The 116,114-nt window shown below is 39.4% G+C and overlaps 2 protein-coding genes and 1 long non-coding RNA gene across 9 annotated transcripts in view; 2 read left to right on the forward strand and 1 right to left on the reverse strand.

The window, feature by feature from the left end:
- LOC121890644 overlaps window positions 1-1,137 on the forward strand; it is a 3,434-nt gene extending 2,297 nt beyond the window's left edge. The window contains exon 3 of the long non-coding RNA XR_006093859.1: window positions 518-1,137. This is a non-coding gene — a long non-coding RNA (uncharacterized LOC121890644). The remainder of the gene's footprint in view (window positions 1-517) is intronic.
- Window positions 1,138-35,621: 34,484 nt separating this feature from the next.
- LOC121890642 (transmembrane protein 178B-like) lies at window positions 35,622-101,512 on the reverse strand. Of its 4 annotated transcripts, none has more exons than XM_042403097.1 (3): window positions 101,163-101,512; window positions 100,182-100,881; window positions 35,622-35,829 (listed from the first exon to the last, which is right to left on the reverse strand). In XM_042403097.1, exons 2-3 carry the CDS (start codon window positions 100,561-100,563, stop codon window positions 35,636-35,638), a joined length of 576 nt encoding a protein of 191 aa, XP_042259031.1. In that variant the 5' UTR covers window positions 100,564-100,881; window positions 101,163-101,512; the 3' UTR covers window positions 35,622-35,635. The 4 variants fall into 4 exon arrangements, with proteins under 4 accessions (XP_042259031.1, XP_042259032.1, XP_042259033.1 ...); XM_042403098.1 differs by having other exon boundaries at window positions 100,182-100,885; XM_042403099.1 differs by lacking the exon at window positions 35,622-35,829 and adding an exon at window positions 59,136-59,586.
- A 5,405-nt stretch (window positions 101,513-106,917) lies between these two features.
- mrps33 (mitochondrial ribosomal protein S33) lies at window positions 106,918-114,436 on the forward strand. Of its 4 annotated transcripts, none has more exons than XM_042403408.1 (3): window positions 106,918-107,006; window positions 112,147-112,392; window positions 114,081-114,436. In XM_042403408.1, the coding sequence occupies exons 2-3, from the start codon at window positions 112,178-112,180 to the stop codon at window positions 114,184-114,186; spliced, it is 321 nt and encodes a 106-aa protein (XP_042259342.1). In that variant the 5' UTR covers window positions 106,918-107,006; window positions 112,147-112,177; the 3' UTR covers window positions 114,187-114,436. The 4 variants fall into 4 exon arrangements, with proteins under 4 accessions (XP_042259342.1, XP_042259343.1, XP_042259340.1 ...); XM_042403409.1 differs by having other exon boundaries at window positions 112,150-112,392; XM_042403406.1 differs by lacking the exon at window positions 106,918-107,006 and adding an exon at window positions 107,013-107,285.
- The last annotated feature ends 1,678 nt before the right edge of the window (window positions 114,437-116,114 follow it).

The raw sequence follows: 116,114 nt of genomic DNA on the forward strand, positions 1-116,114 counted from the left end.
ATCATTTTAATTATTTTCTCTTAAAAAATGATTAATCGATTATCAAAATAGTTGGTGATTAATTTAATAGTTGGCAACTAATCAATTTCCAACTAATCACTGCAGCTGTAATTACCATGTTCATAGATCTCAGCAATTAAATTGGTGAGTGCAATGTTACTGATAAAAAATTATGAATAAAAAATAAGAGGAATAAAAGGAATTATTCTTAAAAAAGTGTTCCATGTGTTTTTCATGATGCTTCATATTCCAGATTTCTGTTTTCCCTGCAATACCAACAAGGAGTTAATCCCTCTAGTACTGCTATGTCTACTCAGCAAAATAGTTACTTAAACAGAGTAAATGCATTCTCTCCAGCACATATCATATGATGGAGGGAGAGAGGAGAGCAGCTCTTTAGGTGGCTAACTTTGAGTTAATTACAGTAAACTAGGGGGATAGCAGTGCACTGTGAAATCTTATGTGGCAGTTGGTCAAAGTAAGCTAAGCTTTCTCTCCTTTTTCTTCTTTTTTTCAGTCAGGGTAAATGACTTGAAGATTTCTGAGCTGGTGGATACAGAAGCTCTGTGATGTAACTAACCGGATTAACGGTTAGCTAGGACTTCATGGGAGGAAAATGCAGTGTGGACTCCTCATCCTCTGCTGCAATGGCAACACATACAGCATTAAATGTATAGAAGATACACTTACACACACACACACTGGAATTACATACACACCTTTACTGTCTATGACAAACTAAGGATGAAGAAAGAGTGACCACATGATCAACAAATTATGTTCATGCAACCGTTGTTTGAGGCAAAGAACACCAGAATGACTAAAACCATTAAAAACTAGGTAGCCTCTAGAATAATGTCAAATAGGGTATTGAATTTTCACAAAGGTATCTTTACTTCTGATGAGTCCTACAGTACATTACAATTCCTACAAATTAAACAACAAAATATTCTTATTGTCTTTAAAAACAACCAATATTAACATATTCCTGCCTCATGGACAGGATGACATACTCATCCCTGCCATCCAAACATCTCACCAATCACCATTGATTCATATGACTGTTCCTGATCTGCCACTGATTGTTAAGTTCAGGCAGAAAAAACTACTTAGGGTTGGAGAATGATTGTGGTTTGGTTTTTCTTAAGGTTATGACACTTTTGTATGTTATATGTTTGTGTCCATGTATTGCAACCTCTTCCTCACAAGGTATTGAGGCTCTAGAAAAACATCATGCCATACTCTTGACAGATGGACATGGACACTAGAGATCCTTATCAGAGAAATGTAAACATACATAGAATCCAGGCTTTTGAGGCCCCTGGAGGAAAACCTTGTCTTATAGTGTGTGCTGCCATATTCAGTAGTTTCGCTGAGGTTTTAGTAAAATGGGCATCTTTCAATTGATGCAAATATTTAAGATACAGGATTTGGTTGGACAGGGTTCAAAAGATGTTATATTGAATACCAATCAATAGTTTCTACAGTATTGACAAGGAGACCATTAGAGTTAGCGGTGATATTCAGTAACAACAGCAAGGCAAAAAGAAAAAGCAAGGACATTGTAAGTAAATATTAGCATGTGGTCAAATTCATTCCTTCATTTGAATGGGGGCAGTGTGTTGATGCAGCAGGGGTGCCAGTGCAGTGGGGTCCACAAAACAATAAAGAGTCATCTGGCAAAAAAGTTGAGCCGGGGTCAATTTTTGCTGCAACGCCATCCAGCAAGGTGCTGCATTGGCCAATCACATACATGCTGTTTACATTTGTTGTAACATCCTGTCTGTGAGTATTACAAACCACTGTGCTGTGTTTTTGTGTCTGATAAACCTTTAAATGAATTAATCTGTAGCTCCAACATGACTTCCTGGATGGTTTTTCATTGTTTCATTGGTACCTTAAACAACACGCCCCCACCAACGCAGGGCTGATTTTGGTCTGAATGCAGCCCAAGTCATTTTAAGATCTCTGAACTGAAGGAATTAAAGAATTGTTGTTAAGTTGATTTCTATTATTGATCTCTTATTGAATTTTGCTTCAAGTCCCTGACAATATACATGACTAGTGCTAATGATTACTTGAGGAGGTTTATATGCATTTTTCTTTTACTCGAACAAACCTTGGTGTATTATCTTAAGACGCTGTCTCCGCCAGAGTGTCCTACTTTGGAAAAATCATTAAAACTTACTGAGGCATTTAATGCCAATTTTATGGCTTTTTTGTGAGCTACTGCTTGCAGACTGCAGACTCTTGTCCTATAGACTCTCCAACACACCCACGCAGATACTCCCAGCATAAAAGATAGGACAGATGATGTGAGCGATTGCAATGTTTAGCCTATCACTTGATCATGAATATGCAACTATGTGCAGTATAGTTAGTGGTGGCGGTGGGGGTGGGGGTGGGGGTGGGGAGGGTGTTGTCTGTCCTAGGGAGGAGACAGGGAGGAGGGGTTTCTCTGTGAGGAGATTTGGTGAGGTGTAGCGTGGCACTGCTTTGAAGTCTCTGAATTGCTGTTGCAGACAACCATGAGATGGGACTTTGAGTTTCCAATTACGCATGGCTCTGTGCAAAATATGAGGAAACTAACTTCACTCAGCTGGCAAGATATGTCAGCCCCATGCTGAAGATAAGAAGCTGGCTGCCAAGTTTCTTTGCATGTTATATAACATGTTTTATGTCATATTTTGCATCATGTATCTCCACTTACTATGTCAGCATGCTGTTTCAGTGGCATTTCTACCATGACAAGAATAAAATCCAGAGCTTCCATTATTCAAAGCTAGGCAACTGTCCTGGGCTTCAGCAGCCAGAGGGCTCACTGAAAAGGAATAGAATGTAATAGACACTTTTTGCATTCATTTTTAGACATTTGAGGTTTTTGTTACATGAAAATATCGAATAGAAAGAACTAAAAGGCCCATTTGAACCGCTTCAATTCAGGCTCAAACACCACATATGGTTGTTTTTCAGCTCATGAAGCGATGATGATGAGATGCTTAACTTAAACCTATGAAAATAAATAAACCAGGTACAAATACATAGAACAAACCTGCCTGCATGCTACCGATTTCTGCTGCTGTACACACTGTTCACACAGAGTATCTGTTAGCTTCTGAATCTCTTTGCCAGTTTACATTTGATATTTTGCCAGGCCACTACTGAAGTTAGATTACAGTGTTTACCACACTGAGCTGTACACATGCTGACTTATACAGCCTTTTCATCAATGTGACTCACATGCATCTATATTGCTGAAGGGATTTATCCGTCCTTGTATGATGCATCACAGATAGACTGCCACTGCACTTAAAGCCAAGATTCTCTGTTCTACAAGTGAAAGGAAGGCATAAAGAGATGAGTAATTGTTATACACCATTCAAATTAATTATGCACTGAAAAATACTGTGTATTCTCCAGCCTCTGTTTCTGTAAAAGATAGAGTGAGAGGATCTGTAGCTGGAAACTACAGTGCAGCACAATGAAGCTAAGTTGGCAGGAGCAGAGCTGTTGATATATACTGTGCATCTCCTCATACTGTTTTTAGAGAGAAAGCAACATGAGCCAAGGCTGGCTCTGCTCTAGACCTCCTATACTACTGCTGAAGCTGAAAGACATCTCCACTGTTATACAGTATTTTATATTAACCGTTTATTATCTAGGAAAATTCAATGGGGAGATTTCATGCACATTTCCATGTCCATATTTTTATTTATTATTCTTTACTCAAAATGGCAACTTCTCAAATACATCTAGGGCTGCTCCATTAATCCAATTTGATTGGATTGTATGGATGATATATATATATATATATATATATATATATATATATATATATATATATATATATATATATATATATATATGTATGTGTTGTATGTGTGTGTACATATATATACATAATAATAATAATTATTATTATATGTCTTTTTTTACATTTATTGTTTTATTTGTTTTTCAGTTGAATATATATTTAAAGTTCAAATAAATCCACTGTTAAAGAGACAAGTTTTTTAAAAAACAGTTCAATAAAGGCATGGTGTTTCCGAGGTCAATGAGTTATTGTGTTAAATAATCGTGATCTCAATATTGACTAAAATTGTGATTGTGATTTTTGCCATAATCCAGCAGCCCTAAATACATCCGTACATGTTGGAGCCTGAATCAGATGTGGAACAAGAGAGTGGACAATACAAACAACACATGGAAAAACCTTAGCAACCACCTCAGCAACAAAGATTACAGAACAGATTGTTTATGGACATGTGACAAGCTGACGTCACCCCACCCCGTGTTCAGAGGAGGCTGAAACCTGCGCTTTGTCTTACAGGGAACATTTTTACATAATCTCACCTCAACTTTGACCATGTTTAACATCCAACATAATAACATTATATAAATAACAGAAATTCACAAAAGGCATAATATGTCCACTTTCAGATTGACTGAGGAACACCCTGCTTCACAATCACACAGTGCCAAACATTCACACTCTACTGGTGCAACTCAATCACCACACAGAACGATGATGATGGACAATTCTGCAAAACGCAGTTTATGTTCAGAGCCAACATTTTTAAAATGATTTCTTTGTACAATTTCTGCAAATGGTTAAAGAAATGTGCTTATGCTTAGATGAGAAAACTGATATCACTGTTGGACATGATAATGTTATCAATCTTCTCATCTAACTCTCATGAGAAAGAGAATAAGTGTATTTTCCAAAATGTTAAACTTTTCCTTTCAGGTAGTGACGCTCTGAAATCATCACTGGGCTGCTTCTCTCAGTCTCTTGCTGTATTGAGAATACTTCTAGTACAATCTGTGCTGAACACTTTCTGCTGCTGCTTCATCTTTCCACCACCACACCACTGGAAGGCTTTTATTGTGAAGCAGCTACAGGAAATTTTAACTCTGTCACAAAGGTTAGAAATTGTCTCCTTACTCCTCATTTAAGAGAAACGAGGCTTTTAGGGTTAGGGCTTTCAACACTGTGGACCACAGTATCTTGATTGAGAGACATACAGCCAAAGTCCACTGGATCCGGTTGAGTTGTGTTCAGCTGCCATTCTAGCGTGCATTCATCTTGTTATACTGAAGCTGAATTACCGATAGAGTTGTTCTCATTTTAAATACATGTATATATTTTTTCAAATATGTTTCTGTCTCTGTTGTCAGATAAAGGGAATGAGTAAAAATTTGGTTGCAGTTCATAAATACAATGTTGACCAGCAGTCATTACCAAGCTGCTGATAAAATCATTATTTTATGATCACGACATCGTCAGACAAAATAAACAAAAATACATGTTGATGACAAGCTGTGCTGTGAGATCAACTGTACTGTCATTTAAAATGAGTGATCACAGAGGAAGTGAAAAGTGACAAAACTGTGGACACCTTTAAAAGCAGCTCAAGACCCACCTGTGTAGCCTTTGTTTAGTTTGATACATTTTGTTTGTTATTTTACTGTTAGTGATATGTTTGACTTTTTCATGTCATTTTGTGAAATATGCTCTAGAAAGCTAATTTATAAAGTAAATGTTTTTACTACTTTCTGTGCTTTTTTTCCTCAGTAACAAATTAGGCAGTCCCTTGCACTGTGTGTGCATCACAGATGAAAATTCAACAACACACACATTAAATGTGTAAATCCTAAATTGTGTTCTGATTCAGAGCCCAGTCCATTCTCCAAACACACATCTGCCTCTTAGACCTGCTGTCTGCCTGCCGTGACCCCCAGGACAGCGATAAGGTCCACACTCAACCCTGTGTCCGGCCTAAAAATAACACCAAGCTGCTGACTGCAGCACACGTCATCATGAGTCTGCAAAAAAAAGCTCCTGTAACCCTTCGGCTCAAAGTTAACCAAATTGCTGCCAAAACCTGCAGTCTGTCTAGATCTATTTTATTTTTATTTCAGAATTTAAATAGAGGATAAACCCTTGAGATGCACCATCTCGTTTTCAAGGGTGTCCTCACAGAGAATAAAAAGTCACAATATTTAAAGAAAACAAAATATATTAGATAATAAATAATAAATACTCTGAATAAATAAATAAATAAAATAAATACAATACAATAACAAAAAAACAATCAACATGATAACATCAACATGGACATACACATCATCCCAAACCCCACCTGCTACATCTGTTACATGAGTCATCTGTACAAAGGATGAACAAGAAAGAAATGAATAGATCAAATAACATTATGTCAAAGTATAAAGTCTACTTATGGACAAATATGAAGGTACATACAATCAAAAACAAGAACAAGTAGATTTAAGGTGGATAAGCAACAAAGTCTTGAAGTCATGGAAAGAATAAATTGATCTGAGTGAGTTAGGCAAATTATTCCAATCTGATGGTGCTTTCAACTTAAAAGCACATCTCCCAATTACTTTACAAATTCTAGGCACAGAAAAGGATGTTGAGTGTGTCTAAGTGAATATGATGAACCGAATGGAACCAAAAAATGTTTTAAGTATACAGAATAGTTAGAGTAAATGTACTTGAAAACAAAGAGCAACCAATGAAAATATCTCCTAGAGGGAAGTGGTAGCCAGTTCAGTGTGTTGTACATGAAACAATGATGTGTGCATTAAGGACACCTCAGGACAAATCTACAAATATTATTGTAGACTACATTTAAAGGTTGAAGATGGGATTCTGAGGTGTTCTGGTATATGATATCACCATAATCAATAATGGGAAATAAAAACTGTTGGACAATTAGTTTTCTTACTTGGAGAGTAAGACAATTAATTGACCAATATAGCATTTATTTTATTTCTAATAAAGTCAATATGAGGCCTAAAAGACAATTCAGAATCAATCCAAAGTCACAAGTATTTAAATTTATCAATGTTAATAAGTGAAGTCCCATACGTAACATTAATAGCCAGCTCAGCAGGTGAATGATTAAGATTATAACTAGTCCCAAACAACATGCTGCAAGACTTCTGCTTGATTAATATGAGATTGTTATTTAAAAAAAAAGTTTTTGAACAAAAGAAAATTCTGATTGCAGAGAGCTTTGAATTTTAGTTATATCAGAGTCAGCTGTGTATATAACATCATCATCTGCATATAACTGAACAGAACAATTTGAACAAATTTTAGGATAAAAACAGAGAAAAGTAAAGGATAGGTCCTTGTGGTACATGCCTTTCAACAGTTAAATAATCTGATTGATGATGAAAAGACACAACGATAACGGTTATGGAAGTAAGAATTAAACCAAAATAATGCCTGCCGAGAGACACCAATAGCATAAAGTTTATCAAGAGGAAGATAATGGTCAACTAAATCGAAATCTTTCTGTGTATGTGTGTGTCTGAAGTGAAGACCATTGGTGGTTACGTCTCATTGAATCACTCCCAATACATTCCAAATGACTTCCCTCTCATTTCATCAAGGCCAGTCCAAATAGAAATACTATGCTCTGAAATCAACCTGCTCTGTTCTCTTCATTTGCTAGTCATCACAGTGTGCAGAAATGCTTCTATGTACAGTACATTATGCAATTAAGTCAATGTACATTTGAAAATTATGGACAATGGACAGTTGTTTAATACAATATATTGTACATTGTGTGCATAAATGTCTAAATCCTATATAATACCACAAAGAGCAGAGGGTTTGCTCCCAATTGTCTCCTTGTAATTACGTTCATTACAGCTACTTTGCATTAGCAATTACGAAAGATAATGATGCCCATATTAAAATGTCAGAAGTATGTGAAACGTGAACTATCCACTCCTGAGAACTAAAGTCATACAGAGGAGAACAGACTGGATGTTGGGCATTAGAAAACACAGGACCAGAATCTGGATCATGTCCTGCGTTCACAGTATGTTGTTACAGTAAATGTGGGCTATAGAAATATTTTGGTTAAGGAAAGATGGTGGTTTTGGTTCAATATAGAGACATTAAACTCATCCTGCATCATGTCACCTTTCTCAACATTTATCCAAGACCACTACCTTTCTCTAACCTCAACCTAGTGAACAATAAAACTGTTAACCATGTTTTACATGCCAGCAGAGCAGAATGACCTTTATTTAAAAGAGTTTTTGGTGAAAAGGCGAAATGATCACAGAGTAAGAGTGGCTTTTACAGACGAATCCTCTAAGCCAAAGCTCCGCCAGATTGATCCACGGGCTACTGTGACTCACGCACTTGACTGCATGTGCTGGAGATGTGGCACAATTCTTCCGCCATCCATTTTGAATGGAAGTGGGGAGAAGGGGATGCAAGTGCTATTTTCAGCAGCTGAGGCAAAAGCTCACATGCAAAAAAGGATTATCTACATGGACAAATATAGAGCAGCAAAGAGTGGATTAACACAACCATTATATTCTAAATGCACCACCTAAGATACCACAAGAATTCTATGAAATTACATTTTTTTTTTATTCAAACCCAGCCTTGTTAATCAGCTCAGTTAATATTATCATTTCAGCTGTCCTCATATATCACTCTCGCTCATTACCAAGGATTTTTTCCCTAGTCATTTTGTTTAACTGATCCTGTCCAGTTGAAATGGATATTTAAAAATCATACCTCATGAGTTGTATTTTGCAGTTAGAATATAAAATAATCCAGATTGCCTGTATGTTGGAAGACATGAACAATTACAGAAAGGTCATGTATGTCACAATCTGCTCCTCAGTCCCTCTCCGCAGCCACACGCTCTCATCCCCAGCCCTCTGCATTACTCTCTGTTTCTGTATCCAGTCCCTGCTCACTTCTCCCAGGTCATGTACTTTCTTCCTACTCCCCAGACACATCCTCAAACTGTCCACCAGACGCCCTCGACTTTCCCTCCTTTCCCCATCTACACACCTGTTCCTAATTCTCATCAGTCCTGCAGCTACCTGGCCTATTCCTCACCTGCATTTCATTCCCTCATCAGACACATCACTTACTGGTCCATTTCTTTTGCTCTCTCCCAGTTCGTCATAGTTGTTTCCATGGACTCTCATGTTCTAGCCATCTTGACCTTGACCTTGACCTTGACCCTGTTCCTGTTCCTGTTCCTGTCTGTTCCGTTCCTTTTACTTTTGTTACCTTGTTTTTTTTGTATGCTTGAGATGTTTCTTTAGTTCTCTAGCTCTCATGGTTTCCTGTTTCCCTCACATTAATCCAACAGAGCTGTAAAGCAGACAGCTATTATCCCCCACTGGAGCGCTAAATGAACTTGGAAAGCTAAGACTGCAGAAGAGCAAGTTCCATAATCCACAGCTGTCTTAAAGGATGCGGTTGCTTGTGGCAGCCTACTGTCCTCATCACATCATCAATGTCCAGAGAGGGACAGCTCTCTGCCAGAGGTGGAAGCAGCTGTAGGCTGTTCCATGTGACACACTTGTCAGTATAAGAATCCAACTGCATGCCACTTAAATCCCTCCTCTCCTGCACTGATCACAGCCATGTGTTGGTCTGAGGATAATAATATTTTTTTAAGGCCTAGACTGTCCAAATTTGATTTCGTTCACATTTCCCATGAATATTAATGAGCCACAACTCAGCATCCAGCCTTTCAACTGGGCTTCAATCTCACATTTCCTCCTTCAGTCCTCAGTGACAAAAGCAATACTTTGCACAAAACACATCTACTGGAATGAGTCAGTGTTTTATATCATGCAGTGATATAGTGGTGATGATGATCATCATAAGGAAATTGACCTCCAATACAAATAAAACCAGAAGTTTGATACTACATATATGTGGGCCTGATCCTGTGATCTTGTATTTGTTACTATACATACAAAAAAGTTGGATTGTGTACTGAAAAAATGTCTTTGTCTCTGGAGGAGCTTTGTCAAGTCTGAGAAAATAACCCTGATGATGTCATCATGATGTAAGATGTGGATGGATCCAGTGTTTTTAGTGCTCGATCCATACTGGGGGACTAAAAATTATCTGAGTCTCCACTGCTTCAATTTTGAATCTTCTGCTTTTAAGTCCCTACACTTTATGGAAATGAAAAAAGTTAAAAGTTGAAATAAGAGTGTGGCCGTTGGTCATTGTAGAAAAAACTGTTGTTAGAAGAAGTGATTGTCACTTCTAATAGAAGGATATGAAAATGTGTATTTTGGTAGATTAAGTATAAACCACAAACATAAACCATCACTCATATACAAAATTAAAGGCCCTATTTATTTTATCTAAACAAATAAATAAATGAATAAAAGCAAAAGTGCTTCATCTCTGACTTCTGACTTCAGGAGATCATTTCAGAAAGCTTTTTCACGTCATATAGGATGGATAACTGCATGATATTGTTCTCTAACTGCTTGGATTGTGTAGCTATACTCTGTTTTGGAAGGAGCCTAACACCATTTGTCATACAGGGCATTTCTGACACTCATGGGAATCCATGGGAATATGTTGACGCATGTCTACATTAATGTGTCAATGGCATTAATGCCCATTTTAAAAGGACTCACATTATAAGGGCTCACCAATATGTGTTTAGTCAAATATTCTCCAGCTTTCTTTGTTCAGGAGTGTGTACAGCTGGGAGGTTGTCAGAGTATGTTTTCAGCTATGTGTCCCTGATGCTCATCCTCAACTTCATCTCATCGGTAAACATGAGTGCAGCACAGCTCAGTGAGTCAGGAAGTCAGCACAGACACCTGAGGGGCTGCATGATAGTGACCACAGTGAACTAACCTGGCAGAGTACACACCTCGCTGTGAACTGTGGAGTGTGACTGGGGTCATGCAGCTCTATCCCCTGCTGACAAGTTTATGAAATGAATGTCACTTCTGGAATATTAAACTTTAATAATGCATCTTTAAATTGTAAAGTTAGGCATGTAGTTAACTGAGAATGAATTATTATAATGGCTGTCTGCACGGATCAGTGGAGATACTTGAGAAACAAAAATGTATATTTTGCTTGCTTAATAAGCCTTGTTTATTTTGGACTGGCTCCAAATAGTTCAAACATTAGATACAGAGCAATTTGAGGTTGGTGTTTAGGGGGTTAGCGTTAGGGTTGGTAGAACAGGTTGGTGGTTCAATCTCTAGCTCCTCCATTCCACATGTTGGACTGTCCTTAAACAAAAACTAACCCCCCAAGTATATATGCAAAGTATGCTTTGGACTTACATTGTCTGCCAACTCAATTTAATTTAACATACCAAAATAGAACACACCCCAAAATCAATTGTTGTAGTAGCAGTTTCACTAAAGGGGACGTATTATGCTTTTCCTTATTTTCAGACATATATATAACATCATAATGTTGGATGTTCATGTTAAAAGTGGCCGACGTGTCAAATAACGAGGTAAACGTATGTAGCAGTAATCTCTGTGAGCAAAAAGCAGCACCTTCAGACTGCTCTGAACGCTCGGTTTCCAACAGTTTTTTCTACTTTTGGCCCGAACTGACATCAGTTCATGACGGATTTCTTTATATGGACATCTGCTACGTGCACAGCACCTGAGTCTGCTGCTCCGCTCCCGAGTAGTTACACAAAGCCACGACGCCATTACACAGCATAGCAAAGTAAAATAAGTAATTTACCTGTTGGAGGTGTGCTGGTTGTCTGTAGCTCTTCATAAAACATCTCACTGTGGTTGTTCCTGCTTGTACTCTTCCTCCCTGCATTATTTCTAACTGATCCGCTAAACAAATAGCTCCAAATAGCTCCATATGTTGTTGTTTCGGCCGGTTTGTAGCGCCACTAACGAAGCTCCGCTAATTCAGTGAGGAACACGTTTTTACATCCTGTAAATTCTTCACAATAAAAGGCTCTCATTAGTTAGTCATTGAGAAGCTTTTAATTTGAAGCAGTAAACAGAAAATGTTTGGTTTGCATAGACGATGAAGTTATACAACTCTGATACGTAAAGCTGACCAATCAGAACAGAGTGGGCTCATCGCAAGGGGGGCCTTAAAGAGACAGGAGTTAAAACGGAGTGTAAGAGAAAATGTGTATATTGAGGGGCTGCATAAGGGGCCAGTATGAGATAAAGAAGGAGTTTTTTGAACTGTGAATCATCCCAAGCTACTCTAGTGGAGTCCAAAAATAAAAATTTACAGTTGAAATGAGCATAATAGGTCCTCTGTAAGAAAACAGCTCTGACAGTTGATAACTGTTAGCTTAAGCAAGTCTCCCACAAATTAGGTTTATATACAACTAATCTGCAACAGAAAATAATTTGAAGTAAATGTTATGCCTCCCAGATTATGTTTCCTATTAACATAATGAGGACATCTTGTTAATGAATGTATCTGGAAAGTCACAAAATGTACCTGGAAAGTTGCAAAATGTGATACTGACATGTTCACTGATAATGTATTTAATTCGTTTTTCAATAAAATGTCCAATCTTGCTATAAAATACCCAGTCAACGCATCTACAGCCTTATTAATCTTCCAGTTATGTTAAGGCACTCACAGCTCTTGGTTAAGTTTAGAGAAAGATCATAGTCTCTTACCACAATATTTGACTAACCTTAACCAAAGTACTTTTGTTGCCTAAACCTGGACACACACATGACCCAGGATCATAACCCTCCTGTATTACACCCACTATCCACCCCAACCACCTCCTTGCATAATGGGTGTTGTGAAAAGCTTGGTGACGTAATGACAACTCGCAAGGACATGCTAGCAAATTACTGTAGCTGGCAAGCTAAAGGACATTCATGGAGGCCATTTCGCATGGTCACAAATTTTGGTGTGTGGACCCCTTTGCGAACATCTGTGTGGACATGGGCACATGACAAAATGTATGTCAAGTGAATCAACATGAACCCTCATGGCCATGCGGACCTACACAGAAAAAATGAATTAGCATTAAATGCTAACACAGTAGTCAGCTGGGAACATGCTACTGCTAGTCAGTCACAGTAACTCCCAGCTGGTTTGCTAGATAGCTTGGTTGCTATCCGAACAATACATTTATTCAAGAGATGTACCATTTTCTGCTGTCTCTGAATAGCAGACCATACATCTATTGTGGAACAGTTTATACTCTGGCAAAGCAGGGTTAAAACTGGTGAAACACACATAATAGGCAATGCTACAGGCAGGTGACAAATTAAAGGAAAAACTGGTACAGGTCTGAATGCTTGACCCTTACAGTGAAGGGATCCAGTGGCTCTGTTGTGCTGTGGGGGGCATTTTGCTGTCATGGTTTGGGTCCACTTGTCCCCTTAGAGGGAAGGGTCACTGCTAATCAATACAAAGTTGTTCTGAGTGATCACCTTTATCCTATGATGAAACATTTCTACCCTGATGGGAATGGTCTCTTCCAGGATGACAACGCCCCAATTCACAGGGCATGAGGGGTTACTGATTGGTTTAATGATATGAATCATATGCTATGGCCTTCACCAGATCTCAACACAATTGAACACCTATGGGAGATTTTGGACTGATGTGTTAGATAGTGCTTTCCACCACTATCATCAAAACACCAAATGAGGGAATATCTTTTGGAAGAATGATGTTCATCCAGTTGCAGAGACTTGACTAGAATCAATGCCAAGGCTGAGGAACACCATAGGCCATGGCATGTGATTCACATCATTTTCATAGTCATCAAACTATTCAGTGACCCCTCATGCCCTGTGAATTGGGGCATTGAAGAGACTACTCCCATCAGGATAGAAATGTTACATCATAGGATAAAGATGGTGACTCAGAACAACTTTGTACTGATTTGCAGTGACCCCTCTCTCTAAGGGGATGAGTGGACCCAAACCATACCAGCAAAATGCCCCCCACAACATAACAGAGCCACCAGATCCCCTCACTGTAGGGGTCAAGCATTCAGGCCCATACCAGTTTTTCCTTTAATGTATCACCTATCTGTAGCTTGCCCTGTTTTGAACTCTCTGGCTCTGTTTCTTCATTGGTTAATGGCATGAATTTGCATGTTCACCAAAGTTGAAACTGATTTACCTCCCCACCATGATGCTATCTAACTGGCTGTCAAAGGTGGCATTTGGCAGCACCTGAATCTGAAGTCTCACACAGTTCCACTGTGGTCAACAGCACCATCTAAAGTCTATTTGGATCAAGCAAGGAATGTGAACAATTCCAGAGATATAGAGAACAAGTACAGTCAAGGCCTAATTCTGTACAAAGTACACCAAGTTCATTTGAATTTGGGGCTCCCAATTGTGAGATCAGGAGGACACAGTACACTAAACTTGCAGTTGGGACAAGAGTGTTCTTGCTGACATCACCAGATCAGCCAGGCTGTGGTGATTGCTCATCAGCATAACTCTGTACACTTGTTGTGTGACAAAATAATCTCAACTCAAAGGTTACTGTGTAAATAAGGTTGGGCAATTTAGTCAGTTCACTCCTGAATACCTGCATTGTCAATTATAAATCATGGCTCAGTCTGCGCAAGGAACTATTCATTAAACAGAGTGTGGAGTGAGCAGCTCTGCAGCAGATGACCAGGCTTTGAGGATTAAGGCTGAGCTGTCAGTCAGGACCACAGCAGCCTCTCTGCACAGACTGAAGGAGACAGTGCTGAACAACATGAAGGAAACAGGAGAGGAGGGGACAGGCAGACAAATGTGCAGCAGGGATGTAATTTTGTTCATGCAAATTATACAGAGATCTCAGAGAAAATCAGTGCTTGTTTGTGTAACCCACTGTGACCTTCCAGAGAAAGGTTGTTTGTCTCCTTACTGTACCTGCAAGAAAGAGATTATGGCTTGCATGCACAACACCTGCTGGCACACATACACAAACATGCTTTAGGAAGAGCTTTTGTAGACAAGCTGAGACAGAGAATTTTTTGTATTTGTTTTTTTAATCATCCATTATATTGTAGGCCATTACTTTTCTAAAACAGCAAATATAGTAAAGTAATAAAACAACCATGTTAGAAGCTCTCAAATTTACATTTTCACTTGTCTATATTTACTTTTGTGTCTCCTGTGTTTCTTTTTCCCGCAACAGAGCTCAGCAATACACTGTTCAGCAGCCAACTCTCATATCTTAGATTTCCCAGCCTCTCACCTGCACATGAACACACAATAAGTCAGTACCAATTTCTAGGAAGAAGTACTCAGATCCTTTACTTTAGTATAAGTAGCAGTACCTAATGTAAAAAATACTCTATTGTACATACATAAAAAACACAGAAGTAAAATATCCAAAATGGCATCTTTCTGTTATATAATTGTATTATAATATTATTATTACTGATGAATTAACAAGTAAGAGGCATTTTTTATTTTGTAGTTGTTGGAGGTGGTGCAAATTTATAAGCTGCTTTTATGGTTTATACTGGGTAATTTAATCTACTTTATAACATTGCATTATACTCTATAAACATAAATTTTGTATGTAGAATCTTAATCTGCAATCTAAACTAATGATTGTTGTCACATAAATGTACTTGGGTAAAAAGTACAATATTTCACAGAAATGTAGTGTAGCAGAAGTATAAATTAGCACAAAATGAAAAAATTCAAATGAGCACAGGTATGTCAAAATTGTGCCTAAATACTTTACAGTGCTTGAGTAAATGCACTTTCCACCTCTATCAGCCCACACTTTCTGATAATATTCCGAGCAAACACTTAACATTGTGTGGACGTGTAGATTATATCGATTTCACCTCGATCGGCACACTATTGGACATCATATACTGTCTATGTCCAAATGTAATATCTGGACATGCAGCCAAGACTACTTTTCATCATCTGTTAATGATCTTCAGAGGCTCTAAATTGAAACATCTTTTCACCTCATCTCACTACAACAAGGTGCAGGGGAAGGACAAGAGATTGCTGATCCAGAATGTGGTGCGTGTGTCAATTGAGAAGGGGCGAGCCAACAGGATGGTTGGAATGCAGCAGCATGAGCCTGGACAAGATGGGAGCAAATGGTGCAAGTCTCATGGGCCAAGCTATGGAAAGCTGAGCACTATCAAATAAAATTCTTAATCAAGGCGGTCTGTGATGTTCTACCAAGCCCATCCAACTTTTTTTGTTGGGGGAAGGCCTCTGAAGAGAGAGACCCTAGAGCACATCCACAGCTGCTGTTTGAAAGCCCTGGGTGAGGGGTGTTACCACACCATGACCAAGTCCTGAAGGCCATAGTGGACACAACCTGCAGTGGAATTAGTCACTGCAAGCGCCTCTGCCCTGTGAAGACCATCACTTTCGTCAAGGCTGTGGAGAAGCTAACATCAGCTGCTCAGACCACCTGCTCTGGTCTGCTAGCAACGGCACTTGACTGGGAGCTGAAAGTCAACCTGGGGAAGCAACCAAGTTCCCAGAACTGTTGCCACAACAACACTAAGGCCAGACATGGTGCTGATCACGGAAGCCACTGAGCTAGTGGTAGAATGCCGAAGCAACAGCTGGCGAGCAAGGTGCAAGTCCATTGAGGTAGCTTGCAGAGGGTTCACAGGCCAGTCCCTCTGCAGGGCCCACAACATGCTGGGCATCACAGGGGCCAGTAGGCGAAGGGCCATCAAGATGGCCACCGAGGCAGCAGAAGTTGCATCAAGGTGGCTGTGGATCAGAAGAGAGCCATGGATGGGGTAGTGAGTAGTGGTGAGTGGGGTAACAATTTGAGCCTGTCAGTGGCAAAAACAAGCACTTTTAGTGGATGTACATTGATGGTATGCAATTGCCCCATCGGATTACATTGCAGCCCGTTTCGCACCTGCTGGCTGCAGCGCTCTTGCTCAATACTGGACCAATTTCAAAAAATGTTGTCCTCTTTAATCGCTTAGACACAAAAAGATGGAAAAATAGGGTCCAGGTTGAAAAATACTTAAGTTTCCCCTTAAACATCCGTAGACATTAAGAATTGGGTCAAAATTTAGACATCTTTTCAAGACCACTATTGAACATCAATGTCACGATTACAGTCAATGTCCAGCCAAGACCATTTTTGATCGACTTTGGACAGGGCACAAGTTTAAACATCTTTCCCAGACCTGACAGTGATAGACAGTCATGTAAGACACACTATTAGATGTCCAGCCAAGACAATTTGTTATCAACTCTGAATGTTAAGAACAGGGTCTAAATTTAGACTGGTTTTGAATATCAGAGGACATTTGTGACTATGGCTTACCATAAGACATCCAGCCAAGACCATTCTGGCTATGTTTAGAATGGGGTCAAAATTTAAACATCTTTATAAGACCACTTTTGAGTGTCAGTGAATATTCATGATGGGCTCAGTACTAGACATATTATTAAGAACATTTCTAAATTCTAATAGACGTTTAGAATATATTAAAAAAAATTCAAGACCACTTTTGATCATCAGCGGACATTGTGACTCATAAGATGTTCCAGTGAACACTCAGGGTCAAAATTTTGACGTCTGGTGAAAACCAATTCTAAACTAAAGTGACCCTTCACAACATAATATGTCTCCTTATTACAGTGTTCAGTCTCCATTGTTGAAGAAAAAACACTTGTATGAAGTACATTATTTGTGCTTTGACAAATATCAGACTCAGGAAAATGCCAACTAGCCTGCTTTCTATCTCTGCTCCATGGATTACAGACAGAGGTTGTCCTACTGGACTGAGACTGAGACATCTTTTCCCTCTGGTCATAAGCTTCATATGGATGAGCAGTGATGAATCACTTGGCCTGTGGGTGCTGTGGTCACATGGCTGGACACAACTGATTTCCTCTGATCTGGAGTGCCTGAAACGCATAAGTGTAACGAGGTGCATCCAGGACTGCTAGCTATGTGTTTCTGCAGTAGTTCCTCCCTGTTAATTATGCTTAATCGTACTTCCCATCAATCATTCACAACAAGAGGGACTGAATCCATTGCAATGCCTGCTGCTGCTTCATTCATATACCTCAAGATCCACTTCATGTTTGTGTGTGAGAGATGGTGAGATAGTGTGTGAGACAGTGTTTGTGAGTATTGCTTGTCATGCCTGTTGTTTCTATCATTTGTTTAATTGGGTTCCCTTTATCTAGCTGTAGGACTTTTGTAAATATCTGATCACATTTTAGGTCATATTTATGCAGAAATAGAGAAAATTCAAAAAGGTTTAAAGGGTTCACAAACTTTCAAGCAGCACTGTGGGCAAGAATCTTCCATTCTCTCCCATCAGCGTGATCAGGTGTCCATCCTGAGTGTCTCCATCCAGTTTCAGGGAGCTGTCTTTCCCCAAGTGCTGAAACCTCAAAGTCACCTCTTCTGATTTCAGTTTTCTGATAAGTATGCTTGCACAGTGCAGGGTCTGAACAGTAGCGTGCTTTGTACTAGATGCCAGGATGGATATGTCACACATTATGCTGGGTCCACTCTGCCTTGCCACCAACAATATTTGCCCAATCTTCGATTTTAGCATGTCAGTTTCAATGTCTGTTGGAGGAGCCTTTTGCTGTGTGGCTCTGTTGGGATCCACAGGAATGGGTTGCAGATTCTTTATATACATACTCCGTTGTACCTGTATCTCATCCTCCAAATGGTGAACCTCCATTCCAGTGTAACTGAAGCTGTTGTGTTCTTCACGTTCAACTTGAGAAGCAGCTTTCAAGTGATCCATGACTGTTGTGGAGAACATTTCTGAACCACCCCAGATGAAGTCATCCACATGACAAGCAAGGACTCCTGTCACATTGCAGGAGTCATCCAGCCAATAGAACACTGCTGGATTGACTTTTGACACAGTAACTACCAACTGCTGCATAGTGTCTTTCACTCTGTTGTACCAATACAGAGAAGCATCTGCTAGGCCATAAACACACTTTTTCAGCTTCCATAGAGTTCCTTTGCTCTGAGCCAGATGTAGACATTTCAGGTTTACTTTGTAAAAAGGCTGCTTTAATGTCCATGGAGTTCAGCTGCAATTTCTTTTGACAAATAACAGCCATGATCATTTTTGGATACTCTGAGGCACATGTAGGTGAGTCTTTTGGGAGCTCATGAGTGTTAATTTCTTCAAAGCCACTTGCAATTAATCTAGTTTTAGGTACAACACCATCAGGTGTCTCCTTGAGTGTGCACACCCACTTTGTGGAGGCGCATATCTGGCCTACAGTTTTCTCCTCTTCAAACACATCATTCCTTTTCCAGTTGCTGAGTTCAGTGTGTTTGGCAGGAATGAAAGCATCATCATTCACAATATGAATGTCATTTTCATGGCAGTCTGCCCATAACTCGGCATGCTCAGACAGAACCATATGAAGATCGTCTACTTGTCCTAGGTCAACTGACCCTGTTGTGCCAGTAATTTCCTCAGCCTCAGTGTACTGCACATTGTACCAGTTTTTGTGTACTCCAGTGGCTTTTCCTGCCCGGTGGAGGATTTTTCCAGTGTGTGCTTAGCCACTTCCACTATCTGTGTATGCAACTACTTGTCCAGTTTTCAGCCTAAAGCCTTCACAAGTCATGACTGAGTGTGTCTGTGATGCGTCAGATTGACCATGATTACCCCCTCCAGGCTGTATTGATGTATGAGAGGGCTCACTCTTATCCTCAGCATCATTCTGTAAATGCTCTCCTTGTAGCATGTAATGCTGCGGTGTGCTGGCCTATCCAAGTACTCACACTAGTACCTTCTAGAGCTGGCAACTCATCAGTGAGAACTGAAGGCGGATTTGGGTTCTGGTAGGGACTGTAGCCATGCACATTGTGCATAGAGTTCTTTGCCATCAGGGCCCAGTCTAGTGCAGTCTTCCAGTCACATCCATTGTCTCTCTTCACCTTCATCAGGATATCAGTGGGGGTTTGATTATGCCTTTTGGCATAATTAGGCCATTGATCCATGGGCTAGAAGCTGCAGTTGTCTTCACTTCGATTTTAAAGTTTTTCACCATGTCACTCATTTTTTCGTTGTTGAATTCACCTCCATTGTCACTGAAAAGTCTGCACAGAGGACCATGAGCGCTTATCTAGCAGTGAATAAAGTGCTTCACTCTTTCCTTGGGTTTCTTGGAAGTGACAATGCTCCCTGCACTGAAGCATGTGAAGTGGTCTATGGCATGCATATACCACACTCCTGGCTCTAGCTCATGCAAGTCCAAGGCTACAGTTTCATTGTAGGTTGAAGCCATAGGCAAACCCACCGCTGGCTTTTGCTCTGGTTTGTTGTATCTGATACATGTCTCACCGTTTTTCACAATGTTCTTGAGAATTGTGGTGCATTCATCATTATTACCAGAGCAGGCCAGTAGTTTTTGCAGTCTGTCAACTAAGGCATGTTCAAATTGTGTAGTTTCAATAGAACTTTCTGTTTTTCCTTTGTTGTCATGTTTTCTGTCAGAGTGAGAATGTCATTCTCATTTTGAATCTCGCTCGCTTTCATCAGGATTACTTTAATCTCTAAAATTCACACAATAATGTCCTGAAGATGTCAGTTCAAGTTTCACTGGTTGCTTGATGGGCTAGGCCCACCTGATTTTCTCTGTGCCCACCCACACTGTGATTTCAGCTTACGCTACTGCCTGAACAGCCGTTTGAATTTGCAAACTTGACCTACTTTCTTGCTTGCCAGTATATTGTATATAGTAGGCAGAGTCAGCAGCATTTCCACTCACTTGCAGTTCACCAGGCCCTCCTGTGGTGAATTATCAGCAAAGATTCTCTTGAAGGCTGACTTCATGTTCACAAACGAGAAGCTTGGACAAGCGGTAAGCACCAACTGTTTGTCTGCAACATTAAGTCCCGCAGTATCTAGTAGCTTGAAAGCTAACACAACATCTAGAAGCTCCATTTTGAACTTAAATATTCTGTTGTACTGACATTCAAATTTCACCATCAAAATGTCATTTTCTCTTGTGATCCGGTCAAACTCTGTGTACACCTCATACTGGCGATCCTTTTCCTCTTTCAAAAACACATAGTTTCCCTCATTGTCTTTCAAATTCTCTGCGCCATTTCCCAGTGCAATGTCCCTTGCTCTCCTCATTAGTGATAAGGCAACCACCAAAGCTTGCTTCTTCTTATCCAGGTCAGCAAGCAGTCTCCAAATTTCAACCTCATTTATCCAACTTTAGTAACACTTCTTCTTGCCAAATGCCGGCAGAACTCTGTAATTGCCAGCAGCCATCCTCTAGTACCAGTTTTGGTTCAATAACTACAATGACAACTGCACATATTAAGACTTCTCTTAAACTTCTGCTCGAGAGCAATAACAATGGCAGCATTCATTTCACATGCACAGTGAGTAACATAGCACTTCACAATGTCAATCAGAAGCCCCTTTGCCATGTCTAAATAGGACACAAACCGATTTCTCCACTAATTATTATCACCATAATTGCCTGCTGCTTAGCATAATTCCTTGAATGCAAAATTAGATGGCAGGAGAACATGTAGGAAACTTTCTGAAGCTTTCAGATCCATCCCTGTAAATAATACAAGGTGCTCGGCGATATGAAGTATGATGAAGCTAGAATGACATTGTGGAGATGCTGGCTAGAAAAGACTAACTGTAATGATGTTGAGAACAAGACAGATTGTTTCCCACAGACATGTGATACAGCTCAGTGACTCTGATGCCTCATAAATAATTGCATGTGTTGACCTTTTTCTTGTCACGTCTGAATATACAGTACATTGCTTACACATGCGCAAAAGTATTCTGCATGGAAGGAGGACCTTACACTGTACAATGAGCCCGGCTGATACAGCTACGCTGGTGTCATTGGTTGATTTTAGCTTATTACAGATACAGTTTACATTGGAATAAGCATATTTGTTGAGTGAAAAGTAACAAGACATTACAGTAAATCATAACTGTCAAAGATCCAAGACAGCAGGTTTTATGGCTATGGAAGATATTTGAATGCACAGGGTGACATAACAACATCATTTATACATTTATACATTATATCAACAAAAATTAAGATTTTTCAGTAAAATCTTCTAAAGACCACTCAGATCTAACTTAGTTATCAACCAACTCTTTCACCTTTCCTTTCCTTGCTCTATGCTAGATTATCACATACTGTAAATAATAGTGTTGTATATGTAAAATGAGTGCAGGTCTGGGGCTGTATTTATCAAGCTTCTCAGAGTAGGAAATCACTCCTAACTGTCAAAAAATTCTTCAAAGTGATGCATTTTTGGTCTTACTTTTAGGACCAGGAGTAATCATTACAAAAGGTCAGTGTAGGAGGTGTAGTTAATGGGAATTGGACAGTGGAAGAGAATATGCTACACAAAGGTGACCACAGTGCACTGATAAGTTGGATAAATACAGGCCCTGGATGGAGCCCTTTGGGGACCTTATAGGCAAGATTTTCATTTGTGCAAAAAAAAGAACAAAAACAAAACGTTTCTATTGTGTTTTCAAGTTTGATATATACCGGATCTGCAGCAGTATGTGCTTCCAGGAAATTGCTGCAGCCTCACACTCAGTCTGACACTGACAAAAGCGCTCACCTTTTCCTGCCTAGATTATATTATCAAGCTAATCAAAACTGAGACATTACAACCAGAAACAATATCACAGACTCATTTGTGTGAAACAAAGCTCTCTTAAAGCAGTGTGGGTGGTGATTGACTTGTTCCCCTTGGGGCTTGCCGTAGCTGTACAAGCCCTAATAGTAGATACAGCAGTGTATTAGCAGTAAATATTATCACACAGCATTCCAAATTCATCACACATCATGCATGCATCCCAGGGCAGGTGATGTTGAATTTACACTTCCTGTCAGCACAAAGATATTTTAGAAAACAATTATCACTGTCTGCTGACTTCACATTTAACTGGTTATAAATGACGTCACATTTAGATCACACCAGGAGACAATATCTACATGTCTACAGCAATGGCAACTACTGTAAATACTATAAGGAAAAGTAATTGGCCATTCATATAATTTTTAATTATCCAGAGGAGAATCCTCTGATCCACCATGAACAGAATCTGTGTGGAAGAGTTTAGAAGTGTATAGAAAAGGAAGGTCAATTAATGTTAGATTTAAAGGGGTACTCTAGCAATACTCAGATGGGTATAGGCTTCAAAGATTCATTATAGCTTGGCATCTACAATACTAACAAACTCTGAGTCCTCATTGTTCTGCTGGTGGTTGTAATGTTGAATGAAGACATCACTGATCCCAAATCCATATCGCTCTTTTCCAGTCACTTAATAAACAGCCTGTCATTTTGGGAAATCTCCTTGTTTACAGTTTAATCCAGAGTCAGATGAGAAGATCAATATCAATTTCATCTCTGCTCCAAGTATGGCAGCACTCGAGGTCTGGGAGATGTTTAGCTTAGCTTAGCTCAAAGGTTTAAAGAGGAAGAAAGGAAAATTGCTAGCCTCTGTCAAAAGTGCAACAATATGCCTTCCAACAATTCTAAAGCTGTTTACACTGTACACACACTGATGATCATTCAATCCGCCTCACATCAAAGTGATGCCCTCAAGTAGAGCAGTTGAAGATTTTTTATAGAACTGCAGAAACTAGCCCCCACCCATCATTCCCTACATACACACACACACATGCACGCACACACACACACAGACATTAATAAGTGCATCAAAATGAGGGCTTTGTTAAATATGGAACACATACCATCCAAAAGCGACAACCTCGAGTGAAAAAATACAATGTGAAAAGATGGGGTGCTCCATTTCTCTCTGCTGAACATCCATTTACCCAGAAGATGAAAGACATGGTAGGGTTTGGTTGGGGGAGGTGAATGAGTTTGGGGTCTGTGTTTGATAAAGGAAACTCAAAGGGACTGTAGGAGGATGTCAGAGTCTTTAATTATCACTTTAGTCCTTGCAAAGATTCCGTGAATGTGACATGTAAGGTGTGGTGAATACTGATGAGCTGATCTTCACCCACATACTATCTCTGTGGGGATATTATTGTTAATGCTGAACTGCCTAGCAGTTCAGCATTAACCGTGTCACCAAATGCACTACTGCATTTGCGTAGTAGCAGTTAAAATGTCAGTGCTGGGTGTTTCTGGTCTGCAAGCGACCTCTACCTCTAATGTATGAAACCTGACAACACTAATGCAAATTTGACTGTTGATTGCTTGGGAAAAGCCTGGGCCCCAAAGCTATACTGTGAACTTAACTTGAACTTTTAACAAACTCATTTTGTCTTTGGTATTAGGTTCTTTCAATTTTCCCTTTATTTTTTAAAATGATTTTATGCACAGCTTCATTAACTTGTGAAACTTTTAGATTATGTATCCCTTTAGACTGTTGTTTAGAGATATGTATATTATAATTATTTGTCAGTGTATTTATTGTCAATTCCACATGTTTTTTTAAAGCTTATAGCATTTGAATATTTTTAGCTTTGTAATCAACAGTATTTTTCTTTCTTTCCTATCTACTGTGTGTATATGGCTTGATCTAGGTAGTGAGCTGCTGCATACAATTGCCCTTACAGGGATAAATGAAGTTTTATTAAATTGAAGTGAGTTGAATTAAAATTATTTTGCAAACTGGGACATTTCAAATATCCCACCCTATGTGTCATTAAAAAGGTGCCAGTAGTCATTTTTATCTGTTCAGTAGGTGAATGACCTATATTGGGAGGAAGACAAACAATGGAAAAAGTGTCGCTGATGCTGATTTTCTTCCAGGTTTATGTTGAGTTCAGGGTACTGCTGGTCGGTGACCCAAAACAGCATTCAGTGCATTGAACCACTTTTTTCCTCCAGTTATTTTTAATTTTCCCCTGTAGTGTTTGGCTGTGTGTTGTATCCTCATTTCTTCCAGACACTGAAAAATCTTCTGGTTGGTGGTTGATACAGGTGCAGTAGTAATGTTATGGTTACTGTTGTTGTGTTCGTTGTCATCCCAAAGAAATAACACCTCATCCTATTTTACTATCTCCTGAAACCACTCTGCAGCAGCTACTATGTACACAGGCTGCAAACTGAATTGATCTAAGAGCCTCCAACACTGATTTGGTCTGGCCCTGGTCCATGATTGATGTGCAGCACAAAGCTTGTTCTCGCAGGAAATAATATTCCTTAAATGTCATCTTATACACAAAAACAGTGGAGTGTCAGGACCTAACCACCGAGGTTTTTGGTATTTAAATTACTCTTTCTGAGTTTGTTATTATTTAAAGGGGTATTCCAGCAATTTAAATTTGCATTTCCATAAACAGGTTTTAAAAAGAATCGTCAAAATCAAGGCAGTAGATATACCGACTTTTAGTCCCTAGTATGAATCAAGCTCCAAAAACATTGGATCCTGCATTTCCCATAATGCAACTCAGTGGACCACATTATTCAAACACCAGGCCCCTGACTTTGTAACTAAAAGCTTTATTTGTGTATCAACTTCAGGTCCAAGCTGAGACAACCCTGATGACCTCACTGTGACTCACTGTGACATCATCTTCTCATTGACAAAGCTCCTTTTAGAGACAAAGAAGAAATATAACTGCTTTCACAGGCTGGGGAGTACTAGCCTAATACTAGTTGACTGTTTTACCCCTTTAAGTTGTTTGTCCCACAGCACTATTTATCTTAATCTCAAAAGCGAAAGTTGATGGAGTTTTTATATTCAAATTCAGTGATTGTACTTTGTAGTGTTGACAACATTAAAAAGATCCTTCCACAATCTACATTCTCACTCACTCACTTTAACTGTACCAGAAGATGTTGCTGTGTTCACTGAACCACACTTTGAGGCTCTTGCTGCTTTTCACCTCCTCAATGTGCTCTTTGCTTGCTGGTGACCTCCCAGTATTGAGGTTTACCTTCCAGTAAGGCTGCATTCAGTCAGTTAGCCTCATTCAGTCAGTAAGGCATTGCCCCATTCAAATGAATGGGAGGGCTGCGTTTTATCACACACTGCTGGTTTTGATCTGAATGAAGCGTAAGACACAGACAGGCCAACCAGCAGATTATAGTCTGTTTGTTTGTTTGGGGGGTGTGAAAAATGATATTGATGGGGTGGAAGGGTGGAGGTTCTACAAAAGCAGCTACCCTACAAAGCTTTTAAATAGCAATGAATCGATGCTTCTTAATGAGTTAAATCCCTGTCATCTTCATGCAGGCCTGCTCACTGCATAATTTACCAACCGCATCAGCCACATCAGTGTGATGAGATTGAGTTGGAGTGGCTGCCTAGTGAACAATTAGCCTCAGCCACAACCTTTCGCTGGTACCTTGGATTATATGCTGTCACTCATTGACAGCTTTTCCCAGCTCACAACTTATGCTTCCTTTTGAAGTAACAAAATCCCTAAGCTGCAGTATGAGAAAACCTCCTTCCATCCTGTTCTCTCTAAAAGCCAGCGTCAAAAATGTATGCACCCTCGCTGCTGTCTGCATCTGTGACAGACAATAGGGGTGGGAGAAGGGATATTGCGTACTCTCTGCTGTTGCTTTGATGTTCAGCAGTAATAGAAAAAGGGTTTTCGTTCCTGACTGTGCGGGTGCCACTGCAAGTTGCTGCGGCTTTTTTGACTGACAGAAACAAATGAGTATCATGTTCATCTCTGAGTCTTTGAAGCGGTGTCAATGTCACCCTACGGTTTCCTCAAATCCATAAAATGGGAGTGGGAGAAATTGTCAGGCCTGCCCAAGCTCAATTTCACACACTACATGAAAGTCAAGACTAGGTTGTCATTCTTACTTAATCCATACAAGGCCCAAGGCAGTGTGGGTAGATTTGGTCCAGGACATCTCTGAAGTTGAACAGCAAACTATTAAAAACTCTGCCTGCTGACCAAACAGCCTAAAAGGGCTGAGTTGAAGGGGGGTTACTCATCCGTAAAAACTGTAGCTGGTCTTCCATTTCCAGGGGCTGGTTGCACACAGAAATGTTAGAATGGCTTACGGAGTTAGGCCAGTCTTTGTTTCAACACTCTTCTAATGTGCCAGATGTTGAAAAGGTCATCTCTTCAAGACACATACATAATCTTTACTCCTCCCAAGTGTAAATATGTCAGTTTATTTAATAGACTCTACAGGGTCTGTACCTGTGATAATGGCATCTCAAGTTACACTCAAATTAACAGTCGTTCAAAGCAACTCTTACCATTTCGACACATATCATACATTACACCAAGTGATTATTGATCCCTGATCAGTTAAAGACATATTATGCACATTTCCAGGTATATATGTATATTATATATATTCATATTTATATTCTGGGGCTACTGAAATATGTTTGCATGAGTTACAGTTAAAACCTCTGTATTTATCCCCTCTTTATCTCCTCAGTTCAGGCGTTTTAGCTCCTGCCTCTTTAAGACCCCACTGAGCCCACTCTGTTCACAAGCTGCATCCTAGCAGACTTCCAGCTATGTAAACAAACAACAGTAGCAGGATTTCACTTCTTTTTCCCATTCTTTACTCAAAATGGAAACTTGTCAAATACATCCGTACATGTTCGAGTTGGACTCTGATCTGAAATATGACAGTGGAAAACCCAAACAATACATGGAAAAACCTTAGCAACAACCTTAGCAACCAAGGCTACAGAACGGATGGTCATTTGTATGAGCAAACAATCTGATGTCATCACAAAGAGGAAGTAGAGGTAACGAAGCATGAACATCCGACATTGAACATCCGACATTGTGACATTATATATATGTCTGAAAATAAGGAAAAGCATAATACGTCCCCTTAAAAAAAAACACAGACCTGAGTGCCAGTTCATTTTCATAATGAGCATTTATCTATTTATTTATTTACTGCTGCTACTTGTCTCCCTGTCTAGATTCTGCATGCCAAAAGATCTGCGCTCCGCACACACACACAAACACACACACACACACACACACACACACACACACACACACACACACACACACACACACACACATTTTATTATTTGTGCAAATGTATGAAAATTACTAAGGCACAAAATTAAATAATTCAGTCTTACTGATTTAGTGTGACCCTTGTCCCTGCTTTTCTTTGCTGAGTTGTGTGATCTCTGGTCTGTCTTGGGAGACCTTCAGTAGGACAAATGCCTCTGAATGATCCACAGTCATTCGGCTGCGCATGGAACTCAAAATTGACTTCCTGTGAGAATATCTGTTCGCACATGTATGTGGATCCAAATTCTGAAATCAATGTGAAGGCCACCTTTTTCAGACAGTCAAACTTCTCTGGCAAGCTTTCCCAACAGGCCAGAATGGAGGCCCCTTTATCAATGTCAGCAGTTTCCAGTTTTTTGCACAGCTGTCTGAATTTAGATGCCCACAGTGAGGATGCATAGAGTTTTATCTGCTGCATTTCAAACTCCTCAGTCCCCATTCACTGAAATAGGGACATGCTGTTCTCCCTCAAGCGTTCTGGGTTTATCAAAAAAGAAAACAATGGACTGTGTTGCTGGAAGTCCTGAAATCTGGCACAGAACTCCAGCTCTCATGGCTGGTGATATCCGTTAAGAAAATGAGTTTCGTGAGCCATTTCTCATCCTCCAGCTCAGTGTAGTCTTACTCCTTTTTGATCAGAAAGGCCTTGATTGCATCAAAGCACTGTACAAACCATTCCAAAACCTTTCCATCACTCAGCCAGCTAACACTGCAGTAAAGTGGCAAATCCTTATGAATACTGTCCATCTCCTCCAGCAGAGATCTGAACTGATGGTGTGTCAAAGAGAAGTGAACCACAATATAGTTAACTGTTTTCACCACTTTAGCTATTAAGATCAGACTTTGTAATATTCACCAGGAAAAGCTGTGTGTAAAAATCTCAATGAACTTCATCACAGGATGACCAATTTAATTTTCAACTAATCACAAATCCCCTCTGCTTCTCTTCCATGGCGGGGGCTCTGTTGGTGGTAACAGCAAATATTTTCTTGATATCTACTACTCTCTCGTCAAAATGATCAGTAAACGCTTTTGCCACATCCTCCCAATTAGTGGTACCATGCATGGGCTTTCAACAACAATGTTCCTCATGTATCTCTCCTTTGTCGCAGTATCTGGTAGCCACTGCTAGGCTAGACATGGAACATTGTTTTCATCCACACTCTTGTCAACAGCTATGCTGAATACTGATGAGTTTGCTGGTGCGTCTCTACAGCTCTCGCACATACGGGCACTTCTTTGATCCTGTTGATGATCATGTCTTTGTTTGGTAACCCATCAAATATGACCTGAGGAAAGCCTCCTCTATATACTCTCCATCAGAGAATTGCTTTCTGTGTTTAGCAATGCACTGCACAACTTTATAGCTGCCCTCTGTAGCTTGGTTTTTGGCAGCATATAAGGTTGTAAAGACACTGCTTTGCTTCCTGTACTGGGCCTCTGCCATCCTTATTGATTCAGCTTCATCAGCCCTATCTTTGAAGTATTTCTCCTGCCTTGCTCCAAAATGACGTTATACACTTGAAGTTCGACACACAACATTTTCCCAGCAGAGAGTGCACACAGCTCGGTCCTTTTGTGAAATCAATTCACATTCATTTGTCTGAGGCGAATATCAGACAACCTACTTTCTTTTGCTTCTGCCATCGTCAGTTCTTGAAATAAAGCAAAAAAGAAAGCTAACTAGCTATCCTACGTTTTCACTACTGCTGTAATGCTGTGCTTGTCGGCAGATCAGAGGGAGGGGAGAGGAGGGGTATGATGGACCACATCAATTATGTGCGCTCTCTTGTTGTCAAAAACAATGGTGTATTTTAAGACTAATCAATTATTTCAGTGCTATTTTAAATCAAGCTGTTTGTTTAGTTTTATCTCATATTAAAAATGTTCATATAAAAAAGCATTAAAAAAAAGCTTAATGTTTTATTTTTTTTAAATTGAATTACTCACAGTAAGAGTGAGCTTGGCATGTTGAACTCAGAGGATGGGATGACGCAGTACACTCAATTTGCAATTGGGACAATAGTTTTTTGCTGACATTAGCAGCTCAGCTGGGCTCAGGTTTAAACTTCAACACACCTACTGTGCGAAAAAACAATCTCAACTGACTAACTTTTTCTGAGCTTTCAAAGGAAGTGACAGTGAGAAAAAAACATGAAGATTAACTTTACCTTCAGACAAACCAATCTGGCAGCAACAAACATTAGATTGCGACTGTTAGACTCATTTCGACTAAAAGTGTTTCCTCCAAAAGGAATTTTATCTTCTGCTTAAAACTCTACGGAGACATTAATGCCATCGGTAAATTATTATAGGGCTGCTGAGATCAGACTCTTCTCCCCAGGATGATTATGGATGTGACCGACTTTCCCCACTAGCAGGTCGTCACATCTCTGAAAACTTTGCTCCAAATTTTCTTCAACCACATATAAAAAACTCTAAATGGTTATACTGTTGCCTGAAGAAAAACTCAAAACTTAATGTGGTGACAGAGTAACAATTTAGAATGAAAATGATAACAGTTATGAGTCTGGTTCATATCCTCTGCCATCGCTGCTGGTTGATGTCTAATGTATGCTGGGATACTTAAAGTTCACACACACAAGTCAGCTCCCCGAGCATCCAGGATAACATGGGTGGGACAAGAAAACTTCAGGGTAGTTGGACCATTTTTTCACCACCAATGTTGAATAAATTTAATTACTTGGGCCATGACTTTATGACACTTCACAATAACACGAGAACACAAAAATAGGATTGGTCTATTTTGTCATTTGACTGCAAGATTAATATCAATTACTCTTAATTTATTAATTGTCGTCATGTTTTTTCAAATATATATTTTTTTCTACTTTTGTTTTGTTCATCATTGAATCTTCCTCTATAATGTAACCTGCAACATGTTTCTCAAATTCTTCTAGATTTAAGCTTGAAGTGGTTGTATTATAGTGTTTCAACTCTATGCAGCTGATAACTCAGTCTGTCAGAAGACTGTGTTAGATGTGATCCATGGTCAGTCTATCTGCAGTTAGAAACTGGACTCATTAGAAGCTCACTGTCCCCTAAGACCCTCTGGTTCAGGGCCTACGTGTAATGTCTTATTAGTGGGTCATTCAGAGCTGTGATTTAATCTGGCACTTCTTGGCCTGTTATTGATTCGGTAGTGAGTGCAGATGCTCACCCAGTGGACAGGGCTCTGTTTATTCACCCTTTTGCTATTTCTATTTTTCGTTTTCATAACCACAGCGGATTGACAGGCCATCGGTTAGAGGAGTGGAGTTATCTCACACTGAGATTGTGTGTGGATAGGCCCAGTAATAAGGACATTAAACATGTCTGACTGGAGAAGGGTGACCTTCCTGCCATCAATATGAGCTATGTGTTTTCCTGAGCTAACCAAGATAGTGAAGATGAAACACATCTTTCCTATTCCTATGCATATGAGCCAAAACCAAACTAGAAAATGGCAGTAACTGAGCCAAACATTTTCAGAGAATTTGCATACGCAGCAGCAGCTCTCTTATTTAGCCCAATAAATGTGATGTCTTTTGCCCTTGGCTGGAACTAAAAAGCCTATTCATGGGGGACTATTTGGGGTCTATGATCTCCTGGTGGGAACTGTACATTTTTCTTGAGGAGAATATGCTGAATGTAATGCCATATACTGTCAGACAGACTGATTTACCAAATACAGACTGGGTAGAAACAGTGTCAGCCATCACAGATCTGCTTTTGACTGAAGAAAGAATACTGTAAGCTTCAACACTGATCATGCAACAGTGATTTTTGCTCCGACATGTCTGTTTCACTGGAGGGTAAATACAGTGAACATACAGTGGTATGAAAAACACAAGAGGGAAAGTATGCATCCCAATCATGGCCATAGGGGGAAAGTATATAGAATATTTAGTTGTAGTAATAATTAGATTGTGTACAGGATATGCTGCTATATAAAGCACTATAGAACCCCAACACCGACGCTAACGTGTTAGTGGGTTATACTGTATGTAGGGTTATATGCTGATGATCTATCCTTTTATTGTCATATAAGATTAAAGATCCCCTCCAGACATGTTGTAACATATATAAAGAATACTCTGCTTAGAATATTAAAATGTCTCTAAAATAGTCCCCCCCCCCCCCCCCCCCCCCCCAAAAAAAAAAAAAAATCTTATTACCTCATTAAAATCCTTAAAATGGCATCTCCTCCTCCAGAATCTATGAATATGCAAATATTGTTCATTTCAGAACTTTATCTGCTGGACACCAAACGTCTCCTACTGTACTGTAAAGTTCTAAGAGTATCTGCACTGGAGGCTTCAAGTTTCCACATCACACTTGTGTACTTTAAGTTGCATACTGGACCACATTAGCTTCTAAACTAGTTGTGATGTCACAAATCATGCTCGAAGGCACCACCCCTTCAACTCATATTTTTTATGAGCACTTAGAAACTTTCCACTTTCAGCAGACGGATGTGAAAACAAACTACACATACATCATTCTGCACAGTGAGGCTCAAACAGTCAAGCCAAGTAATCATAAGGAAAACACATTTTTGAGTGGAGGGGGAGACTTTAAACTTTGACTGTCAAATATCTCCTTATTATACCAAAAGTGTGATGCAAAATGATCACATTCAACCAACTATCCTGCAAATCATACAAAAAGAAAACATACTGTTTTGCAAAATGAATTGATGAGTTTAAAGTAATGACTGACAGGATTAAGTATCTACAGCAGTGTCTTCCTGTCTCTGAACACTCCCCTTGGATGATTTTTAGCCACACTAGCAAGGCACTCAGGATGGTGATGTTGGTCTGTCGATTGGTTTGTTCACCACCAGACTGAAATCTCTTAAGAACTCAGTGGATTGCCATGAAATTTGGTAAAAATATTAATGGTTCTTTTCATCTGGCGCCATCAGGTCAAAGTTGTCACTTATTCGGTCAAATATTGAAACATCTGCTAGATACATATATGAACATCCGATTCACCTTTCTTCTCATGATTATTAAACTTAGTTGTTTGGTCTAATAGTTTGGAGTTGTAACCAGTATCTGATTTGCCCTCTCATCCCCCCCAAGTCTCAGTTCATGACTGCAGGTAACTGATGCAGGCTTGTATATGTTGTCTATATCTTTCAAAAACTTTCAATTTTTCAGTTACATGTCCTGGAGAGGAGAGGTGAGATGTCTTTTAATTTTGATGGACTGAAGCTCACATGGATCTGCAACATGCTGTGTGTATGTTCTCAAAGTAAGAAACCGTAATCTCCTTTGTAGCCATGCTCATCATCTCAATAAATAACAGACACACAATTAGAAAATTTAGGGTAAAAAATGCTCCTGCCCCGGATATCAATAGCCCACCATTAAGCGTAACAACAAGCAAGCTAGTCTGGCGTAAAATAGCATTGTCAGTGAAAACAAGTGAACTCAGTAACTGAAACAAATAAATATACTTTACGTGGTTAATAGTCTGTGCAATCATATTTGGATATCTCTCCTCTCCTCTCCTCTCCCCTCCTCCTCTCCTCTCTTCTCTTCTATTTCTCTCCTCTCCTCGTACTCTCCTTTCCTCTCTCCTCTCCTCCTATCCTCCTTACTCCTTATCTCTTGTTTCCTCCTCTCCTCTCCTCCTCCTGTCCTCCCTCTCTTCTCCTCCTCTCCTTTCCTCTCCTATCACTGTGCGTGTGTGTTTGCGTGTGTTCATACTGCAGCAGCATCGTCGCTGCATGGCCTGAGATAACCCAACAGATGTGTAATGTGAATTTATGTTTTCAGTTATCAGTGCCCTTTTTTTTCGCTTGAGCACCTGCCCCCCTAACGTCTGTGCATGAACCCTGCTGGATATGCTTTAGAAAAGCCTCCAACTTTTTTCTGACTCTGCTTTGTAGGACAGAGCTGCATGTTGAGAAGAAGACAGAAGAAAACAGACAGCAGAGCAGTCCTCTGTGGTTTGGAACAGAGAGGAGCTTTTCCCAAGCCTGTCACCTGACAGCCAAGGACTAGTCAGACTGAGACAGTGACAGTTTGAGGTCAGAGTGTGTTTCCACTCGGCTCAGTGGCCAGGGAACTGGAGAGCTACAACATACCCAGAGGAACGGCTCATGAATGGCAGGTATCCTAAAAGTAGATAGACTCCCCCTAGATTCCTCTGACAGCACTCGTACCCATGCTGATATAATCTAACGGGCAAACACTCTTGTGGAGAGGAAGCCCTCCAGCTGCTGAATGTATTTTCTTCAGGCTCAGGACTTACTGGACAAATACAATTGAAACATACTGTGAGTGTGGCTCAAAGTGGATCACAACTGAAAGTAGAGTCTGTCGTGTTCATCACCTCCACATATGAGAGCACTGGTCAGAAGTAAACAACATTTACACATCACACTTAGTGTCTGAGCAGTGGAGTGACCTAAAACGGAGGGTTTTCCCTATGGAGGCACTAGAGGAAAAGCTATAGTGCCATTAAAATCATGAGGGTTTATTGCCCCTAGGGTGCATGTACTATTAGATTACATTTGACAAATTTGACATTTGAACCTAGTTTGGATTAAAAAGAAAAGTTCACTGAGTGTCCAGAATGGAAAGGATGGATTAATGTTAATGAATTTACGTATTTCAATCTGCCTGTTCAGTTAAGACATTTCTTGTGTAGTGGCTCTAACAGAAAGGTCAGAGGATGTACTCGAAAAAACTTGATCTACAGCAAATCTAATGGAAGGGATAGATCAACACTTTTGGAAATAAACTCATTTGCTTTTATTCTGAGACTGAGATTAGAAGATTAAAATCAGTCTCTTGTCTGTGTATTAAGTACAGAGCTGGAGTCAGGACATAGTTAGCCTAGCTTAGCATAAAGGGGGAAACGGCTAGCCTGGCTCTGTCCAAAGTTCAAAAATACACCAAACGATACCTGTAATGCTCACTAATTAACACGTCATACCTTGTTTGCTTTAATAGAAATGAAAAAACAACAATTTGAGCACTACAATAACTATTTCTTGACAAACAATTTTTCTTCTGGTTAGCATCACAGGTGAGCACAGGTTTTGCTCTCTGTGCAATCACAAGGGCACCAGAAAGCTGCAGACAGTCACTGTGCCTAGATGTTGTTCGCCAAGAAATAGTTACAGTACATACTGCAACTCCCTCTAAAATCACATATTGCTTTTACAATGTCCATTTTTAATTTGTACATTTTTGGATGCATGTTAAATAAATATACAAAGTTCCAATCAGTGCGGTAGCAGTACGGTGCTATACAGAAGGTAAGAGGGGTCATAAAAATGACTAAAAATATTCTTCTGTGGAGGATGACTTTCCACAGCAAAGGTCAAGGCTATGTGGTCAGCATTTCTTATTCTATTTTTTTCTGGACTAAAGTGTTAGACAGATTAATGGTTGGACAGACAGACTGACCAACTAACTGACTACATAATGCCATAGTTCCACAGTTCCACATAACAACACCATCAAAGATTATTTATAATTCCTGGACAGAATGGTCTAGTGGTTAATCTGATTGCACTATACTGGAAATATTGCTGGTTTGATTCTTGTGACAAAAACATGCTCTGTCCTACAACATAATGAACCTGCTAAAGAAAAGACTTTGCTAGTTTTAGTCAAGACAGCAGATCTATCTTTAAAAATATAACAAACAAATCAGAGGAAATCTAAGTGAAGTGTAGTCTGTATAGGTTTAATGAGAATGAAATTTTTCTTCAATATTGCTACAGTGATAGCTGGCACTGTATGGAAAGTCAGTCAAATATAACAATAAAGCAGAACATTGAATAACTCTATTTCTATGTATCTTCCTTTATTCTTTAAAACACGTCTATTACAGTATGAGCAGGAAATGAAATCTACTCAGCCTAAAGCATTTCCATATAAAATAAAATGATTTTAGAGGACTGAAAACCTTTTGTGGTAGAAGAGATTGTAGCAGACTTACGGAGGGAGTGCCACTCGTCCTGCCTTATTGTCTTGGTGATGTTGTAGGAGAGGTTTTTGGGTATTGTAGCCGAGGAGTAGTGATACTTGATGTAGGAGCACCTTGCAATGGAACCTGCAGAGAAAAAAAGAAAACCACAGGAACAACATTGACTCATGGGTCATTACATAAGATCCACGCTGATGACACAGAGAACAGGACTGAATGGGACGCTAAGATAACATTGTTCCACAGTGGATTGATTCAGCTATGTGTGCAGTTATTAATTAAATACCCAAACACTGGCAAATCACTCTTCTTTCCTAAAACAATAGCAGTCCGCTGTTGTATGAGATCTTATTATGTCAACGCTGAAGGAATACTTTCAACATACATTTTTATTACGTACAACTGCAACACAATGGCTGTCAGAGAAATGATGTGTTCTTCAAAGGCTATTAACTAATCAGTCAAGGGAGCCATTTAGTGTATAATTATAAATGTCTCCAAGAGTCCCCTAGCCTGGTGATGTGTGTGGGATTTCTAGATGAAATGTTTCACTGACAATGTAGACCTGAGTCAAACTGACAGTCAGAAATGTCTGAATTACTGGAGACAAGCTGAGCTGCAGAACTACTGAACCATAAGTGTGGAAGATATTTTTTTAAAAAAGATTCTAAAGGTCTCAGAATGTTGTTGAAGATGACAGCATTGGTTGTTTGATGACCTCGTGTCACCATGTGATAATGACTACTTTCTTTCAGAAGTAAAGACAGAAGTAGTGTGACCTTGTTGTAGCACCGCAAGGAGGTAGGGTCAGTGTAACGCTTATCAGTTTAATTTTCCATATAAAAATAAAAAATAGAAAATTAAATTCAGTTTTCTAAAACTGTGTTTTTCATTTGTCCAATTAATGTATAATTAAGATTTTGGAGTTGTTTTTCTTATTTTTTTTCTATTTGTGGAATGTTGGATAGAAAAATGGAAAATGGAAAATTAGAAAATCAGAGAGGTTTTATTTCTATTGGTGTCTTAGGCTGGCTTCATCTGATTGGCTGACTGGGGCCACTTGTCTCAGCTATTGTCACGCCGGCATTCAAGGATGACATCCAGTCATGGCTGTGCACAGATCCCGCTGTTATAGGTGAGTCCCATCGGTTTTCCCTCCTTATTACCCCAAGCGGTTGCAGTCGTTATAACTTGAATATGCTGTTAAACATACTCTGGAGTTTATTGTGTGGAAGCATATGTTGAGATGTTTAAGAGGATTATTGCCTCAGATTGTTTAGAATTAAACAAGTTTACTGCAAGACATGCCCTTTGTGTGTGACACCAAATTATTTGCAACATTAATCCCAACTAGACTGGGCTTCATTTCCCCAAATCATCTTCAGGCTAAAATTATCTTGGTCCATGGAGTTACAATGGGACTAAGATTGACTCAGCCTTATGATGCTTTTAGGAAATGGAGCTTTGGTCTGCAACCACACTCTGAAAAACTACCTTGCTAGTAACACTCACCAAGAAACTGACAATATCAGTCATACACGTTTGTGCAAACTGAATGCTAATAAGTATTTTTAATTTACAATATGGACAGCTGCTTTTGAACTAGGCTCAGGACAAGATGAAATAAAAAAGATGAGACTGGAGGCATCTTTCCATTTGGTTTCTTTTTTTATTGTGCAAAAACTTGTACAAAATCAAAACCTGTGTCTGCCTCACACTGTAGTTTCACCTGAAAAAATTCTGAAGTGACTGAAGTGTCTCACAGATATCTGCCTCATTAAAAGAAGTATAAAGGACAGAGGATGGGTCACCTTTACAGCTATGTGTAACTATAATACATTGGTTACTGGCCAAATAATGGACAAATTTGTACTGAAACATGTTTATAAGGACGGATGTAAATGCTGAGTGTTTGTTGCAGAAGGAGAGCTGAGTAGAGATGAGAGGATCTGCAGGGAGCAGCCACACAGCCAGGTAGCAGGATGACCACAGCATCATTACAGGACACATGTGAGGGACTTCTCAGCTAATCAACTTTACAGTAGTAGTCTAACATTAGCTACATAGGCTAGCGTATTTAGCGTTTTTGTCTGAGGCAATATGATAAAAGCACTATATATGGCTCTCAAGCTATATGCTGTATATTTATATACACACAGAGTCTTCCTCATGGGTTGCTGCCTCTGCCAAATGTGCATGTAGAGGGAAAACCGAAGGGACTCACCTACAACAGAAGGATCTGTGCACAGCCATGACTGGATGTAATCCTTAGTGTAGGCATGATGATAGGCAAGGCAAGTGGCCCATTTTTTATATGGGAACTGATAAGCGTTACATGGAACAGGTAGGGGTAAATGGTTGTCTGACTTCAACCTCGGACACTGTTGCTCGGGTCCCATCTCCCGCCAACAGTATCTAATGGTCTTTTTTAACCATGACCATGACCCTTTCCTTACCTTAGTCAAGTAGTTTTACATGTGTAAACCTGACCAAAGCAGTGACACATCATCAAACGCTCATAAGAATCAGTTTTCTAACAGTCATGGTGTGTTTTGGGAAAGCACAGAGTCTACAGAGTCTATGCTAGCAGCTCTGCGAGGTGGTATGCTAGCATGATCACAACTACAATGTTAACAAGATGAATGTGTGTTTATGTTCAAATTCATATATCACAAGCAAAACCTTCCAGATACATTTTATACATTTTTCCTTTTATTATCAGACATTCACTCTTCTTCAATGAGGCGCTCAAAGGACTTTCATTTACCTTATTGTCGCACTTCCAATCATCAATTTTTTATCAAATTTAGGTCCTCATCTCTGGAATTCACTAAGTACAACTCTGAAGTCATCATCTTCTTTAACATAACTTTTTTACTGTGTAATATTTTATTGTAATGTCTGTGCAAATAAATAAAATAAAAATAAGTTTTGCAGATAATGCTTACCATAGTTACCATCTTAGTTTAGCATGTTAGAATACTAAGATTTGCTAATTATCATGAAATACAAAGTACAGCTGAGGATGGTGGGAATGTCATTAATTTTGCAGTTATGTGGTCATAAACCAAAGTATAAGACAAACTGAAATCTTGACCTGATAATGGTGCTACAGGAAAAGTCAGAGTCATTATATATATATATAGGTAATATATAATATAACGCTATTGCACTCAAAACCAAAAATGTCAACCTCATGGTAGCACTCGAGGATAAGTCAGGAATCACCAAAGTCAGTAGGATTCAGTATTGAAAGTGAAATAGACTGTGTGGACCAGACCTTAAGTCCAACACTAGAGCTCTAGTGACTGATTTTCTTTAGTTCCTGAAATAACACAAACTAATAAACTAATATTTTATTATTACTCTTCTTGCTGGGGGAGTCCTTTGAGCTGAGTCAACCATATGGTAATGGCAACATTAAATTCATTTTAAAAAGGCTTCCTCATCTTCATCTTAAGTACTGTAGTTTACCATTCTCTTTTAATTGACTTGTGTCTGGTATGCATCTCTGCGTGGGACAGAGCAAGCCCTGTGCCACTATGAATTCAGTGTGAAAATGGTGGCTGTAATTCTGTATGTTCATACCAAGACTGTAATTTTCTGGCTGGTGGAGAAAGAGCTGTTTCCTTTTGACACCATTATTGCATGTCCGCTCTAATTATCTCTGGCAAGGCTGCGTGGCTTACTGAAATTGCATTATTGGAGTCCTGGGAGATTTGAACCGCACAAACAGAGACAACCAGGATAACACTCCCCTGCCTCTCCTCTGTCCTGTAGCCATGCACACACACACAACCACACACCCTGGCATAAACAAGGAAACCCAGGAGACCACAACTGCTGACAATGGTAATTACCCATTCATGACTATCTCTTTATCTGCAGCTACCCATCGCTCACACAGAAAGACTAGATGGATCTGATGAAACCATGGTGGATAAACTGGTATATATATATATATATATATATATATATATATGCATGTACTGTGTATACTGCATATATATAGGCCATGTATATTTACATACATTAGTTTTCATAATCCTGGAGAATTGCACTTTACGCATATGATGCCTGTAAAAATGAATACTTTAATGCTTTATTATTTTTAGCCCTGTTCAGCAGTAGATTGGTCAATGGGACTATCTGTCCATCTGTCAACCATTGTGGTCACATGGGGTGGAGGGGGGGAGCTGCACTGGTTTTATCAGGTTCTTGTGGTGGAAAAAGTGTGTGGAATAAAATTACAAATTAAAAGTTGTGAAATTCCAGCTCCTACTTGTTAGCTACTGTGGAGCTAACCAATGGTAAATGTATTTAGACCCTTTACTTTCGTAAAAGTAGTAAGACCAGATTTTACTCAAAAGTACAAAAGTGCTATCAGCACAATACTTAAAATATCAAAAGTAACAGTACTTATTGTGCAGAATGGACCTATTCAAATTATAGTTTTATTTAGATCATATCATTGACTGGTGGAAATGGAGCAGAATTTAATCACTCATATACACTTGGGTAGTTTAATCTATAAGATTGTGTGTGTGTATGTTTTACATATCAGCTATTATGTTTCATTTTGGAAAGCATTTGGTTCTTCTGTTTTAAAAAATACTTAATATATGCAACCTACACCCTGTTACTAAATACAAGTGTGTATCTTGTCCTTATTCCCATTATTTGGCTTTTAGAGGATTTACATATGCACAGAGTGTAAACATGTTTCATAAGGGTAAATCACATTTCATACAGTGTCTGCTGATGCTGTGTGCCGACAGTCACCACATATGGCATCTGCTAATCTTAAAATAAGTCACAAACATGCCATAAACGACAACAACTAATTGGATAGGTGTTGCCAAGCAACACTTTTACCCAGAAAAAAGATCAGGGTCCTCTTAGTTTTACAGCAGTAACTCACATGATGTAGGCTGGAGAGAGAGGACAAAAAGACATCCTGTGAACCCATTGAATATGCTTTTAGAGTGCATTTCCTAAAATGTATTCATGCCTCAGGTTATCCAGTCTTCCAATTTAAATATTTATGAAGGGATAAGGCACCACACAATCCTTTAAAAAAACCTAAAATGTTTCAACTGCAGCAATCAGCAGCCTAGTCTCGATCGTTTCCAAATATTTACCTGTGGAGGAGCAATTATGTATTCACTCCAAAACAAAGTCATTTTGTCTGGGTCACTGAAGATGTGAACTAACATGAGTCAACAGCTTTTTTTCAGCAATGAACAGCCGTTGGTACAGCAGCAGCCGCGTGACTCAGCCTGAGCCTGGCAAACACACAGTAGCATGTTGAGAGTGAGGGAAACAGCACAGGAGAAGCATGAAGGAAAAATCTGTGTTTATACAACCAGATTTCACCTATTTTCACATATTAAACATGTTTAAAAGCTTTACAATTTGTCCATGTTGTGTTACCTTTTGTAAAGCTGTGTCTTCATGTTTGTGTGTCTCTGAAAGAGTTGGTGAGTAAAATATTATCATAGCAAATAACCAATTACCAGAACTAACAAATAAGCCCTACTGTGAGTTTTAAATAAACCATATTTCTATTGTAAGCTACAAAAATAGATTTTTGGGCCACTTGGGGGCAGTAAAACAAGCTGAAAGCATATTTTCAGCATATAAAGTTCTTATATCAAACGTGTTTGCTAACAGTTTCCTATTTGTAAATACAGAGCAATACTAGCAGCCATGTAGACTTGTGTTTGTCTCGACCTGATGAGTGCAATATCATTTCCAATGTATGTTTAGCTCTGTTTGGTTTAAGAAGTGGAGGACACAGTGAAATCTGGAGGGGTTCCTCAACCAGACCAAAAAAAAAAAAAGAGATTGATACATACATTTATATCAATCTCTCAAATAACACATTATATTAGTGATCTTTGTGCCTTCCATAAATCTCACTGAAGACTGCTCTACACCTCTGAGGAACTGAGTAGTAAAGGCTGTATTTATATATCTCTGACCACAAACCACAAAATAATAAACAAATCAAATTAAGTTCAAATTAAATAAGTAAAGCATGCAAAGGCTTTAGGATGGAAGAATAATAGTCTTGGGAACACTGTGCTTTGCTGCTTTGACTTAAATTGATGTTCAACTATAGTGTTCTTTTTTTCAGAATATCAGAATATTGTATTGTCTCTGGTAAATGAAACCATAAATGTAAGGATTTGTTTTGAACAGAGTTTATATTGCTGTAAGCACATGGTCATTTTTGACAGCTGCACTAATCAGAGGATGGAGATTTTAAATCAAACTGAAACTATGGGGGGGAGACAAAAATAGGCCCCCGATCATGCTTGATGTTTCACTTTATTCACTAGTTGCTAACTTGTCCATCCAAAGACAAAAAAAAAAAGCTTAAAGATGTTAAAAAGCTTCGTAGAGCTGCAACATCTTTCCCATTACACAGTCATATGCCTATAATTAAATTACACAAGGCCCTCACTGGTAATATTTTGAAAAGATGCAGTCACACCAGTGAACACAATGTCTTCGTATGTAATATAAAATCATTTTGAGATAATACGCTTTGCTAAATCACTACTTTTATTGAGTTAATTCTGTCCTAAGATAAGCATTAACACCCACAGGTGTGTACAGTCTACATGAATGAGAGGAGGAGAATGAGGAGTAATCTGATGCCAGGCTTGTGTGATACATTCAATATCCTTCTGCATCAATCACCATCTGCTCCCCTCCGCCTGAAGCTGTGCTGCACTTTCACCGTTTGATATCCTGACAAGTGAGTGCTACATTAACCTCTCTGCTGCTTGTCTCTGTGGCCGACGACACTTGAGGAAGTCTAATCCCAAACCTCGGGCATTTTTTTTGCACCAGGAGACACATTACATTACACAACATTACACCCCTTCACCGAGAAGCACTCCTTCCAGCTCTGCGACGGGGGCATACTGCTCCCGCTCTCCCAAATGGATTTCTAACTCAGTCATTTTAGCCAAATTGCCCTTCAGCCTTCTGCAAACATCTCCGAGCCAGACACCATTTCCTCTCTGTTACTGATTGTGACTGGAAGTGAGTGCACTGAGGGAGTGGATCAGTGGGTGTGTGTGTGTGTTTGTATGCATACCTGCTCATGGGAGTGTATCCGCTGTGTACTGTCTGGATATATGTGCAATAGTCACTTGCAGGGGTGTGTTTTTGTACTCACCGGCTTCAGAATTACCAAAAGACAGGGACTCAATCTAATCTCATCCTTGAGCAGTGGTGCTTGACCTCTGGTTATAAAGGTTAATTGTAAATGTGTCTTAAGCATTCAGTCTTGATGAAGATGAGAGACTGTGATGTGGACAGTGTCCTCCACTGGCTGTTGAACTTGAAAAAACATGGACTCAAGGACCACCATGGATGAAACTAATGTTAAATATCAGAATCACACAGGCTGTAGGGAAACTGCAAGCCTCGCTTCATCAACATGAAGAAATACACCTTTCAACAACTCCAAAAGGGTTCACATAAGACTATTCATGTGGAGGGCAAAGGTTTAGTGTAAATGCAGGAGGTAGTATGCCCTTTAGCAAGATGGATAGTAAGGGTGTGGCGGGCACTCCCTCAACATCCAACAATGTTTGCTTACAATTTTTAATCAAGTGCCTTACCCTAATTGGGAATTGGGTTAGCAGTTTCTCCTACTATGTTTTCTCTGATTGGGTTAAGACTAGAGATTAAAGAGTAACTAACTAAAAACAGTATTTTGCTGCTGCTGTCTGGCTCACACCCAGCATTACTCCTGGGTGTGGTCAGAAATGTGCCTCGTAGTGATGTCACAGTACATCTGTACATCACTGCAGCAGGGTGAGAAGTTAAACCAGTGGAGGTCAGCAAATACAAGATTTTCAGGGGGTGTTAAGTCACTCTTGCTCTTGGTTTAAGATGGATGTGTTTAAAGATTTTTTTGTGGCGTGTAGAGTGTAGAGTCGAGGGAACTACACGTCTCTACATTGAAAAGAAGAGATGAAACTGAAGCCCCTTTCACACATGCACTGCAACCCTGAAGTTATCTGGACATTACCTGGAGGAGCTGTATGTGTGAACTCAAATGTCCAAATCAGTCGGACTGGACATTAAACAGACTTTACCCTGCCAGCTCCCTCGTACAAAGTCTGTCTAATGTTTGATTGAGCCCATGTGAGAATACAGCAGTGAATTTGTTGATGACGTTTCTATCATGTGGCTGGTGCTGGATAAACGCAGCAGACCAGTGAAGCTGCATTGTTTTGATTGGGCCTGAATGCTCCACTGTGAAGCGTACTTTTTGCATCATGCCTCCTGCACACTCTATCCAGGCGCCATCCCTCGCCTAAAGCAGACAGAGTATTTCCAGTAGGTGAGAACGCGTCTGACACGGACAATCTCCTTTTGTGTGCTACATGTGTGAAAGGGCAACTCTATTACATTTCTAACTGAATGAAATCAGTCAGGGTGAAGACAGAAATACCAAACAACTTTAACACTACTGTACTTTATCCATTACAAATGTATTTCCTGCCTGTAATGGGGGAATGTCTGGATCCAAAAGCTCTTGCCATAGCTGAGGGACATGCAAATCAATCAGTCCTCCTGAGCTTCATTCTTTCACAACACAGCCAGAAGCCTAATCACACTTTGAAATGCAGAAATACAACAATGATGAATGGTTTTGGGAGTGAGCTGCCAGAAGTAAAAAAGCAGTTGTTAATGCTGCTATGGCTGTTAATAGGTTGGAAACACCAAAGTATCAGATGAAACTATTTGTACTTTATAAGTACAAATTCAAAAAAAAAATTGTGCTGATAATTGTATCTGGATAGAAATGGAAGGTGGTAGGTGTGTGGGTATGTAAGTAGAAGGCACCAAGATAAGTGTTTGGGGAATCAGAGAGTAACAACTTTGTGTTTATGAGAAATATAGAAGTTAATCACACTGTGACTATTTTTTTAGATTACTGAGTACATATCAGTGACAGTACATCAGGACAGAGCAATGAAAATGTGGGCGAAAGCTCCCGTATTACACAGTAAGTGTGTGGGTATGCAGGCTGTAAAATAAAGTGCTCTCTTGTTCACCCTTTTTATAATATATAATATAATTACAAAGGAAGTATTTGGTATGTGGGCAGTAATATGAAACATTACTTATTCTGGTATAATTACACAGTATCGTCTATCAGGACAGAGAAGCTTTTTCACATAGTTTGGCTCCTCGTGACATAGATGTGAGGAACACACAGGTTAAGCTCTTCTTCCAGTTCTACATGGCAAATGGACAAGTGATTTTTTGTTTAGCTGTATTTTTTGGCCTATTCCTGTAACCTAAACTGAAAACATTGTAACTTACCATTTTTCATAAGTGGCCATATTTCAAAAGCAGAAACTATTTTATTAATGTTAGGGCCATTTATACAATAGAGAAACATTTGTAAAGAATTATATATAAATATATATTTCTGTTTTAATTTGCCATGGATAAGCAGCTCTATAGTTTCATTGCAGTGTATTTAATTATAACCAATAATAACTGCGGTCAGCTCAGTTTTATGTGTATTTCTACCATGTTTTGTTTTTCCATTTGAAGAAAAACATTTGTCAGTAACTGGTTGAAATGAACACCATGGACTACAGAGGTTTATTGAAGCATGTGTCAACTACAGTATAGCGTAAATGGGCATTTTCAAGAAATAGATGGAGCCACACTTACTTAAAATAGGTTGTTTGTTCCCCACATATCATGTAGTTTTAAGCATAACATATTTAAGAAATTAATACAGTGTTATTTTCCTAAAACTTACTTTTATACCCTAGCGTACCCCAGTATATCTCCATTTCTAAATTGATCACACTATAACTACTTAATAAATTCTTCCAGATTGACAATACTGGTAGTATTGTCAATCTGCCTTTTCTTCATCATTTCTGTTGGTTCTGTTAGAAGTTTACCATCTTCATCATTGATTTCTAAATCCCAAATGTGTTGCCCCTAATCCCCTATTTGTGTCATTTTATGTAATTTGTGGACTGTAATCTAAAAAAGTTTCACAGAAATATCTATGTAAAGTTACACATCAGCCAACACAAGCTACTGATCATAAGAGACCAAATAAGGTTGTGGCAACAACCCTCCTGATTTTATTGAACTGTGAAAGGGAAAGTGACTTTTACTGTATATGAAATCAATTTGAATTGTACATTCAGCTATAAGAAGTATAACAGTAGAACTGAATGCAAGAAGCCTTTTAAAGTCACACTGTACTTCTCAAAATGTTTTCTCTTATTGTGTGCCTATTAGGCTTCATTTTCTCACAACACTGTTCAGCAGCCAAGGCTCATATATCAGATTTCAGAGCTTCTCATCAGCACATGAACACATCATAAGGAAGAAGCAGACTTTTCAAAACAATTAATATAAAACTGAATATATTGTCTGCGATAGGTTACTCAAGCAAGTTTCAGTTCTATGTAAGGAGGACGGAACAAATTCTGAAACAACAAACATTTACATATAAAGCACCATTAATTAATTTTGTGTCTTACTGAATATTGTATTCAGATCGGGCAACATCCCCAGTGGAAACCTGAGCCAGCTGCTTTGGTCTGTTTCATTTGTGCCTACGGCAGATAGGATGGACAGCTCTCTGCCAGATGGGAGGTCCTGCTACAGTTCAAGCCCTGCATGGCCTCATTTTTGCGTGACCCACTTCATCTCTCTCTCCATCCCTCCTCCCAGCTCCCACACCCAGACTCAGAGAATTAGAATGGAAAGCCGGGCAGGGAGGCAGCACAGCCATCCTGATGCTGTGTTCTCCCAGCGGGGTGGATGCACAGGGGCAGATGGGGCCTGTAGGCTTCAGCAGGTTATTGGTAGGGGGGGGCCAGACTACAGCCTGACCATCCTGCATCAACACCCTTGCACAATGAAGCCCGTCTATGGCTGGATCATAGCAACTGTGACTCTGTGTGTGTGTGTGTGTGTGTGTGTGTGTGTGTACACGTGTGTGTGTTACTGTGACTCCTCACAGTGGATTTACATAGCTGTGAATGAGGTAATTACCACCATTTAGAGGATGTCAAATTGATGCACATCACACACCTAACACTTTCAAAACCGCTGCACTCCTGATGAGGTGTAATGTACCTAGGAGGATGAATACAATATAAGCAGTGATAACAAAATATTAAAGTGTCAGTTCACACACAATCAGAAAAAAAAAAGTATTTTCTCTCTTTCCTGTTGAGCAGTGGTTTTCAACATTTTTGGGGGATATATTGGGCCTCATTCAATAACACTGTCGTATTCTTATCCTAAACCTCTGACTTTTTTTCTGTGAAGTTTGTTCGTACAAGTGTTCCAAAACAGATTCAACAAACTCTCTTAACCGCACAAACTTGTGGTAAATCTCTTGTTTCAGCCTAATGAATATCATGTTTTCATGAGGAGTGTGAGATCTGACCATTAACATAATCTACGCCCCTTAAAATGGTCACATAAGCTGACCTGTTCTGCTCTGTTTGTGGGCAAGTTTCATTCACAAAAATGTTCCCAAAGAGTAAAAACAAGAATTTCACACCACACAGCTGCTGTCAACAACGTGTCATCAGAGCATTGCTGCACTGTGAACAGAAATAAGGAGGGAACGCTTTGAAATGAAGTTACAGTAGATGCTAAAAAAAATCTTACTAAAGCAACGTTCTCCATGACTAATATGAGAGGAGGTCATGTGACTGTCACAGAGATATTAGAGGAGAGAATATTACAGCCTACAGTAGGTGATGTTACACTGTCAGCTGCAACACAACATGATACTGGACAGAGAGCTGCAGAGAGACACAGGCAGCTGTCAGAGTGAGTTTCCTAGCAACTGAAATGTATAGTGTGCTGTGCCAAAATAAAAATCATAAAATCTAAATATTTTGCTTTAAGTTTGTCTAGTTATATATTTTATTTTAGTTCATTCCATTATCATAATTCAACTCTAAATGTATTCAGATTAAGACATTATAATTTAAGGTCAAATGAGTGTTTCCCTTGTGAAGAAAGGCTTGAGAATTTCATATGTAATAAGAAAAAGTTTGAGAGAAGTGAATCACTGTGTCTTTTCACAGCCCTTTGTCACAGGTTGTGCGTGTGTGTGTGTGTTTGTGTGTTTTCTGCCTCTCATTCAGTCATATGAGTCCTTTCTACAGAAAATCAGCTTGTGTTAAAATAAGCTTATTTCCTCACAAAATCTCAGTCATTAAAGACATATCAGGGAATTTTCCAGGTTCTCATCAATGGTGTTAGTTTGAGATGATCTGAAGGTAGATGAGTCCTTCACAGCGTGGTCCCATCAACGTTTAGCTGGTCTAATTCTGTCTCACACAGGGCTGTCAGACCCACTTCTTCAGTAATAACCAATTAAAGAGGAGAAAACCAAGTGTTTTCTCCTGTGAAGCTCAGTGGGATGGCATCAGACCCACTCTGTCTTAGCAACCACTTTTCCAGCACCGATCCTAAGCTTCTGTATACACCTCCACCACAAGCAGGCAACCACTGACACAGTGGTTCTATTTGTATTTGTATTTATTGATGAATTTACAAATGATCAATTTGTGCTACATTGAACAATTGGCCTTTCACTTTTTTCTCTCTTTTTTACAGGCTTTTAGTAGAGTCATGTAGCCAGGCATGCCATATATTATTTTCAAACTACTACTCAGAAATACCATCAATTTATCTATGCATGAATGTCTACAGACAAATCCAGCTGCTAAATGTGTTGCACTCTCAAGCGCCACCACCATTACTGTGTCAGAGTGGAACTGAACACATTTACACTGACAGTGAAAGCAGAGATGTTTGTATTAATCACGGTTGGCAGTCGTCCCTCCGATTGTACACTTTCACAGGATCATTGTTTCTGATTTATGGCTAGGAAACGTAATAAAGTTACCAAGCTAACAAGAGATCAGTGATTGTGCGCCTTCCTGTAGAGCTATGAAACTATGAGGAGGTGATAGCATGGCTGATGAAGAAGTCTATTAAGTATTTTGGTGATAAACTGTGCGTTTGGAACATAACATACAGACCGACGGCAGAGAAATGGATGATGCTGCAGGAGAGGTTTCAGAAATTGCGATACATTTTGACACTCATTTTCTGACCGGTGATGACATCATCGCTGATCATACAGTGAGGTTGATTTTAACACCTTGCACCCACACATCCTGCTGTCCTTCATTTGAAGGTCTGGGGGCTGCCCCACCCGCTATGACAAATAACCAGCCAGCCATCTGTAATAGGGGGTCCTAAATCTCTCCCGAGGCTTTGGTAAGGAGAGTAATGACAGATTGATTGCAGCATTGCAGTGCTCCCCCTTCCCTCTCTACTACCCCCTCCTCCTCCAGCCCTGACAATGATGGAAGCTCACCATCTTCCTCACCTCTCACAGGACAAAAGGAGGAACACTGAGGGTGAAGAGGACTTAAATATTTCCTGTATCCTACTTTTTTTTGGCCCAGCAGGGAGAGTGTAAGTGGGGCAAAATGGCAGATTGGCATGATGGAAGTCAGTCAGTCAGTCAGTCAGTCAGTCAGTCAGTCAGTCAGTCAGTCAGTCAGTCAGTCAGTCTGTCCAACAACCACCAGCCTGATCAGGTCGATATTTCCCCTTGACAAATACTCATGTTTATGTCACTCCCTTGAAATTTACTGTCCGGTTTTCCATGAACTTCACTATATGTCTAAAAGATCATTTCCTAATGTTGTGGTAATCCTGATGTCTTGCACTATCACAACAAATGCCACTGTCTAATAGCAATGACATTTAACGAGCACGGTCATTCCCCAGAGGATGAATCACTTCCATTTCAGACACTCCATGAGCTTTACGCTGTAAGCATCCTAAGGTTAACTGTCACTTTTACACAGAGCATATGAAAAACGAGACTCAGCCACAGCCACGATAGCGACTCTATGAGATTGTAATGCTTATTGTAAACCAACATATCTGACAAATTGAAACTTTGACTTGATAATAGTTCTAGATTAAAAGCTAGGGGATCATCAAAGTTTACAAAGAACATGGATGTCTGCACCAGATTGGCTGGTAATCTGTCTAACAGTTGTTCAGACATTTCACTATAAACTGCAAAAATCAACTTCATGGTGGCAAGCACAAGTTTTCAAACTGTGAGGCATGGCGGGAGAGTTGAGGGGGGCGTGGAGGGAAAGATGTGAGGCAAAGATACTGCCTGAGGTGAAAGAGAGTGTTAGCCGTTGTTCTAAAAATAAGTGGAGGTTAGTTATTGTAGTTTGGCTGCTGATTTGGCAGCTTATCAACTAGTTAACAGGTGGAGCTGCAGCAGTGCTTATAATACACAAAGCTCATGGAGGCAAATGCTGATTTCTTCAAATGATTTGCACTCTTTCTCAGGGTCATAACTCAAATCTGGACACACAGACATGATAAACTTATTTTTAGATTCAGTGGGACAATATTATATTCTCCGATGTCCATCATTAAAAAGAAAAAAAACAAACAAAAACAAAAAACTCCTTGTAACTTCATAAATTGCCTGAGAATGATCACATATTTAAGTTTTCTTCACTATCAAAGTAATCCAGTGACAGCTGTCTGTACATCAGTGGGTACACTGCAGACACAAACTGCTAATAGCTAATTTGGCAAACTTTGAATGGTGCCAGTTTGTCAAAAACATACACAAATATAAGCTTAAAATCAGGGCTCAAACTGTAGCCCAGAGATAACTGAGACAAGGGGTGTTGGAGGGATGGTGGTCAGTTGTCTCAATTAGTCTTGGGGGAGGCCCACAGGGTCAGACCTTGGTGACTCACTGTCTTTTCCTCTACCACAGGAGTTTTCAAATTCGTTGTCTGAGGCAATAAATGTCTTCGCCAAATTTCATGGTGATCCATCCAATAGTTGTTGAGATATTTCAGTCTGAACCAAAATGGTGGACCAACTGATTGAAAAATGCCAGCATCAGTTGTTTGCTTAAATGTCTAAATACAACATATGTTTACTTGTAAGTGACAAGGACTTCTAGTAGCTGTGTAAGTCATGACTCTTGACTGTCAGGAGCAAAAGAAAAAGTAGTGTTGTTACATTGTTATAGAGCTCGAAGGGAGGAGGATGTGTGGATGGAAGCGGGTCAGTGTCTGACACTGGAGATTGTTTCCTAGCAACAGTCAGTACGTTTCTTTAAACCATCACCATGATCTTTCCCTTACCCTAACCAAGTACCCAACACCAACATCACTACAGTGTTAGTCGATGACATTCTGTACCTACCAGGGATTACCAAAGGAATGAGAGAGCCAGGATTTACTGTATAGTGAACGCAGCTCTCTGTAGCTGACTGCTGTTCAGGAGACATTCATTTGAATCTCAAATTTTTCCTTGTAACTTGCTCATTGTAGAGGCAATTTGCCACCAGTGGCAGTACCTCAGCAGAATTTAATTTGGATTAATAGGCAGAATCTACAGTGTGACAGTCAGATGGGACATGTTGCTCCTCTATGTTCCAGCCACCGAAAGCTGGATTCTAACAGAGAAATCTTGCTTAGTTCAGCTTTTAAGTTTAGTCAATTATTCTGTGAGAGTAGCTGAATTTCTTCAGTGTTTTGGTTTGCTTTGATTCGGGGTCCTTGAGGAGCTGCGAGGTTGTGACAGATTTTTTTAAGCTCTTTGTAAAATATCTGAGGCCCGAGGGACCTTTGTCCAATCCTTTACTGTGACTGGCACCTGTGTTACTGTCAGCAAGTTCCTCACAGAATCTGCAGCTACTCAGTCTTGTTGCTAACACACTAGCTGTTATTTTAATTTGAGCACAATTTTATTTCATCTCAATGTGAGTTGACAGCAAGGCCTGCTGCTTTTATGGAAACAAATTACTCGTTAAACACAGCGTGTTTCAATAAACTTGGAGGAGCAGAGATGCTGGTGAGTTTACACTGCTGTGTATCTGACAGAAAGAATGTGTTCTTAAGGATTGACTTTGTGCTCACATAACTTAATATAATTCTTGTCCAAAGAATTGTTCATGGTCTGTCCATGATAAAAGAAAAATAGAAAAAAAAGATCACAAGTTAAAGACAATCCAGATAGACGCTTTAAGCCAGGTGCTATACAGGAGTTACAGTTGCTTTACACTGAACCTGCTTTTACACAGTTTGAGGCTTTCATGATGAAATGTCAGAGCTAGCCCTCAGGCATGGCTAACCTTTACTTTTTGGAAACCATGAAACAGATATACAGACTGTGCAAAATCAACAAAGCATATCCTATTAACTGACATCCAGCAAGACCTTTGTTGCATTAGATAAATAACATGCCAAATATTTTGCAAGTCATATATTAGTAATATCTTTTTGATTTTGCAAGTAAAAGTACTTCAAAAAAACACACAAAAGCCACTGAGCTCTGTTTTGTTAAACAAAAACTGAAGAGTCTGATTATAAGACCCTCCTTTTTGTGGAAAATATCTTTTTAAAGAGGATTGCTCATTTCCAGCTCTAAATGTTTGTTTTTGGACTCCAGCAGAGTAGCTTTGCATCATTCACAGTTAAAGAAACTCCTTATTTATCTTGTACTGACCCTTTATGCAGCCCCTCAATAAAGCCTTTGTCTCTTTACAAAGGCTATGCAGGTTGTTTTAGCTCCTGTCTCTTTAAGCCATAATGCCGTAATGTTAGTGTGGCCGAGCAGTGAACTTGTGCGCTGTGCATAGAGCAGATGATCATATAAAGAAATCTGTCACGAGTCGACATCGGCTCGGGCTGAAAGTAGAAAAAACTGTTGTAAACCGTGCGAGGAAACAGTTTATCAGGCAGTCCTGTTGGGAGATTATTCCCAGGATAAGATAGTCCTTGAGGCCTTAAATGTGAAATATGATTTACTTGCATTAAAGAGTAACGTAAATCCATATGTGGGATTTATCAGGCTCTTGAAAACAATCAGAAATATTTGCTCTGGTAGCATTTTTCACTTGTATTTGAGCTCCTCATTGTGACATTCTGTGATGTAGACTATTCTGGGCTGATTGATAGATGATTCAGTCCCTGGTAGGTTTCTGTAGAGACGTTGAAAATACTTTCAAATGTTTTCACTCCACAGGAATTTATTTAATCTGTGGCAGCAAAACATGTTACACGAGCAATCAGAAACCTCCAGAGGTTAAACTGGGCTTACTAAACAGTTTTAGGTCTGCCTTGCAACATTAACTGGGAATCCACATCAACAGAGAGATGTGAGCGGTACATAGGCGCTATCCTGTCAGTTCAATCCACGGCATCTCTGTCCACAGGACCAGCTGTCTGTCAGCAGCAGAGAGGAGCTGAGAGGACAGCAGCTTCACCTGGCTGACTGACAGCAGATATTTACTGAACACAAATGGTTTTCATGTAGGTTCAATGGGAAAAAAAACATCTATTGATTCACTGATTTTATTTCTGCCTTCAGTGAAACCAGCAAACTCATAGCCACACTGGGAGCCTTGATCGATCATTATAGATATCATCAAGAAGTTCAGAACATATAAACAACTTGAGTTTTGTGAGACTGGTTCTCGCTCCAAACAGAACAAGCTGTTGTGAATATGTAAATCTCTAACACTTGAATATAATAGGACTCCCACCTTTCAAACATAATATACAGAAAAACAATACTGTCTAATACTGAGGCCAATATGGTGCTATATTAAACACTATGTATTTCCTCAACTTGTTTAATAGTATTAATAGTTGACCTGTTTCAAATTAACTCCAACATTACAAATTCAGAGATCATACATGTTTTGTTTTGCAAGACTCATTTTGTGCTTGTAGCATGGATGGGATTTGTGAACTGCATGAGAGTACAGTGCACTAGGCTCACATCCAATTAACTGAAGAGAGCTCCAGTTTTAAGCATCATGCCTTATTGTAAGTATAGACCTGCATTACTGTTGCTCTAAGTTATGTAGTGAAGTGTATCCTGAATACAATCCAATACCTCAATCAATAACATATAGGCATTGCTTTTACATGCTTCATTTCTAAGAAATCTATATGTCAAATGGTGCTAATAGTATCTGTAAGTCTCATGGAAAGGCACTAATTGGGGCGGCTGTGGCTCAGGAGGTAGAGCGGGTCGTCCACTAATCAGAAGATCAGTGGTTTGATCCCCGGCTCCTCCAGTCCACATGTTGTAGTGTCCTTGGGCAAGATACTGCATGGGTGAATGTGACTCGCAGTGTAAAAAGTGCTTTAAGTGGTCGGAAGACTAAACAGGCGCTATACAGGTACAGTTCATTTACCATTTAATTGGACTTCATATTCAGAATGCGTTGTATGGAAGGCCATTTCTGCTCTTATAAAATATAATAAAATCCTTGCTGAGTTGACTGTTGATTATAACAGTGTGTTACAATTACAATGAAAACATCACTCATATAAGTACTGGTGTGTGACAGAGTGACTGGAATCTTGAAAGATATAAACAGTTTTATACTTTAAACATGCCAGTGCAAGACACAGAGATCACATCTATATATGTGAGATTCATTTCCACACATTTCTCTGGCCAGTCTCCTGAATGTGAGCCATGCCATGTTTGTACAGTGGGAGACAGCTGGAGTCAAGCTAAGACAGCTCTGAGCAGTGTGCTAACCCAGGTCTACATCACAGAGTTGACCCACATGCAGACTGCCTAGGGTTCATTTCACTCTGCACTTTGTTACTGAGGACCAGGGATGCTACCTTCACATCTGGCTCTAAGTTGGTCCTACACAGATCTCACACTGGCAGAGTTAATGTAGACAGACTAACTGGGTAGTGGATCACAGTGTGGTGAAGATCTTCAGGTTAATCTGTTTCCTTCATCTGCTCCCTCTCTCTTTGAATAACCACTTACTCTTAATACAGAGGAAACAAGTCAGGGGCACAGTCTTAATACTGTCAATCAATCAGGGATACTGTTTTTAATTTAGTTGATAGCTGTTCTTTCCCATCACACTCTGCACACAGTGCTTTTGTTGCTGCTATTTGTAAAACACATTAATTCCTGTGCACGAGTTTTACAAAGAAAATATAAAATCAGCAAGTTTTGATGAAGCTGTTTTAGGTGGAATCAGTAATGCAAGGTATCATTGACAGTTATACATGTTGACCAAAGCTAAATTACTGGTTTGACTATGAATATAACTTCATTTTTGGAGCATGTAAATGTATCCGCTGAGTGTTGTAACTGGTAAGTTATACAGTTAGCAATAACTGTAAGAGTTCATCCAATTTCATGTACTGTTAATAATAATAATTTTGAATGGACTTGTGTGCTTTTAATTAAAAAAGAGAAAAAAAACTTAGCAGGCAATGTTGCAATTTCTTGAGCCATACCAGAGGTCAAGATAACAAGACTACAGCCATGCTAGCAGGATGTCTGAATGCTGATCTTTACCATGTTCACTATCTTAGTTTAGCATATTAGCTTCCTGGATTTTGCTAATTACCACTAAAAAGTACAGCTGAGGCTGAAATGTCATTAGTTCTGTAGGTATTTAGTCATAAACCAAAGTATTGGACAAATGAAATGTCTGATTTTTCATCTTGTGCCATAATCAGGTAAGAGGATCACAAAAGTTACTGTAACATTGAGATGACCATGAATGTCTGAACCATATTTCATCTACCTAATTTGTTAAATATTTTACTCAAAACCATAAATGCCAGCCTCATCATGGCGCTACAGGAAAAGTCAGGGGATAACCAAGGTAACCAGGATTCATCCTCTGGGAACCATGAATGCTTGTACAAAATTTTAATCCATCCAATGTTTGTTGAGATATCGCCATCCCTAGAGCTGCTAGCATGATTAAAAATAACAAAAGGGACCCCTAGGGACTGAAATCGTCATTACAGCCAATAATACAAGTAAACAAATGGACAATTTTACTATTCTTTGCCCTGCACTAGTCAGGACAAAAACGATAGTTTGTCCTGAAGGTGGTGGTAGATTCAGATTTGAGATATCTTATGTGCAAAGTAGAAAAATTGTCTCATAGAATATCTAAAAATTGACAAGTTTTGTCTTCTAGGGAGCATGAATAAGCTAGTACATTTCAGCACAGTTAGCCAATTTGATATTTTCTATGTCTAAAGAAAAAAAGGTATTTTGATTTAGAATCATCCTCTGGGAACCAAAATTAACCACAGCAAACTGTATTGTAATCTTATCCGTAGCTGTCAAGCTATCCAAGCAGCCAGCACTATCAGGGTTAAGCTAAATACTGCTCATATTTTCAGCATTGATTAACTGTAATTGTTAAAAGCTCAGTGGGACATAGTGTTGTGATGAGGATTAATTATTACATAAATATTACACAGAATATTAACACCACGTATGGAAGTCTCCCACAGTTTGTGCGTACTTGATGGCCCTGCATGCTATTGTGTAAATCTAGACTCGCTTCCCTGCATTCAGAGAGCAGGACGGTAGGAAATAGTGAAGTGATGGTGGATAATCTAAACCACGGAGATGGGAGGGTTATTTCACATATTGATGGAATTGATTTTCAGGCCTGAATGGCCAAGTCCAATTATAGTGCCCTTCGGCACGGGGAATCGGCATTGCATGAAAAGGGAAAGATGGGAATTGGAAGCAAAAGTGAATTCGTCAGCAAGAAAGGTTTTGGCCCCGTTTCTAAGATAAGGCCCGATCTGTGTCATTGGCTCTGTTTTGATTGGATTCATCCTCTTTTGATGTTTTTCGCTTATTCCCCTCCCTCATATTGTCCCTGCCTTGATTCAAAGTTCCATTTCCAGCAAAATGTGGAATCAGTTGGAAGTATGAAATTTGCATCACATTTGAATAATGATGACAGCATTCCCCACACGTTGCTGCAGGCTGCGCTCTGCCCTCTTCCTCCTTTCTCCTTCTGTCAAGCCTTTCTTGTTTCACTAACTCCTGTCTCCTCTGTCTTCTCTGTCTCTAGTTTCTTCTTTGTGCCCTTCCTATTTGACTTGTAAAATGAGTGATAGGTCTGGACCAGCCTTGAGTCTCAGCCTGACACTAATATACAGTAAGCCCTGCAATTCCAGCATGCACCTCTCCAAATGCAGGAGGAGCAGACCCTGAAGGCTGCTGGGGGATTTTGACACATAGTCAGTATTACAGATCTGACAGTGGTTTGAACATTTGAGTGAGCAAATGTGCACATGTTCCTCACGCCAACATGTGCACATGGAGCAAAGTGTGCAGCCTGAAGCTATCAGCTCGTAATTAGAAGGATATTGCTCATGTATGGAGACTTTACCACAGTAATCCAGATAGAACTGGATACCATCTACATTGATGAATCCTGTAAGATCATAAGCATAACCCTGATGATCACCTATTTTCACTAGATGTAGTAATATTTTTCTAATAGTGTGATTAGCTGATTCAATGCATTCCAAAATTTAATAGGCACATGGTGTGAGGCACTTGAAATGATCCTCTGCACTGTTTAAATGATAATTCTGGTTTATTTCAACCTGGTGTATTTCTCATGAATGTGTCCACTGTGGCTCTATGGGTTATGTGACCTTTGCAATCGTCAGCTCCGTCATAGAGATTCGGAGAAACATCGGGCAAGCTGCTGAGCCTCCTACAGCCTTCCAAATAAACATGATTCTTACATGAATCATTTCAGAAGCTTGTCTCTGAGTCAGACTGAAAGTTAACACAGAAACTAGCCGCCTGGAACGGCCATTATCTTTCAGGCGTGTCCAGTTGTCTTTCTGCTTCTGCCTCCATTCTGTTTTTCCTCTCCCATTTGTTTTAGAACAAGTTGCCCATCAAAGTGAAATGACTCGTGATCGTCCTCCTAATAGTCCATGAGATAATCTGTCATTGCACTTAGTTTGTTGAGTTTCCTTAGAACACAGTGAAACTGCAGTGAAAGTCAGTCTCATACATGGAAACAAACTGGCGTTGATGGCGCTGATGAATATGCTGGGTGGTTCGGTTAGATCCTTATGCAAGTAGTCATAATGGGTTATCTTTCTTTCATAGTCAGAGATGTTTGAAATGATTGTTGTAAAAATCATGTTTATTTGGAAACTATAGAAGGCTCAGACAGCTTGACCTGATATACATCATTTTGAACAAGTCCTTTTTCCCCAAATTTTTGGAGCTGGAAAGTGCAAAGTTAACATGACTCATAGAGCTACAATAGCCACATTTGTGGGAAATATTCCAGATTAAAAAAAACTGGAATTATCCTTTAACCACATTCTAATAATGAAAGTATTATTTCATGACAACCAGCAATGCCCTCATATTAATGATTTAAAGGAGCACTCCAGTGATTTAGTATTGCATTAAAGTTGGACACAGACTTTAAAAAGAATGATCATGAAGCAGCAGAGGTCAAGATAGCAACGTTGAGTATCTATTATAGGGTCAAGCTCCTAAAGCACTGGATCCTACACTTCCCATAATGCAACTCAATAGCATCTTTTCATTAGAACCTCCTTGCCTAGTAAATGCCCACTTGTTTGAAACTCGTCATCTCCAGTTTGCAATTTAGGCTTTCTGTTATGAACATGTAGTATCCTAAATCCTGACGACATTATCAGGATTATTTTGTCAAACTTGACAAAACTCTTCCAGTGCTCCTTTAAAGAGTCACACCCCAGGATCAGTTAAGTAGTCAGTAATACTAAGCCTATGAAAGTTATAAAATGTTTTTCTGTGGCTGTGGTTATCTCAGGTTTTGCTTAGGGACTAGAAATATATAACAGAGTCATGAGGTCTGAAATCAATATCATCACTGACAAAAACAATTGGCATGAGAGTTTTCTGATCTGCCATAATTATAGCTAAGGTCTAGTTAGGTTAAGCAACCAAAACTACATTGTAAACATAAAGAAAAGATTGTAGTTATGGATAAAAGAAACCAACACTGATCGCAGGTAGGAGACTGGGGATGAAGATATCTGGTGTGACACTAGAGATCATGGTTCAGTACAGTATAACAACATCACAGTACCTCTTTCTTCACTTCTCACCATAAGGATCCACCGGGTGGACATGACACAATGTTTACCCTTATTCATTTTGTATGGGACACAAGCAAACCTCTTTGCAAGGCATTGTTTGAGGGGCTGAAAGTTGAAAATGTTGAACTTTATGCAAATGAGGGAAAAATTCGCTTAGCAGCTCAACAGGGAAAAACTGAAGGAAAACTGAAGAAAAAGCGATGCAGTGAAGTGGAGGAGGACATTATTACCGGAGTGCATGGGATCCTTCTTTTGTCCCTTGCATCCAAGTTCACAGATACAAACAAAATCAAAAAGCTCTTTGGCATAAAGTCACATACATTTTTGAAGAAAAGTTTTAGGTTGTTTATTTATACAATCTTTGCAGACGATGTTGCACAATTCATTCACTTCCAGTAGGCCATTATTCACAAAACCATAAAAGGTTGCTTGCCAGAAACTTAAACATATGTTGTTTTAACAATTTGAACAAAGGATCCATGCTGTGGTTTTTCTGCTAACTGATCACTTGCTAATGCAGTTGACAGTTGATTCAGCATTCACTAATGACTGCCAATGGGAAATCAAATGCTCTCACAAAAATACAGAAAAACAAGAAGGCTGAATAAGAGTGAAGAATCACATTGCAACACTCTGCTCAGTCATGTATGTATCAGGGTTTTCTATTGGAGGATTCAGCACCACCAGTGTAAGGACACAGAGTTCAGCATGTGTGCTTGCTCCATTTATGACATTTCATTTCATTTCAGCCAAACATAATGGGCCCATGTTGTCACAGCAGGCCATGTTAATGAGAGAGGAGCTGCAGGCAGCCTCGGGTCCCCTGGGGCCACACAGACAGGCAGCAGCTCTGTGAGGGAGAGACATGCAGGAAATAGTGGGTGTGACAGACAGGTGGACCATATTTAATTACTCACATTACCCTGTTAGTCATAGGTCTCTGGGGCAAACTAGTTAGAGGAGCATCCTCCTCTCAAACACACACAAGCTGGTCTTATTACACCTGTGAGGACCTTTCACTGACTGCAGTCATCCCCCATCAGCTTAGTCTTTATACCTTGACCAAAATATTATAGCTGAACCCAAGTCCTAGAAATAGATACTCTTTAAACTGAAGTCTTAAACATAATTATAACATTAACTTCACTTTGGATCTTGTTCAAATTGGATACAAAATCAAGACGACACAACACGAGCACAAAAGTAATCAAGAGAACATCAGTGTTAGTTGTATTAGTTAAAAACCAAATTCTGTAACTCTGCTGAAATGAAAGTAAGTGGAATGTGTGTGTTATTGTGACTCTTCTCTAGGAAGAATGTAGCTGATTGTGTCACATTAATTTCAGAAGAATCTAAGTTCAACTTTGTATTTGGAGCAGTTTTTAGTGGTTTGTGAAAAATAAGGTAAAATGGTAAATGGACTGTACTTGTATAGCGCCTTTCTAGTCTTCCGACCACTCGAAGCGCTTTTTACACTACAAATCACATTCACACGTTGAATGGGTACAGGGGCTACCATGCAAGGTCCCAACCTGCCCATTAATTAGGCTGAAACTCAAAACTGTTTCTGTCTTCTCAGCCAACAAAGGGTGATTGTGCAGGTGAATTACTTGCACAAGTTAAAGGCTAAACTCAAAATGATTTGATAAGTGATCGAAAGAAAGTCCAATTCCTAATCCTTCTCCCCTTTCAACCTGAGTCTTAAAGGGCAGGTCCATTTTTTTTTTTTTTTTTTTTTGAGTTTTTGAGGTTTTGTATCATTCTGTAGCTTCATATCAGTGTTCCATATGTATTCAAATCATAAAATTCAAATTTTGGTCAAAGTACATATGTTTCAGCGTTAAAATGCCATTTTCCCAAGGCCTTCTAAAAATTTCAAACATGACCTGACATGACTTCCTGACATGACCCATCATGCAGAAACCTTTCTGCATGATGACGTTGCTACACATAAACCGATATAAAGCCCCTAGCACACCTAGCCAGTAGCCACAGAAGCTGATGGAGCACTCACTGCTGCTGCTGCTGCTCAGAGTTTTTTTTTTTTTTTTTAAAAAAAGAAGCTCTGAGCCAGTAAACGGCTCCAGATCAGAGCAGGATCCAGTGTGACTCGAGGGTGTCATTCATCCCGAAGCTCCAGTTCTGCTCCCGGCTCTCTTCTCCAGAGCTGCCGGCGCTCAGCAGATGTCTGTCCCTCCGCTCCGTCCGGTGCATTTATGAACATCTCACACACTCAGAATCAGCACTGTGACATTGCTTGTAGAATATTTGGACAATCAGCTCTAACATACAGTGAGCAAGTATGTCAAGAAGACACTGTTAGCAAACTGCTTGTGTGTGTGTGTGTGTGTGTGTGTGTGTAAAAAACAAATTTTAGCAAAACAAGATTGTAGAGTTTCTGCCATAAGCTACTGCTCATACCAGACCAAGCAAGGCTGTAGCAGTTGAAGAACACAGGGGTCTGTTATAAAAATTAGGATTATACTGTGATTAGATGTCTTAAGCTCATACTATATATGTGTTCCTGTTTTTACAAGTCATGATGAATGTTCTTGTTTTGCTCTGCAAAGTTGCAGAAACAGCAAACACAGCAGCTAAGACTAACAACGGGAGGCCAGTACTATATACGTTAGAGGAAGTCAGGAGGAAATAAAGGTCAGAAACAGGTCAGAAGGGTGTCATCTTGATTCAAGGATCTTCAGCTGGCCACCAATTAGAGAAGTGAGAAAATGTCATGACGTTATCTGTGGAATATGTCTGTAAACATCAGGAGAAAGCTGAGATGCTAAACCAACTGTGAATGCTCCATGACGAGCCTTTTTCTCTGTAACCCTGTTAGTGTGTTGCACTGTGAAACACTCCTTCTTGTACAAGAAAATCAATTCAACTTAAACTTTGATACTTCGGACCCGGTCTCCATCATTTAAAGGTCATTAAGAAGACATTCTTTTGACAGGGTCCATTGATTGCCTATGAATTCAACTTTTCATTTGTAAGAGGAGGATTGTGTTATTTCATCTTTCAAAAGTTACATATCTGTCTTCAATTGTAAAATGATAAATGTGACATTTTTTTTGTCAAATTGTACTGATTTTACATTTGCCCATAAGAACACATTGATTTAGACCTGGTCTGTTTATTTACTTGGATAGCAGGGGAGGTATTCAATTCTGCTCAGGGCCAGAAAAAGGCTTTGGGTTACTGTGATGTCAGTGCTTTGTGTCTCACATAAATACCAACAAGTCCTCCAATATAAAACAACAAAATATAATGCTGGTCCATGCCCTTCAGAATGACATATATATGTAAGCCTTTTCTGACCTTGCTCCATAAGGTTTAGTTAGGGAGTGACTGTATTCTCGGTTAAAAGGATGTTGAGTGTTGAGTGAATGGGAAACTAACAGTCCATTCACTGCAACCTCTTTTCTCACTCGATAATAACGTCATCTGTTTCCTTCTTTGCTTCCAGAGGACCAGAGTTGTAATTACTATGACCACTAGTGGGCTTTGTTACTTTAACTGAAAGAACTAATGCTCTCTTTTTCTGTGACGGTCTCATCCGCATACTGGCATCCACACATACACACAGACATCCATCATCACTGCTCGTCTACATCTCTTGACCAACTTTGCAGGTTCCAGCTCAAAACACACTCTCCATGTATTTAATTAACACCACCAACAATAACTGTTACTGTGCTTCCATCTGTACAGGTCCTCTGGGGTGTGGAGGGATGGAGGGGGAATATGTTGTTTTTTTTTAATGATATACTTTCTTACGCTTTTCTGGAGCGTGCAGTTTTCATTAATCAACTCACCGTGGCTTCAATTTGTCCCTTTGCTTCCATCAGTGCCGGGTTTTTTAAAATAAAGGAAAAAGGGACATGAGGTTGCCTCTCATCAGAGTGATGATCTGAGCCTACAGCAGCAGTCACACATCTCCTGCCATGCTCTGTGATGCCAGCTGCAGCGGTACAGGGGAGGGCTCCTAAAATGGCAGATCACAGGAAACCGCAGAGGGATGGCTGGCAGTGTGGACTGCTCTACAAAACCACAAACTGATCTCATTACCAGATCGCTCTAAACCTGTGGTGGATTGTATCACTTTAAATGTGCCTGGACCTCTCCAATACTACTGCAATCAAAACTTTAATGCCCGACAACCAGTACATGACATGTAGTCAGTGATGATGACAAAGCTTTGTAAGGCAACATCCAAGACTAACCGGAAGCATGCTCACTGTTGTTACTCATGATGAGGACAAACAGGGAAAAGGACAACAGACAATTCTCTAAAATGCCTGTTATCTTGTTCAACAGCAGTGTGGTACTTGCTTCACTGCCTAAAGGAACACTGTATGATGAATAGCTACTAGCACAGTCAGAGCCAGGCATACACAAAATGAATGCATCGTGTAATGATTGTTGCATACATCACCAGCTGTGTAGAGATTCATATAAAATCCATACAAACTCATTTTTCATACTAAACAGAAGAAAGAAATATCGCCAAATAAGATCATAATGAACCTACTAACACAAAGTTTATACATTTATAATCATCTGATTGATTACAAAGTTGCACAAATAATGTAAAAATCACATTCAATTTTACTACCATCAAATATACAAAATACATTTGACGGTGATTTAAAATGAGTAGTACAATTTAGAATGTCAAAACTATTGTACATATAGTACAATCTAATACATGTGCATGTGTGTAGGTATACATGCACACATACATGCTATACTGTCTATATATGTATGAATGTATGTATAGAATATATGTACAAACATATGTCTAAATAACATAGCTGGACTTTCTTTGGACCCTCCCCTTGACTGTAATACTCTTTCCCTAATATGTCAAGGTAATATATTTATGACAAACATAACAAAATGGTGAAAATACAGAAACTCTCATTTTGGAATAAAGAGCTGCGAAATGAAGTGTTATTACAGTAAATGTGTCTGTGGCTGCTGGAGGGCTTAAGCACCTATTCACTATTCACCCCACGCCGGAGTCCAAATAATACCCCAAAATAATTATGAATTAGATGATGTTGTAACCTAATATGTATGAGATTAGATACATGACTGTAGATCAGTTTGGGCTTGCATTATGTTAAGTATAAGATGTAGGGTTTTAGAGTTTGCCCAATACCAGTGTCTAAAAGTCAGGCTATCTCAGCATCTGCTGCTTAATTTTTTTAATGTCTCTCAACAGTCCTCCAAAGCCATATAAAAATGCAATACTTAATCACTCAAGTACCTCTTTAAGCCCTCTAAAGGCTTGAGCCAGCCATGCTCTCATGCTCCCTCCAGCTTCTCTTCATCTTAACTAGGCCTTCCTGAATCCTTGTGTAACACTGAAATTGACCACTGGAGATGTAGATGCCACTGGCGAGTTTTGGGTGGGGTGGTGGTGGTGGGGGGAGGCTTTCCAAACCAAACTGTAAGAATTGATTTAATCATATTTTTCAAAGCTTCATGTGCTGGAAGATGAAGTTGCTGGAGGTCTGTTTTCAGCTCATTCCCCGGGGCACGGCAGAGCTAGAAAGAACATTTCCTCTTTAATTCAGTGAACCAGTACTGCAGCAGCCTCTTTGGGATCAGGCTGGAAATTTGGTGTGAATCTTTGCATCTTCCTGTTCATTGTTGTTGTTGTTGTTGTTGTTGTTGTTGTTGTTGTTGTTGTGTTGCATCTGATTCTTTCCGACCTTTTGCAAACACACAACTGATTAGTCATTTGTTATTCCAGAGCTGCACGCAGCTACAGGGTAATTATAGTGCGGGCGATATGCAGCGGTGCTCCGCCTCGCCTTGCCTCAGTATGTGGATCTCTTTGTCAGCGGCTCCCTGGAACAGGCATGGATGGGAATATCAAACAGGAGGAAAGAAACAGGCACATAAGAGCAGCTGCAGTTCATTGACGTCACGCTGAGCGTGCAGCCAGGTGCATGGGCCTCTGTTTCACAAATATGGATCAATAATACAGTCTAGCCTGGTATCAGGCCTGCAGGCAAGTCTCAGCAGGATTTGAACGTTAATCTACATCCTGTACTAGATGTGTACACTGTCTGATTTTTGCACCATCTATAGAAGAGGGGCAGTCAAATAAATATCATATTGCACATGTCTCAGTTCTTCTACTGGAGGGATTGTGGAGGTCAATAATGATGCTTTGTGGTGTTATTCAGAACCTTAACCCCAAGTATAGTATGAATACTTGTGTGGAGCCTGGTTAAAATGTCTCACTGGAAGCAAGTCTGACTAAGTGCTTTCCATACACAATCTGTGTAGTATTGATCACTTCCACAGAAACACTAAATAAAATGTAATCAAACTACAGTGCATTCATTAAAGTAGATGTAAACCACAGTGACTGGATCACATTAATGTCAATCCACTATATTAATTTAAGCCAGTCTTCTACAAAAAGTCCCCTCAGATGAGAATTCACAGTAAAATGTTTGATTTCCATTTGTAGGCCTTCCTGTCCCACTGTTAGGTTGCTTTCTGATAGCTTGCTCCATTTTGGATCCCATTTGACCAAATACCCAGATTCACTAGGCTCCAATGGTAACAAATCCCCTATCTAAACATTGGCTGTTCTCTGGTTAACATATCTACACTTGACTAAAGATCGTTATTTTAATGAAAGAAACTTCATTCTCAAACAACACTCTATGATCATGAGTGGATTGTGTGTTTTTGTGCTTCATTAAGACCAACAGAGTGGTGACTCTCCCCCTCAGAAACAATCTAGCTGACCTCTTCAAGTCAGTTTCAGGAGAATCGCTTACTTTTATCCTTCAATATTTTAAGCTGATCGATGTTAAAGGTCTGAACGAGGATCTTTGGGAGCAATTATCTCATGAAAAATAAGTAAAAGTCAGTAGATTACACATATCAAATCAACATTTCATATCTTCTGCTGCTCATCTCTGATTTTGAATATTCATCAAGCTGCTACTAAAAACTGTTTTGAATTTCTCAGCTTACTTGCCAATGTTGAAAGCTAAACCTAATTCAATTTGGGCACAATAAAATCCTATCAAACCCCAACCCTACCAACTATACATTTGCCATTACACTACCATATGTACTGCATTCTATATTAATACTGTAGTGTATTACATGCACTACCCATAATTGTTATGGCTACCATAAACATTATGGGTTTTCGGTTTAATTAAAGGATAGTTTCACAGTTTTTCTAGTGTGTTTTAAACCAGCAGTCAGGTGTCCATAGTAACAGTCAAAGAGGTTTTCCTCGCTGTAATCATTCCTCCTGTTCATACTGGATATTAAAAGATCCTTCAAATGCACTTTCAATGTAAGTGATGGAGGCCAAAAGTCCACAGTGTGTCCACACAGTCATTTAAAAGTTGATGTGAAGCTTATATGAGGCTTCAGTAGTCTGAGTTAGTCATATCAAGTGGATATCTGACACATTTACAGTCTTTTTAGCATCAAATTCACTCTTTGTGCTTCCTCAGACAGTGTTTCCCTGTTGAGCTGTGGTGGAAGTATAGTAACAAAAAGAAGGACTTTGGCACTAAAAAAGAAAAATGTGGAAATATATCTACTTGATTCCAACCTCCAGAAGCTGCAATGTTCATTACACTCCACAATATAACAGCACTGGAAATGACAAAAAAAGTTGTTTATCTTTAAGGTGGTGCTGCTGAGAAAAGTCATGAGGTCATTAATACAAAAAGATCAAAATCTGATTTAAAATTGCATTTTAGGGGTCACATGATGTCCACTTCAATGGGTAATTATATTTTCAGAAACAGTAAAATGCAACAAAAGTCTAATACATGTAATACAAATCTAATATGAAATGCTAAAACATTATAAACTGTATAGTTTATTTATCTATTGTCTGATTGTTTTTTTGTTTTGTTTTGTTTTGTTTTGTTTTTCTGGAACAGAATGATTTAACACATTTTCCTAAGTAAAGGCTTGGTTTAGCTACATCTTCCTCCATTATTTTCACTTTGTGATGTGATATAAAAGCAAGTCAGGTACAATCGTAATCAAGAAGACGAGATTTGAGAGAATTTAGCTTATGGTGGTTCAGATGCAGTGTGAATGTGAATCTGCATCCTAAATGGTTGAAATGGCTTCTGAATATTTGCAAAATGTGTTTTGACACAAGTGGTTTTTGGGACTGAGAGTGTTGCAGGTGGTCCATAATGATTATGACTGGACCATTATTATATACAGCAAATTTCATGGCACTTTGGCAAGTTGATAAGAAGATACTTTGCTCTGGACGGAGGGATGGAAATTCTCATTTCTAATAACGCAAATATAAGCATAGAGTTAGTCCTGCGCTAATGCTGTTGGCAGCTAAAATTAACAGATTACAAAATACCATAACCTTATTTTCACTCCCCATAGGTGTTCCTGAGGAAACAATGATGATGCTAATATGGCAGGGCCCTTAGTCAGTAAGGGCTATATTTATACCTGTGCTGCATGCGGAGAATTCTTTCTGATGGCTGCCTCAATGCCTGGACCTCATTTGGGCTCTTCATGCCATATTAACACAATCTCAGCCCACTGCCAGGAAGTAGAATTCAATTAGTGCAGCAGCATGGCGGAGCTGGGGTTGACCAAATGGCACCCTGACCAGCAGTTCAGGTGAGCCGAATTAATGAGGGGATGCGGGCATTCTGGAAATTGAATCCTGGACCTTCAGACAGCCAATTCAGAAGAAGAACATTGCCGGAAGGCATTACGGCAAGAAAAAAACGTAAGCAGGCCTGAAACTGTAAATGGTACAAGTGAAGGAAAATCCTTTACAAATGCTGAGCTTTTCTGTTCTTAATCAGTCCAACCAGGATCCGACAGGATTTTGTTTTGATGACTGTGACTCAAAATGTCTGCATTTGTCGCAGCTTTACAGAAAAGTGCCAGGACTTTTTTTATTTTGGTAGAAAATTATCGGTAGTTGGTAGCCTGTACGGATAACTAGCCAGGAAGGTTGGTTGTAATCCCTCACTGGCTTCCCACCACAAACACTAATCAGTTGTGTTGCCTCTGCACACCAGAGGGGCTGTTTTTTGTCCTGAATGAAGGCTATCAGGCACTGCTTACTGGTTGTTCATGTAGAGCTCCCAAAAAGCGCCATGAATATACTAAATGTCATTGGTCCAAACTGGGAGAAGGCAGGCATAAGGGGAAGCAGCCCATATAGCTTGGTGACGAACATTAAATGTGCACCTGTCCTTTTACTTGGTAACTGTCCTGATGTTTTGGCATTCATGAGTAACTGGAGAAATGCAAAAATGTAATCTTTTCCCAATCTGACAGAGTTTTTACACACAATAGACACAACTTGAACCTTGAAGATAGCCCTCTCCATATTTTCGATTTGACTGTTTGCTCTATGAGCATCAACTGTTGTCCTTTACTTCCCTGTCTAAAATCTGTCCATCTCATACTTTTTATTGTCTTTCTAACTAACCTGAATCTCACCAGAGCCCTCTTGTCTCGTCATCGTTCCCAAATAAATCAGACTCTTGGACATTTTTCACAGCAGCATTTTGACTTGTCATAGCAGGAAACTCTCAGGTGGAGCTGATAACATTAATTATTGTAATGCAGCAATTAATTATGTTATTAGTCACACCTGTGTTTGACAATTCAAGATGTCTGCTGTGAAAAAGATCTATTTAAATTTGATTATTTACACTTTACATTTTTCTTGCAGATGTGTGGTTCCCACCTGGAAGCCAAAACACTGCAGGACTGAGCTGCTACCATTAACACTACCCTAAACTCTGATAGAGTGGTTTGTAGCATCCAGGACAGGTGTTACGATGGCTTCCACAGTTGATGTGTCCCTCCTGAACAGGGCTTTTTTAAGGATAAATTTAACTTAACATATAATTGCACATGATAATGTAGTTAATATGCTAGGTTACCGCTGTAAGTAACTATTTACCCAGATATGCTAACATTAGCATCTAACTATTGGAGCAGACAAACACAGAGTTTAGATTTTTGGCGAGGTTGCCTTCATTTTCTTTTCCAGATAAGCTTGGCTAATTTGGGAGGTTTGTTTACAACCTTGTCTGACTGTTCAGATTATTGCTGATAGGAATGAAGGACAAACCTGCAAAAATGTGACCCAACTTGTACTGTAATCATCCTTTAAGATGTTATTATAGCGTGTTAGCCAAAAGTTGGGGTCATTGATCGAGAATAGTGATCATAGTGGCTTTAAGTTGATCAACTTTGAGAGAATTCTCTGTCTAGGAAAGCCACAAAGAGAAAAAGATGTTGTAAATATGTTTAATAAATTTGATGTTACTTATGTTACCAGTCCTAGTCTCTACCTGTCTGTGAAGCTCTCTCCTCATAGCTAGAGCTAAGCAACAGGTTGAGATTCTCCCCTGATTTAGTTACATCACTGGCTGTACTACACAGTGTTGTAGGGAGGTCACTGTGTGTTCCCATCTGTCTCATGTTGTTGTCACAGCAGTGGGAGATGGGAGCGCGGTGAGGAAGCAGCCCCGAGCGCTGCAGGGCAACTAGGTGTTTGTAACAAGACCCATGAGCCGACCTGACACCGAGACACTGACACCACTTGGCACAAGTCAAATTCCTGCCGACTCTCACACTCACACTGCAGTCCACTGTAACGCACCAACACACATATCTGTGTGTTCACCCCTGAGTGTGTGTGTGTGTCAGCTGCTTCTTCTTCTACAGCAACTAGTCTCCCCGAGCATTCCCTCCTCACTGGTTAAAGGTGAAATGAGCTTCTGCGGTGTTTGGAGGCTTATGGGAAATATTTGCTATACTCCCGTGTAAATGTTAGCAGCTCTTATCTATGCAGTTCCCCACAGCTAAGAATCTGCTCTTAAAAAGAAATCTCATCAGGCAAATAGCTGGAAACACTCCATCGAGTCATGTCCTCCACCGACTCGTTTGACCTCTTGTTGATTTTCCATCATGGCCAACAGGAGTGATGGAGTGCTTCTCATTTCTCTGAGGAGACATTTATTTCTTGAACACTGAGATTGTTGGGAGATAAAATGAATCTGACACTAAACCTTTCCAGTTAACCATATGCACATGCCCCATGTGGACATTTTTCATGTAACGGACAGAAAAGCATATTGAGGAGATATGGAGTCCAACACAGAAAGAGAAAGAGGTTGTAGACTAAGTGGAGCAGGCAAGCCAATTACCCAGAGGGCAGTCTGCTGTAGCTCAGCCTATACAGATATGAGCATAGCTTTATTAAACCTATCATGTACTAAGCCAGCAGAAAGAGAGGAGCCTTTAACTCTATCACTATCCATGTTGCAAAATCTATCCATGTCCGGAAAATACTGCACCACAAGGCAGTTCCTGTTTAAACAAAAATGTCTGTGGTGGGTTCTTTACCACGTGCAATGAAGCAATCATGTGCCTGTAGCTGAGCAAGAGTTAAACTGAATCGAAAACATCTCCAATGAGTTGTCAAAACCTCATGGGAGCCATAGTTCTGATTGTTAACACAATAATAGATTTATCTTTGTTGATAATGTGGTTAGATTTTAGCGGTCAGTACTGCAGCATTTAGCTCATCTGTTATGTTTCTGTTTTTCAGAGAGACAGACAAAACATTGAGCAAAGAAAGAGTGAAACAGGCTCTCTATAAAGCCAGTCTGTTCAGAGCCCTCAGGTTCCAAAAGCTCCACCCTCATTGGCTATACGCCTGTCGCTAATTAAAGTGTATTCATCACTGAGGCACATTACTGTTGTTTTATGTAGATATGTTTTTCTGATAGAACCATCTCAGATATGGCTGCTGCCTAAAGCCACGCCGAATCAAACAGTAAAATGATGTCACATAGTCTCAGGATCCCTGCAATCAACTTGGTGAGTATTATGTTTTCATAACTGACTGAAATGTTGGCCAACAATACGAAAAATTGTAATAAACTACAGTTGTTCTTTAAAGAGCATGGTAGGCCACACTTTATGATCAGAAGTCTGGTGGCACCATGCAGGAAAAGACCACATTTAGTTAAACTCTTCAGTTATCAACAGAAAGCAATGGACTTGTATGTAATCTAGCAAAAATCAAGTCAATTTTTGAGCTGATATGTTTCAGTTAAGGGTAGAGCCAACAAGATGCACCAGCAAAACAGAGACAATGCCATTCCAGATCTCTGGAACTTGTCTCTGTCCTTTTGTCACACACTCTAGTTCTCCCTGATTTTCTCCCTGATGGTGTGTGTGTGTGTGTGTGTGTGTATGTGTGTATGTGTGTGTGTGTATGTGTGTGTGTGTGTGGTATTGGAGACAGCTGAAGGTCGTGGTGGAATAGATTGGTGACATCGCCTTTACCACGGCCATACCTAAATGAACCTGAGATGAAACCCAGACTGCTTCTCATAAGCTCAGTTTTGGATACAACTGGAAAACTCAAAGATCAGATTTATTTCCTTATCATGGAAAGAGAAGGTGGCCATTTGCATTCAAACAGAAGGCAGAAAATGAGGAAATATACACATATATATATAAAGATGCAAAGATCTTTAAAATTGTAAAGTCTATTTCAATTCTGTCAGCTGTGAAACCTAAATATAATGAAGGTGTAGCAAGGTGAGCAAAATACTATCAACAAAGTAACCCTGTTACCAACAGGGGTATAAATGTGTATTCATCCTGAACAGTTCATTACATTATTCAGCTCAGTACGGGAGTGTCTTTGGTTCAGTAGGTCTAATACACTTTAATAAGGTCCATGTCATGAATTCTAAAATGGCGAATCCAAAAACTTTTGGTAGTGTTGTCTGTTAGCTAGCTGAACCATGCTAGCTGCATTTGCCCCCTAAACACCTCAACACTTGAGCCAATTAAACATTTTAGCACTTTGTTGGGTCTTACACTACTTTCTTACTTTACTGCTTTACTTACTTTAAGTAGTTTATTTACATTCTTCCACACCATTAATATACATGAGGGGGCAAAATTTTAGGAACACTTTTCAATATAATGTGCTCCAGTACATCATGACCACACACTATGACCTCAGTAATAAAGATAAAGGAGAATTATCACCTTTCTGACAATGTCAACAAAAACTGAAAATGTATAAGCTTTGTAAATGTAGAATTTATGGATTTATTTGGATTGCATTAGATTGCACAGGTGTACCTAATGAAGTGGCCAGTGAGTGTGCACACACACACACACACACACACACATATATATATAATTACAGCAACACTGAAGTGTGATGGAACAGACAGCTGTACGCCAATCTATTAATCATTGTTTATTCAGTTTATTTATTCAAGCTTGTACTGCTCCAGAACACTGGAATCTCTTGTTTGGTTTTTCATTTTGTTTGCTGAACTTGATAATGAGATATCTTAAACGTTTGTCTTGCTAAGTTAGCCTCACAACACCAGACTACATCTCATAAACTCAGTTTTTGATACAACACATCTGGACAACTCTGGAATCAGATTTTCTTTATCTTAGAAAGAGAAAAAAAGCAATCTGCATTCAAATGTTCCTGATAATGACAGTCTTTTACTAGCAGTTTTACAACTTTATATCCATCACCTCATTGCAAGTCTGAAAATAGAGCGGACTTCTGTTATCACAGATTCAATTAGAAACTAATTTTAGAATCAATACAGAAAGGTTAAGTGTGTGCAGGCAGTTCACTGCTGTATACTCGATCACTGTGGTCACTCAGGGTTAACAGGAGGACCACAGTGAGGACATTAAGGCTGCTCCAATGAGCCAGTCATTAAGAGGTCACACTCAACTTAAAGATGTGACTGACAGCCTGGCAATGACTCACAACACAAGCAGCAATACAGCATATACAAGGGACCCTTTTCCCCATTATTTACTCACTTTAAGTTTAATTTAAGATTTAACATGGAATTACATTATCATTTTTAGAAATTAAACAATATAAGATTCTAATTTTCTGTTATTTATATATTGTTACGATGTTAGATATCTATGCTAAACATGGTCAGAGTTCCAAAACTTGAGGTGAACATATGCTCCCTGCAAGTCAAAATTCAGGGCTAAAACCTACCTTTAACACTTCATTTGCAGCGTTTTTTTCTACCTTGCCATTCAATAGCCTTGGTTGCTAAGGTTATTGCTAAGGTTGGTTTATGTGTTGTTTGCATTGTTTGCGCTCATATTTCAGATAAGATTTCAGCTCAAACAAGTACAGATAGGTTTCAGAAGTTGACATTTTGAGTAAAGAATGTCAAAAAGAAGTGAAATCCTGCTACTATAGTTTATTTCATGGTTTGCTGATGAAGCCTCCTAAGCAGAACCCATCAGAACAGAGTGGGCTCATTGGGAGGGGGCCTTAAAGAGACAGGAGCTAAAACAGCCTGTTTCAGACAGAGCCTGAACTGAGGGGCTGCATAAAGGGCCAGTATAAGATAAATAGGGAGTTTTTAACTGTAAATCAAGCAAAGATATTTCTTAAGAGCACCAGATTAAAAATATAGACCTGGAAATGTGCAGAATATGTCCCCTTTAAATAATCTTTGAGATATACCATGATCCTGCTCCCAGGAGATTTATCTGCTGTGAAAAGGGTAAGTCCAGCCCTGAGAAAGAAACTCCCTTTAGAGGACGGACCCAGAGTGTCTATGGGTTAGGGGTTGGCCCATTGACCATTAACATGACCAAATATCTCAAGAGCTGTGACTTTGGTAAACCCAACTTTTTTTTTAACAGCTTGTCAAAGAAAGTTAAAGAAAGACCAATGTAAAGTTCTTTAAAATATTATAAACTTTTAACACTGCTGGCAGTAGAAGTCAACAATGACCAACACAGTCATCCCCCCCAGAATTAGAAACCAAGACTTTCATATGTGACTGACTGGAGAAATGCTATGTTTACAGGCATTAAGGGAAATCAGCTGATTCATCTGATTCTATGCATGCCAGTTTAAATTAGTGCCATGTTTAATGTAATTGCCTTGATTCCTGATTACCCAAGTTCTTTCCTTTGCCCAGATCACCTTGATGTTTGATACTCTATCTTGAAAAAAGTGTGGGTAGCAATCTCTGCTTCCTTTATCTCACCTTACACACCTGACTGCGTTCCTCTGAGCCGAAGGCATCCGCAGCGATAAAAAGATTAGAAAAGGCAGAGCAGTCAAGCCGAGGCGGCCGAATTTCCTCACCACCTTGATGACATAGCTTTCTTAATCTATTCTGACAGTAAAGAGCCCGCATAAGGAGCTTAGTTTACAGAGACCGAGAGACAGGCGGAGAGGAAACCCAGAAAAGCTGAGGCAAAACAAAATAGATCAATTCTCAAGACATTTTATTTAATGTTCTGGATATTTTCAAAGCCTTGAATAAGCTCATTTTGATTTCTGAGAAGTCTCAAAGACACAAAGTGGAGTTACACTAGCCTTTGGTTGAAAATACACTCTTAATGCAACTGTAAGATTACAATAATATTTTAGTCAATAGTGTGCTTCCAAGAATCTCACCCACTCCTTCTTTTCACAGCATGTTTTCACTGCCACAAAAGAACATTTTCATTGCAAATAAAGGTAAGAATTGTACATCCATCCAACAGATTAGGCTCAGGAAACATTTTGGATAATGTCAAAAAAGCATCGGCCATCAACATAAAGCAAGAGAAGTTTATTTAATCATTAATTTTTGACAAAACACTCTTAACTCAAGGTCAACTTAGTGGATTTTTCTAGTTCTTTCAACTGCATCTCAAAGATCTTCATCAGTGGATAGAGTCTGCTCAGTTGTAATGAAGTTGATTCAGCTGTCACCCTGTGACATAAGTATAGCCCCTTTCACACAAAAAACCCACTACCAATGAACATCTGGCTCTTGTCTGGGAAAGGGTCCAATCTGCATTCATTCACAGGTCAAATGACTCTGCAGTAGTAATGGGTATTTTTCGGCTCCAGCTCCAATCAGCAGTAATGGAAACATGACATCCGGGTTGACACACTAATGTTTGCCCCTTTTGCAGCTGTTCTTTCATCTGTTTCTATCTGTGGATATCTGTAAAAATATGGTCTCATCCATATGCGTACGTATAGTCTCTTTTCAATAACAAAGTTTGTTATACATACAAAGTATGTATAATAAAAAATAGCTGCTAGCTGTGACGTCAAACATGACACATCAGAAAAAAAAAACAGAGAGGCAAACTCGTCTACTGGAAATGTGAAAGGAGTCAATTGCCTATTTTTAGCTGGTTACCTGCATTTAAAAAAACCTGCACGCACTAATTTTGGTGTAAAAAGGGTATATGGAACCTCTGTCACAGATGGCAGATTATGACACCAAGTATATTATTCTATCATCTGTTATCACATGACATCTTCCATACTCAGCTCATGTGATGACAACTGAGCAAACTCCATTTCATGATGGAGGCCACAAGATGTGGTTTCCAGCTCCATTAAAGCTAGTAAGTGAACCTCGAGGTCATATTATTTTGTCAAAATGAACTTTCATGCAGCAGTAGTAGATGGGATCAACAGCCAGGCTTCAACTCTGCCAGGAAATGTAGTTTGTGACAAGCGAGACAACCCTACTGTCTTCCTTAGTTCACTCATCTATACTTAGAGTTTAGGCCATTCTGCAGGTAGTATGCTGATTGGTCAGCCAGTGCTACCACCTTTAGCATTTCAGATTTCTTCATTATAAACACTAGTGCAGCAGTGCCCATTCAAAACGTGCCTGTTAGGGAAAAAACCTTTCTTGAGCTGAGCTGAGCCACAGTAAATCACCTGTATGTTTATTTGTGCTTTAGAACATAACAACAGTAAAACAATCAGAAAATAATGTATTTCTGTCAGTCACTGGCTTTCTCTCTCTCAGAGAAAGCCTTCCAGCAGTGTCTTTCTGTTACTCGCTCGTGCTCTCAGCTCGCTTGCCCTCCTTCTCTCTCTTTTTCTCTTGTCTTTTTAAAAAATGAGTCAGGAAACCCACAACAAAGCCTCACTTTTAATGTCATCAAGCGAAGAGAGATGTCGTCCCCTCGACTCTCTCGCGGCAGGGTTGTACAGCTCTGATCATGACATGCAAGTCGCAAAGCCCAGAAGCCTCGCTGCTGCAGAGCGGAGCTGCTTGCTGAGTGCTTGTTCATTTAAAGTTTATTAATACTGCACCAAATTCGACACTGCACTATCTTGGATTCTCAGTGATTCACCTGCCAAGTGTGAAGTCGATCAGATGAACGGTTGTCAAGATACATGAAGGACACACATACATACCGACAGACAGGGATTCCTTCCTTTATATGGACTAGTGCAGTGACCATTCAAAACGTGCCTGTTCAGAACAGGCTGATTGCTTATTACTTCTCAAGAACCACATATATATGTATCAGTTGACAAACGTATCAATTAAAAGGATAAAGATTTAATAAACTGAATGGTTTTAATCCAGACAGAAACTTCACCAGTGAGACTAAACTGAGGTTGAACGATAGAAGCAGTTTACAGTCTTCCATTGGTTGATTCTGCTGCCAATCAAACGTGTCAGCACTCTGGCTAGTTTTACTGCCTCCGCCTCTGTTTCTTTCTCTTGTGTGCGCTCATTCTTTTCTCTCGGGGCAGTTTAACTGAGCAGGGTGTGTGCCTCTCTCCTTCTCAGCAAGCCAGAGCCCAGAAGCCCCGCCCCGCTGTGATATGATGGTGTTTATATCAAACAGCCCCCGCTGCATTCAGACATAGAGCTGAGCAGCTCGCTTTTTGCTTGTTTATTCGAAGCTTATTAATATTCAATGTGTCGTGTGTCCAAATTGCACCAAAAGAGCATCCGTCTCCACGGTAAATCACCTGTTGGGTGTTTGATGGTTGTTTATTTGTGCTTTAGAACATAACCACCATGAAACAAAATAACGTTGTAAGCTTTCCAGCCTGTCTCTCTGTCGCTCGCTCGCGTTCTCAGCCCACTCTCCCTCTCCCTCTCTCTTTTTCTCTTGTCTTTTTTAGAAGAGAGATGTCATCCCCTCGACTCTCTCACGGCAGGCTCTGATCATGACGTCACAGAGCTTAGAGAAGCCCTGCCCCCGCCGCTGCAGAGCGGAGCGGCTGATCACCTGTTTAATCAGAGTTTAAGTTTATTAATATTAATCGTGCCACATGTCCAAATTGCACCAAATTGGACACTGAACTTCCTTTGGTCCCCAGCAATGTATACGCCAAGAGTTGATTGGATGAACAGCTCAAGAGATACACGAAGGACATACACACAGGCACAAAGACACACAGACACACAGACAGAGATTCCTTCCTTTAGTAGATAGATAAAGAGTGTACTGTACCTTCTTCTTTGTGTTTAAACTATCTCTAAGCTCTCCAGAGAGGAAGCAGGAGGTGCAGTAGAGATTGCCATGATAGCATCACAATTGCATAAGCAACAGACCTTTTAAACCAAATGTGAGTAAAAATCATTAAAGCTGATATTTTTGTATCTTTGAAAAAACATAATTTAACATTCACTATACTGCAAAGCCCTAGTGTGGTATCAGGAAAACCTACTGTCAGTCACCAATAATAAAGTAAAGGAGAATAGATCTTGGTCAGTAAACCAGACAAAGTCTAAGTTACTTAAGTATGTGCAAATCAGATGCAGACTGATGGAAAAACAGCATTCACTAATAACTTTCTTAAAAAAAAAAGAAGCTAAATTATGCATCAACAGAGGAAAAATACAAAACATATCCACTCCTGCTCCTCTGCCTCTCTCCATCTCTTCCTCTGCTCCCCTCTGTCTTACTGTGAAGGGGTTCAATGAAAACAGTATCCTAACCTCTAACCTCTCTTTCTCCTACTTTTTCCTCTGTAGCACTTCCACTGTGAACAAAATAAATGTAATACAATAAATAACCATCCAACATAAAGAAACTAAATAGTGCACAGCAGTTTTTCTTCACTTCCCTCTCTCTTTAAGTAAAACACATAAAAAAAATACTGTTCTGTTTAGTATCTTTTGCTGTCTTCTCACTATATCTTCTATTTTATGATTAATCATCCACAAGTGTGTTTAAGAAATTCAGTTGGTTTTTTTTCCAAAAAAAGAGTGATATATGTGTGAAGTGACTTTTGAGTCATACTACATACTGCTACTCCCCAGCCTGGTGTGCATCTCAAGACATTGTGGCACCTACAGAGCAATCTACATGCCTGTGAGGTGATATCAGTCACTAACTGCTGACAAATAATAGTAGAAGATAGACACAAGCAGAGCAGAGAAAGCACCACAGACATCTAGAATGAGCTTTTAAATGGCACTTAGTGTCAAAGAGGTAAATGGATACTTCTTTATAACTGCTGTTTCAGGAGTCAAGACAGTTCAATAAAAGAATAAAGACATTACTCTGACATTTTATCACAGACACAACGGGAACATGGGAAAGCGGAAGAGGGAGAAGAATTACAGAGAGATGCAAATCACAGCATATTCAAACAGGAAGGGAGATTTAATGTGTGATGGAGAATTAAGAGGAAGGAACTGCAGAAAGCCAGCTGAGAGCCACCGCAGACAACATGAACATGATTCCTAGGGATACGTTCATATATATATGTATGTATAATGCATACATATATATGGGTGTGTGCGCGCGTGTATGTGATTTAGATTTTTCTTTTAACTTTTTTTTTTTTTAGCTTGTCTCTTATATGTCTCGCAACTTTATGGAATTGCAATATCAAATCACTGGAGTTCTATTTAAAAATAAAACCTGTTCCTCATACATTGTACACTTGTTTGATTAAAAAATTCTGCTATATTTGCTATGAAATATGCATATTCACCTAAACATGATAAAGCTGTCATTACTAGAATGTCATATCCAGAGTTGGACTGGATTCTCTGCAGCTCAGGACCTTGTTGCTGTGAGGTGACAGTGAGTCAGTGAGCTGACATAACTCCCTCCATTACCACATTTTCTAAGAAATTTCAAGCTCATTGCTCCTTGAAATTACATTATCTCAAGCTTTAAAAAATGAAATCATCTCGATGTCATGTGCTAGTAAGCCAAAGGCACTTGGACATGAACTTCACATGAACTGAGTTAATGGCTGTGAGGATACGCTGCTTGGATGAGTATCAAAAATTTTTTCAAAAAAGTCTAGCTCTCTTGGACTTAAGGAGCCTGTCTACTCCATGAGAAGTGGTAGCGGGATGGTCGAACAGTTCCTGAAACCTCCTCTCACACCTTCCAAACATCAGGATTGAGTGGTCTGTGTCTAATCATTTCTCTAACTTTGCAAAACAGACGACCCAGATATTAGTCAGGTGTGTGGAGGAGAGCAAATAAGCAGGGTTTGAACTTCTTTACTTCACTATTTCCGTCACTTTTCATGTGAGCGAGTGCAACATGGATAATATGCACGTTTTCAAACTTGCACCACTTCTTTTTTGAAATCATAACTCAGTGAAGTCTGAACACACAGACATCATAAACATACTGCTGAACTGTGGAACAGATGTTTCCATAGATATCAGTATCTCCAATGTACATTACTGATAAACGTCCACAAATCCACTGACAACTCCATCCTCTTACAACTTCAGATCTAGCTTCATAAAGTTGTCTACATTCATGGTTACAATACAATCAGGAGCTTCATATAATAATAATATGATAATAATAATATAAGTTTTAACAACAGAGAGGTTGTTTTCCAGTTTTTCTTAATAGCCTTCTCAATCTCATCATATACACCTCAAAGCAACTTGATTGGTTATTTATTATTTGCACCTTTGTTGCATGTACAGCCTCCATTTTATTTTATTTTTTTAAATATTAAAAAAATAATAATAATAATTATGTAATATGACCCAATGAGCTATTATGGCATGTGTTCAGTAGCTCCACTAAATATATGCATGACTTCCAGTTTTTAAGGAAACATTACGCAATTCAGTTTATATAGATTTCTTTGGAGATTGGGTTCAAATACAAAACATGCTTCATTATTTGATTAATTGAGGAACATGGTTAAAATATGCTATTTAGTATTTTTGTGACCAGCTAAATGCATTAATATAAGACTATATTAGAATGCAGTAGAAATAAATACAAAGTAACTAAATACAAAGTATGAAGCAGTTCAGACAAACATTTTTCTGCAGATATTTTTGTGAAAAAAAACAAACAAATACTAGGATTCAGACAGCTTAGTGTTGCCTACACATAGCAGAATGTGGGGTAAAGTAGACAGGAAGTATATTATGAGACAGCTTTACAAAAGAGATTATGCAGCAGCTCCTTCACTCATCAGCAAAGTTTCCAATTCATCACAGTATCTTACTCTTCTTCACCACTTTTATTAGTTGTTTTAAACTATGCCTACTCTGTTTAGGCTTTAGGAAACTGCCAGATTTCAGTGGTTTAAATAGATACACCATGTCTGTGTCTGTTCATGTATAATTGCCTGAATAAACAAAGAACTCTTTGGCAAATGAAGGCGGCAAAAGAGCAAAAGCAATTGCAGAATCAAATAATGGAGTGAGGAAGATAAGGAAACAAAGCAGCACGTTCTGAGCTGAGCTGGGGACGCAGGCGCTCGCTATCTGCTGTGGAAGAGTTTTACTGTCAGTGCTCAGTGTGTGTGTGTGTGTGTGTGTGTGTGTGTGTGTGTGGGTGTGTGTGTGTGTGTGGGTGTGTGTCTGCATGGATTCCGTTTCTGTGAGGAGATCCTGGTGAGGAGAAGCAGGTTTCTGAAGCTCGACACCTATCTTAGCCTGTCAGCAAACAGGCCTCAGCCAATTATTCAGAAAGAAATGGATGTCATTCAAATGTCAAAGCCATTCCAGTGGCCTGCTGAGCCTCAGCCACATGTCAGGGCTGCTAATTAAATGCATCTCAGAGGCTGCATGAATCAGGACCCACTGCATGCTTTATAATGTGCCTGCCCTATGTGGGCACGCCACAGTGTGTTTATGTTTCTGCCTGTGTCACAGCAGGCTGTGTGAGGCTGTTCTGACTATACATACACTGAATATCAATGTGCGTTCTATGTTGTTTATTTCTGCCATCCAGCCTCACCTCCTGTGTGGTGGGAGTGAGACCTGGGTTGAGTGTTTAAGGAATAAGGAATAGATGCTTTTTTTCACATTTTTTCATGATGCTTGAATAAACATGAATCAATTCCAAAAGGCAGTGGTGGAATGTAACTAAGTATTTTATTTATTTATTGAGTATTTTCATTTGATACTACTTTACACTTCCACTTAAATGTTGTACCTTCTACTCCACTATATTTATCTGACAGATAAGATTATAAATTATACTGCATTATTAAAGATTAAACCAGCAAACTTTTCGGCTTGTGTCTCTTTGTCATGTTTCAGATGTCTTTGAGTTGTTTGCAGCTCCACCAAACAGACATTTCCCCTCACACGGTTTCAGATAAATAACAGTTTGAGGCCCATAGAGGTTACACTCTCCAATATTTCACACAAATGCAAAGATTAAAGAAAAGCTCTGAAAAATGTATTCACATTTATGTAGCAGAATTATGCTTTTTCTTCTTTTCTACCCAATCTATCATCTCTACCCCTTAGATTTATCTCATGACCCTCATAAAGCAGCTCAAACTAGCTACCAGTAGCAGCTACAACAATAAATGCTGCTTATGTATTCACTCAGTACTAATAATGTACTTTGTTAAATGTATTTAATATATCAGTCACAGTCCAATTTTCTGCAAGTGCTTTACTTTAATACTTTAAGTATATTTAGCTTTTTACTATTTAACTTTTACTTAAGTAGGATTTTAAATGCAGGACTTTTGTAATGGAGTATTTTTGTAATTTATACTTTTACTGAAATAAAAGGATCTGAGTACTTCTTCCACCACTGTCAATATGTCATATACTGTCATCAGAATCTTTACATATTACAAAAATGAGACTCTACCTGCAATTAAAGTGAAAACATTTAGAGTTTAACATACTTCCAACAGTATAACATGATATGCTTTTCAAATTCCAAACAGCAGACATATGCATTGTCTGCTGTTTTTGATGGGATTTTGAATGTGGCACCTGAAGTCATCATCCTGCAGTCTGCTTCTGTAGTTACTGAAGTCAAATGAGATTCTCCACCTGCACTCACATCATCTCACCCTCTGTTCATCTCCCATCATTCTGCATGTTGTAATTATGAACTCGGCGCAAATTAGAAGGTAAAAGGAGATGAAAGAGGCGCGGCAGAAACAGAGGGCTTGATGATTATGTGAGGAGACGAACTGTTAAGTAGAATGAGATGAAACCCTTATGTAGGTTTAAACAGGGCCACAGAGGGCCGAGGTATTTCTGCACTTACTTCTGAATGATGAGAAACAGACACTAAATCCCCCATGTTTCTAATCACTGGCTCTATGATAACACTGACCATTATGTTAAATGATAGAGGGCTCATGCTAGCAAAATAACATTTAAAACCTGAAGCATCTTGAAAGCTAAAAAGCCACAAAAAAAACAAAACATTTTTCTATATTTTGTACATAAAGTTGACATTGATGAGGTTGGTGCTACAGGAAGACTCATGGAGAGTTCAAACTAAAAAAGCATGGATGTATAAAGAGAACTGGATACAGCGTCAGAGGTGAGGCCCCGTTCATTCCTATGAAAGTTGCTCAGTGGCACATGAAGCCAAAAAAGTCACTTCCCACTGTAAAGAAATTACCCGGAAGAAAACATACTGCACACGCTCTATAGGCAGCGTGCACCCATAGAGCATTCTCACTAGAGACTTTCACCAGCTGAGAATGCTAACTTCTGGTTTAGCCCTGCGGCTAACTTGAATGGGGATAAAACAATTAAACCATGCGGCTTTTCTAGACTTTCAAAATGTCATTGGACCAAATGGATCAAATTCTGATTGTGAAACCAGTCATTTCGTAGGGTTTGTAACGCTCAAAAAAATGTATCCGCTGATTTACAGACATCTCTTTCACAATGTAAGTCTATGGGAAAAAGCCCGGCACTGTACCCAGTTCTCTTTATACATCCATGCAGAAAAGCCTCTTGTGCTAATCAGCTGAACTAAAATGGTGAACATGGTACACTGCTAAATATCAGAATGTTAACATTGTCTTTGTGAGTATGTTAGCATGCTGACATTAGCGTTTAGCTCAAAGTACCACTGTGCCTAAGTATAGCCCCACAGAGGCAGACTATACAGATTCTGATACCCCATTTACTGTACACCTGGACAGGGATGTGCTGGTATCTAGTTTTCATGCCATGATTATTCTAGGTAAAATATCACAATAAACAGTATTATTGTGATAATCATTCTTTCCTAAAATCTTACTATTAGTGTTAAAATATGGTTAAATTACATCAAAAACTGTTTAAACACTGTAAAAAAAAAGCAGGTTGTTCAAAATTTAAGACAGCTGACTGGAAATGATAAATGCAGCTCAGTGTATCTTATATGCACCCGTTCCTATTTTGAAAGTACATTCATTTCTCCTGATGAAATTGAATGACTGATCTCTGGATAATGATAACCATAGTAATGATGGTAATGGAAATGGTTGGCAGTACTGATATAGAATGTATCACCGCTGTATATAGTTAAAATATATATAGTATATATATATATATATATCATATCTCTAAACCTGGCATTAACATGTGAGCTGTATCTAGGTATGTTATCTGGATAAAGAAAAATGCGTGTTAATGCAGGCGTATGCACTCAGAGCGCATTGTGTTCAGAGAGTGATCGGATCAGTTAAACCATATTTGGAGGTGGTCAGGCTCGCAATGTGATTGGATCTCAGTCAGGTGTAAATGCAATCTGTACAGCATGATCACATTCATAAGAAAAAAATTGTCCCAACTCCTGCTAGCTTCAGCAAGTCCGAAAGCTACAAGAAGCAGTGGTAACTAGTGAGTCATCCCTCACAAAAAGTGAATGACCTTTGTTTGTAGCATTGCTTCTCTTGATCTGACACATGTCATGTCTATTGACAAGTACACAAGCCCCGCCCAGATAATTTGCATATTGAGGTCTGATTACAATGCAGACATACTTGAGTTAACACGAACACATTTTAATACCAGGTGTACATGCAAAGACCCATAGGTCAGGTGTCATTATTTTATTATATATGCCACAGCATTTGTAGCCTAAGCTTGTTTGGAATGCCTCTCCCTAGATAGGCTTTTAAAATTCATAAAACTCAACAGTAAAATACATATGAAACTGGACAAGACTCAACAATATGTACATTTAAGCACAAAGCACAAAGCTCAACAATACATGTACATATATTACATTATATGTAGATACAGATGACATGTTAATACCAGCTGTAAATAGGGCCCTTTGTCTTGTTTTACCCCGAACCATTCTCTTTCCCTATCTGCAGGCTGCATTAAATTAACAATAGCAAGGCTCTTTGTTTTATTTTATTATTATCTGCTGACTACTTTTAATAAAATACATTTGTTGAATTATAGTGTTTGTGTTTTATTGCTGTTTAAATGTAGGCTATTATATGGCTATTTAAAACATATCCAGGAGTTGTTCGATATGACTGGAATTCTGGAATATTAACGGCCATATTGGCCATAAAAAAAAAAAACAGTCTAGCATAAACTCTGGGCCTGATCATTTACAATACATCCAGATTCAGAGTTAGAGAAATCCAACACTGAAGTATAAATCCAGCAAGAACTTGTTGGGAAAATAACACATTTTAGTTCAGTGTCACTGACTTGTAAAACATCTTTGAGTCTGCATCATTTTATCCATAAAGCTACCAAAAGATGGCTTTCATTTTCATTTACAACATGATAACATATATTCAGTGAGATCAGCTCTATGACAGTCTCTTACTGACTTCTGTGTACATAAAGCATGATATACAACATACAAGGTACATACAAGCAGTAGATCAGATTGCAGAGATCACTACCAAATAAACTGATCCTCTAATAATTATAATAATTCTTCATTCAGATATTTTGTGTCTCGCATCCTCAGCGTCATCATCACCTTCCCTTCTCCTCTCTGACAAAACACTAAGCAAACACACCCAGACAGCAGTGAAGGGGCGGCAGGCTGCAAACAGAGAAGGTGTCGCCGTGGGAACGCGATCTCTCTTTCTATGACTGTCGTCATCCAGAGCAGGAAGCTTTGTTGTCTAACCTCCTGACATACAGAGAAACACTCATCCTGATCCCCCTTCGCTTCAGCTCAGCGCAGCCGCCGGCTCAATCTGCCTGAATAACATCTGTCAAACAGTCATTGCATGTTACCATGACAACACAAACCAGGGGATGAGCTGGGTGTTTCTTTATTGTTAGGAAGCAGATGATGATGCTTCTGCTCTCATTCACTCCCTCCCTTTTTAATCGGTGGTTACAAATTGGTGATCTCTGGCTTGAAACGAGTGTGAGATGATGTTATGGGCAAAGACAGAGCACACAGCCAAGATAACTACCGCCTTTCACTTAACACCAAGCCTGGATGCTCTGCTTGCACAATAATGGTCCCTTTATGGGACATAATTCTTATATTGTCCAGCAGTCCTGAGCAGTAAAAAGGCCTTTCTTGTGAGGGAGGCAGCTGTGGCCACAGAGCTCCCTTCATCTGCTCTGCTTCCTCACAGGCAGCCAGTCATTGGGCAGGCAGAATAAGGATCTGATTGATGTGGGCTCTTCCTACAGGCCCACAGCACTCTCTTGACTTGATAAGCTGTTGATTAAACGGTCCAGAGGAAGATGAGGCTGGAGAGGCGCCGCAGGAGAGAGAGCTGCCTTCTAAAGAATGGAAATGTCCACTGATGTGAAATCAAACATGATTTTCATCCCCAACGCTTCACAAAGTCTCTGCAGTGTTTCAGACCTGACTGTCTGTTCTCTGAGTGCACTTTGAACTGTGTGGGATTTCCCAATTTCTAGTACCGTGTGTGAGCTATACTATTTTTCTTTTATTAGGGTGTACACCAGCAGCATACTGCTTTAAAGGGTGGGTTAATCCAATACAGATTAAACATATTTTCTCAATTCCCTGTTGTTGTATCTATCCATGCAGATAGTTAGAGTTTTATTTAACCAGGTGTGAAGATTTCTGCCTCCACCTCAGTAACAGGAGGTAAATGGTGCTCACAATATTACCTCCCTTCAGCATGAAAGTTCACTGTTGACCTTGAGAACAGCAGAGTTTTTCAACTGCATCTTGGAGATTTCTCCAGTGAATGAAGGAGCAGGAGGGATAGAGCAGAACATCTAACCAGAGTCTTCAAGTCTCAAGGAGTCATCACTTACCCGAACCATTCAACCTCTTAACATCTTTGTTTCTACACTCTAAAGACAAACTGAGAGGAAAACTGGTGTTGTGTAACACTGCATCAGTGAAACAGCAAGGATCCTGGAAAAGAGACTGAATGAACATCACACCAAAACCACTCACAGCATCCACTGGGAAGGTCATCAACCAGGAGTCAGTGGACGACAGAGAAGACATGAAGATCTAACACAGAGACATAGGCTACCATGATGACACCTGAACCAACTTCATAATAACTGAGTTAGGATTTTATTTTGTCAAATGATCTCCAAAATCTCAGACCCCATCCTCCCTCTGTTAACCTGTGATCTGTGAACTAAAATGGTGAGCTTCAAATTGCAATTACACCTGGCTGCAGTGGGAGCAGACCACTTCCACGCCTGGTCTGGATGATGTGATTGCATTTGGATTTTAGTGTGTTCTGCAAGCTTTTACACCTGCATTAACCAACAAGTCTTCCAAATTAAATGACAAAATATGTGATTTGTAGCTGCCCTCCAGAGTGACACATGAGCATTTTCTAGCACCAGCATCAACATCATTTGTCTGTGCTTTCCAAAACTGTTACAAATCACTGTTAAAAATTAATGATGTTTTATGAAGTGACAAAGCTATGGTTCAGATCTGGTTAGGTTAGGGAAAGATCATGGTACTTTGTTAATGTTAGGTGACCACAGTTGTCATGGTTACAATAATAAACATATGGTTAAGGTTAAGGGAAAGTCATAGTCATGGTTTAAAAATAACAATGTTGAATGTCTGTAGGAAACAGGGAAATTAACAGTGGTCTGCCATGGGAAAGTCTGATTGTTTATTGTATTTTTGATCCAAATGTCCAACCTTTGACTTTGTCACTCCAAAATTACGTCACACCATTTGCTCCTTTGCTTTTGACATGCAGGCATCATGATTATATGGCCAATAGAGGACTTCGTTACTTAAAAGGAATTATATGTTGTGTTGGGGCACTTGCTGAAATGACTGATTCTGTTGTTTTTCTTTGGAGGACAGTCTCACATTAACATGTTGTTCCTGATCCAGATAAGATATCTTGATACAGATCACATGTTAATAATAGAGATGGAGATGGAGTCTCACAGACAGATCTCAAAACCTGGCTACAGAAAACCAAAACTATCTGCATTGCTGGATACCACTAGAGGGAAGCGCTGTGTGCAGGGTATCAAACAGCACCTCAGTAAACTGGAAATATATTCACAGATTCAAACTTCCCATATCAATAACTCATAAATTAAACGTTGTGAAAACACAACTCTTTTCCTACCATAGAAAAGTAGACAACAAGCTACAACCTAATTTTCACCAAGATGAGCCGTCCTCTGAGCTGGACTAATAACATTGGTCTCTATGTACAATATATTTCTTTGGTTATTTTATTGAAGACGATTGAATTTTCAGATAATTCTATAATATTTCTAATCTTTGGTTTATTTTATTATTATTTTTATTTATATTATTATTATTTTATTATCATTATTAGGTTATTTTCCTGTTCTATAGTTAGTTCTATAGTGTAATATATACTGTTATTGTATAGATCTGTTTTTTTTTATTTGTAAAATTGACAATAAAATAAAAGATTACATTTCTCCTGATATTTCCTGGAAAGACTGTTTCAAATGAAAAGTTTCAATGACAGACTGAGATTATTGAGTTGCAGTAATTTGACGCAGAGCAGAACATTTTAGAGTCATTCATTTTGATGGAAATGTCATGTTGTGGTCATTTGTCTTAATAAATCTGTGATGTCTTGGATTTCATTTTGGTTTTGAGCAGTTTTAGTTGCTGAGGTGTGAAAGCAAAGCAGACTGTATTGGCAGGAATTCAAAACTAAATAAAATACTATTAAAACCATCTGCAGATTATTAGAACTGCCAAGGAAGCAATCTCCTATGGTAACACACACTGTATGCACATCAGTATATGAGTGCAGAGATTTTGCCTGATCAGTGACAGTGAAGGGGAGTTAAACAATGTTATATTACAGTACATAATGACTCTTTGTTATTTTTCTAATAATGTTCATCATCAGTTGTTTCTTTGTGACACCAGAGAAGATAAATACACACATCAGGTTCAGTAACATGCTGCATAACCTGCTTTTAGCCACTATTTGATTTTCCCACATGGGTCCATGAGCGCTGATGATGCAGAATTACATCACAGAAACTGTCCAATCAATGAGTTACCTTTATATGACTGAATGTTTACCCTGCTTGTGTCAGTGTGAACATGAAACAGACCAGAACTAAAAGGAAATCATTATTTTTAAAATGTTTCAAAATGTTTCAACTTGAGTAAAAAAAACTCAACTCAACTCACACTCCAAGACATGGTTAGAGTACCCGCTGCTTGCTAGCATACAGCTAATGTACAACTGGAATTTAGGCTGTTTGGGGCGAATAAACACAAAGAGTCCAGTGGTCAAATTTGCACAAATGACGCAAAGTGACAATTCAATTCACATTTTGTCTGAACACACCATTAGAGGGTTACAAATAATGCAGCTAAAATTGTAAAGTTTGTCCTGTGGGTAGTGCTAGAGGAAAAGTATTGAGGCTCATTAAAATCAAAAGGGTTCATCAGAGCAGGACTTGGCTATTTGACTATGTTTTTGTGTACAAAGGAACATTTTGACCAGATGCCCAATGCAAAGGCCATGGGGTTAACAACATCTGTGGGATTCATCCTCTAGAGAGCATCAATTAGCACTGGTAATCATACTTGCTGTTTCATTTTTACTTAATTTACCCATGACGATCTTTCTGTAACCCTAAACAAGAAGTTTTTGCACCAGAACCTGGCCCCCAACTTTAACCATGAACCATGTTTTTTTGTTTTTGTAACCATTTTGCAACATGGAACATCATTCATAAGGTATTCTGCCCTAACCAATGGGTAGCAAGTTGAAAATCCCTGCCATCAACATCATTTTCATTGTGTTTTTGTGCTGCCTTGCTGCAGAAAGAATTTCCTCTTGTGTTGTTGTGGGACAATAAAGGCAGATTGCAGTATGTTCCATTCTAACACGCCTAGCATAAATGTTTTTAATTTTAATGTGACGCTTGATCCGCCTAAGTAAACAAAGAGCAGACAAACAGCAGCATCCTTGTCATGTATGTATGTGTCTCATATGCAGGCACATTAGTATCAGACAAGAAGTGCATCGAGTGCATCATTTATTATTTATGTGAGATAAATCATGTTCTTTGTACATGTGTATGGTGTGTACAGTATCTAAGTAGGTAATGGATGTTGTGTGTGTGTATCGGTGTGCACATGAATCAACTGTGGTGGCTATCCTCAGGCTGCACATGCTCAGTGTGGAGCTGTGTGTGTCCATGTTTCCATGGCTGGTCTGTGGGAGAAAGGGCTCCACTCAATAGCATGAGGTCATCAAACATTGATGCTGACTGTGTGGCTGTGGAGAAACAAACCACACCATGCTTCTTCCTCCTCATCATTCTCTCTGATTCTCTCCATCTACTCTGCCTGTGGTTATAGGAGTCAGACCGACTTCATGATGAGTAAGTTTGCCTACCAGAGCTGTTCTCTGGCCTTTTCAAAATCAGAACAGGGATCACAAGGTGCATGATTTGACTTTCTATCATAAAATAAGCATAATATAGCGTATGTACTTGCAAACATGCAACAAAATACTGATGATTTAGCTTCTCTTAGGGAAGAATTTGTAGATAAACTGCACATATTTAGTTTGTCATGAAAGTGGTGCCAGAGGAAAGTCCACTGACTCTCTGAAAAAGGGTTTATCCCAATGGAAGCATGGATGTGCTGAGTATATATCATGGCAATCTGCATAGTACAACATTCAGCCCAAAATAAATAAATGTTTTTAAATTGTTGCTCAGGTGGTAATTTGTTCTATCAACAGAAAGAATATTAACATGATGAAGGCTAATGGAAGGATTTTTTTCCCACTGAGTCTTCCTTCTTTTTTTGTTTTCAGTATCATATTCCATTACATGCCTGTGTTCTTAACATGGCAGCAGATTAAAAAAAATGTATGTGGAGAGTGAAAACTGACAAAGTCACTAAAGTACTTTACATGATGATAATTACTGGCCAACACATTTTAAAATCTTGCTGTCACCGTTTCAGATTAGAATCTGAATGTTTTTGCTGACTTTCTGGAAGTTTGGATGGTAACATGTAACTAATGAAGCTGCTAATGTTCATATAGCATTTCAAAAACCCACCTCTACCCATGCATCCACCTGTAGGCTCTGAGTGTGTGGAAGTATTATCACTCCCTTCTCCCTGCCCTGTAGAGCTGGCTGTGAGAGCATCACCACACATTAACACTGTATATAATTTACAGTCATATAGTAATACATTCCACATGAGTTGACTGACTGATACTGGAGCCCCAACTCTCAGTCTTGATTTGTCACTTTTTCTCTTTGCGTTATCAATATTAATAACAAAAATAGAATTAAAATGACCCTTCCAACCAGGCCAAAGCAAGGTCTGTTAGCTTGTTCATAACTTGTATTAATGACAACACTACAGTTTCTATGACGACGTGGTTGATGAATGTTCACACATACACTACAGGCATTAGATGGCTATACTGTACTCTGCCATACAAATGTCCAAAGAACATGATTTATCTAACATTAATAATAAATAATGCACTGAATGCACTTCTGCTCTCTTGACAAGACAACGAACATACATATGACACACACACATACATCCTCCAACAACTGCACTCTCCATGAGGGAAAAACATCCAGTGACAACAGTAATAAGGTCATTAGCTTGCAGGCAATGCGTTTGCTAAGGCTATGAGTTGCACAGCAGAAGTGGAAAAACTACAGACTGAACCAGAATCCTCCTCTGATCTCAAAACACCACTTGTATATCAAAAAGACTAAACAACAACTAACAGACATAATAGAACATCAGAGTCATCCTGATCTGAGAAGCTGCCTGAAGCTTACAGTGACTTTCTTCTGATCAATTTCAGTACATCAGTCAATCAGAATGTCATCAGTTATTAAACAATGTATTTCACAGTGCCTACATCTTTAGATACCGAGACAAAAGGCGTTAGCGTGTTAGAATGGAAAAGACAAACTGCTTCTAAAGCTGAGTAGCGTTATGATTTGAATTTTTTTTTTTTAAATCAAATCTACTGAGTGAATTTAATCTAAGTGGCACACAAAAAGTGAAAACTTTTATCAAACTGCATGTTGTTATAGCTAAGTGCACTTAGTATTACTCTGCTGAAAGAAACCTCATGCATTTCAAAATACTTAAGTAAAACTTAACTTTTTGTCATACATAGTTGGGTGGCACTCAAATGCTGTCTGGATTGTATTGTGTATGTCATTAGTCTGGGGGTGTAAGCAGCTAACAAGCAGTCAGTCAGTCTGCCGGGCTGTGCTGCAGACTGCAGGGACTCTAATGAGCAAGGAGTGCTGCCACATGCGCCTGAATAATTTAACTGTTTCCAGGAAGGCGAGAGAACCCCCCTGTGTTTACTGGCCACAACAAAACCATCTCACACGTAAATAACCTCACATTAATACTTGCGTCTTACACTGAATATGACTTGGATATGGCTGCAGATTCAACTGATAGAAAGTGACAAGGAAACAGCGTTTCAGTGGAGTCTTCCATGTGCACCACTATCTTTAAGACACATGCCACAGAATTTTTTATCTTTTAACTCATTTACTACAAATCCTATGTACATCACATTGTTGTGAATGCTTTTCAATGCTATGCTGTTGTGTTCATTTAAAGAGGAAGTAACCTGTTCTGGGGGGCTTCCTTTGATTCATCAAGCTATTGTTCAAAAGGAAATACAAATATAAGTTGGAAAAGTGATTTTTTTTCTTTTAATTTCCAATTTTTGGGAAATTATCAGCACCTATAAATTCACTAGTACTACATTATCAAAAAAGAAAAAAAAATCCACCCAAAGGTCTATATAGCAGCATCACTTCAGGAGGCTTTCAAGGGAGGTGTAAGGCAGGGATCATGTGACCTTAGAGGGAAGACAAGCTAGCAGTGGTGCATGCAAGCTTGTCTACTGGCTTTGATCACCTCTGTGAGTGATGCTAGCCTAGTTAGCAAAGCTACAGAAAATGAATCTACAGATGCCTCCAGCTGTCTCCATCACATGACCTGCACCTCTCATGTTGTAGTGATCCCTGGAGAGTATCACACCTTCGTTGTCCTGGGATGCACCATATATGCTGACGAGTCTGCAAGCTCCACCTATCTAATTCACATATAGGATATGATACTGATATGTTCATTGTGATGGATTACCTGAGGTGTGTCTCAAGGGTGCGCAAGTTGATTTTCATACCACACACACAGTACATAGAACTTAGTAAAAGCATCCATCAACACTGCTTTCACTTCTTGTAACCTCATGAAGACGATATGGCCAATCTGCCCACAGAGCAGCATTATCATTCATCTGGAGTCATGTTAGTGTCCACCTGATGAATGTAAGTCCAATATTCACTCCCCTTTTAGCTCTATAGCAACTCCTGACAAAAATATTTTATATCTAGCTGTTCAATGTTCTACTGTATTCACCAGCTAGTTTCTCACTGTGTCTGTCTGCTGTTTGCTGCTGAGCAGAGAGTGTACAGTGAGTTTATCAGAGCTTATTCCCTGAAAACAGCAAACTGCTGGTGCTAGAAATGAGGTTGATGTAAGCACTGAGACTGAACCAAAACAGTACAGTTGCATCAGTCAAACCAAAAAAATGAGTTGCAAGATGCTAAGAAGACTTGTAGAACTAAGGGGAAACTGCAGAGTTGGTGATAATTCTCTGTGGGTTTACTACTGTTAATAAAAATATATTGATTGGTGCAGCCTTAAAGATATATATTTGATAATGTGGAACACTATGGTATGCTTTGGGAAGTTGTCAGCACTAATGTAAAGAGTACATGATTAGAAAACACTACCATGGTCCTTAAAAGACCAGTGTGTAAGATTTAGTGGCATCTAGCAGTGAGGTTGCAAATTTCAACCAACTGAATACCCCTCCCCTTACTCTGCCCTTCCAAGCATGTAGGAGAACCTACGGTGGCCGTGACACTCACCAAAAATGCAAAAGGCCCTCTCTACAGCCAGTGTTTGGTTTGTCTGTTCTAGGCTACCGTAGAAACATGGCAGAGCAACATGGTAGGACCTGTTCCCTATGTAGGTATAAAGGGCTCATTCTAAGCTAACGAAAACACAACAATTTTTATTTTCAGGTGATTCTACACTTATTAAAACATACTTATAAATGTTATATTCCATTTCTGCCAAGTCCATTCTGCTAGATGCCACCAAATTCCACATACTGGACCTTTAAATATCTACAGTGTAGATAAAAATATGAACAATTAGCTGGAAAGTCAAAAAAAGTCCCTTAATTAGTTACATGTTACCTTATTTCATCATCACTCTAATTAACCCTCGAAGGCAAATGATCTGCTACCTTCCTATAATAATCTCCCACCAGAAAGTCAAACTAGAAGTGAAAGCAGCCAGCCCCGCCCGCCCTCCACCTCTTACATGAGTCTATTAGATGAGCAGCTTTGCCAGCGGGCTCATTGGCAGGGAACCTATGAGGCACCTTTAGCCTCCTGTAGTGTCTAATTTAGCCCTCCCCACGATGCGGGGTCCCTGGGGAGCGAGGTAATGCAATCCAGGGCCTCTCTATGTGCTTGGACAGGGCTATGAATGTCTTGATCAAGACCTGAAAGGCCTTTTTCCCTCACAGAGCGACAACAGATGGTGCAAGATGAGGAGGCCTCACCCCCACCCCCACTCCTCTCTATGTAATCCTCTCCTCCCTGACATCCCTGTCTCCACAGCCATCCTTGGCTTCCTCCTCTTTTTTCCCCTCCTTTCTTCTCTCCACTCTGTCCCAAAACCACTTTGTTGCCTGGTGTCTCTCTGTCGCCACTTTATCGTTCCCTTTCTCTCTCCAGGAGGTTTTCCTTGCGACAGACAGAATGAGAGAGACTGAGGAGGTCACATATCGTGCTCAGTCACGGCATCAGAAACCAAGCTAACATATGCCAACTGTTAGATAATCAACATGAGCTGTATGCTGAATGAACACCAAAAACTAGGTGGTGGATGGCAGTGACCTATTTAAAGAAGAGGATGACTAAAAACTATCTCATATGCGTCTTATAAACTGAGTCTATGCCCTGTACTATATATTTATTTTATGTATTATGATGATTCTCTGGACTGATCCTGACAGCAAATGAACTTCCACTATATTATATGCTCTCACATAGTATGTACTTAGATACTTAGACAAACAGTAAATATTATGTATCTCTTTATGTATTAATTGTACCACTTTCTAATAAGGCATCCTTTACAAAGAGTTTATAAACTGATAAAAACTACTTTTGGGTTGCCAAGTTGTTGAAAATTCTCCTCTAAATTGATACTTGCACTGTATTTCTAATAAAGACTAGTTGAATATATGCTCGTTTGTCTCTGTCTTTATAGGCTTTACTTTTAGACTGGTCTCTTTAAGTTGAGCTATTGACATACTGCACATTTTGGGGAGATACTCTTAAGTAAACGTTTTGTGTCTCTTAAAAATCTAAAAAGTAAAAATATATCCATCCATGGATTACTGATGGCCCTAGAAACAGGCCAAGGGGCCCAAAGGGATCTTGGCAGTACCTCTTTATGAAGTTAATGTTATTCAAATTTCTTGTACAAAGTCTAAGACTTCAGTTAAAGTAGGGATAGGAACATCTCTATTTTTCACAATCTTGATCCCAATCCTAATGTCCTTAAATATCTGCCTATAAAAAGTCTGATGTTATATTTATCTTTATTATATGTGTGTATTTTTACATTACGTAATACAGCTGCATATGCATAGGCTACAATAAACCTGACATCGAATGTTTATTAAAATGAGAAAGCAATTTAAATATGTTTGACAGCAGAATCATTATATATCCTGCTCCACAGGTTTCCTTTAAGTTTCTGCGTTATTTTGTATTGTACACTATAGTATCATTTATAATATGTGTGGAACAAAGTGTCAGTGTGGCAGGAGGCTCAGAAAGCTCTTCATCATCTCAGAGTGAACAAAACACTGAAGTTGAGTTGAAATTTTCATCCAACAGCAGAACTTAACCTGCAAAATATCACTAAAAAGTGCGGTAGCCTGCTGCTGCTGCTGCTGCTGCTGCTGCTGCTGCTGCTGCTGCTGCTGCTGCTGCTGCTGCTGCTGCTGCTGGACAGACTTAAATGTACTTTTTCTCTTTTACTGATGATGTCATTGATTCTACACTGTTACCACGTAGTGTATGTGTTGTGTACCCTGAGGTATAAGGCTGCTGCTATTTTATATTTTTCTTAATGTCAGCAGATGAAAAGCATGAAAGACCAAATCCAACAATGTGTTAGTCCATCTCTCAGTACTTTATGACTCCCCTACCCCTCTGTGACGCTAACCCCCAAGCCCATGGGTTCCTTTTTGAAAAGGCTCAGTAATTTCCAGAAAATCTTACTCAAACAGGAGGAAATAGTGCATTTGTTGGGGGCTATTTTCAGCAGCTGATGAATCCACATTCAGTGTTGTACTAGTATTGCTGGCAGTAGGATGATGTGTGTGGGATTTTGTCTAAATAAACTACAATGTGTGTGTTAATGGTGATGAAGTTTGTTTTTAATAGATTTTGGACACCAACAGAGCTCTATGGCACAGATGAATAACTAGCAAACTCCTGAAAATGGAGGGTTTAGTGTTTTGTGTTGACCCGTTAATGCTGCTTCTCTCCCTCACTCCTGCTTCCATAAATCTACATAATGATGCAGCTTGCGGTTACGGAAGATGTCTCAGAGACGAGGAGATGAATGGATGTTGCTGATCTGGCCAAACATTAACAGCTGAAGCATCACATGCCAGGGAGATGGATGCACATGGAGAGATTAGAGTTTCTGAATTATTAAATATTAAGTTAAAAATGAAAGTGAATCAGAATTGATCTGTGTTCAGAGATAATAATAAGTGCCTCTGGATTATGATTCATTCCTGATATATAACAACAATTACAGTATTTATTTATATAAAAACAGGGCAATTTTATTCAAACGGACAGGAAATGACTCATTGGGGTCTGTTGGCGCTTCTGTTTGAGATTTTTGATATGCAGCTAATAATTGCATGAATGTATCCTGTCATTTCACAAGCTTCATGTGTTATAAGTACACAGGAGAATATGGAATCATTATGTGAAAGCAGCATGTGGCCTCAGCTTGCGGATGTCAATAATGAAATCATTCAGTATGTATGCTTGTGATTTGACTTCTGGGATTAAAATGGAATAAAAGTGAAACAGCATGTGGAGGGAAGGCTTTGGTGTGCTTTGTTCTGACCCCTAACCTTTCAAAATCTCTGAAAAAAATTAGAATTATATTCTTCCTACAATTCGGTGTTCAGAAGACAGGGCACAGACTGCGGCTTAACTTGATTTGTCAGGAAAAGCTACTGTAAATTTAAAGCAGTAATGCTCTATTAAATGCATTGTTCAAACCAGTCTTCAACAATAACCATAATATGTGACTAGACAGTATTTAGGAATACTGAGGTCTTCAGTCCAAAAGTCCCCCAATGAGACTACACCTCCTCAAATGTTAAATTACTCAGATTTTTCATTAAGTAACAATAGCAGTAATAGAAGTAGTATAAATGGCAGTAGCAGTAGACATAGCAGTAGCAGTAGCAGTAGATATTGCAGTAAAAGTAGTAGCAGTAGAAGCAGCAGTAGCATTAGCCTAGTTATACAGCAGTTGAGTTATAGTAGCAATAGTACTAGAGGTAACAGTAGTAACAGCAGTAGTAGAAGTAATAGTGGTAGCAGATGAAGTAGCAGTAACATTAGCATTGGTAGCGGCAGTAGCAGTAAGGCAGCCAAAGTAGTGGCAGAAGCAGCAACTATGTCGGTAGAATTAGTAGCAAGAGTAGTAGAAGCAATAGTAAGAGGTTAGTAGCAGCAGCAGTAGCACTAGTGGTTGTTTTAGTAGCAGACAAAGTGGCAATAGCAGTAGTGGTAGCAGCAGCAATAGTTGTAGTAGCAGTAGAGTTAGTAGTAGCAACAGAGGTAACAGTAGCAGCAGTAGCAGTTGAAGTGGCAGTAGTACAGACAGCAGTATTAGAAGTAGGAGTAGGCAGCAGAAGTTGTGGCAGAAACAGCAGCTGTAGTAGTAATAGTACAAACAATAGTAGTAGCAAAAGCAGTAATGGTAGCAATCTCAGTAGCTGTAGCAGTAGAAGTAAAGGTAAAAACAGTAGCAGCAGTAACAGCAGTAGAAGTAGTAGCAGAAGTACAGGTAACAGCAGTAGCAATAGCAGTAGTAGTAGCAGTAGCAACAGTAGCCTAGCAGTAGCAACAGCAGTAGAAGGACAGGTAGCAGTTTTAGGCTATTAGTGGCAGTAGTAATAGCAGTAGTAGTAGTAGTAGCAGTAGAAGTACAGGTAATGACAGTAGCAGTAGTAGCAGTAGATGTACAGGTAATAGCAGTAGCAGTACTAGTAGCAGTAGCAGTAGTAGCAGTAGAAGTACAGGTAATAGCAGAAGCAGTAGCAGCAGAAGAAGTACAGGTAACAGCAGAAGTAGTAGCAGTAGCAACAGTAGCCTAGCAGTAACAATAGCAGTAGTAGGCTATTAATGGCAGTAATAATGGCAGTAGCAGTAGTACTGGCAGTAGTAATAGTAGTAGTAGTAGAAGTACAGGTAATAGCAGTAGTACTAATTGGTGCTAGGTGTTATGATTGGCAGTTATATCAGTGTATCATGATCCTGCAGCTGAATGTGAGCTAGGTTCTGTTAATGGATCACAGTGATCACTACATGTGGAGTAAACACAGATAAATAGTGTTCATGGCTCTGTCCTTATTGACCCATCAATGTGAAGTTATTGTCAGATGCATCATGATGACAAACCACGCTGTATTTTTCCATGCTGATGGAGCTGAGAGCTGGAATAGATCAAACCCTCTATGGAGGCATTCATCTGATCACTGAGCACACTGACTGTGGGCTGCCCATTACTGCAGATGGTGGGCCATCAAGGCCATTGAGGCGTCCTCAAAGGAAGGCACAGCTGCAGCACACACATGCATTCAGAGTGCACACACACTCTCCTCTTTCAGCTTGGGCTGAGTCCATCAGAAACCTCAGCCTCCCTGTCTTTTTAATATAAACCTGCCTCTGTAGCATCAGCAACTTCAACCACATAAATGGAAACTTATGTATTTGAGTTTTACTGATGCAGACTTTATGATTTGTTTTGGCTGTGGTCGTAAACATCTCATCATCCTTGGAAACATGAATCACTGTTGGGTTGGAATGGGTTTAAACGGCATGAATTTACAGGAGTCTGAGCAACAAATTAAACTGCCATGTTTCATAATGTGATTGATGTATGACCCTCACATCAGGACTCAGCTTAACAAATTCTCATCATGATTCATATTGAACAACACTTACACTAACTCCATCTCATACCTACTTCAAGCATTGTATTACTGCTTATTTTTTGAATAACTGTTTAATCACTGATTCCTAACCTGGGGGTCATTGCCCCACATGTCACAAGATAATTAAAGGTGTCAGAAAGAGAAATTAGTTTCTGTTTATAAGACTTTTCTCAAATTATTGCTTTTTTCTTTTAAAATGTTGGATACTTTCATCTCTTCAGTCTTCAAAGCAATCATCTTTAGTGTAGCTGCCAATAACTCACATACCATGTCCTGTGATGAGGGGTCACAGTATGTATTGTCTCTTAGTAACGACCAATCCAAAAGGTAAGGAATCACTGGATGAAAGGTTTATTCAAAAAAAAATGTAAAAGAAGAAAAATAAGTTGTTTGTTATCAAATTGCTGATTTTGTTTGACCAACAACCAAAAACCCCAAAGATATTCATTGTAGAATTATATCAAACACCAAAAGGCAACAAATATTCACATTGTGAACCTGTAACCAGCGTTTGGTATTACATGCTTGACAAATGACTAGACAAAACACCCTGAAACCACTTATGCGCAAGGCTGGATTAGCAACTTGGCAAAATGGTCAACTGGCCCACGGCCTCAAACGCCCCAGCTTTACTGTTTTTGGGTTTGGGTGCTGTAATTAATGGTAACTCTGTTAAAGTAAATGCTCTATCATCAGCTGACAAGGTTAGGGACAACTGCTTTATTTCCTTATGCTGAGGTCTTGTCTTGAAGATATACCAAATATCTATGAAAAAAACTAGTTTTAAGAATGTGATACTGTGATTAATGGTGCATATACCCAAATTAATTTGTGTTTTATCAATTTACCACACAGCAAATATGCACCTTGATATATATCATAGATACCATACTATGCAATGTTCCAGCATTGGAATACTGTACATGCACAGAGTGAAGAATGTGGCCCACCAGCTAATGTGTGCCCTGGCCCCGCAAGCAGGTTAATGTAGCAGTGCCCTCCCTCCAGGCTATAAAAGATCTCACTGGATACCTTAAAACTGAATAAATTCCACCTCTCTGAAAAAAACAAGCCTATTTGTAGTATGCACCTTATGAACTCTTGATGTAAGATAGTAGGCCATAGAGCTCTGAGTGCCCCCCTCCACCTCTTCCTGCTTCATGGTGAGTGGTTGAGCTGGCAAGCCCATACACCCTTAAATGATTATGTCATTATTTGCAGTTGCAGGGGTCAGGAGATCACCATTTAAAGTACAATCAAGACCTGAGAACAAGGAGAACAGACACGCACTGCTGCTCAGCGTCACAATTAACATGCACATCTCTTCTGCAAAATAGCATGACAACAAGCAGTCTGCAGCCACAGGCCGTCCATACCCATTCACACACACACAGACGCTGTGCATGCCTTTGGACAAACATGCTTCCAGAATAGCAAGAAAACATCTCGATGCCCTTGTTCGCCCTTTGGTCAAATGAACAATCACCACAGAGCAGGCTAATTGATTTTTCTATGAGAAATGTCACAGCACATCCCTGCCGTGTTGGTGTCACATTGCTGTTCCTTCAAACAGCTCTTTGGGTTGTTTATTTCATCCTTACCTTTCCGGATGAGATCTTCGATTTCTTGATCGAAGCCCAGCCGATGGCATTTCCTCCAGAGCCCCATGTTGGTTGAGTTATACTGCCTGCTGCACTCGTCCGCGGCGCTCATGGCGAACAGCTGCCGCCGGTTCCGGGCCAGGAGCAGCTTCTCCTCCCAGCGGGGCAGGCTGCTCCGGCTGGCCCGCAGCGGCAGACTGTTGTTGGGGATGTAGATGAAGCCCGGGTCCTTGCGGCGGCTGGAAAAGCTTCGGCACCGCTCCCGGTACCTCCTGGCGTCAGTCTCGTACCAGTGGTCGGAGCACATCGCCACGGCCAGCATGCCCAGGGCGCAGAGAGAAAGAGAGAGACCGGCGTAGAGCAGTAACTTCCCGGCAGCCATGCTCGCTTCTGTCACAGCCGCATCAGCACCTCGACAGACGGACAGCTCCTCTGCGGCTTCCCCGCGAGTTCAGCTCACATCACCTCTGGAGAGCAGCGTCGGGACCATTAGCCTATCGAGGTGGCGATTAGGTTAAGGTGCAAAGTGAAGCCAAACCTTTCAAGTGGCACAGCTCACCACCAAATAAAAGTGTTAATCCCTATATTCCGGTGTTTTCGGCTACCAAGTGCCCACGTCTTCCCTGCGTGTGCGGCGCTGCAGCAGCTCGGCGGAGACAGAGGACGCTTATCTCATCTCAGCCCCGGATCCAGCATCCATCTGTCTGAGCAGGGCGACACCAACATGCACAAAACACATCAGCACAACATTCAGGTCTATAGCCAAAGGTTGTATTTTACACATAGCTAACACCATGAACACTGACTGCATAACCCACCCACTAAAATGAACGATGGACAAAGAAGCGGGCAGTGAAAGCTGTAGAAACAACTAGAGAGAATCGTGCGCCTGTATTTAACAGAACCCCATTTACATACACAATCAGAGTCATTATACGACTCAGACGATGTGTCCAGCTTCATATAAGAGTGTGAATGTACCTGATGTATCCAAACAGAGCTCAGACCGCAGTCCATCAGCAGCAGCAGAGTGTAGAGGGATCAGCCAGCAGAGTCAGCATCCCCAGCACGTCTGATGGGATGACGGCAGCTGCTACAGAGCAGGCCTGTCCACCGACCAATCAACACCAGTCTGTCTGGAGGAGCACAGTGTTAGCTTACAGGCTACATGATATTTGATTGAACAATCAAAACTATGTTACTACTGCTACTACTAACCTATATTTATAACCTACTGCTTATGTTTTATTGCATGCACTAAAATCCTGTACATCCTCAATAGTGAGTTACAGTCCTGCGATTGGAATATTACTTAAAATTGCAAGTATTATTGCTAAAATAAACTATACTCCAGCAGGACTGAGGCTGGATTACTAACTTTCCCCAGCCGCAGACCCTCGAGGGTCTGAAGGCTCCAGGTTCACCATGTGGCAGGTAGTTTGTGATGATATGATGAATTGAAAATTGATAATACTGCATAAACCACTAAAAGACATTACAGACTGAAATGATGAGGGCCTTAAGCCAAAACCTGCATCACTGCCTCATTTTAAGGCCTTATCTTATAGAAGGGTCCTGAGTTATACAGTCTGCCTACTTTATTTTACTATTCAAAGTTGTTATAATAATAGGATTAATAAACGTAATTCATTAAGCACTTTTCCAAACAGAGTTACAAAGTGAGGTTAAATCTAGATAAAACAATTCAGCACAATAAAAAAGCTCAAATCCAGTCACTAAAAGTGTATAAAATACCAATCAATCAAATAATATAATTAAAGATTCCCTCCAGACATTAAGTATTAAGACAAATGAAATCGGTCTGCTTGGAACAATAATGTGTGTCTGATGTTTTTTTCCACACAAAAATGTATAATTACTGCTTTAAAATCCTTATAATGGCATCTACTCCTTCTCCCTCATTAAAAATTCCAGAATCTATAAATATGCAAATATATTTCATTTCACGGGGTTAACTGCTGGACATAGTGTCTCTCAGTGTATGTGCACTGGAGGTTTCAAGTTTCCACATTGAATATTGGACCACAATTGGCTGCAAACTAGATGTGATGTCACAAATCATGCTAATATTGAATACAGAAACTTTCCACTTTCAGCAGATTAATGTAAAAACAAAATCTGCACATACAACATTCTGCACAGTGAAGCTCAAACATTCACATTAAGATAAGTAGTATTAGTATAAGTAGTAAGATAAAAAGGAAGAAATAATCAGATACAACATTTTGGAACTAAAGTAAAACAAACAATGATGTTAGTAAAAGGCCTTTTATAGTTTTAAAATGTCACTGATTGTGCAAGCCTCAGATCTACCACCCAAGTAAGGCCTAAGGCCTACCTTCAAAAGGTTACTCCTACCTTTCTTATTTTAATTCTATATTCAACTATTAGCTATATTATATTACATGACTTTAAATACTTTTTTGGATGGAACAGATTTATGATAAATGTTCATATATAATGGATGTTATTAAAGTTTCTAGTTTGGGCAGGTGTGTCTCTGTGTTTTTCCTGTGACATATACAGACATTTGTATATCTGAGCTGGTTGTTTTGCATGTTGCAGTCAGTTATCGTTGACCTCAGCAGAGTCTTTACATGATAATCTGAGGTATCATCTGTTGTCTGTCTGTTGCTGACAAACACACCTTTACCTCCTGCTTCCTCAACACAACTGGCTGCTGTCAGACTGATCTATTAAAGTGTATCATGTTGTCTGGATAATGAAGAGTTGTTTCTCTGTTCACTTTTTTATAACATAATTATGAATTTTTGGAGGAAGATAAAATCATTCAAAGTCACAGGACTAAAGTTGACGAGAAGTCACGAGTTATTGGTGTCAAAGTCAAACTCGAGTTGCAAATCTTTTTGGATTTTGTCAAGTCCAAAGTCATCATTGTTGTGACTTGAGTCCGAGCCATGTGACACGCCGCTAAACTTTACTTCAGAGGTAAAATTACTATTATAAGACTCTACTGAAGTAGGTAACTGCTGATCCAAGATGTTTTCAAATGTTATTTTCTCAGATGTCCTTTTAGCAAGTCTGACAACAAAGGTACTGACTGAGCTTTGTTGTTTGTTAACCTTGTTTCTTGGCTGTCAGGAACAGGACTTGATTTCCTCAGCAAATTCATACTCTCCAGAGGGATCATTTACTATATCTTATCTCTGATTTTAAAGATATTGGTTTTGTAGCTGTACTAATCAGTAGTTTTACATGAACAATGGATCAAATAACTGTGAGGTGACAGGTGTAACTCATAGAGATGAACTCACAGAGAATTATCACCAAATCTGCAGTTTCCCTCAGCTCTACAGAGATATTTAGCCTGTTTCAGAATTATTGCTTTGTTTTTAACAGCACATAACTTAATCGTTTTGGTTCAGTCTCAGCGTTCTCGTCTACCTGGCTTCCAGGAGCGGCAGGCAGCTGTTTTCAGTGAAAAAGCTCAGATAAACCCACTGTACACTACCTGCCCAGCACTAAACAGAAAGACACAGTTAGAGACTAGCTGGTGAACATAATGAAACATTTAGCAGCTAAAGCAGAGCTAAAAGGAGAATGAATATTGGACTTCATCAGGTGGACACAAACACAGCACCAAAGGAACGCTAATGTTGCTCTGATATGTGAATAAAAAAATTGTCCGCTAACACTTTCACCATAACAACTTTATAATGTAATAATATGTTTGTTCCACTGTCCCCTTGAGGCCAAAAATAAATAAATGAATGCAGCTTTAATGACCCCATGACCTTACCTCTCTCAGCTCAATGATTCTCCCAACTATAAAGAAAATCAAATTCATTCATCAATATGCTGTTCGCTCATTACTTTTATAGAGGGGTGCACAGCCTTGCAGCCCCCAGACTTTCAGTCTTGTTTTTTGTTTGTTTTCTTTCATTAATGTGTTTAGAGGGCAAAATATCATTTCAGATTTGTCATATTTACACTGGAAAAAGCTTGTCTTTTACATGAATTGGCTCATACAATATTCAAGTCTAACAATATCTATTACTGGCAAGTAGCTGTGAATTTTTTGCACATCAATGAGGCATAATGTTATGTTTAATTTCGATGACATACAGGGTCTCATTTGCTCAAACGGCTGCTCTGGTGTGACACTAGGGCAGAAACAAAGCAGACCTCTGACCCTTTTCATAGATGTTCCTCTTGTCATCTCTGCCCTGAGTCTGTGTTCACTGTGTTTTCTGTCAAGCAGCTTTACTCTGTTCAGGTTGTGGAGGTAAAGCTCTAAAAATGTCCAGCAGAATCTGACTGCAGTTTTCTGTTACTACATATCTGGTACCCTCTTGTGGTTATAAATTGTAAAGACACAATAAAGAAAAATAATCATGCTGCCCTGTAGACTGAAGAGAAACTGTCCATGAAACAAGTAGTAATTCAAAAGGCCATTCAGATTATTATAGTTGCAATTATATAAATAAAAATACAATAGAAAACAGGGAATAGACCATTTTGTGGCATTAAATAAACATAAAACCACAGTTTAATCACATGCCTCATCACCATTGGACTGTCAGACTCCCTGTCATCTGTGGTGTTCCACAAGGATCGGTTCTCGGCTCCATCCTGTTTACCCTCTACATACTCCCCCTTGGACATGTCATCAGCAGACATGGAATGTCTTTTCATTACTATGCTGATGATAGCCAGCAGTACATCAAAACTGCCCCAAGCCCTTCTGCAGCCATGTCATGCATCAATACCTGTCTTAAGGAGATAAAGACCTGGATGAGCACACATTTCCTCCGGTTACACAGCAGCAAAACTGAAGCTCTCCTTATTGGCACTCCACACCAGATTCAGTCATCCCCCATACCTCATCTCACCTTTGATAGCCAGGACGTCCCCCTTTCCTCCTCAGTCACTAATCTGGGTGTTAGGTTTGACCCTCAGCTGACTTTTGATGACCATATAAGACATCTGTGCAAAACCTATTTCTGCCATCTCAAAAACATCTGTAAACTCCGGCCCTCTCTAACCCCTCTCTCCTGTCAGATGCAGAGAAACTTGTCCATGCTTTTATCTCCTCAGGACTGGACTACTGCAATGTGCTCTTCACAGGGATACCTGGCAGGAGCTGGCAGGGATCTGCTGCACCACGCTTGTGGAACAGACTTCCCAACCATCTGAGGTCAGTACAGACCCAAGACTCTTTTAAAAAGGCCTTATTATTATCATTATCATTATTATTATTATGTCAAGTAGACTGTAGGATGTAGAGGTGAGGATGCTACCATAAATGTTGATGATTTAATTGCCATCTCAGAACACATGGACAGTATCCACACACTTGATTAAAGCTATAGATTAATGGACTGAAAATGGGCATATACTATGTATATCCATTCACCAAGCACTTTATTAGGAACACAATACTAACGGGTAGGGTCTCCCTTTGCTCTCAAAACAGCCTCAGTTCTTTGTGGCATGGATGCCGCAAGATTTTGGAAGCATTCCTTTGAGATTCAGGTCCTTGTTGACATGATTGCATCACATCATTTCTGCAGATTTGTCAGCTGCATATTCATGCTGTGAATCTCCTGTTCTACCACATCCCAACGGTGTTCTATTGGGTTCAGATGTGGAGACTGGGGAGGCTGTTGAAATACACTGAATTCATTGTCATATTCATGAAACCAGTTTGAGACTGTAGCTTTGTGGCATGGTGCATTATCATGCTGGAAGCAGCCATTAGAAGATGGGTAAATTGTGTTCATAAAGGGAGTCACGTGGTCAGCGACATACTCAGATAGGCTGTGGCATTCAAACCACGATTGATTGGTATTAAGGGGCTCAAAGTGTGCCAAGAAAACATTCTCCACACCATTACAGCACCAGCAGCAGCCTGGACTGGTGACACAAGCCAGGTTGGGTCAATGAATTCCTGCTGTTGATGTCAAATTCTGACCATACCATCTGTGTGTCTCAGCAGAAATAGAAATATGGAAATTCATCAGACCACACTACATTTTTCCAGTCTTCAACTGTCCAGTGTTGCTGAGTCTCAGCCCACTGCAGCCTCACATTTCTGTTCTTGACTGACAGGAGAAGAACGCCCACCGTGGTCTTCTGCTGTCGTAGCCCCCTGCTTCAAGGTTCCACATGTTGTGCATTCTGAGATGCTTTTCTGCTCACCACAGTTGTAAAGAAGTTATCTGAGTTACCGTGACCTTTCTGTCAGCTCCAACCAGTCTGGCCATTCTCCTCTGACCTCTCTCATCAACCTGTATCTGCATGATTTTACGCACTACACTGCTGCCACATGATTGGCTGATTGGATAACTGAACTTTTATCATCTTTATTGCTGTTTTTATTAAAGGTTCACTCAGTGGCGCTTTCAACAGCATCTCGCAATCTTCATCATACTATCATTGCTATTATTTTCTATGACAATTGCAATTATAGAATAGAATCAATAACAGCTATCCTTATTGTTATTATTATTATTATTATTATTATTATTATTATTATTATTATGACGACAAGTGCGGAACACATTTTAGAGTGGTGAATTGGAAAAACTGCTGCCTGGAGTTACCTTACAATTCATATAGGATGATATATTTTTTTGTGGAAATAGAAAAATGAACCAAAAAGCAAACAAAAGAGAAAAAAAAATACCGTAATTGAACCAAAGCCGACCGAAAAGCGGAACTTTGTATAAAACCTGTCAGACCCGCGGAACTCTTAAAAATGACGGACTTCCTGTCAGCGCTAGGGTTCATAAAAGATAAAGCAGCTACGACGTCAATAAGAACAGACTGACTGTTGCTGGTGTAAGTGTATGCGGGTTAACCGATACCTTTGTGTGATATTTGCATCTTGTGCCATGCATCTTTTTACAAATTAAACACCAGTTTACTATAACACAGGAAGTGAAAGCCACTAACCAATCAGCTCACAGGAAAATGTGCCATGCGCAGTAGAGACAGTGATGGCAGTATGGTGTGTGAAGGTTAACGTGAGCTAAAGAAGCGATGAATTACATGTGTTAGTTAGATAAAGTTCGGTGTTACAGCGGCCCAACACTGGTGTGTACTTCAATACAGACTCAGGTAAGAACAGTGTTGTTACTGGTACTGAAGGTTCACACGGTGTTTCCAGTCAGCTTGTTAGCATGAGGGCTTTATTCAAGTTTATGAACATAATACAGTGGTGGAAGAAGTATTCAGATCCTTTACTTAAAGATCTCCTCCAGACATGTTTAAAAGATGCATATAAAATACTTAACTTTGAATAATAATGTGTATGTGAACGGGTGAATGTGGCATTTGGTGTAAAGCGCCTTGAGTGGTTGGAAGACTGTCTGTTGTTTAGAGCTGCAACGATCAGTCGATTAATTGATCAGCAACTATTAAATTAATCACCAACTATTTTGATAATCAACTAATCTTTTTGAGTCATTTTCAAAGAAAAACATGTCCAAATTCTCTGATTCCAGCTTCTCAAATGTGAATATTTCTGGTTTCTTTAGTCTTCTATGACTGTAAACTGAATATCTTTGAGTTGTGGGCAAAACGAGACATTTGAGGACGTCATCTTGGACTTTAGGAAACAATTGCACTCTTATTTCAACATGTTCTGACATTTTATAGACCAAACAACTAATCGAGAAAATAATCAACAGATTGATACAGATCAATAATGAAAATGATTGTTAGTTGCAGCTCTTCTTCTGTTTCTTTCCTCCACATCCCTTCACTAACTGTGTGTTGATTTTGGCAAAATATTATTACTTTTATTATATTCCAAGTCTCTTCATTGTATGGAAACAAAATCTGGAGTATGACTCTACATGTTACTGAACATAACCTCAGGTTTAGTTTCTTTTTTATCATTCAGTGGGGTTATTGATATGTATCTGTCAGTGATCATTGTGTGCTATTAGACTTGGCTTTGAGTTCTGCTTTTTGGTTGTATGAACTTTAGTTTAATAACCACAAGCAAAATAAACAAAAAGGTTTTCGAGACGTTAACTCCTGGAAGTCTGCTAACACACCTGGCTGTAATATGACTGAAACACTAAACACAGATCATAGAACAGTCAGTGTGAGAAATGATAGGTGTATGAATGACACATTTTAGTTTAGTTACTGTACTGAATGTCTACAAGAAAATAGTTTTGTTGCATTTGAAGGTAACAGTCTTCATTGTGCTTTAAATGTACACACTTTATAATGAATAGATTTACTTCATATATTATGAAGCTACAGTATTTGGACAGTTACACATTTTTAATTCTTCAGACTCTGTGCTTCAGCACATTCTACATTAAAGTACCAAGTCTCAGCTTTAATTCCCACACATGTTCTTCACATACTTTCTGACTGTATATGAATAAAACTGGACTCAGTAAGAATGCAAGCAAGTAAAGAGGAGTTAGTTACAGTTCAGTTAGACTTGCAGGTAGAACGCTAACATGTATGAGAAGCAGAGACCTTCCCATCACGAACTCTCTCTGACTATAGATGGTGTTTCTGACTTGACAGCACTGTTAAAGGATAGGTTCACAACTGTGTCTGAACACAACTCTCACACGCACATACGTACAGTACACTTGGTCACTGTAGTGATTCCTTCTGATCATAGTGACTTTTAAAAGATCCCTTCCTACAATGCTTCCAATTGAAGAGGTGTGGACAAAATATATTCCAAAGTTTATCTGAAGTTGACATAAAGCTTCAGCAGTCTGAGTTAAACAAATCAAGTGGATTCAGAATTCTTACTGCTGTGGTACATGGATATTAACATGAACTTAGAGAATTGTGAATTTATCCTTTTATGTTTCATATGAGCTCTTAGTTTTTAGCAGCTGATGGTAAAGCTGCTCTCGGTTGGGTGTCATGTTGCTGCAGTTCAGCCACTTGAACTGAATGTCACTGATGTTCTACTGACAGATGATGATCCTGCTGATCATGACATGCTGCCACTCATAAACAGCATGTCACTCACTGACAGACACCACTCTCCACTAGTATGCTACTTATGTTTTACTGTCACATGTTGATTCTTGGTGATATTCCACTTTGACTGGTGGCATGTTGCTACTGATAGACTGACATATTGCGCATTAAAAATGACATACACATACTATCACTCCCCACTTGCAAATACAGATTCTTACTGGTATTAAAAAGAGGATATTTGATAACATGGAAGATGAATCAAATCAGTGGCTTGTTGCATAGTAACCAGCTATCAACTCTGTAAATGTTTTTTTTCATTCAAACTTTTTACGCTTGCCTATCTATGCTAGCCATACACAGCTAATATGTAGTAATGTTGTCCTATAGAGATTGGTTATCCTCCTATATAACATTATGATGTATGAGCTACTATATAGAATGATAATAGAACACAAGTAGCATTGTGTTTTTATGTGCCATAAGCCAGCAGAAGAGTCAACAGAGATCTGCAGCACTGCTCACAATCAGCACACTGGAACCAGAGTCAGACCATCAGCCAGGTGTCACTCCAGTTTTCTCTAAATGTGACAAACCGTGACAAAGATGGTTAGATCTCACCATTTGGTGTTTACCATCAACATTTTCTGGTTAATCAAAACACAGACGAATATTGTTTAAAGCAGCTATAGTTTATATTTTTACGATGTCTGAGCTGTCAGTGTGTAATGTGTTGGTCGTGGCTCGTAGTGATGAACCTACAGAGAATTATCAGTGTCTCTGCAGCTCCTCTCGGCTTTATAGTGAGTTTCAGTTTGTTGTTTATCTGTCTGGCTGCAACTTTACTGTTTTGGTTCACTCTCAGTGCTCTCATAGCCTCATTTTTGGCAGCAGCAGGCAGCTGTTTTCAGAGAAACAGCTGTAAAAAGCTGCTTTACACTACCTGCTCAGCACCAAACAGCAAACAGACACAGTTAGCTGTAGACTAGCTGGTGAACATAGTGGAGCATTTAGCAGCTAAAGAGCCAGATATTTCCCTCAGGAGTTGGTAGAGAGCAGAAACAGCTAAAAGAGAGTGAATATTGGACTTAGATTCACCAGGTGGACAGAAACATGACTCCAAATGAATGATAATGTTGCTCCATAACTGCTAAATGTGGAAATAAGCAGCTGTTCGCTGATAAGTTCAACATATCATCTTAAAAGCTGATATGTTGAACTGAAGTTGACTAGTTTCCCTGGAATTAAAAGGAGGTGGCAGACAAACACTTCCTGCTTTCATGCTTTTACTAATGTCATCAGTGATGTCATGGATATACTTAGTATGGGGGGGATTGTACTGAGTTCAAAAGTTCAAAAGTTTTTTTTCCTTGCATGTGTATGATGGTTGCAGTAGTGATGGAGGAAACAAAGCTCGTGTTGGAAGCATTTGATACAAAACGGTGACATCTGCAGGCCAACTGTGTTCAGACCACCATCAGCTTTACTGTGTGGTAAAAAGCTGCCCTGTCATTCATCTCAGTGGGAGCAGTTTGGTTTTTGGTGACAACGCAGCAGACATCAGCAAAACAACACAGAGACGTCCAGCAAAAAAGTTGAACCAGGCTCAACTTTTGGCCAATGCAGCGCCTTGCCAAAGTCATCTGGCAAGGTGCTGCATTGGCCAATCACATACATGCAAGTGCACCTGAATGCTGTTTAGCTCATGATTGTCTTAAACAGATAAAACAGTTGCTGCCGTGATAACTTTCCAGAGTTGAAAAATGTCTGTTTTGACTTCTGATAAAGCTTTAAACACGTGAATCTTTAGCTCCAACTGGTTTTCCTGGATCATATTTCATCGTCTCACATGGACCTTAAATAACACGCCCCCACCAATACAGCTCCTTGCATTGCTTTAACACAGAGCTGTTTTTGGACTGAATCTTTGCTTAAATCTGAGACCATGATCGGTTAGTCTGAAGTCTAGAAGAAGTCTATATAGTAAAAGCTGATCAGGCTTAAACACTTTAAAGAATCTACAGCTTTGTTTTTAAATCCTGTGCTAGATTGAGAAGAATGTTCTGTGTGTAAAACCAGTTTGACGCCTCTCTGATACAAGTGTGATGAAACAAGGCCTTGTTTTTCTTGTTTGTGTTGAAATGAGGTGTTGAAATGTCTCCTGCCACGATATTTGAACCTTGAAAGGTTGACACTGTGTTCTATGTAACATCACTCACAACAACTCTCAACTGATCAAGTTTAAGTGTATTTTTATACCAAATCAAAATCTCTGTACTGTATGATGATTAGTAGCCAGAGTATGCAGAGTGTATCACCTGACTTTCCACTAGAGGTGTGCCCCAATATAAATACATTATTCGGTAAAGCACAAATAGTGGGGGGTTTTTTAACAAATATTTGTTTCATACAAATATTTTAAAAATTATTTGTTTTCAGGAAGAAAAATAAATCATGTCAACTACCAGCATCTCTACCTCAGTGTCTCTCCTCTGCTTCGCTGTTACATCTATCAGCAGGTATTAACGAGGGGAGTCACATCCACCTACTACATGATGCACATTTCCTAATTTGGACATGACTCCCAGAGTTGGGGGTGTTCCCCAGAGATAAAGCTGAGCTACTGACACATGAGGAAGCTTCATGAACACTTATTGTAACACTTTAATTTTCTAAAATTAAAAGTTGAATGAAAACAAAAACAGGATTTTTAAACCTCTTTCTACTTTTATTCAAATACAAATAATTTTGCTGCCTCAACAAATACAGATACAAATACAAATACTGGGCTCTCTGCACATCCTTATTGTCTACTATCAGCTATCCATTAAAAGCAAAAACACCCAAAAATATCTTAAAAATAAAAACAATCCTTTTCCAAAGACTTTAACCACCACCCTCTTTAAAAACCCAAATAAATACAGATACAAATACAAATACTGGACTCTCTACACATCCTTACCTTCCACACAAGTCATGTGGGATTTATGTTCTTGCTGTCTCCTCTCCTCAGCAGCTCTTCCTGTCTGCTCTGCTCAGCAGTCATGGCCGGTCTGTCCAGCTACGCGGTGCGCATGGCCAGGCTGAGCGCACAGATCTTTGGGGAAGTTGTGCGTCCGACAGACTCCAGGTCCATGAAGGTGGTCCAGCTGTTCCAGGAGCCTCCCATGGCCAAGAGGAAAGAAGTGTATGACTGGTACCCACAGCACAAGATCTACTACTCCATGACCCAGAAGCTCCGGTTCATGGGTCTGTTCAGGTACTCTAGATACTGCTCTGCCAGATTATTACTATGTGGCTAAAGAGTGTGGCTGGTCTTTGAGTCATTATACTTGGGTCATATTAGTCTTTTTGAATAATTATGTAGAACTGGTTCTTCAGTGATCACAACTAAATATAAACTGTCTTTAAAACTAAGTGGGACTTAATGTATGGGGCTGCTAACAATCAAAATGAGTGTGTTTGGTACAGTTATACTTGAAAGGATAGTAAGTATGCAAGAAAGCAAGGGTGTAGTTTCCAATGGGGATGATGGGACATCATGGCTTCCATAATGTGGTGGATTTTCTTTCTAAAAACTCTGGTGCAGCAACGTAGAACTACAGTGTTTGGAAAGTAAGGTACTTTCCAAACACCGTAGTTCAGATGAGAGAAGATCTGAGTTGATAAAAATGTTGATACACTCGTCTCATCTTCAGTCATTACTGTGCACTCTAAATTAAAATTCTTAACAAGCAGCAGCAAGTGTTTAACAGTGTTTACCTGGATGTTGCTCAAGCTTCCACATAGGGCTCATAGAGCGCGCTCAGTAGAGACTCCCACTGGCCGAGCCGGTTGACTTCCAGTCGGCTCTCTGCTCACGTGAATGGGGATAAAATAATTGAATCACAGGCTCTTGCACACTTTTCCAAATGTTATTGGAATGAAATGAGTCATTTCGCTTAGAAACATTTATTCACAGTTTTACAGCCGCTCCTTTTCCAATGATTGTGTGTGTGGGGGGGGGGGGGGGGGGGGGGGAGTGCTTTTGGGGTCAGTGTGCATCACGTGACAGACCCGGAAGTTGTAATTACACGGTTTGGCCACTATGTCAAATTGACTTCACAGCTTGGCACAGTTCCTGAGGTCTGGTATGCAGCCTGAGAGGAATACCTTCAGACACTACTCAGGGCTTAAAACAGGTCGCACCATCTTAGTTTTTCCAGTGAAATGTTTGTTTGCAGTAATAAATCTCCTAAAAACACACAAGACAAGACAGTTAAGCAGAGAGCTCACTGTAGAAAAAATAACATATACAACACTATCAATGAGAAAGTATAGGAAGCTAAAAATGATTGAAATGATTAACAATGCAGAGATTTTACATAGCATTTTTGTATCAATTTCATCATTTCGTGTTATTAGAGAGTGAATTCTGCTGCCTGTTTTATAGAATTTGACACACACAAGCATTGACTGACAGGATGTTGAGTCGTGTTTGTAAAATATCCATCATTATCGTGGTAGTACAGACTTTCTTTCAGCTTTTTTCACCAGTCGCTTCATGAGGGGAAAATATTTTTATTGACTGATCTGATCTGAGAAGATTATCTTCAACAACTCATTTTATTTTCCTTGTTCATAAGAGATACAGTAGAGATAATACATTTAATACAGTTATCTCAGAAGGCAGAACAGGATTTCCTTTTCTGCATGTTTTTGTGCTGCTGCAGCCTTTATATCAATCTGACAACATTCACTGCAGATTTGTGTCGGCTTGATGTGAAACGTTAACGAAACGTGTCAGGTTTGACCTCGTAAGATTGCCATTGTTACTTTTACATATTTGCCTAATAAATATCACCATAGTGTACATGTTAACAGCATTGTCATATTTACCTGCATTAGTGTGGACATGTCTTCAGTAAGCATGAAAGAAGGTTAAATGTTTCCTGTCTTTGTCCTCAGAGACGAGCATGAAGACTTCAAGGAGGAGATGCTTCGCCTGAGGAAGCTGAGAGGAAAAGGGAAACCGAAGAAAGGAGAGGGGAAGAGAGCGGGCAAGAAGAAATGAGCTGCTCAATCTTTTACACGGGACTTTTTGTGTTTTTTATTGTTTTGTGGAGGTGGACAGCATTGAACTGTCTCTTCAACTAATGCAGTTCAGTCAAACCAGCACTGAACCAGCTTCAGTAACAAATATACCAGAAACAGCTGTTGATGCTAGAAGAACTTGACTGAAGATCAGAGGAATGAAAAGTCATTTTCTTTGTTTGAGGATTTTCTATGTGGGTAAAAATAAAATATTAGATTGGGATTACAAATGAAACATTCTCATCTGTGTCGCTTGTATGGAACTGAATTATTGTTGTATTGTATCATCTCCAGTATTGAAGTTTCAGATTTCCTTCCAGCCCACTGTCGATGTTTGAAAACTGAACTGTTAACTTTTAAAACCCAAGAAGTGAGCTCAGAGGACATTCAGCAAGAAACACTATCAAGTTTTTGCAGCAGCCAGTCAAACACCAGTATGTGACTTGAAGTCAGCTGATTGTTACAATCTGCTGACAGCGTAGACAACAGAGAGGAGCCTACAGCTTTTATTGTTTATAGTCTAGCTGAAACTGTTCTTGTCTTCATAAGATCATACATGGTGAAAGACTTTTATAAATGATTCAAATGATTTGAGTGAGGATCAGACTAAATCACAGATGTAGTTAAAAGGACACTGCAGAGATCATGTGATAATTAGAGCTGCAATGATTAGTTGATTAATTGATTAGTTGCCAACTGTTAAATTAATCGGCGACTATTTAGATAATAGATTCATCGTTTTAAGTCATTTATAAAGAAAAACATGTCCAAATTCTCTGATTCCAGCTTCTCTAATGTGAATATTTCTGGTTTCTTTAGTCTCTATGACAGTAAACTGAATATCTTTGGGTTGTGGACAAAACAAGACATTTAAGGACATCACCTTGGGTTTTTTAACATTTTTTAACATTTTATGACATTTCATGGCCCAAGCAACTCATCGATGAATTGAAACAATAAACAACAGATTAATCTATAATGAAAATAATCATTAGTTGCAGCTCTAGTGATAATGTTCCACACAACACAGGTTTAAACCTTATGCTGATCAGATTGAAGTTCACTTCCCCCTGTGAGGGAAATATAGATAAATCTGCTGGTTAGATCACCACAAGACTGCAATAAAACCATATCACAGATGTTAACAGTGTGTTGTGTATTTAGATTGATAAATGTCCACACATTCTACTGAGGATTTCTATGAATTAAAGCTCCCTGACAAATACAAGTCAGATATTTAGTGATTTGCTGTCAGTCCTGAGGGCAGGTGTCTGCCAGACTGCAGCAGGTAGCATACATGTTCCTCTACATGACTACAGGCTGCAGAGAAACATCTCCACCGTGTGATGCTGCCACCACCAGGCTTCAGTCTGGAGCTTCTGTGTGTTTCACATCTCTGGTAGACACTAGCCCAGATGTTGTGTTTTTAAAGATCCCCTCCAGACATGTTTTAAACAAACAGTACTCTGCTTAGACTGATGTTTGTTTTTTCCAAAAAAAGTTCAGTTACCTGGTTAAACATTATTAAAATGTCATCTACTTCTACTCTCTCGCTGAACAATTCAGAATCTATGAATATGCAAATATTTCTCATTCTAAAATCCTGCTTGTATGTGCTGGTGTTAAATAAAGGTGAACAAAGCCAAACAAACAAAGGCTTATATGTTAACAAAGAGAAACTTTCCTCCTTCAGCAGAAACAGATTTTTGTGTCTTTTTTTGGACAAAAAGGTAAATGTAGGGGAAAAAAACAGACTTTTAGTGGTTCAGTTTCACAGGTAGCAAGCCTGCATTACAAACTGGTCAAATAAACTGGACCCCAGAGACCCCAAATGCCTCACTGCATGTGGTGTACATTTATTAGAAAATGTTCACCACTAAAGCACAATATTAAGGAAAACAGGTCCTA

The sequence above is a fragment of the Thunnus maccoyii genome, chromosome 23 (assembly GCF_910596095.1).
Source record: "Thunnus maccoyii chromosome 23, fThuMac1.1, whole genome shotgun sequence".
Lineage (NCBI taxonomy): Eukaryota > Metazoa > Chordata > Actinopteri > Scombriformes > Scombridae > Thunnus > Thunnus maccoyii.

Bases quoted from the DNA above. Each gene is read 5' to 3' on its own strand.
- LOC121890642 (XM_042403097.1), bottom strand. From the start codon at position 100,563: ATGGCTGCCGGGAAGTTACTGCTCTACGCCGGTCTCTCTCTTTCTCTC. The intron at 35,830-100,181 runs GTAAGGATGAAA...TTTTCTCTGCAG, and splicing joins CGAAGATCTCATCCGGAAAG to GTTCCATTGCAAGGTGCTCC.
- mrps33 (XM_042403408.1), top strand. From the start codon at position 112,178: ATGGCCGGTCTGTCCAGCTACGCGGTGCGCATGGCCAGGCTGAGCGCA. The intron at 112,393-114,080 runs GTACTCTAGATA...CTTTGTCCTCAG, and splicing joins CGGTTCATGGGTCTGTTCAG to AGACGAGCATGAAGACTTCA.